Source organism: Hippocampus zosterae, chromosome 8, assembly GCF_025434085.1.
Source record: "Hippocampus zosterae strain Florida chromosome 8, ASM2543408v3, whole genome shotgun sequence".
NCBI lineage: Eukaryota > Metazoa > Chordata > Actinopteri > Syngnathiformes > Syngnathidae > Hippocampus > Hippocampus zosterae.
Genome location: NC_067458.1, coordinates 20,655,361 through 20,778,053, shown reverse-complemented (window position 1 = coordinate 20,778,053; position 122,693 = coordinate 20,655,361). Strand labels below are relative to the sequence as shown.

At 43.7% G+C, this 122,693-nt stretch overlaps 3 protein-coding genes and 3 long non-coding RNA genes across 8 annotated transcripts; 4 read left to right on the top strand and 2 right to left on the bottom strand.

Moving 5' to 3' along the window:
• The first annotated feature begins 34,877 nt into the window (after positions 1 to 34,877).
• gsx2 (GS homeobox 2) lies at positions 34,878 to 37,831 on the top strand. Its single transcript, XM_052074075.1, has 2 exons — positions 34,878 to 35,320; positions 37,276 to 37,831. Exons 1-2 carry the CDS (start codon positions 34,930 to 34,932, stop codon positions 37,635 to 37,637), a joined length of 753 nt encoding a protein of 250 aa, XP_051930035.1. The 5' UTR covers positions 34,878 to 34,929; the 3' UTR covers positions 37,638 to 37,831.
• Positions 37,832 to 42,680: 4,849 nt separating this feature from the next.
• pdgfra (platelet-derived growth factor receptor, alpha polypeptide) lies at positions 42,681 to 62,382 on the top strand. Of its 2 annotated transcripts, none has more exons than XM_052074065.1 (29): positions 42,681 to 42,902; positions 46,228 to 46,306; positions 46,396 to 46,689; positions 47,414 to 47,674; positions 48,334 to 48,473; positions 49,120 to 49,282; positions 49,505 to 49,697; positions 50,326 to 50,441; positions 51,035 to 51,331; positions 51,415 to 51,678; positions 51,756 to 51,886; positions 51,955 to 52,123; positions 52,218 to 52,407; positions 52,506 to 52,621; positions 52,746 to 52,872; positions 52,951 to 53,147; positions 53,551 to 53,645; positions 53,744 to 53,876; positions 54,332 to 54,436; positions 54,573 to 54,683; positions 54,862 to 55,015; positions 55,857 to 56,020; positions 56,287 to 56,402; positions 56,835 to 56,957; positions 57,041 to 57,152; positions 58,188 to 58,287; positions 58,395 to 58,500; positions 60,545 to 60,780; positions 60,964 to 62,382. In XM_052074065.1, the coding sequence occupies exons 2-29, from the start codon at positions 46,246 to 46,248 to the stop codon at positions 61,109 to 61,111; spliced, it is 4,422 nt and encodes a 1,473-aa protein (XP_051930025.1). In that variant the 5' UTR covers positions 42,681 to 42,902; positions 46,228 to 46,245; the 3' UTR covers positions 61,112 to 62,382. The 2 variants fall into 2 exon arrangements, with proteins under 2 accessions (XP_051930025.1, XP_051930026.1); XM_052074066.1 differs by lacking the exon at positions 42,681 to 42,902 and adding an exon at positions 42,909 to 43,325.
• Positions 53,239 to 89,565, bottom strand: LOC127606070 (uncharacterized). The gene is made up of 4 exons (XR_007963728.1): positions 89,444 to 89,565; positions 88,643 to 88,771; positions 54,312 to 54,403; positions 53,239 to 53,635 (listed from the first exon to the last, which is right to left on the bottom strand). It is a non-coding gene; the product is annotated as an uncharacterized LOC127606070 (long non-coding RNA).
• kita (KIT proto-oncogene, receptor tyrosine kinase a) lies at positions 83,760 to 111,753 on the top strand. Of its 2 annotated transcripts, none has more exons than XM_052074068.1 (21): positions 83,760 to 84,153; positions 89,406 to 89,660; positions 91,660 to 91,944; positions 92,426 to 92,565; positions 94,653 to 94,824; positions 96,353 to 96,542; positions 97,177 to 97,292; positions 97,377 to 97,491; positions 99,390 to 99,574; positions 101,943 to 102,049; positions 102,146 to 102,272; positions 104,167 to 104,271; positions 104,735 to 104,845; positions 105,010 to 105,151; positions 106,306 to 106,415; positions 106,505 to 106,635; positions 107,228 to 107,350; positions 108,057 to 108,168; positions 108,262 to 108,361; positions 109,466 to 109,571; positions 110,654 to 111,753. In XM_052074068.1, the coding sequence occupies exons 1-21, from the start codon at positions 84,096 to 84,098 to the stop codon at positions 110,864 to 110,866; spliced, it is 3,003 nt and encodes a 1,000-aa protein (XP_051930028.1). In that variant the 5' UTR covers positions 83,760 to 84,095; the 3' UTR covers positions 110,867 to 111,753. The 2 variants fall into 2 exon arrangements, with proteins under 2 accessions (XP_051930028.1, XP_051930027.1); XM_052074067.1 differs by having other exon boundaries at positions 94,632 to 94,824.
• LOC127606071 (uncharacterized) lies at positions 89,589 to 119,538 on the bottom strand. The gene is made up of 3 exons (XR_007963729.1): positions 119,001 to 119,538; positions 117,726 to 117,816; positions 89,589 to 89,676 (listed from the first exon to the last, which is right to left on the bottom strand). It is a non-coding gene; the product is annotated as an uncharacterized LOC127606071 (long non-coding RNA).
• On the top strand, positions 105,160 to 106,136 carry LOC127606074 (uncharacterized). Its single transcript, XR_007963731.1, has 2 exons — positions 105,160 to 105,503; positions 105,570 to 106,136. It is a non-coding gene; the product is annotated as an uncharacterized LOC127606074 (long non-coding RNA).
• Positions 119,539 to 122,693: the final 3,155 nt, after the last annotated feature.

Genomic DNA, 122,693 nt, shown 5'->3' with positions numbered 1-122,693 from the left:
TGCCACCCTGCTCAGACATCAAATTTTTGCTCACAAGTGAAAGCCATAAATCGGCCAAACAACAGCTTGTACCCGGTTGGGCTTCAAAGGACAGCAGCCGTCTGGTGAAACAGGACGGATGGTTATTGTTAGTCGAGGTCTCGCTCCACCTAGACCACCACTGCCTCTGTAACCCCCACAGCCAAATCCCCACAGCCCCACTGACCCAGCCAGACGGACGCTGGCGAGCGGAACAGTCTTGTGACCACATTGACTTTCAGAAGCGCAATCATCATCTTTCCTTGCACTTCCGAAAGCCAAGTGGAAGTCCATCTTGAAATAAAAATCCTCTCTAAAAGGCCAATTATGCTTATGGAATAGAAGCAGAAAGCTAGGTAAATAAATAGCATGTCAAAGGAGCCTAGTAAAAAGCTCCACAGAAAGTAAAAATGCATTTAGGTGCTCTTTGTGACTGTCTGCAGGAACAATAAACTGAAAGGGGAATCATTTAATGTTTTTAGTGTAGAGATGAGAAAGTCAAGGCATGGGGACGCTTGCCATAATGATTTTAGTAAAAGGCAAAGTATCATGAGCAAAAAAAAAAAAAAAAAAAAAAAAAAAAGATCAGAAGTTTATGAGCACCACATGGGACATTTTTTTAAATAAAAAAAGAGGGTTGGGGGTGCCAAAAAAACCTCAACCCCCACGTCATATTTAAAAAATATATATATTTTAATGAAAATGTATTTGAAATGGGGCGGCCCGGTATCCAGTGGTTAGCACGTCGGCTTCACAGTGCAGAGGTACCGGGTTCGATTCCAGCTCCGGCCTCCCTGTGTGGAGTTTGCATGTTCTCCCCGGGCCTGCGTGGGTTTTCTCCGGGTGCTCCGGTTTCCTCCCACATTCCAAAAACATGCATGGCAGGCTGATTGGACGCTTTAAATTGTCCCTCGGTGTGAATGTGAGCGTGGATGGTTGTTCGTCTCTGTGTGCCCTGCGATTGGCTGGCAACTGGTTCAGGGTGTCCCCCGCCTACTGCCCGAAGACGTCTGGGATAGGCTCCAGCAACCGCCGCGACCCTATTGACGATTAAGCGGTTCGGAAAATGGGTGGATGGATGTATTTGAAATTTATTATTTACTATTAACATGGAAGATGAAAACGCTAACAAAGTCACTATTATGTTATAAGCAAACGAGTAATACATCAACATTTTATGAGAAAATATTTGTGGGTGTAAAAAGCCAAATGTATCCTCCACTGTGACATGAAAAAACATTTTTTAAGATGGCCAAACATAGTTTTTTTTTTTTAGACTCATAATGAAATGGTAATAAATTATTTTCTGATGATTCATTATTTTTTCTTTTTTAGGAAAAAGTCACCCTCCAAAAAAAAAGCCCAAAAAGCATTGATTATAATCATTGATATTTATGGATATACAAAAACTACCAAATTCATCCCCACAGAACGTCCTAGAGGCATAGGAAACTACATTAAAATGTTGGTGCAAATCCAGGAATTAATTTCCTACTTTGGCCACTTACTTATCTGCTCACACTGCCACCTACAGGGCCGGAGTGTCACAGTCTCATCAAATAACATGTCATCAGCTTGTTTTTGGCACTATTTGCACAGTTGTACCAAATATTTTAACCAGTAAGCATGTTCAATGATACACTCTCATGGTGACAAGTAGCTGTTCAGCGCCTTCCGCTCTAGTCAGAACTTCTATCCATCACTGCACCCTTGCGTAACCCACATGTATAGGATAAATGTTCAGAAGTATGCATCAACACGAACAGGGTAGGGAAAGGGGTGTCGGGGGACAATTCCCCTCGCGTCAGAGCTCACATTGAACACGACATGTCTCGCCGCTATGCGACTTCATGTGGTTGCATGCGTGGCGGAATATCAAAAAGCCAATTTTGGCTGGCTGGCTTTGATTTGAAAAGGAATAAATAAATAAATAAATAAATAAATAAAACCGCCTTTTCATGGTGAGCGGCCCTTCAAATGGAACATTAGCAGTCTGGTGTGGTTGCTAAGCAATATCCAGCCGCACAATGGAATCAGGTCGTACTTTGAATAATGTATTCTATCTTCATGCATATTTATATTTATCCACTATTTATATCATTATTAGCATTCTGAGGATGGCTAATCAGCTGTGAATGATTTTTTTTACCCCGTTTTGTAAGCAGAACAATGTCAAAAAATTGTAACGGCAATGTGAAAAATATGGAATAAAAGAGAACATGTAAGCACTAACGAGTCGCATGATACCGGGCAGTTTCACAGAGGGGTGTATGTACTTTTGTTGACAGGGGTTTAGACATTCATCACTGTGTGTTGAGTTAGTCAAGTCAAGTCAACAGTATTTATAGAGCACTTTCAAACAGCCATCGCTGCATACAAAGTGCAGTAACTTTAAATTAATGAAAAAGTTGCACACTGCCTACTTTATACTGCAGCAAAATAAATAAATAAATAAATAAATTCATTAATTAATACAAATTATATATAAATACATATATATATACACATACATAAAGATATGGCACACCTTTCCGTTAATTTGACAGACGCATACTGTTCTCCATGCCCGGTCGGACACAAACGTCTTAATTATACATCCCCTCAATATAGATTGTGGCTCACCTCGCCGCTCACCTTCACCCGCCGCGTATCCGACCTAATTACAACTGTTAACCTCAAGGTTGTTCTTGTGAACAAAATTGACAAGCTGTCAGGCACCATTATGTCGCCGCACAGAACAGATTGGGTCATTTTCGAACAAGCCGCTACCAGCACTTACCCAAGACTCCTTTTTCTCCGTTTAGCCGAGCGCTAACGCTGACGCGGCAGTGTGGTAGGTCGCTCATTTTAAACAGCAGTCATGCGTTCATTATTTCCGCCTGAGGTGCTTCTTTTAACACGGAGGTCCGTAGGGTGCCTGGGAAGTTCATACAAAAAATGTTGAAAATTAAACATTCACCAGAGCTTCAGTTTCACTTAAGGGCTGCACCACAACAAGTTTTCAATTCGCAATTGAACTGCTGTGGGTAGGCCAAAGAAAGGAGTGCAAAGCATCATCGCTGATGTCAAATTGTTTGAAATATAATGCATTTTTTTCTACATTTTTTTTGTAATATCAGAAATTTATTCTTGCAAAATGTGGACTTTTTCACACCGTTTGATCAGTTACAAAAAAAAAAAATCAACAAAAACCGTCTGGTGTTTCTCCATCAGGTGGCAGAGGAGGGCCGTCCCTCCAGCTTGCACACCCGCTGCCGATGTAATCAACCGACTATTTAAGGACTCCCATGTGACCAAATGTTGAATTTGTCTCAACGTTCTATCTTTTTGCTCTTCGTTTTTCTTCCCGCCAGGTTTTCTGCACTTTGCTTTGTAAGTCATTTTTCAGTGTAGTTATAGTCACGATTTTTGTACTGTACACGTTTGGATTTCTTCTTGTCAATTTACTGCCAAGCAATTTCCATTTGTTTTTATCCTTGCCATTTCTTTCACGCGTCTTTTGGTTGTCTTGCAGATTTTTTTTTTTTGTCAATTTTTTCCAAGTTCAGATTTTTGGAGTCCAATGATGTCCAGAGCTTTCTGGAAACCTGACAAAAACATGCCTTTATTCTCATAACATTGTGACTTTTTTTTGGACATATGACAACTTTATTCTTCTGAAGTTTTTTTTCTCGAACAAATATGCTGTTCTTCACATGACATTTTTCTTGACGTATTTCTTAAATATTTAACGTGAGCATGTTTTTACAAATTTATGTTCGATCTCGGTTCGCTTCAATTTTCTTGAGGTTGAACATCATAAAATCCAAAAGTGCAATGAAATCCGTGTTTTTCGCCACTAGCAAAGTACTTTTAAAGCAACGCCGGGGCAATTTTTCGACATTTCTATCCACCATTTTGATCAGTGCCAAATGTTACGCAACACCAAATCTCAAAGCTGTTGTTTGGATGCTCGCCATGGGAGTTTTCCCTCACTTAGGCGAGTGAAGTGTAAGCTTTGGAAAACTTGGTTGCGGTCTATACGTCCTCGCTGGGGGTGGCGTATGAATAATGTAAAGAAATTATGAATATGCATCAACTCCAGAGCAACTTTAGGAGCTGTGGGGATTCCCAAATGTTCAAAGCGTTGTGCTATTAATACAGCTGCACATCATGCTCATTTAATTTAATAGGTGGCCAATCCACAACATAGAGAAAATATTTATATTCCAAAACATTTTTTTAAACATGCATTTTTCCTCATTAAATCTACTTTTTCTTGTGGTGCAAAAATATGATGCTCTCTCTAAACATTTATTAAATCAGAAAAATATTTTTCTGTTTTTTAAAATAACTGATGAATCTTTTTTTAACTGTCCAAATGCTCAAAATTTCAGCTTCACAACAGTAAATGTTATCAGAATTTTTTTTGTAGTCCTCACATATCAGCGAAGTGATTGTCTTGAACCAAAATAAAACATTTGCTTTTACGTTAGAAAACAAAGAGCAACATTTTGGCCAATTTTCTGACGGGCTAAACCAGCAATTGAAAAAAAATAGTATGTTGGCCAATTTGAAAGAACGTCATGTTTTTGAATAAAGGCCGTGCAACTTAACACGTTTTTTTCATCTGATTCATCAATGAACTGAGAAAATAACTTCCAGATTAATCTATTGTACAAAATGCATGTATTGTATTATATTGTAAATAATTGTTAGCTGCACCGTAGTTCATTGTGTTCATACATTTTACTGCCCTCCCGGAGTTGTACAAGGACTGAAAGGTAATTGTTTCATCAAAACCCACCAAAACAAAACAAAACAAAAAATCTAATTTTAGCGATATAAATGGAAAAGTCAATACAATCCGCAAGAAAAATCTGCCACGTCGCAGTGCAATCGCAAGTACCGTTCAAGTTACATGATCCTGCACTCCTGATTCGGAAGCCAATCAAGACATCTGCTTGGACAAAAAACAAATCACACATCCACAGACCAAAACCGAAGCCGAGTGCAGGCAGCCAACTCACGGATGGCAGATGAGATTCGAAACAGGTTGCGGGGGCCAAATAAATATAAACGACAAGAAATGACAAATGCCATCAGTCGTCTTTGTCGCCTCCGGGAGCGGAGAAGCGAAGCGGGAACGAGGCAGAGACAAAGTGAGCGCTGACATGAAATATCAGCAAAGTTTGAAAACCGCGACTTTAAGATCTCACTTGCATAGGTGGGGAGGACACAAGGCCTGGGAAAAAGGACGTCAAAGGACTCTGGACATGCTGACATACTAAAAATAGGAACCTGAAGAAATCTATGAATCTGTCAATCTATAATAGCAAAAAAGTTACAAAACACACATTTATTGTTTTTCACCTGAACAAGATTTGTTTTGGGCGGGAATAAATACTGTCGTAAAATGACTACTTCTTTTTTGCCCAAAATATGACCTCATCATTGTAAGAAAATACGTAACATTAAACGGAGAACATTCTAATTTGTTTCTCAAAAGGTTTCAAACATACTTCCAAAATGACTTGCTTTTGCTCACAAAATAATATCAGACATCACATAACACAAATAATGTGGTTTTATTCTTTGAATATCATTCAAATGACTCATCAAACAACACATTTTCTGAGGTAAGGGGGGGGGTATTATTTTTGGTGAGATTTATGGAAATACTCAAACTTCATACTTTTAAAATGACTCATTGTTCCTCTTGAAATGCGACTTCTTTTTTTCTTTTTTCTTTTTTTTTGCATGCAAAATATATATCGCATGACGCAATAAACTTGCTTCTAAAATCACATTACAGAAAGGGCCAAAGTTTGTTATTTCGTGTCCAAATAAATTAATTAATAAATACAATAGCCCCACACTGATGTCCAGGGGCGAATAGTTATTAATAACGGCGATGAGTCAGTGTTTGCACACACATCGGAGCAAATGGTTACTAATGAGCAGCGGTGAGTCACATGGGACACACCGCATACAGCGTGTGTGTGTGTGTGTGCGTGTGTGTGTGTGTGTGTGCGCATTCAAAGCTCTCCATGGTCTTTTATCTGCATCGTGGCAGTGAAGCACATGATGTAACAGTGCCATTGAAATATCATCAAGCTACAGAGCACAAAGAAAGAAAGAAAAAAAAGAACAAAAGGAGCAGCGCGCCGCCCTAAAACACCACTGGAATAATCATGACGCGCTTACGTAAGGCTCGACAAAGCTCCGATGGGCTTAATTTGTGAGATTGTGAATCCGCTTCATGTCGCACGACCAAGACATATGCGTTTATTTCATCGTCAGTCTCTTGAGACAGGATCTTGGTTTACTTTTACGAGTGAATATAAATTATGTCATATGCATGCCAGGCCAGCAGATGGCGATGTCATTTTGGAAAGAAGAAAGCATATTGGATTGAAACACAATAAATGGGGTGTGGGGGCAAAGTAGCCCAGATAACAACAATCTTTTGAAGTATAATCAGCGCCATAACAGAGTGGGATGGGCACTAGAGATCTTTTTTACACTCCAGAAAATTTAGCTTAATTCTCTTGACCAAATCTTGGGTCTCAAAAAAACTTTTTTCTCATCACTGCTTTAGTAAAGTCAGTATTCTTGTACAAAGTTGATTTTTTGTTCTGAAAACAAAAAACAAAAGCAACAATTTTAATCTCCAAAAATTGTATTTTAGTGTTTTTTTTATTAACAAAATGTGTGTGTGTGTTTTTTTTTTTACAAACAATTATGTTTTTAAAGAATTTTTAATTAAAAACAAGATATTATTGTTCTCTGATTATTTTTTGGGAAAAGAAGTGTCTCTTGTCAGATTTTATTTTTTCCAAAAAAAAAATTAAAACATGACTATTCCTTCGAGACTAATTCTTTCACAAAACATTTGACATGATTCGTTAAAGATTTAAAAAATTGACATAAGATTTCGAATTAAAGATTTCGACTCTCCTGTACAAATATGCTTTTAATCATGCAAAGGTATAAAAAATAATAATAATTACCGGTAATGTTTTTAATTCTTTTGAAATCTTCCCTTTTTGAAATACTCATAAGATTAAGCTCCAACTTTTTTTTTTTTTTAACGACAACCCTGTAACCCGACAACACGATAAGCTGTCCACTGCCGTAACCGCTGTCCTTGAAAGGCTAACAACTGTCTAAATTATTTCACGATATCACTGCGAGAGGGCAAGCAGAGGGGGCAGCGTGCCGATAACCCAACGAGACCGTCGATATCGGAAAGGTGAGCCGGGCGCGTCACTTTGTGTGTCTTCACGCCAGGAAACACTTCTTCTTTGCCGAGGCAGGCACGCGGGTCAGCAAATGTGCAAACGTCTCAAATATTTACACGGGGTGCGTACGGACATTCAATCTCTGCCTCGCGCTTTCTTCCTGCGAGGTGAAGGGCTGGGGATTCTCTCTCCAAACACTTTGATTTGACACAAGAATGGAAGCTAAATATTTGCGCAAAGTATCACTGCGGGAAGAAGGGCACAAAAATCGATTTTGACTAGGCTGACATTTTTCGCCGTATGCATTTCATTATTGCTGTCGGAAAAAACACGTCTTGGGTTGTTTGGAGCCTCTAATAATATGCAGCTGCTCTTCTGTCGAGGATTAGAAATGAATTTATCGTCACCCATCCGTCTGGTATACCTGCTTTGCATTAGCGCTTGTTTTGGTGAAATAGACAAGACGTGGAATTCACCCAAAAGGGGCAGCTTGGAACCAGAATGGGTGACTGCCTGTTCAATTTATAGGAATGGGTCCTTGAGATTTTTTTTTGTGCATCCTCTGATGATAGACATGTTTACCAAATTTTTAATGTTGATCGCTAAAACTGTAGCAGAGGCATTTTTTAATTTTTTTTATTTTTACCAAGGTTCCGAGGCGTGCTAATGCGTGAGAAATGACTGACTCAAACCAAAATGGCTGACAGGGATGAGGCTCTTGAGAAGTTTTTTGGTTCTGAAAGACAAGTACGTCCAATTTCATTTTGTTTTGGGGTGCATCCCAATTTTCAATTTAGTAAAAACTGGTGCCAAGGACTTTTTTTTCAAACTTTCAAAGGTGTAACTACTGAGTGAGAAATGGTTGTTTCAAATCAACATTGCTAACTTAATGGTAATTTTTCACGCAGGGGTCCGGAGACATTTTTGCATATCCTGTTTTGATAGTTTCCAAGTGGCGCTATTGAGTGACTTAATGACGTTATCATGTTACTTTGGCCATCCGAAATGATTCCGTTTTGAATGAATGAGTAAATACAAAAAAAATCCTGTTCCCATTTTTCTTTCTCCGCACTTCCACATTCATTTTTTTTTTCAAAGCATCTCCTCTGAGTCTTCCCGTGGACTAATATTTGTCTTTCCAACTCCTCCCTCCTCTGTGAACATCTGGACCGAAGCTTTGCAAAAACATAAACTTCCTTGGAGACTCGGGTGGCTTTTTGGTGCATACATGAACATCAGAGTGTCAGCATGTAAACGTTTATCATTCACACAACATATATTATGACTATTATCGCCGCTAGGGCCTTTAGCATAACTAGCGAACGCCTCAGATTCGTAGCCGAAGGTCAACACTTTTTTGTTCATGAAATCTCTTTTTGAGAGATGATATTTCTAGGGCGGCCCGGTAGCCCAGTGGTTAGCACGTCGGCTTCACAGTGCAGAGGTACCGGGTTCGATTCCAGGTCCGGCCTCCCTGTGTGGAGTTTGCATGTTCTCCCCGGGCCTGCGTGGGTTTTCTCCGGGTGCTCCGGTTTCCTCCCACATTCCAAAAATATGCATGGCAGGCTGATTGAACACTCTAAAATTGTCCCTAGGTGTGAGTGTGAGCGTGGATGGTTGTTTGTCTCTGTGTGCCCTGCGATTGGCTGGCAACCGATTCAGGGTGTCCCCCGCCTACTGCCCGGAGACAGCTGGGATAGGCTCCAGCAACCCCCGCGACCCTAGTGAGGATCAAGCGGTTAGGAAGATGAATGAATGAATGAATGAATGAATGATATTTCTAATCCTAGAGCAGACTCAACTGATGATGCGCTTGACAACAGGAGATGAACTACACAGTGCGCTCCGATTTAGAGGGGATTGTGGGACAAAATCATTAGTGACAAAAATATCCAAACCAACCGGGGCTTCTACTTCGAGTTCAATTTCAACCAAGTGATGAGAGTCGTGATTGTTCTGCTTCTCGGGTATGATTGAGGTCCTTCAAAAAGAAGGGACAATTGTTGTGATGGTGGCGGGCGTTGTAGGGGGGGGGGTGAACGCTGTAAATCGGCATCGAGAGAAAGCCAGAGGCTGCCCGGTGATCAGCCAATCAGGACTGGCAAAAATTGGGATGTGCGAGGTGTGCTCATATCTGTGACCTTTGCGACTAAATGAAGTGCTGAGCCGCAGTTGTCGCTGGAATAACCGACCAGTGACAGTTTTCGGACCACGGTGGACCGCGTCCAATGTGGAAAAGATTAGCAGACGGCTAATAGCCTAGCATGTGCCCCTGCGGTAAGCAGAGCCAATGAAGAAGGAGGAGAAATGGCAAATGTCAATCAGGGAAATGGCTCGGTGCCGAAAGAAGGAGATGGATGTGACCTGGTGGTTCGTCAAGTCCCCTCGCGAGGTCCTGGAAGGGCGCCTCTGTCCCGCCCCACCCCTCACCCCTCACCCCTCTCCTCTTCTCTCCCTCCCCAGGGCCTCATCCTGCACTCTGCTCCCTGACATCTGGAGCCTGTTTAGCGTCATCCACGCGCCGTGACACTGGGCGGAAAAATGACAAGAATCTCGACTTTCTGCGCAGTGAGGGTTTTCCTTTGCTGAGGAATCTGTTCTTCTCTACAAACTACGAATGGAGTCAAACATTTGGATGAGATGTGAATAAATGCTCTCTTCAAGGGGGGAAAAAAAGAGGAAAAACGCTGGGGATAAGGGCCAAGATGGGAAATTGATACCATCCACAAAAGGTTTTTTATGGCCTACGGATGGACACCATGGCACTACTTTTGCCCAATTAAAGAGTCTCAACTCAAGTCAACATTGTTCCTTGGCAAATAAATGTCAAAAGATGCTGTTAAAGCACTGTGTTTGTCGAAATGAAACACCTCAACGCACTTCAACATAGCTCCTTGGCACCAAGATGGCACCTATAATAGTGGAAAAGCACTACTTTTGTCCAAATGAAACTCTTCAACTTACTTCAACATGTTTCCTTGGAGATACATGCCACAAGATGCTGGACAAGCACTACTTTTGTCTAAATTAAACCCCTCAAATCACTTCCACGTAGTTTCTTGGCACCAAGATGTCACATGATGGGGGCAAAGCACTAATTTTGTCGAAAACAAACTCTCCAGCTCCTTTTAACATTGTAGTTCCTTGACATGAAGAGTTACTTTTGTCGAAATGAAACTCTTCAGCTTAATTCAACATAGTTCCTTGGGAATGCATGTCAAGTAAGTGTTATGGAGGTTTTGACTTCATGTTTCTTTCTTTTTTTTTTTTTTGCCTTTCCTGATCCTGACCATTGAGCTTTCCAAGTCAGCTCGACGGCCATTTCAGGGAAAGCAACTCGTACGTGCGCGCGCGTGTGTTTGTGTGTGTGTGTGTGTGCATGTTTACACAGAACTGTCACAATCTGTCTGTGAAAGTCTTCGTCTACGACAGATTTTTCACGCCCGTCAATCAGCAAATGAGCTTGCTAAATCTGTGTGTGTGTCTGTGTGTGTGTGTATGTATGTGTGTGATGACCTCCACGCACCTCAGCCCTTTTTGTGCATGGGAAACTATCCCAGACCAAAGCAGAGGCAGTCACTGTGTAACAAAATTGTGATACTGTCGTAATTGAGGTTTACTTCTAAAGAAGAAGCGTGCATGAAGTCAACATTGTGGAGTGACCACATCAGCAGCTACTGCTGCAAGTGTCGTTTAAGAGGAAACAGAACGCAAGATGATCGTGAATAACATGCAACTAAGTCATTTTAGACTCGTGCGTCATGTACTTAAATTAAACATGGGTGCACAAAATTACGAAGTGACCGCAAGCTTTGGTCAGACCAATTAGCTTGAAATCATATAAAAACTGTCTCTTTAATTGCAACCCTTATACGCGATGCGTAACTTGGGTAGGTCATCAAAAGGAAAGGACAAGAGAACAAAAGTTATTTTAGGTGGTAGTCTGATGCAATGTTATTGTTCGTAGTAGCTATTTGACATTTTAAATAGCATTAATGACAGTAAAAAATGTTTTTTTGCTCTCAAGTCAAAACAAACAAATTGGCCAAACAATAGCTCAAATCTTGAAAAAAATCTTAACTCGGCTCACTCATATCTCAAGGAACCACTGTGTAGAGATGCATGTTTGTCCGTGAGTGTGAGTGACGGTTTTGAGGGCTTTTCTTTGAAGAGGTGAAGGGTGAGCAAGGGGGCATCGCCAAGAGAAACACTCAAATATTTTGAATGACTTAAGCAGACGTAGGCTGGATGTACCATATTTTTTTTCGTTTGTTCTTTTGAACTGTGCCACCAACTGACATTAAAATCTGCTTAAAATGAAGAACATCGGAGATGAAACATGGTAGTTTGTACATGCATGCGCACAGACACATGTACCAATAAATCAATCAATTAATTAATAAATTCCCACTGCTTCACACTTAAAAAAAGTCATTAAAAATCAGAGCAAAAAAATAGACTTATCGATGCACGAAAATGATAAAAATCTGACAAAAACAGACCAAAAAAGACCCAATGAACTCTTAATGCTGAAAACATAAAATCTGACAATTTTTTCTCATGTAAATTACTTAACCAATAGCAGCAAAAAACAAAAATTAGACAACCTGAATTTCGTTTGAAAAAAACGAACCAAAAATGTAATTCAGGCAAAACATTTTCTAAACTAAAAAAAAACTACAACAAAAACTCACAAGAAAAAATGAAACTAAATAAAACAACAACAAAAAAACCTGAACAACAAAAGGGAAAAGGTCAAAACTGTGGCCTCTTTCAGACTGCAGATGAAAATGTAAAAACTTAACATGACAACGAGTTGACTTCTGTGTAGCAGATTTGTGACCTTAAAACCATTGTAGGACCATCCCGAGTTTAAATCCCTTCCGCAAAAGCATATAAAACAGTGCTGACATGCAAATCGCGATGACGGAGTGACAATGGCTGTTGTCTTAGCAAGGAAGAGGAGGTGGTGGTGGTGGGGCTGAGGTGAGCAGCCCCCAGGTACTCCCCCACCCCCAAAGGATTAAAGTGATAATATCACATTGTCATTAGATGGCTAAATGACATTTTCCTCACGCCCCGCAGGAAATCATTTAACAATTCAATGAGCAGCGACAATGAAAACACAGCTGACATCCGGGAGTAAGTAGGCAAAAGTTGCTTCGATGCTGCAAATAATAAAACAAGGACATTTAAATGTACATTTATAGTCTATGTCTCCCCCACACCCCACCCAAAAAATTTTTTCAAATCAACAAAAGTTTTTTTTTAATAACACTCATTCATTTTGAACTGCTGCATAGCTATAAATGAGTGATGAAGATATTAAAAAAATAAAAAGAAAAACAAAAGTATGTTCAACAGGGGATTCAAATTATATATATATGACAAAAAACAACAAGAACAATAATTTGCATGAGCGTGTATTAACATGAACAGCAAGATTCAAATCAGATGTCAAAATGAATCAAATGGCGTTTAAATTCAAAAGACGTGTCGCACATTCATGTAAATTGGTGAGTAAAAAGAAAGGATATTGTCACCAAAAAAAACCATTGGATAATTCCAAGTAGAATAGAGAAAAAGTCAAATGTCATTGTGCGGTGTGCAAATGGTGCAAAATCGGGGTGCGCCTTCAGGTTTTGTGTTAAAAAAAAGAAAGGGAATTTGTAAATAACCACAAAGCTAAATGAAACAACTATGCAGTGAATAATTATCAGTTGGGCACAATGGAACAATATCATGAACAAGTAGGAGTTGAACAATTAAGACTTGAAAATTAAAAAAAAGAAAGAACAAATGGCATGTCGCATCATTTAATTTGTGCTATAATACAAAGAATTCTATATGGAGTAATACTGGAATCCACTAGGCAATAAATGTGTATTTAAATGGGGACAGAGTGACAATAAGAGGCCTGAATTTCCTGCAGGCACAGATAGAGGGCAGCGTTTGTCTTTTCAATCATCTGGGCCGTCTCGAAGAATTGAACTGACCCTCACCACATCCACCACCACCACCACCCAAATTGCTTCATTTCAAACAAACCGACTACCACGCATTTGTTTGCATTACAAATCAATTTTGCGAATGTAACCAACCCTGCCCCCCCCCGCCCCGTGCACCTACTCGTCCCCCCCCCCACTTGCCCCCATTTGTTGTTCCCTCGAAGAATGATGACTTTTTAGTGTAATTGCCGCTCTTGTACCTTTGTGTCTCTGTCAAGAGAGAGTCTCAAGACGAGGGCCCCGAGTGGATCCGTCTCGAAGGACAAGTGCTGTTGAAAGCGGCCTCATTTTGCTCCCTTGTGCTGCGAACCGGAACACAGCACACAACGGTGTTCTATTTTTCAATTAAATTGGAGCTGCGTTCAAATAATACGAATCAATCAATCAATCAATATGGATAAGTAGAAAGGGAAGGGAAAGGAAAAGAATAAAAAATAAGAAATAAGGTATACAAAGATGGAGCAGGGCGGCCCGGTAGTCCAGTGGTTAGCACGTCGGCTTCACAGTGCAGAGGTACCGGGTTCGATTCCAGCTCCGGCCTCCCTGTGTGGAGTTTGCATGTTCTCCCCGGGCCTGCGTGGGTTTTCTCCGGGTGCTCCGGTTTCCTCCCACATTCCAAAAACATGTGTGGCAGGCTGATTGAACACTCTAAATTGTCCCTCGGTGTGAGTGTGAGCGTGGATGGTTGTTCGTCTATGTGTGCCCTGCGATTGGCTGGCAACCGATTCAGGGTGTCCCCCGCCTACTGCCCGAAGACAGCTGGGATAGGCTCCAGCACCCCCCGCGACCCTAGTGAGGATCAAGCGGCTTGGAAGATGAATGAATGAATGAAAAGATGGAGCAGCTACAAAAAAAAACTCAAAAAGAAGCTCAGCAATCAAGAATTGCTTTCAGAATGTCCAAAATAGTAAGATTTGAGAAATTGGGAGGACTCTGCCGTTCTGGAGTTCACACGATCCCTCTCGAATGTCCCCCGTGTTAGCTAATAGCATTTCTGAAGTGAGCTAATCGGTTCCTTCATTGTTACTCCATTTGCTACTGAAGGGTAAAAGGGAGGAGTGTATTTATAGCGACGCGAGTCATATTCACGTTGTAAAAGTGACAGAGTGAGTGAACGTGTAATGGTGACGAGTGTAATTCTTGTCAGCGGTGGGCTTTGTGCCGCGGTCTGTTTGAAGGAGGATGAGCTCCGTAATGACGGCGGCCAGCTCTCCAGCTGTTGGTTTAGCTGCCGATCCCGCGTCTTTGTCGGTGGTTAGATGCTTTATTACGCTTCACGTTATGACTCCTTCTTTTGTTAACCAGCGCTAATATTGAGAAAAAAGAGCGGGGATATCCACCGCAGTTGACTTTGTCTTTCTATTTATGTGTTGTTGAACAACACGGATCAACACAGATCAACCGAGGTGGGTGAAAAAGTAACGGGCTATTTTGACAAATCAAGAAATGTAAAGTTGAAGTAGGTTTTTAATTATAGGAAGTAAAAGCAAAAGATCGCCAGAAAAATAAGTAATGTACCTGCAAAACCTACTTCAAGTACAGAAACAAAATATTGCAACCTAATTACGTCCTAACACAGAAACAATGCCTGCAGTAAATACGATTTTACAAGTACAACAGTTCGACGCGGTCATATTCGTTTGACTCGAGCGATCCTTGCCCACACATGTGCAGACAGGCCATGTGACGCGCATGCGTTAAGCGGACGGCTAATCAGAAGCAGCCAAAACGTGCGCTGCAGCCGAGCGAAGGCTCACCAGACGTGGCACGCCGCAGAGGACAATAAAGAAGAGATGTGGCTCGACAAAAGAGGGCCGTTAGACATAGTTAAAGTGCCACGTGGAAGGAAAGCAGAACCAAAATATTTAATCAACTGCTCCTTGAGTCATACGATGTGATGTGCTTTTTTTTCTTCCTGTTTTGTTTTGTTTAAATGTGTGCTCGACCCAACAGAGAGGCAAATAGATTGGACGCTTAAATGTTGAGTCATATGAAGACACTACAAACTAGGCGCTAGGGAGCCCAAGACTGCAGGTTGCAATATGCAAAGGCCACTGGGACCAAACACCATAATTTGTTTTCTTTTCATTGAAATGCAAGAAATTCTGTGCCATTCAGGCCTTGATTTTTTTTTTTTCCAGACAGGACAAAAGTGGCCTTAATGTGAAAATGTCCTTTTTGCAGAGCGCAACATTCTGTAGCTCATCTAGCAGTGAATGGAAAAACGTTGCTTTCTTAAGATGGAACTGAGTGGCAGCAAATACAATACAAACATTAGGGCCCCCAAAATTGAACCCTGTGGAACACCACACAAAAGTGGGGTAGAGCAGGACTCGGAGTAACCAAGGCTAACACAAAATGTTCTCTCTGTCAAATAGGATCAAGATCATTTTGGAGCGCTAGTACTTTTTTTCCAAGGCACAAAGATTTTCGGCAACCGTTTTAAACGATTTGGCGAACATCTGGCAAATGTTTGCCAAACATTTGCGACCTTGAATGAACCCTGACGAGAACTTTGCAAATGTTCCCCGCATCATTGAGATACGGGCTTAAGAGACAGACAGGTTGGATCCAAGGATTAGACAAACAGATAACAGCCTAGATAATAAAAATACCGAAGCATTTAACTCTTAGATGTCGGATGACAGGAAGAGATCAACAGATTAGAAACAAGAAAGCGACAGCGGTGTTCGACCGTCAAAACTGACAAGGACACGAGTATATTTGACCTTTTGATGAGATATTACAATCTGAATCCTCGAATAGACCGATATGTCAGACCCTACGGAGAGACATAACGGTTAGACGCCAAGTCGAGATAGGCAGTGACAGTTGGATATCAGAATCAGAATCGGATTTATTGGCCGTGTATGCAAAAAAACACGCAAGGAATTCACTTCGCAGTTACAACCCGTTCAGAGGAACAAAGACGAAACGGCAATAATCAACATGGTGGGAGACGGAACGAGAAGCCGGGTGGGTCGCTGTTAAGCTCCCCGATATCTTAGATGTGAAAGGAGAACAGTCGAGAAGAGGAGTGGGAAAAAATATATATATATTTGATTTTTTCAAGAGGCAATGCACAGATTAGACACGAGGACATAAGCGTATTGGATCGGATGGAGACCAAACATGTTGTATCTTAGGATATTTTTCTGTCGGACATTTTGGACCGCCGGTAGAACAGATGGCTACGGGACCTCAGGAGAAGATGGCCACTCTAGTTCCCAGCATCGGCAATAACATCAGAAACGCACCACGCTGCGTCAATGTGGAGGTCAGATGTGAGCTTTTGATGAAGCGTCTGTGCAAACGCGGCGAGGACAAAAAGCGGTCCCTGTCGCACGAAACACAGCGACGAGGACACGCCAAAGTATTTGGGTATAAAACCACAATAGAAAGCCTTCAAAAAGCAAGGACCGGGTTTCATAAAAAAAATGTGTGACCGTTTCGAATATCACGCTTTGAGAGCGACTTGAAATGTCTATCGCGGGGGAAAATGATCTATACACTTGTCACCATCATTCTATCACAAAAAAAGATCTCTTGGCTTATCCTTGATCGCCGTGTGGGGCAAACAACCCACCCGCCCCGCCCAACCACCCACTGCGACCCCCCCGCTGTAATGAAAAGTGTTATGAATGTATGTGCGTCTTAATTCTCCGGCGGACGACGTTTGTGGGTGGCGAAATTGGGGTGGGCCGACTTGAATGGAAAAACCGTGTCCAGTTTAACCGAGCTTGCGCTAAGCCGATTCTTTAAGGTCACGTTGGCACCAATGCAGGATTAGTTCGGGTCGAATCAATGTCTGATTGGGAGCTTTTTCTTGCCCATTGCCTCCCCGTGTCCTAGCCGAATGCTGCCACAGTCTGCCGATTTGTACCGTGCCGACAAGAAAGCTCTCCCCTCCCACGGTGGACAAAGACGCACATTAGCTCACTTTTTGCTGTGCGCCAGGCCCCCAAAAGTATCAAAAGAGCAAAGACTCGAAGAAGACGAGCAAGCGGGTATTGGTTATTAGCGTTTAGCAACTGTGCTAATAGTGAGCAGCTCACCTGGATTTGTCGTGGATGCAAAAGTATTGCCGAAGAATTTGACAGAAACGCCAACCAAGGCTCAAAAGAAAAGCATCATTTGAAACCCTAACCCAAGCTTGAAACATCTATTTTAAATAGTAAAACGTGATTGGAACTCTAACAGGGACTTGAAACTCGAATTAAAACCCTAACCAAACCCTGAAGTACCCTGAACCACCAATTCTGTCAAACCCCTCTTTTGAAACCCTAAAACCTTGTTTGAAACTTTAACGCAGGTTTGAAACACCAACCCTGACTTTAAACCATACTCTGAAACCATAAGCATTGATAGTCGATACCTCTCTCCAAACCCTACTTTTAAACAATAACCCAGGCTTGAAGCCCCAAACCGAGGCTTGAAACCATTATCTGAAACCTCAATTCCGACATGAAACCAAACTTAAATTGCTTAACTCGGTCTTAAAACCCTGCTTTTAACCCTACTTGGAAACAATATCCCTGATTCGCAACCCTAATTACAAACCTTAACCCCTGTTTGCAACCCAACTCAGTTTTAAAACCTTGTTCGAAAAAGTAATCCAGGTTTGAAACTTTACTCCAGAAGACTAACCAAGGTTTGAAACCCGAATCCACAAAACCTGAACATGAGCTTGAAACCCGAATATGAAACAAAACCCTTTTCTGAAAGTGAGTTGAGACGCTGGCCTGAATAAAAAGCATCGAGTCGGCTTGTGAAGATCTGACGAGGACATTGTCGGCAGGGTTTGAATGACACAAATCTCAAGTGACCGTCCGTTCACCACAAGTGGACGGCGAGGGCCCGCCGCCCGCCGTTTACGCAATGGACCCTCCGCCCCCTTCAGTCGGGGGCCTTTGAAAGGCCCAGCAGCTGGGAGTGTTTGTCTCCTTGTCGCAAACGCTAGAGGTCACGGGGCGGGGGCGGGGGGGTCAAGGCACCCAATGGGTTGGATCGACACGGAGCTGGCCGTCACCTGTGACATCCCCGACATAATGACAAGAAAGCTACTCTAGTCTTTTTTAATGAGCAAACACGAGAACAATGGCGGCCTTGTGGGCGGAGAAACAGAAGTAGGGGACGAAAGTATTGGGACGCCTGCCATTATCCCGACAGGAAGTGAATAGCGGCCTCCATTCTCCTGGAGACTTTGGACAAGATGTCAGAGCGTGCCCAAAGCCGTTTGATGAGCGAGCTGCTTCCACGCCAAGTCAAGCCTCGGCTTGAAACCCTAACTGTACTTCAAGTACCAACTTTAAAACCCTAACCGTGCGTCAAAATCCAAATCTGACACCACACCCCTTGCTTGAAACCAGAACTTGAAACCCCCAACACTTGTTGGAAAGCCTAAACCACAATCCTCATACGAAATCCCAACCCTGACTTGAAACCATAATATTGGCTTCAAACCCAAATTTAAGACCCTAATCCATGAATTTCAGGGCTTGTGCCGAATTCCCAAACTCCGACAGGCGGAGATTTAAAATTTCTCTCATGGCGCCAAAAGAGACTCGGAGCGTTTGTTTTGCTGGTGGAATAAGTCGTGGCACGGAGTGACAGCGCACCTGTGCAGGCGCAGGGCCTGAAAAGAAGCGTCCTCAGCTCAGCAAACCACTTCAGTTCTCACTTGAGTGCCTCTCTTTAGGCTCGGACCCCTATGGCCCAGCCCCGCCCCCTTATCCCAATCTACCCGCCGCTTCTGAAATTCCTCCACTGGCCTTGTACGGCGGGGACCCCCTTCCCATCCCCCGCTGGCATCCTGGAGGCATTCAAAACGAATTAACACCCAATCAATGGGGGAACGGTGAAAAAAAGGGCAAAAAAAAGAAGAGCGAAACGAGGAGAAAGGGAGAAATCTCCTTAGCAACATAATCTAGGCGGTCTGGAGAGAGAGGGGCGCCGAACGCGGGAGAAAAGGGAGTCTTGTCAACGGTGCCGCTGTTTGGGGAGGCGCAAGGAACGGGACACAAAGGCGATGGATCACAAAATGGAAAATGAACACATAAGAAACTGTTCCCTTTTCAGCCTTTCAGAAAAGAAGCACAATCGGGGGAACATTAAACCCCCGCGCCAGGCCTCTCGCTCTCGTGGAGCAAACCACTAACTGTAAAAGGAAGTCAGAATTACCGCAGGAAAATCATTCTTCGAAGAGATCTTTCAGTGCCGCCGTGAAACAAGTGCAACCTGAACATTTGTGAATTGATGAAAACATTTGGGGGGTGAATTTGACTCCAGTTTAATTTTTAGAAAGAATGATTCTTATACTTTGCTGAGAAGAACACAAAGTTCCTCAAAATAACACATGGATTGGGGCACTTTTCTATACAGACGACAAACAATGTAACATTTTACTCATTTTCCTAAAATGAAAACACATTTTCCTAAAAAGAAGGCGAACTTAACATCAGTTTGTACTTTCTTTTTTTCAAGAAATAGACAAAATGGGGGTGGCCCGGTAGTCCAGTGGTTAGCACGTCGGCTTCACAGTGCAGAGGTACCCAGCTCCGGCCTCCCTGTGTGGAGTTTGCATGTTCTCCCCGGGCCTGCGTGGGTTTTCTCCGGGTGCTCCGGTTTCCTCCCACATTCCAAAAACATGCGTGGCAGGCTGATTGAACACTCTAAATTGTCCCTAGGTGTGAGTGTGGGTGTGAATGGTTGTTCGTTTCGGTGTGCCTCGCGATTGGCTGGCAACCGATTCAGGGTGTCCCCCGCCTACTGCCCGAAGACAGCTGGGATAGGCTCCAGCACCCCCCGCGACCCTAGTGAGGATCAAGCGGCTCGGAAGATGAATGAATGAATGAATGAATAGACAAAATGTTTCAATTTGCACTTTCCTACAAAGAAGACTCAATTTTGATATTTACCTATCCTCGCAAGACCGTCTTTTGATTTAAGAGTTTCCAAAAAACACACACAAAAAAATTATCTTTCCCAAAAGAAACATTTGCCACAAGTTGTATGTCAGAGCAACTTAAAACAACTCAAATTCGGAACAATTTAAAGGTGTAACAGGCACCTGGAAGAGTTGTGTTCATTGTATTTGCGCTCAAGCTAAGCCTATTTGCTGATCTTATCTTCAAGTCACTTGTCGGGGGTGGTGGGGACTGGGGGGTCGGATTTACAGCGTCTCGTCTAGCCTTTCGACAAACACTCAACATCTGATTTCAGACGTCCGGCAACCCGGAGTCTGCTGCTGGGACAATGTTGTAGACGCTCCCCATGCGGATTGTTCACAAGCCATTAAGGTGCAGAGTACCCCCCCCCCCTCAATACCACCCTCCCCCCGGTGCTGTTATGATATTGTTTCCATATCGAAGAGCAATTAGCAAGAGGGGCAAGGCCTGTGGCCACCAGCCGCCCCGTAAGCGGCCTTTGACCTCCCAGCCCATTGAGAGGAGGGTGGGCTTTAATTAGGAGGCCAATAACCCTCCTGTTCTGCTCCTTTCTCAGGAACAGCAATCATGCTACGGGGTCAATTTGACCCGGGGCGCGTTTGCTCAGCAAACGTGTAGGAAATAATCATGTAAAATGTTGATTGTAAAGATAGACACATAAAATGGTTTTAATGACGCAAATGAAATTTAACACCCCTTCGGCTCAGGGTTAAACTGGCCTGCTGAGTTTCAATCCAAATAAAAGTCAAGGATTCGTATTGAAGCAAGGCTTTTGAAGAATAACTTCATTACAAGGTTCCTACTAAAATACTTTTTACCACTAACCACAAACTTTTAAAAAATTAACTTTAAACGTGGGTCAATTTGACCCACAATATAACTTGATTGTTAAGCCCAGCCTCCACACAGTTGCTTTTCTCAATGACATTTAAAATGAGAATTACTTGCTTGGATTGGGGTAAATTCATAGCTTTCTTGCCACAAAATACTTTTTGGGGGACAAAAAAAAACATAACTCCGATTATGGGTCAAATTGACCCATCCAATAACAGTGGAAACATCAGACAGGAGTTTGCCTTGCCTAAACGACACAGAATTGGAAATTGAAAGCAAGCGGAGCAAATGGACAACTATCATTGCGAAGAAAAAACAAACAAACCTTTAAACGTGGGTCAATCTGACCCGCCCCAAAACCGCAGGACTATGAACAAACACTCACACATCGGACAGACATTTGTTTTGATTAACTGCCTTGAGAATCACTCGTAATGCATTAGAGTGGATTATATTGTCATGTTTCATACAAAAGAAAAAAACTCAGTTGAAAATGGGTCAAAGGGACCCGTCGCTTTGTTAAATGGCATTGAAAAGGAGAATTAATGCACTGGAGTGGAGTAAATGTGACTTCAAATGTAAAATAGTGACAGAGCATTAGGAAAAATCCACTTGTTTGTCCTCCATGTTCGACATGTGTGATGTGAAGATCACACACTCACCCCTCACCCCAAAAAAATCAAATCAAATCTGAAAGGCGGGTCAGCACCAGAGCAGAGAAAAGCGTCTAAAGAGGTGAGACAAAGTCAAAAGGTGGGGAAGGAAAAAAAAAACGAGATGACAAGAGCGATTCTCTGCATTCAAACGGCTGATTTCACACTGGCACAAAGACGCTTTGGGGACGTTTCATCCTTTTCACATTTCCTGCGCGTTTATTCAGCGTTTATTCGCCGGGCGCGGCGTCCGCTGGAAGGAGTCAGCGCCATTCACAGCGCGCTCTTTTTATAAATGGCCCCAGCATGCAGCAGCAGAGCGCGGCCAATCGGCCAATTACGCCCCCCCTCGGCACACCGGGGCCGCAAAAGAAGGCGGCGCACAATGGGATCACAGGCCAGATAAACGACCCTTTAATGGAGTCGTCCCGCTAACAGGCCCAAACCGCGCGCCCCACTTACGTATTCCATCACGCCTCTGCCCCTCGCGTTTCCTCTTGCAACAGGCACAGCTGGGAAGAAGCTCGCACCAAGAAAAATGAACCCCCCCCCCCCCTCACCCCCTCCCACACACCCGCAGCCCCTTTCAGACTTTTGGCCGAACAAAAGCATCTGTTGCAATACTGTGCCACTCGCCCACCCACTTCCCCCATCCCCATCTTAACTCCTTTGGGAAGTAAGTTCTGGGTCAAAGGAACCTGCTGGAAAAAAATGGTTTTTAAGATTTTTTAAAAAGGGGAGGGGCTATACACTTTTTTAAAAATTACATTTTTAGGGCCTGAGAAGTAGGCGGCGCAAAGGCCCTGTGGGAATCATTGTGTTTATTCTTCTTTTGACAAATTAATCGATTTTCTTAGCCGTGTCAGGCCGTATATTCGGTTCTCGGACCCTCACCGAGAACAACCCAATTTAACCACGTCACACTTATGGGAACCCTCAATGCCATATAAAAACATCACAGGGTCGTCCATTTTGGGGTTGAAGCTGGAGGAGCCATTTTCGGCAAATTCCAAGACTCACAGATCAAAATTTCTCAACTTTTTGGCCTTCACGTTCTCATGCGGTCCACAACACGAACCCCACAAAACTACTCGAGTTACAAAATTAGCCATTTTGGTGGGAATCGGCTGTCACTCACCCAGATGCGCCCTCTGGGAACGGAAATCAGTTTAATTGATCAACATGAGGCGGCCCGGTAGTCCAGTGGTTAGCACGTCGGCTTCACAGTGCAGAGGTACCGGGTTCGATTCCAGCTCCGGCCTCCCTGTGTGGAGTTTGCATGTTCTCCCGGGGCCTGCGTGGGTTTTCTCCGGGTGCTCCGGTTTCCTCCCACATTCCAAAAATATGCATGGCAGGCTGATTGAACACTCTAAATTGTCCCTAGGTGTGAGTGTGAGCGTGGATGGTTGTTCGTCTCTGTGTGCCCTGCGATTGGCTGGCAACCGATTCAGGGTGTCCCACGCCTACTGCCCGGAGACAGCTAGGATAGGCTCCAGCACCCCCCCGCGACCCTAGTGCAAGCGGTTAGGAAGATGAATAAATGAATGAATGATCAACATGACATTTGTCTCGCATAAGAACACAAATGGAAAAACTGTGGGCCCCCGTCCAGCATTTACGTTGCCCGTCCTGACGTACGCCACCAAATGTGACGAGAGCGAAGCGTCAAAAACCGCCTTGACAAGAGACAAATGAGTAAATGACCATTCACATGCCGGCGGGCTTGGACGTGGGAGGGAGCCAGAGCAGCGATGGGCCGTACGCAGCAGCTCACCTTGTGCCACTCACGATTGTGCGCCATCGCAGGAGCTTCTCATCTATGTTTGTCTTACATGCTCAAATAGATAAATGTGAGAGAGGGACGATTTGTGAAAGAGAGAGAGGTGCAGCTGCAGGATGAATAGGAGTGGGAACGAAGGGATGAGTTGGGAAGGGGCAGCTGGCAGGGTGGTCCCCCCCTGCACCTCCTATTTCTTGCCCCATGCCGGTCGGGCAGCGCTAACACTTTGTATGGATTCACACGTCGCACTACATTATTTAGTCATCACGCCGCTAAATGGGACTGTTAAAATGCTTGAGTGCACAAGCAAACAGGATTTTCCGTGAGCTTTTTAGACAATCGGGTTATACGGTGTCTGATATTGCCTGGCTGGACACTTTGCTTATCAGATGACGTTGAACATGCTGTCATCGTGAAAAGCATAGAATGAGAAACGCTACTTTTGGCATGAATTCATAAATGTCTAAAAACAGGTCCGCAAGTTCCAGTGGAAGACATGCAGTGATGATGATGATGATGATGAAGAAGAAAGTGTAAGTGTTGGCGCCCATGTGATTACGCTAACGTATATGCTAATTTCCATTAGCCCATCTAGCTAGCACTCTTTCATTCGACAAAATGACCAGGGGTGAACCGTTTGGTGTGTAAATTAAAAATGTTGCATTCTCTTATTTTAGGTGGGAGCTTTACAATCAACTTCAAGAGGGAATGGCAAATAAACAGCTTCAATTGGCAAACTAATACGAACATAACGCATCCGTGATGTGACGCGCATGCGCACAAGGCCCGACGTCAAGTGACATGTGCCAATATGGCCCCGCGCGTAGGGGCTCGGATCAACAGAGGAACAAGATGGGAGGAGGTAGAAATATTTTGGAGATATGAGGCTCCTCGATCTCCTCATTTGATGGAGACGACTACTAAAGATCATGTAATTAATGAACCCCCTCAAAAAAAAAATAACAAATCGGAATTGAGCGAGAGATTTGGATGTGGATGAGTCTGAAACCTCCGCTCGCGAAAAACAGAGTCTCGCTATTAGGTTCTTAAAAGAATAGACCAAAAGGGTTGCAACACTTTGACAGATGAATAACACGACAAAAGCTGCAGGTGCAAATCAAAAGTGTCAGCAAGTTCAAATCCTTCCTTCCCCACCCTCTCTTGTGTCCGGCGGGTCACACTCGTCAGCCAAACCTCCACCCTTCCTTCCACCTGCCGGTGCCCCCAAACGCACTTTGGGTGTTTGATGGCGACAAACATAAAGTCGAATTAAAAAGATCCTCAGACTGGGGGAGGTCCGAGCCTCATTTTGAATGCGGGCCGCGTCCAACTCTACAGTACGAGATATCTCCATGTCGCACTTAAAACAAATTTAGTCCCGGGCTATTGTGGAGCTTCTTTTTGAAGAGTGTGTTTAGCATTCAGCTCAGCTCAGGAAGTCTTTGTCCGGCCCGCTTGCTCTTCAAACCTCCCGAGTGTCGGCAGTGGGCGCTGGGGGGTGGCGGGGGGTTCACGTTGGGGAGCAGGGGGATCGATTTGATTCTAATCGGAGCATGAAAAGAACATGATCTAACTGCTTTCACAGGCGAGTATATTTAGGCCCCAGTCCTCGAGGCCGCCGCCCCTCCTAAGATTCAATGCAGGGGCACAATGAAGCTGGGCGAATTAAAAAAAAAAAAAAAAAGCTTTGAATGTCTCATCAATGACTTTGTTAATGCAAAGGAGAGAGATTTGGAGCGAGTGAGAGCAGTGACGGGGTGGAGGTAAAGGGGGGTTAAAAAAAAAAAGGCCAGAGAGCAGACATAAAAATTCCAAGAGTTGCTTAAGGAGCGGGTGAGTTCATTTGCATAACAGCGCTTGCTGAATACGACTGACCCCTCTCGGACCGCCCCGGTGCTCGGGGCCGAGCTGCGGCCCGACACGCACGCTTTGACCCGGGTCATTGACTCTGAATGGATACTCTGTCCAAATGAGAAGGATGGGATGTGAGCATTTAAGGTTTTCATAATAACTTCCAAAACGGTAACATAACGATGACGAATTAAGGTTTAGGTTCAGCAACAGGTGCACTTTTTTTTTTCTCTGAAATCCCATTGCTATAAATTACAACGCATGATCAACTTTGTTTTGCGCAAGCTTTTATAGGTCACGCTTAAAAAATAATAATAAATTCATTAAACTTGAAATATTTCAAAAACTGGATGCCAAAAGACATTTTTGAAATCATGTTCAAAGACTGCTGCCACTTTCACTGACCTGTGTTGACATCCTAAGTGGTCACTAGGCCAGTGGGAAGATCTCCCAAAACACTCTTAGCACCGACCCACGGGCTTTTTGTAAAGTTATTGAAGCCCACTAACATTCATCAAAGGCCCTAAACCAGCCCACCACACACACACACCCACAAACACACACGCGCGACTACATACCCTCGACAGGTGCAGCCGAGCTCTTGCACGTGCATGATTTAATGCTAATAAGCAGGTGAGAGCAGGGAACATAAAGTGGAACCCCCCCCTCCGGTGATGCGGCCTGCATACAAATCACCGCACCTCTCACCCGGGCCCGCAAAAGCCCGTCCCCTCGACCTCATGCAAAGTGGTGACAAAGCTCAGACGTGGGGCGCAAACACTCGCTCCATTCATGTGGACTGCAACGGCGCAGACAGGAGCTCCTGACCTCGACCTCAGCTGTCTGCCCAACGTTGAATTCGTGTACTGTCGAAACGCAAAAAACAAAAAAACAAAAAACAAAAAAATTGATGGTTACATGTCCATGCCCGCTGGCCAAAACACGCAACACCAGAAAACTCGAAAAATCGAGTCAGATCAAATAAGCCCGGTCAGCTACATTTTATAAATAAGACGCATTTATCCACGACTGCGTCTAATTTCTGATCAAAGTCAGCAAAGGCCCAATTTTTACATCTTTCGGAGAGATTATCCCAAGTTATGTGGTGTGGTAAGAGCGATTTTCCGATGAAAATCTTCGCAGATACTCGCCAAAGAAGAAATGAAATGGCCCAAAAAAGTTATAATGATGACCAGTCAAAACGCAAGATCAAAAATCACAGCGATGAGTCCTTCATTGTCCAAATGAGCCGATAGCTCCACTTGATTCTTCTTCTTCTTCTTCTTGAGCTTCTCCATCGGACGAGCTGAGCAATAGAGAGAGTTTGTTTGACCGCGGATGCGGCACGAAGCGCTAACAAGCAGCCGCGGAAATCGGCATAATGACACAGTCAATTTAACGGGACACTTGACCACATTGTGTGCGTTGTGCAATATCGTTCGGTTTAAGTCGGTGCGGGAAATTTACCAATTGGCAGCCATTAAACTACACGGTGGCACTTTGACTGACGAGTTGAATTTGTGCTGTGGCCACGCTTGTGACTACATTTACTCGGATATGAAAATGTTGGATTTTCCTTCAAAGTGTAGTCACTTCTCATTATTCCACATTATTTTTCTTTTGTGTTTCTGATGATGAAAAATAGCACGGGGTGGTCAAGACCTAATCATGTTTGAATGTTGCAAGTGTGCCTTTAAAGGGCGTGGCCTCGTGAGTCATATCAGGAACCTAATTGTCATTCATTCACTCTGAAATAACATTCATCGCTGATGTTTTTAATCCGCAAAAAAGTTGGGCCTACTTTCGTGCCCAGCGTAAGACCGTGCAGAGCGCGGTCTAACTGCGCGCATGAGTGAAGTCATCTTCCATTTGCTATTTTCGTAGATGCGTGCAGGTAGAAATGGGCGCTTGCGCCGTTGTGGGAGTGTACATCGCCAACCTGCTTCCCGGTCAATGGAAGCGGCTCTCATTCCCTTGAAAATTCAGTGCAGAAAAGGCCCGCGGTCTACACGGCATCAGCATCATGGACTCGTTGGAATCCATGAAGGAAATTGGTGCACCTAAAGTACATTTATTAGGAACTGCAAGATGATCGGCCCTTGTAGACAATGAATTGGCCATTCTCAAATGGGCACTTGTAGATTGTCATCTATCCCCCGATTATGCGTCTGTGTGTGACAACGCTCCCTAACCACCACCGCCGCCACCGGTAGTTCTGCCGCAGTCAGAGGTGTGCTTTTAAAACGATTCCCATGATTCCCAGTGATTCAGAAGGTTCGATGCACGCTGGCGCTATCAACCAAACACGTCCGCAGAACTCCGAATATCACTGCCTGCGCCTCGATCGAATCAACCAAAATCGTGTGACGCCACCTGCACCAGAACTTAGACCTGCTTTTAGTTGGTCTAGAGATTAGCCTAATAAACAGTATGTATCTATTTGAAAAGCAAAAAAGAATCCAAGTCGCGAAATGGCATTCAGAGTTGATATCAAGATTTAAGCAAAAAGGCCGATTATTAACGAAGATAAACCGGTATCTCAAACCAGCAGGGAGCCCAATAACGAGTCCCCGGAAGAGCTTCTCATGACGACTAGGGCCAAAATTTGTGGAGCGTTTGACAAGTGGAGCAAGAAAAGATTGAAATAAGGGCTGTTTTTCTTGCCGTAATTGCATTTGCTTGGTCTGCCGGAAACAACAGAGGAGGCGGCAATGGGATGTGGGCGAGGAGGCTGGGGGGGGGGGGGGGGGGCGTGGAGCGCGACAATAAGCTTTAATGGCAACTCATTCTCGTGGGAACTTGACCGTGAGTCGCCGCCGTAGCCATCACTCGCCGTTTATCTCTGTTTTGTTTTTGCAGGGGCCTCGTTTAATTGCTGGCGATATCAGGGAGGCATTGCAGACGGTGTTGCGGGGGGGCGGGGTTGGGGGGGGGGGCACACTTCAATCCGGAGCGTCGGGAGTGTCCGAGGGAGGTTGAGGAGAGTCGTCCTAATTAGCGGGGAGGCTGATGCGGGACGTCTGTATGGGCTGCCCTTTGTTCGGCAGCCTCTTCTTCCTCTGAGGTTGTCACTTTACTTTTCTATGAGAGTGAGAGACGGGCCCTCGAATCGTCCCCCGGCTTTACAAACACGACATTTGCGAGGCATAACAATCCTTCAGGACGACGCACTACCCAATCTGTTTCCATCTATAGAACCCAAACGATGAGCTAAGAGATCAGGAGCACAGCCGAAGGGTTCAAACGAAATAAGCGCCATTTTCTGTGAAGTTAGGGGAAAAACAACTTATTTATTATCGCTGGATTCCAAGTTGAATCTAATCACTCTGATTTCGGGCAGCGGTCCCAAACCTTTTTTCATCCCACGGACCGGCCTTTAAGGTGTGGCGGATAAATACAACAAACTAATATGATATGGGGCGGCCCGGTAGTCCAGTGGTTAGCACGTCGGCTTCACAGTGCAGAGGTACCGGGTTCGATTCCAGCTCCGGCCTCCCTGTGTGGAGTTTGCATGTTCTCCCCGGGCCTGCGTGGGTTTTCTCCGGGTGCTCCGGTTTTCTCCCACATTCCAAAAACATGCGTGGCAGGCTGATTGAACACTCTAAATTGTCCCTAGGTGTGAGTGTGAGTGTGAATGGTTGTTCGTTTCTGTGTGCCCTGCGATTGGCTGGCAACCGATTCAGGGTGTCCCCCGCCTACTGCCCGAAGACAGCTGGGATAGGCTCCAGCACCCCCCGTGACCCTAGTGAGGATCAAGCGGCTCGGAATATGAATGAATGAATAATATGATATGACCTGATTGAAAACGGCGGTACAGTATTTTCGAGACATAATTATAAACACGAATCATGACACGAGGAACGTCCGATCTGGCCGCAACGCTCTCTGGCCGCTATGGTAACATTTAAACATGCCTTCAAAATAGGATACATGGCAAATACAAAGTGCATGAAAAATATCGATTCAATATCGCCGCATATTACGCAGAGTGGGATTCGTGCATGGGAATCTCCCGTTGAGATAAATCTTAAGTAGGACTCCTGATAATGTCTTATTGAATGTAGCCTTGTTTTTCTTCTAATGCTTTTGCTTCTGTTCCATCTCCTGGCTGGGCCTTTTCCCCTTCCCAAAGAAACTTTCCAAAGATGTTTGCTTTTTGTTTTTTACTCATTTATGCTAGCTCCTGGGTTTCATTTTAGCGGTAATCTATGACGTAACCGAGAAGCACGCCTTGACCTCCGTCAAGAGTGACATACTGTTGACACATGTAAAAGAGAACAGAGAATAACAGCCAAGTCCTTTGCAAATATTGAGCAATCTCTTTTTTTGTCAGATACGAAATCTTCCGAGCCGCTTGATCCTCACTAGGGTCGCGGGGGGTGCTGGAGCCTATCCCAGCTGTCTTTGGGCAGTAGGCGGGGGACACCCTGAATCGGTTGCCAGCCAATCGCAGGGCACACAGAAACGAACAACCATTCGCACTCACACCTAGGGACAATTTTAGAGCGTCCAATCAGCCTGCCTGTTTTTGGAATGTGGGAGGAAACCGGAGCACCCGGAGAAAACCCACGCAGGCCCGGGGAGAACATGCAAACTCCACACAGGAAGGCCGGAGCTGGAATCGAACCCGGTACCTCTGCACTGTGACAGATATGAAATAATCTTGTAATTATGAGTGAGGGGAAAAACCCCCAAAGCTCTTGCATTTTAATTCGGCTACATCTGCCTTGCCATGTGACGAAACATCTCCCTTATCTCTTTATGGTATTTATTTTTATCTTGTTTTTTTTTTCTAAAGTCTTGGGACTTACTGGCTAAGCTGGGACCTCAGGGGCTACATTTTGTGCCACATCATGTGGAAATATGTGTCGACAATGGCGGGGGGGGAAAAAAAAGGAGAAGTTGGCCGCCTGCGATGTTAAACTCCTGTTGAAGTTCTCTTTTGTTTCAGCCTTGGCTTGTCACTTGCAATTTTTTGCAAAAGGCACAATTATTTCCAACTCACTTTTGCATAGAAAGCCAATTATTCACTCCGAACTAAATGAGATTTTCTACCCATGAAGCTACGCTATTCAACCGCCAATGACCGGCACCCTCCTTACTCCTTCAAACCCCCCCCACCCCCACACCCCCCCTCCTTTGGAAGCCATGAGATGGAGAGCGGCCACTGCAGCTGCTATTCACAGCCACGAGATAATTGTTATTGAAAAGTCACCGCACGGTATTACGTTGTCGGCTGGGTCATTGTTCATCTCATTGAAGTCTATATGGCGGAGCAGAGTGTTTTCCTTTGAGTCGGGGGGCATTGAGGATCTGTTGCCCGGTAACTAATAAAGGGCCCAATCACCCACTGCATTGGCCAAGATGGGCCGCAGACTGGCCCCGCCTCGACAATGCCACGTTTGTAAAAAGGCGGTGATACAAGTTAATGATCCTTGTTCAACAAAACATTAATGGGCTTCTTCACGCTCTAATATGGCATGGGATGGGGCGTGAATGAGGTGGTGGGGGGTGGTGGGGGGGAGCACCAGGTTTATCCTGAACACTTGAACCACTTTGTGTGTTTTTACTACAGGGAGGAGCTGGAAACACACAACGCAATGTAGATCGACGAAAACGAACAAAATTGTTTTTCGGGGCGGGGGGGGGGGGGTTGTTCCTAACTTGTGGTCCTGAATCATCTTGTCTTTAAAGTACCCCCTCCTTCCCCCGCCCGCGTTAAAATTGAATTTTCATTGGATTGAATGGAGCGGTGATTAATTGCCCATCACGAAGTGAAAGGGGTGAATAGTGGCGGCTAACCGCTGCACTCTAAAGTTTAAAAAATGGGGGAAAAAAAAGAGAGAAGGCACTCTCAGCAGTGAACGCAAAAAAAAAGGAAGCAAACAAGCTAGCGACTGAAACTATCGTCATGTGGGGGGAAAAAAATCAAAGTGGTCGAATTTACGATGAGAATACAATCAAAGGAAGCTGTTACAAGGGACCCTAAGCAGTTACAAGGAAAAAGTGGTACGGTTCCAAGGATGAAATCATAATGGGAACAGATTGAAATTTTAATAGCACATTTTAAAAGCTACGCTAGAAGAAGCTGTAATATTATGAGAATCAAGTCATAAACATAGTTTAAAAAAGAGGCAAAATTGAACAAGAATGATGATGTCATGCTACCAGAAAAGCCAGAATGTTACAAGAATAACGGCGTCGTTCAATGAGCAGAGTGAGAATGAGGGATGCCGAGTCTTCTTTTAAGTCAATATTCAAAATATACTGTACGTTTACAAATAGTTTTCTCTTAACGTTATGACGTGATTTTGTTAACAAAACAAAAAAAGTAACTTCTCCCGCCAAAAAGACATGTTCCAGATATTTTTTGTTTTCCATCAAAAAAAATAAATAAATGAATAAAAAGAAAGAAATTCTTAACACTCCAACTCTTCTCCCATATGATTTTATTCTGGGAACAGACCAACTTTTTTTTTTATTTGTTACGCCTTTTGCTACATTATGACTTTAATCTGCTAACGCGTGACTTCATTCTTTAAACACTGTGGCTTATTTAACCGAAATCTGCTTTGAATTTAAAACTTTGTCATCAAAAAAAAAAAAGGACTGTTCTTGTAATACTTTTAACTTTATGACTTTACAATACCATTTATCTTCTTGAAATATTACACTGTTGCACACACACAAAAACAGAAGACGATGGTAAGATCACGACTGATCTGGAAACCTTATGACTTGTAAAATATGTATAAATGTATAAAATAAAATAAAGTTGATCCAATTGCAGCTACTTTTTTAAAAATTCTAGAATACTTTTTTCCCCCAGAAATTAGTGGAAAAAAAATACAAATTCTTGCTTTTACCAAAACACCTTTTCTCTCTTCGCAAAACACAAAATTACATTCGTAGTTTTTCTAATTTGTTCCATTTTATCTTTTTTTTTTAAATTATAGCAGGAATGATCTTGATTCTGAAGAAAGCAGAGGAAGGGCATATCACCCAGAGCAGAGTAAAAAGGAATCATAGGATCTCATTTTTTTTTTTTTTTGCCCTTAAATGGACAAATTTTCTCCCTGAATTATGAAAGTAATGGCAAGGAGGTAACAGCCTGTGCTGCTCGGTACCCGGCGGCTTAATGCCTCCTAAACCCTTCCACGTGGCTCCACTAGCCCCGACAATTAGGCCTCATTATAGCCTCATAAAGGGCCTCGTTTGGGGGATTACTTAATAGACAAGGAAATTTTATCGTGCAGAATTATGGAAAAATAATATCGTGTGTGTGATGGAGGTGGGGCGCGCGCCACGCATCATTCCGCTTGGTCGGAGCGCTGCTCTTACACTGAAACACACACACACACACACGTCTTGCTTTGCCATCATAGCCGTGTGTGTGTGTGTCTGTGTGTGTGCGTGCGGGCATACATGACACACACCGGCCTTGCTTTATTATAGCAATTATGTTCCGCGTGTGATGTGACAGTTGCGTTTGGAAGGATTTTAGGGAAAATTAAAAGCAACCCGAGATATTTAAATATATTTTTTTTTAAAAACAATTCCAAATAAATATTGTGAGATTAAAAAGAAAGCGGTTCCTTTTTCATGGTGAATCTTTGACGCGATCAAACGTCAGTGCGTGAGGTAAATTATTTTCTAACTTTCCAGGGGGCTACAAAGTGGGAAATGACCGATTCAAACCAAAATGGCCGACTTCCTGTTCAAATTTGGGCATGTGTCCTTGAGACTTTTTCATGTGTCTTGTTACATGTAAAGTTTACATGTATTACATTTACATTTTATTTACATTGTAAACACAATTTCATAATCACTGAATGAAACTGAGGGCTAATTTTGTCAAACTTTCCGGGGGGTGCTAATGAGGGAGATATGGTGGCTTCAAAACAAAATGGCTGACTTCCTGTTCAATTTTATGTATGGAACCTAGAGGCATTATCATGCATCCTCGGAAGATGGAAATCTCCCGCTAATTTCATGTTAATCAGTGTTAGGGGCCAATTTCTATCATTCCAGGGGGCGCAAAATGGCTGACTTCCTCTTCAATTTCATACATGGGTCCTTGAGACTTTTTCATGGGTCCCAATACGATAGGCCAGTGGTCCCAACACCAGGGCCGTGAACCGGTACCGGTCCGTGGGTCATTTTGATACCGGGCCACACAGAAAGAATAAGGAATTTACATTACATCCGTTTTATTTATCTCAGAATCTTAAAGATGTTTTATTTTGAAAAAATACTGGGCCGCTGTTCAAGAGAAGAATTAAAATACGCTGAGAAAAATAAAAGACCACTAATTCCAAGAGGTCTTTGGTAAAAGTGTTGCTCGATCAGAAGCACAGACCCACCGAGTCATTCCGAGGGTCCAAGGGGCTACTTGCCAGATGAAAGCAGAAGCTAAAGCCATCAGTGACCCACCCGGCCGGCCGCCTGCTGCAAAGGGGGCAGGGTGGGGGTGGGATCAAACCCGCTAATTATCGTCACAAGATGAGGGATTAACGCATTTCTGGAATAACTGCCTGTTTACCCCCAGTGCCTGCCCACGTTTATAAACACTTTCTAATTGAATCCTAATCGCCGTCCAATAGCCCCACGCAGACGAGCCGGGCGCAGCGCCACAAAGCCGGCATTACTGGTCCTGACCAAATTATGCACACAACAAATAAAGTCTGACTAGAAGGTTACAGCAATTCCGCCAATCGCATTTGCAGGAATATACCATATTATAGAAGTTTAGAGGGCTCGGTTCAATTGCTTGCGGGACTATAAGGGAATACGACTTAACACCTGTGCAATAGATCTTCAACACCTGTCACGTTGCTGTATTATCTCGGCAAATAAGTGGCCACTGACACATTGACAAATTTGTGAACAATATAGAAGAGAATGGTCTTTGGTGTAGGTCGAAAAAGTCCAGAGGAATAAAAATTAACGTGCTGCATTTATCATTTTGTTCAGTATATGATGTGGTATTCTTTGGATCATAAGCTTTTCCTTTTCCACAAACACAGTGACAGTCACTTACTTCTTAAGTATTTGTGTTGACAGTTCCAGCAGTGTTACTCTTGTCTGTTGTGACCTATAAATAGGAAAATATGTAGATTAGGCGACTTTATTTTGAAGTACAAAATAAAAATGCTTTATCAGGTGGACCCCTTTTTTATTGTCCAAATCCTTTGAATTTCAGCTTTTCAACAGTAAACATTCTCTACTTGTTGACCCAAAATATATCATTTATGTTTGTTCATTTTCTGCACTGTTCAAGTTTCAAATAATGCCCTAAACTGAAAAACATGTTTTGAATTGACTCCTTTTTTTTTTTTTAATTTAAGGGACGTAAATAACACACTGATGTAGGCCATTTGATACCCACAGACTGCTGAGAGTAAAAAGTGCAAGTTGTGATGTTTGGCTAGGGGGGCTAATGAGGGGCTGTTATGTTATGTGCGCAGCGATGGTGCTGGGTGACGCTTTGGCCGGGGCCCACCCACACCACCCACCCTCTTCGTGCTCCCTTTTGTTGCGCCATCAAACATAAGCACCTTTGCGAGCTCCCGAGGGGCATCACATGCAACAGACGAGCGTGCTAACTCTCCAACCATGTCCAAATCTTTCTACGTGGATTCGCTCATCGTCAAAGACGCCCGTCCGGCCGAACACCCGACGACGGTGACGGCGGCGGCGGCTGCGCACGACTTCCTGCTGCCCATCAGCGTGCACACGCCGGGCGTGGTGCCGGCGTGCCCGTCCAGGAAGAGCGGCGCGTTCTGCGTGTGCCCGCTGTGCGTCACCACTCAACTGCACCACGCGTCGAGGAGCGGCGCGCCAAGCCTCAAGGGCCACTTCGCGGCGGGCGCGGAAGCGGCGCAGTACTGCCACAGGCTCGCCCACCACCAGCACCAGTCGGCCGCGCTGGCACATCCGGGACATGCACCTGTTTGCGCGGCGTCCGTTTTCAGCGATCCGCGGAGGTACCACTGCATCTCCATGGGTAAAGACTCTCATTTTGTTCCTTCTACATGCTCCACGGCGGAGAGTTTTTTAAAAATATTTTTTTTTATCTATTAGAACTAATAGCATATTATACATTCACAAATTCGTATGAATTTGCTATGGACGGTATAAACTGTGGATCGCGGGCCCAAAATGGGTCCAAGGAAAATGTTTAAGATATATTAAATCTGCTCTGCAAGAAGAAAAAAAAGACACTAAAATTACGGAGTAGTAACTGTTTTATTGAACCACCTTTTGAAGGACAAAGTGGAATTTTGATGTTTTTTTCCCCTCAACTTAAGTGAGTCTATGTGGGTGAGTCAATTGGTTCACGTTGTATTATTGAATCAACCTAATTGATATTTAAAAACAATGCAGTTGATTTCAGTGCCCCCCCCCAAATAAAAAAAAATCTATAAAACGCAACAATGTAACATTACGGAAGTTTACAACTCATAATAAATCATCAATCAGGCATTTCTAATCATGAGTTTATGTTGTGGATCCTCTATCCAAACATAACCTGCCCATCATTAACCTGAAGGCATAATTGCCTGAGTCATTTTTTTGAAAGCAAAGAAACAAGAAATGCAGTTTCCTTGATTACCGCAACCTGGATCACTTACATTCTACACACACAAAATACAACAAAAAAAAAAAAATTGCAAGCACATTGCTATTTTTATTGAGTAATCTAAAAATGACTTGGGCAATCATACTGTGGGGCAAAATACATTTTAACCACCTCGTTCTGTTTGTTTCTGTGGTCCGCCGAAACAGTTGAAAGCTCATCGGGACCCAGCTTTATTTAGGAAGAAAAAAAAAAGATTTCCCAAATGTGCGACTGAAGCAATGGTTCCCAAATTGTGGGTTGGGGGCCTAATACGCCTAACACGTGTCCCAGGTCTGTTTTTTGTGGCTCAATGTTGCTTTCTGGATTCAGTTCAATCTGAATTGTTTTTTTTTTCCTTGATAATATTTAAAACAACATGGTTGACCTAAGTTCTGAACATTTGGAAACAAAACAAGAAAAGGTGCCAACAAAAAAAATTAAAACGAATAAACCACTCAACACCATCTAAGGGGGGGGGGATCATTATGATAGGGTGTCTGTGTTTTCAATCATTAATTTATGGACAGTTTGTTTCTTTGCTAAGATAAAAACTGTGATGGGTCAGTGCAACTTTTTCGTGTGTACTGTTCCAATGAACACGTCCGCCCAATTTCAAGTCAACGCTTGGCATGCCCTCCTAGTGTTAGTTTACGTTTTCAAAATCATTTCTTGAGTGCTTCTGTGATCGTTAGTTTTTCAGGAACATGCAACACTGTCTCTGGGTCAATCTGATGCAAAAGTGTCCAAAATAGAACTAATTCCAATAAATACGATCACTTAACCCACTACCATTATGACTTAAAAAAATTTCACAGGGGGTCAAATTGACCCGTTCAACATTGATTGGGTCAGTTTGAGCCATTATCCAAAAAGCATCACAAATGAATATAATGCCGATGCCAAAACATAGTTGACATCACATTATTTCCTCCTTGCGACCACCCTATTTAAAGCAATACGAATAGTTGCTTCCATGCTAAAGCCACTACAATGTCTGTCTTGATCACATGATAATGGATCAATTTGGGCCACGTGATCCACTTGTGATGCCGTTGGCTCAAACGAAGGTAAGGCTGAATGAGTGTCATCAACTACAAATCCTGATTTGAGTGGCTAATTGACTTAAAATAATGGCTTGGGGGGATTTGTTCCCCTATGCCCAATTCCTGAGAATATTGGAAAAGGGTCAAACTGACCCGCTTAACCCACCTGTTGTGGGTGAAATTGACACATTGTGAAGTAAGGATTTTTTGTAAAAAAAAAAAAAATTATTCTACGGAGCAAGCAAAGTCACTGTGCCTCCCCATTGGCCTAAACTTGCAACTTCTTGCCCCCAACAGGCGCCTCAGAGGGCAGCCACATCCAGAACGGCAAGCGCATGCGCACGGCCTTCACCAGCACGCAGCTGCTGGAGTTGGAACGCGAGTTCTCCAGCAACATGTACCTGTCCCGCCTGCGCCGCATTGAGATCGCCACCTACCTCAGCCTGTCCGAGAAACAGGTGAAGATCTGGTTCCAGAACCGCCGCGTCAAACACAAGAAGGAGGGCAAGGCGGCACAAAGGAGTTCCCACGCGCCTGGCGGTGGCGGCAGCGGCGGCGCGTGCAAGTGCTCGGGCGTGCACTTCGCTCGCTCGGAAGATGAGGAGTCCCTCTCTCCCGCCTCGACCTCAGAGGAGAAGGACGGGGTGCTCATCATGTGACTGCCGAGGCTTTGGACCAAGTGACCTCTAGGAGCCTAAAACAAATGCATGAAAACTGTTGAAGAGGAAAACTTTATTGATAATGTGAATGCACGTTTTGACAGAAATGAACTCGATTTCGTAAAACGGTGTTCTCAAACTGGTTGTCCGCAAGGCAAAGCTTGGCGACTAACTTGCAATGATAATGTTGGCGGTTTGTAAGAGCTTATAGAAACCACAAGACAGCTGTAAAGCACTACTTTTGTACTACTTGGCACTAAAATGCCCCTAAAGGGCAGCAGAGCACTCCTTTAGTCCAAATGAAAAGCCTCAACTCACTTCTTCGGCACTGGGATCCCACGACATGGTGCCAAAGCACTACTTTTGTCAAACCGAAGCTCCTCAATTCAATTCAACATAGTTACAGTCAGGGGGCGACTGGACCCAAAAAGTTTGAGAACCTGTCCTACGCGGCCGGGAAGTCTTCCACTTTGACCTCTTCACTGTGAGCGTGTGTGTGTGTGTTTGTGTGTTGATGATAAACCCTTAGAAGCAAAATCTAAAACGGCATACAGTATAGGACAACCTGTGTGTGGAACCCGTAAGCAACATGTGTTTGCAAGCTATGTGTATATCGTGTGTATTTATTGCAATAAAACAATATACTTTGGATATGTCACTTATTTCACCCATAATTCCCTTTGCACCATCGATTGAATAGATTCATTCATTCCATTTTTGGTCATCTTAAACATGTTTAAATGCAACTCCTACACCCTCCAAAACTACTGATGTCACATTTGATTTCATATTTCTACAATACATACAAATTGATCATATTGAAATGGATGTAAGGGCTTTAGTCATATTAAATGCATTTATACAATTATTTAAATGTTTATTTTAAAAATATTTATTTTGTCACGTTTGTTCTTTTTTTTTTTTTTTTTACATTTGAATGCATTTGTCTTTACTGATATAAAATATATGCCCTACATACGATTGCGTGTTATGTGATGGCATATCATTGTGGGAAAAATAAATCTCAGTTACAACGCAATGACACTCTCGGCATACATTCTTTATCCTCTGCGAAATTGATAATAGCCTTCTGAAATTATCATTTAGAGGGTTAATGTATTTTTATTTTTTTACTTCAATATCTAAACTTTTTGCACAGCTCCCATGAGTCATTTCAACATATTATTTATCAGAGTGCACTATACATCGTATAATCCCTTGTTAATTCCAAATGGAGTTCACAAACGATTGAATAAAGGTCCCTTTTAAAAAAAAAAAAACATTTTTTTTCTTCTACCTTTTCCCCCCCTCCCAGCAGTTCTTAAAAAGCAAGTTTAATTGCGTTTGGGGTCCCACGTCGCTTGATTGTATCCTGCCATTTGGGGCAGCGCAACCGAGGGACAGGATATATAGAAGTGGCCAAAGGCTTTGACAGGTTAGATTGTCCCGAAGGGGAGACCCCCTGATGTGGTGGGGCTACGTGCTCACACGGCTTTTGAGGGCGGGAGGGTGAGTGAGGGGTGGAGGATATCGACAGGGTTCCACACAGAGACCCACACAAGGCGAGTTTTAGTCACTGTTTCATTAGGGCCCATTTGAACCTTTCAACTTGGGGGTACGAATGGGAAGAGGATTAGGGGAAGGTGTGGGGAGGGGGTGGCGGCCTTGAGGGGGCGCTTAAAAATTAGCTGATGCCTAATTTAACTCGTTTCTCTCAGAGATTGGGATACATTCCTAATTGAGAGGGGAAGCAGGTGAACTTTTTGAGGTTCCCATTCAGCGCGGGGTAAATGACCCCCCGCCCCACCACACACACACACACCGCCACACCTCCTTTCACATTCTGCATACGATCGTATATTATTATTGGGTGATAGGGGAGGGGTACCTAATGAATATATACTAAAGTTCCTATTAAGTGAATTAGTGTTGCCTTGCAGGTGCTGGGGAAAGGGTGGGAGGTTTGGGACCACTCTAGAGATGTACATACGTAGCTAACTGACTTTTTTTTTTTAATGTTGACTATCATCCTCATCATCATCATCATATGAGCATTTATTTCCCCACCCCCGAGAGAAGATTTACCTGTCCAAAAAGAAATCAAATGTCCATTTGAGGTGCTCCACCGAAGCCCCCCCGTGCGCCATTGAAAAAGTGGCCAATTACGCATGACAAAAGACAATTAATATGAGGGTCCTTTGAATCGCAAGTGCAGCTGCCGTTTGACGAGGACGACAGGGGAGGGGGTGGAGGGACGCAAACGCGACTCAATTGATCGCCGCCGGGTGACGTCTAATCGGCGGCAGTGCTGTGCGTGACGAACTCCACCGGGAAATCGGTGCAATTTCAAGTTCCCAGGGGTTATGTCACGAAAAGAAGGGTAACTTGGCACAAATTTGCTCTGGAGGTTGGTTCGGGAATGTCTTCAAGCTATCGGCGTCGATTATTTATCAATAGGCTGTTTTTGTTTTTGTTTTTAACGGGCCAGAAACCTTGTTCGGCCGCTTGGAGGCGGAGTCTGACGTGGAGAAATGTGAGCTGCTGTCAATGGAGTTTTCAATTAAGGGTTATGAAATTATGTATTGTGTATTTATGGGACATCACGTGAGCGAGCAATTATTTACGTTTCAGAACGCCGGACAGCTCACGCGAAAAAAGGCCGGACCTGAAAACAGCTGCACTTGGTGGCCGTGACGTCACGCCTGTCAGCTATATCTCATATCTCGAATTTTTGCCAAAAGAAAAAGGAGGTAGCGTCAACAATGAAACACTTTTCATATAAATAACATTTGAAAGATTTGTATTGACTTCCTCCACCCCCAACCCCATAATTAAAATATTGAAAGTGTAATTTTAGGCAAAAATGCCAGACGCCCGGCCCTAATCCGAAGCAGAGACCTCTCGTGGACAGTCAGTCGCAGATTTTGCAGTATTTGTTACCAACTTTGAATACTTCTGTACTTTATTATCCACTGTATTCAACACCTCAAGAATAAATACACTGCAACTATTCCCATATGGAATTAAATTTAAATCAGGATATGCATTTCATGAAATATGCCTACCTTCAAAGGTCACTTTATTCGGTACACGAAGTTAGCAGCACATCTTATATCAGTGGCGTTCCCAAAATATTCATATTAGATGGATTGAGGATTAAATTGTGTGCGAATGAGCAAGTGGTTGACTGGGTAGACCCCACCTGTCACTCAAAGACAGCCGCTAAAGGATGTAGCTCACCCGTGACCCGAAACAGGACAATGCCTGGCTCAGACGGTGCCGGTGTACTTAATAAAGTGACCAGAGTACATGCTGCAAGGCAACTTTGAACACGTCGTCAATCTCCCCCCCCCCCCCCCCTGTTCTGCACTCTTGATCTTAGTCACACAAAGTTTCCAAACTTACCATGCAATTTTCATTGAGTTATATTAAGAGTGCAAAAAAAAATAAAGTTAAATAAATACACCACTTCGTGTAAAATCCCACATTAAATATATTCGACGCTCGGCCATTTTGCGGTGGTGTGCTTTTGTTTGCAGAACAGGGACAGTGTTCTTTCAGCCCAACATGTGGAAGTCATTGCGTCCAGCCAACGTCTGCATGTTGAAGAAGGGGGTGCGTAAGGGGTTGTTGGTGAGCCTTTGGGGACGAGGGGGCTGTGCGAGGAGGCCTATTTCTTCACCTCGTGGCCCACTACGACAGCCTGGGGTTGAGGGGTTGGGGGGGGGGGCAAATCCCATCTATACGGTAACCAGTTGACGCATGCTTGCCACTTGGTTGCACTTTGCCAGGCTGGATGTTGCTATAATTTGGCTGGGTTTTTAGATTGTGTTCGAGCGCCCTCTACAAGACCAGCGCGTCACTGCACTCTACATTCAGACTACAAACTACTGGATGGAGAAGCCCAGGGAGGAAGAGGGGGCGGGGGTGGGAAACAGTCTACTCCACCTCACTCACTCACTGTCAGGTGACCAAAACAAATTCCAAGTTGATTTCATTTCCCAAATAAATAAATAAATTCGTCTGTCCCAGGCCGCGTCGTGGAAAAAGAAATCATTTGCCGCACAAAACGACTGTAATTGGGATTTTAACATTTCAAACTTAGAAGTTAACAATTGCGACACAAAGCTCAAGCATAGTAAAACTGCTCACTCCTTCAAGACACCTCGTGGGACGAAATTTGGGACGAAAAAAGGTATTTTTTTTTTAAATGCCGTAATGCTAAGTTGAAGTCATAAGTCAATATCAATAACTCTGACATTCCCTGTGTCGTCAAGATATCAAGTAAATGTTGCATTTGACAAGAAAATAAGAGGAAAAAAAACACGACACTAAAATAAAGTAAGACTAGTCACACCTTGAAGATGCATAGTCAAGGAGACTATTTTTATACTTGAGTAACACGCAAAAATCATTGAGTCACACGTGCCAAATGGTGTCAAATTTTTCAAAGGAGTTTCCACAAGCCAGCTTCAAGCTGTTTGTTGCTCCATCCACTTTAAGTGTGAACATAAAACACATTGCGCATTTAACCAACCCACCTGCCTTTAAAAAGTCTGCTAGCTTAAGGCTAACAAACAATGCAAAACTTGCACACAAAAAAACAACTTGATGCTACGGGACTTACAAGCAACAAGAAGGGTGCTGCCACAAATGGATACAGACGACGCAATTACACTCTCGGCATATATTCTTGATCCTCTGCGAAGTTGTTCTTGTCGCTACATGTGTCTGGTGTCTTGACGCAAGGAGGTTTGCTTTCGATCAAAAATAATGATTGTGGGTGGGGCGGGGTGGGGGGTGTGAGTCCATTTGCATGCCCTTGCTCATGAGTCCCGATTCAGAAATACAATAGCACATTTTTAGTGTTATTGCTTAAGATGAGGCTCACTCATGGAATTAAAAACAATTCTTCTGCAAGAGTCTGGAAGGTGCAAAAGGGAGAGGGGGGGGGGGGGGCGGGCACAGATCCAGAGTAGGGAGGAGTTGGGAGGGGGTCATTTCCTGAGCGCGACTTACTTGGAGCCAGATGATGACTTTTCTGAGGGGAGGGAGGGAGGTAGGAGGCAGGACTGTAAGTTGGACCCACTCACAGGTCGTCCTCGCTCAGTCACTCAGTGGACGTGGACACACAGACACACACACACTCACATTCCTACACACGCACTCCGTGGACTATTAAGCGCCTTTTTGGAGTCAACTTTTTTTTTTCAGCCCCTGTGGATGTACTTGCTCTGACGGATTGTAACGAGAGGATTACTCAAGGTAAATTGAAGCCAGGGCTGGGGAAAGCAAAAAAAAAATGGAAGTGCTCTTTAGTGTGCGTTAATTCGTTAAAATAGCCCGTTTAATACATGATACACATTCGTTGTGTGGTTGGAAGTTTGCGTATTGGCTATGCCCCCGTTGCGCGCCATATGGTTACCCCCCCACCGCTCCCCACACCGCTGGAGGTGAGGCGCACCCGGCTGGAGAGAAGCTCCGCGCAGCTGGAGGTATCACCTCAAAAGTCCTGGAAGTCATCCACCGGTGGGATTCTTGTTTTTTTCCCCCCGCACTTTGGAATTTCACTTCGGCTTGTTTTGTTTCCTGTGGAATGCGTGGAATTAATTAAAAGAGGGGGGAAATGTGTGTGGGGGGGGGCATCATTAAGAGAAGATTGGACTGTGGAGCAACGGGCTGTTCTTCGTGGGTATTTTTGTGCACGTATTGTGGGTCAATCTTGAATTTGGGGGGGGGGGGGGGGGGGGGGATTACATTAATGGATACAGATGTACAACTTTACACAGCAAATCAGCGCTGAAATAACAATCAGCATTTGCGCATTTTTGACGGATTGATTGCGGCAAAGAAAATTACACTTCAAAGCCAACCTAGCCGTAAAAAAGGAATATACACAATATTTAAAAAAGGATATCTTAGATGTAGAAATGCAAACCAATGAAAGAAGCAACGAAGAAGCATTATTGCGCACTGGAACTCGTGCAGCGACCAAAAGAGCTTGAAAAAACTCTCTCCTTGAAAAAACTTTTCATCTCTCACATTTCTGTCCGAGATGAAAACATCAAACGCAACTTATGTAAGCCTTTAACTAGTGTTGCATTGCAAACTATTACTTGACCCTAAGAAGCCATAAAAACTTCAGAACACCCCCCCACACACACATACACACAATCAATTGATCGAACACGTCAAAAATAAACAAGAAAATGAATCAAAACTTGCAAAAGGCACCCAGAAAATTCGGTATTTTCAATGAGTTGACGTGTAAAAAAAACAAAAGCAAAAAAAAAGCAGTTACAGTTACATTTTTAGTGGGGGAAAGGGTAACGAAGAGTAAAAAAAGGCGAGAAGGGGTGGGGGGGGGTTTCAAGTGGTGGACTATGTCTCCCTCCAGTGGCAGTCTTATGAACTACAAGAGTCGAACGATTTAACCATTTTAAGTGGACGGCGTCGAATTGGTTCGAAGGAAAGAGCGTCAAAATCAGTAACCAGAAAACGAAAAGCACAGGTGATAAAAAGTACTCAAACTATGTACTCAAGTAAAGTTCCAAATATGTAAAAAATGTATTGTAAATTCCTTAACAGTATACAGTAAGAAGTCATGTCAAAGTACTGATTTAACACATTTTGTACGTTTCTTTTACTAAGGTACAAAAGCAAAAATTAGTTGATTGTATACGACATGCAATACTGTACCCGTTTTGATAAATTGACAACGAAAACCAAACAACCTTATGAGCAAATGTTTTGTTTTGTTTTTTAAACATGCACAGTGTTCATCTGAGAAGTCAAAAATGCTACGTTTGCTAATGATAACGAAAAGAAAATATAACTTACCGGCTTGTTTAATCAAAATAGAAGGGATATGTTTTTTTTTCCCGTTAGTGGACGAGACAGCCAATTCGCCACAAATCATTCTTGGAGGCGACAATGCCGCCAAAAATGAAATCAAGCCGTGGATGTGGAATAATTTGCTTCTTCAATCTGGTGCATCACTTTCTTCATCTTTTGTTTTGTTGTACTGTAATCGTGAGGGTGAAAAAAGTAGCAAGCCTATTTTGACAAAGGAGTGGAAAATACTGATACCGTTTTTGAAACGTACACGACAAAATTTAAATGCTGCCAGTAAAATTAAGACTTTTAAGTACAGATACAAAAAAATTTAGTCAATCCTTTAACTAGTCGCCCAACCAATCAATAGAGTACAAATAATCCGTTTTTGGACCATACATGCCAGCTCAACGAAGGAAACATAAAATGTTGCACTCTTCATAGATGAAGATACAAAAAAGTCACTTGTAAAAACAGTGAATCACATGTAAACCTCGAAACTGCACGTTTTTGCCATTATTCGCCTTCTGGGGATCATTATTGGCTCATTTTAAGGCAGTAATTCTTAAAATGTGTTGCATGGACTCCTGGAAGTACACTACCGCTCTCTAGTGGTAACCAAAAGAATAACTGAATTACATTTAAAACATTGCTACACGCTACATTGGCTTGAATGTTTTGGGGTTTTTTTCAGTGCAAGTGCATTAAAGAAACGTTCAGTTGTATATACATTTGCAAAAAGAAAAATGCATTTTACTGCTAAGAACTGAGGGACATTTTTATTCAGTTAAGTAGTATTTTTTTTTCTTTCATTTTGCGATCCAGTTTCCAAGTGAGGTGTTAATGTTGAAAGTGTGCACTTTCATTCACATGTTTAAGGGCAGTTTAGTTTTATTTACAAGTACAATATATTTGCATGTTACCTTTTACAACTGTCCCCCTCACCCCACACGGTACATTTGAATTCAGTCATTATTTAAGTGCAACTTTTCTCATATTGAAGCACAGGGTTAATGTTCAAACTGCGCTGGTATGGTGAGAATCTTTCTTTCTGTGGTACTTGGTGTAAGAAGTTCTGTGTAAAAAGTTTGGAAAACAAGAAGCTCTTTCTAATTAGGTACAGTACCCAAGTATTTGTACTTAGGTCCTTCCTCCTCGACAAACGAAAACAGGCGCTTATAATTTACAAGCGCCAGTTTTTGTTGGACTTTGACCAGTCGATTATTGATAAGATGAAAGATAGAACACTGGTGAGTAGCATTTTTATTTGGAATCTTTCAAGTTGCTTTCATCGCCTTGATTTGTAAGGCTACGAGTAAAAAATGGATTGGGGTCTTGAATTGACTTGAATGTAGTGTAACGAAATATTGCTGATGAGTATGAGAGAAAAGCGATATATAAATGTACCAGAGCGTGTGCTTACGTAGTCCCTGTACAAACCGATATCATATCATATCATGTCAAACAAATTAAAACTCACAAGGATTAGGACTGAGTTTTCTTAACTTCCTACTTCCTTTGAACATGTAAATTGTGCTTAACAATGACTATTTGTTTTATTCTTAAATTGGAAAAAAACTTCCCTTTACCTCCTCCCAAATTTCCATTATCTGTTTATATGTTCAATAAACAAACGAAACAAGAAGTTATTGTGAAGTCTTTGCTGCTTGTGGATGTAAAGTGACCATTGCTGTTCCCCATTAAATCTTACTTGGGGGGTGACTTCAATTACCTTTTCTTGTCTTGTCTTTTCTAGGCCAGGACGTCCATCAACATGGATGGTTGGAGAACATTCCATGTGTTCTTTGGGTCCATCATAACGTTGGCAGTCACGGGTATGTATGTTCCCGTTTGCTTCCACACTTCAAATATGGAGTGCTTGGTGGTGAGTTCAAAACTAAAGCAAACAACGTTCGTGTCACAGTCAAGTGCGGGCTGCCGCCTCCCACCATCATCTCGGACCAGACGGAATTCGTCCTGAGACCAGACTCCGTGTTCAACGTCAGCTGCAGCGGGACCGGCAGCGTTGTGTGGGCCGAGCCTCTGCCCCGGAATACGTTCGTGTTGCCGGGCTACATGACGGCCACCTTGTTCATTTACAACGCCACCGCGGCCAACACCGGCTACTACGTTTGCGTGGACGAGCTTTTGGCGGCAAACCCGGCAGCAGGTGACCCGGAAGTGGAGCAGGAAGCCGAGATTTACGTTTTTGTCCCAGGTCTGGTTCGATGTTTCGTCATTATATATTTATTTTATTTTTTTTACTTTTGAGTGACGTTTTTAAATACAGGAAGACACCCCGGTTATAGAATTATCTGAATAAGTTTTGTTAATATTGTGATAGAAATCATCTCTCTCTCTCTCTCTCTCTCTCTCTCTCTCTCTCTCTCTCTCTCTCTCTCTCTCTCTCTCTCTCTCTCTCTCTCACTCTCTCATTGGGCATGTTTTATTTTTTTTACTTTTGAGTGACGTTTTTAAATACAGGAGGACACGACCGGTTATAGAATTATCTGAATAAGTTTTGTTAATATTGTGATAGAAATCATCTCTCTCTTCTCTCTCTCTCTCTCTCTCTCTCTCTCTCTCTCTCTCTCTCTCTCTCTCTCTCTCTCTCTCTCTCTCTCTCTCTCTCTCTCTCTCTCTCTCTCTCTCTCTCTCTCTCTCTCTCTCTCTCTCTCTCTCTCTCTCTCTCTCTCTCTCTCTCTCTCTCTCTCTCTCTCTCTCTCTCTCATTGGGCATGTTTACCCAATTAATGAAAATGTTAAATTGTCCCTCTATATGTCATGTCAATGTCATCTAGAACTGCTTCAAACAACAAAGTGTATGCAAGGAAAAGTGATTAAGATTGCACGACTGTCTGTGCCTTATGCGTTTTGTTATTATGTGTAATATGTGTTTTGTTGTGTTATTTTGTTGTCTTATCTTATTTTTTGTACACTCAGATCCCAAGGTCCCCTTCATCCCTGAGAGCCCCAGCAATCTGGTTGTCACCTCGGATGCCATGGGAGCATCCATCCCCTGTCGTGTGTCCGATCCCAACTCCCACGTCACCCTGAGAAGCGTACCTGGCGGGGAGAAGATGCCCGTCTTCTATGACAATAAGCTGGGCTTCTTCGGGAGCCTTTCTCCGGGCCAGTACCAGTGTGAAACCACCGTTGAGGGCCGGGTGCTCACCAGTGCTGTCTACACTGTCAAAGATCATGGTACGGGCAATCTAGAAATGGTTTTATCAGTATTAGAATCGATGAATCTATCTACAATAAATTGTATGCTACAGACGTTGAATTATTAGCATAAAAAAAGAACATTTTATTTACTCATTCAATACAGCACCTGCCTCTGAACTGGACATTAGAACATTCAGAGGTTGTGCCACCCCATAATTTTTAAAAATTCATTTTTTAATTTTATCCGATGCAAATGAGGAAACATCAATTGTCCATCCCGAGAAAAGATCCAACATACAAACGTGACATGTAATTTAATTTCACTCGCTCCCGAATGTGTCTGGTTTGGCCAAATATTTGTTTCTTGAAATAAGACATGAGTCAGGATAAATGCTAGTTTTAAACCTTGATCATTTTTCATCATGACATCATCACCGTACATCAAGGTCACTGTGGAGAATGAAATGGGAGCATGCGAAAAAATAATGCACGTAACTCACCCGATGTCCACGTATTTACGATGAGAGCATTGCCGGCTGAAATCACCACACGAGAGACATTATATTAGATCATTATCATAATGTGGGAAATGGCCAAACAGGCCTCATTCAGTGTGTGTGTGTGTGTGTGTGTGTGTGTGTGTGTGTGTATGGTCAGATGATGCTCTAACACCACTTGCCTTGTGGCTCTTTTAGTCGAGGCAGAGGCCGAGGACTTCAACGTGGACGTCAAAGTCAGCGCGGAGGAATTGCGTGCGGGGCAGCCCCTCAACATCACCTGCGTGGCCCCCGCCGGCTCCTCTTTTCACCAGCAGTGGCTCCACCCGAAAACACAGGCGAGATGCATTGCATTCTTTTCCGTCTTCTCGACTTTGAAAACCTTCGAGGCTTTGCGCCGCGTCCGCGTTGTGCTTCATTTCTCTTCAAACCGCCGGTCACGCCTCCGTGTTGTTGTCCTCCCCAGGAGCTCAGAGTCTCAAATTAGCCAAACGCTGGTTTTGGCCTTCCTTTTAGGGGCCTCAAAGCAAAAACGCCTTAAGAATAACAGAGGCCTGCCGGACGGACGGTCCTCGTGTGTTTACGATCTAGACGTCAGCTCGAACTGTTCACGCGTAACATGTCACGCGGAAGTCCAAGTATGGGACAAATGGCCCGGGAGAAGGAAGAAGTTCAAAGCGTTGGAAATCCTTTGACCCCCCCCACAGGCCTTTAGACTTGTAGGGCAGATGTCTTGCACACGACAGCGAGGGCTTGCTGTTATTCTTGTGCAGATCCGATTTAATCTCAACAGCACATTGTAGGATCATGAGCTTAGGGCTTCCCCTGAGCCGTTTTCCAGAAAATTGGACTCTTTTGACTTCAGGTTTTGGACTCCATCGTGATTCATCTCTTGCCCTCCATCCTGTGTTTTAACCATTAACTGCTACTGTATGCGTCGGTCCTCTGAATAATTCTTACGGTTCCCTGTTTTTCTTCCTGCAGGCTGTCAAAGCAGTTCAGATGAAACAGAACTTTCCCGACAGGGTCGTCTACACCCTGGTGATCCAACGAACCGGCACTCAGGATGGCGGCACCTACGAGTGCTCCGTCACCCACCAAGTCAGCGGAAAGGTCCGCGTGAGCGCCGTGGCTGTCAAAGTCTTCGGTAAGACCCTTCTGCCCCGGCGCGGTGCGTGGAAGTGGTTTTCTTGAGGGGAAACCGTGGAGGTTTACCTCTGCTTTCGAGATCATACTCGTCGTTCCTGCGATGGCTTTGGCAGATGTGTGCCAGACCCTCTCCTCGGCCACACTTCCTGCCCAGCAAACCTCTGAATTCTCCCTTTTTGAAGCGCTTTTTTCCCCTCCCCCGCCCCCCTGGTCTCTGCAGAGGAGAGTTCCTTCGTGACCCTGGACCACAGCGGGATCCTCGCGACTGAGTTTGTCAGCCTTCTGGAGGAAACCGAGTTCACCATCCTCATCCATGCGTCCCCCTCGCCCAAAGTGAGCTGGCAGCGAGATGGCAAGGACATAACAGACAGTTACTACATTCTCACCAAAACAAGCCACCTTCATGGAAACAGGTAAGAAACGACTCGGTTCCAAACCTGGAGAAGGTTAGCTTGGCCGAAAGTAAAACTTAATCGTATGTCTCCGGGCAAATTGCTCGCCCCCCCAAAAAAAGGTTTTCGTCGTAAACATGTCATAATATACATGATCATCGAACAAGCACCGACGAGTTCTGTGCCAGAAGATCTTAGCTTGCTATGCTATGATTCCGCAGGCTTAACCACCCGCGGAGCTACATAATTGTTGATGTTACTTTTTTTTTTTACATGCAGATCAAATAAACCACCTGAGCGCAAAGAGCTCTGGCTGGTGCGTGTTGTTATGTTTGGATGAAGCCAAGGTTTTTTTTTTTTTAAAGGCACAGATGTTTCTAGGCTTTGTGCCGAGCTAAAACGATTACCACCTGGATCCACTGTAAATATGAAGCGCTCGATATTGAAATTGAATTACACAAATACAGAAAGACGAGCATTCGCATTCATGCTGTTGCGCATCCAGATAATATTCTCCATTTCTTTGAAATATTGATATTGTGCAGCTGAAACCAAAATTCACAAGACACTGAGGCGCAAACTGTATTTATGTTGTCTGGGGGATTGTGATGACATCACTTACAAAGTCACGTTTTGGTTCTTGTGTCAGGTACCAGAGCATTCTGACATTTCGGCAGCCTCTGGAAAGAAACAGCGGCACGTACACCATCACGGCCGTGAGCGGCTCTCGCACGGCCCAGTTCTCCTTCGCCCTCAAAGTCAGATGTAAGAACTTTTAAGCAAAAGCATCAACTAAGATTTACAACAATGACTTCAAAAGCAGTCGCTTACTTGCGACCGTAATCGGGACAGTTGGGAGAGAAAATGGGACGCATGGAAGCACAGGGGGGAAGGTAGTGCTACACAGGAAGGGTGTGATAAGTAGCTAAGAAGGCAGGACAGGACAGGACAGGACAGGACGGGACAGGACGGGACGGGATGGGACAGGACAGGACGGGATGGGACAGGACAGGACAGGATGGGACGGGACAGGACAGGACAGGACAGGACAGGACAGGACAGGACAGGACAGGACGGGACGGGACAGGACAGGACAGGACATGATGGGATGGGACAGGACAGGACAGGATGGGACAGGATAAGGCATCACAGGGGTAATGAGCCTGGCAGTGCTACCTGAGTGTGGTGATAATGGCTGCGCATTGCTAAAAACCCCTTTAACCCATTCATGCACCAATAACCTGACCACATGATAAGTCACCGTAACCGCTGTCCCTTTAAAGGGTTAAAGAATTTGAGAGCAAATGCGAGGACAGTCCAGGATGATTTTTGATTCCCTCTTCTCCCTCTCCCTTTAGCTTCCACTGCTTTGACCTTCCCGCCATCCTCGGGCCCGGTGCTGCTGCCACAGACAGAGGAAATGGTGGTGGCCCTGCACGCTCCCTTCACGCTGACCTGCCGGGGCGAAGCGAGACTGGCTTGGGACGTGCCGCTCGACGTGCCTGAGCAGACGCAGGAGGACAACAGCGGTCTATTTGTCACGACCCTCACGGTGGACCAAGCCACGGCCATGCACACTGGCTTCTACACTTGCTTCTACAGCCACAACAACACAGACGAGGCGGAGGAGAGCAGCATCTACGTCTACGTGCCAGGTCTGCTGAGCACGGCGTCTCGTTAGCATTTTTGGTCATCCCGTTCCTTACCTGTGCTGAGTGACTTCTTTTTTTTTGCTCAGATCCTGATGTTCCTTTTGTGCCACCGGGGCCCTTCGGGAATCACGTCCTGTCTGGTCATGAGGAGATGGAGATTCAGTGTCGGGTGTCCGATCCCAGCGCAAATGTGACTTTGCTTAACATGGACACCCAGCAGCCTGTGCCGAGTGTCTATGACAGCAAGCGAGGCGCCCTGGGGGTGTTCACCGCCGGAACCTACATCTGTAAGGCCCTCATAAACGGACAAGTCCACTACAGCGAAGAGTACATCGTCCATGGCTGGACGGGTGCGTATTTACAAGGCCCTGGGGGCAAATCGGCCCTTCAGCTTCGGCCCTTGACCTTCTGAATTGTCGCGTGTCAGGCGGTGGCGCTCTGCACGTCGAATTGGCCGCCAAACGAACCGCTCTGTTGGTCGGAGACACCATAACAGTCACCTGTTTGGCTCGCGGGTCGGAAATCCTGGAGGACCACTGGAAATATCCCGGCAAAATGGTGAGAGGTCGTTGGTCACGTCATCAACTGTGACGTTCGATCTGAAACGCGTACTTTGTACCCGGCAGGCAAACCGTGGGAATAAGACGGTTCACGAGAATAAGCGGGATCAGGAGATTCTTTATACCCTGACCATCCAACAAGCCTCGGCCAAAGACAGCGGCCTCTACGCCTGCTCCATCACCGATATCATGAGTAATGAAAGCCAGACCAAGCAACTAGCCATCACAGTTTATGGTATTAAAAAAAACTTGATGTTGTAATATGCACAAGGCATTGTTAAACACTCGTAAAAATGCCTCGTAAACCGCCGGCCTCTCCTCTTGAACAGAACGTGAGTTTCTGTTCTTGCGGCCGGAGTTTGGCAGCCAGGAATCGGCAGAGTTAGACGAGGTTCGTGAGTTCAGGGCCGAGATTGACTCGTTCCCCGGCTCTCGCGTCACCTGGCTCAAGGATGGACTCCCGCTGAGCGACGTCACTGCCGAGATCTCCACCAGTCTGCGTCAGGTCAGCGAGACCAGGTGAGACTCTCTCATTCCGACTCAACTAATGAGCATGGCGGCAGTTCCGAGTCACATTCCGGATGAACCCCAACTTACGGTGTTATTTTTCGGTGTAGGTACTCGGGCGTCCTCACCCTGATCCGTGCAAAAGAGGAAGACAATGGAAACTACACCATGAGGGTGGAGAATGGAAACCAAACTCACAGCGTCAGCTTTAACCTCAAAGTCAAAGGTCGGCGAAAGGAATGCCCAAACCCCTTTCAGTGTGATTTTAATGTTATCACCTTCCTGCACTAGCAGGCTTTTAGCGACGTTATCTCACATACTGTAGTTGTGTGACTGTGTGACTCTTCCAGTCCCTGCGGTCATTGTGGACCTGATGGACATCCACCACGGGTCAGCTTCAGGCCAATCCGTGGTGTGCATCGCCGGGGGGCAGCCCACTCCGGAAGTGGAATGGTTCATCTGTAAAAACATTAAACAGTAAGCCTCCGGCCGGTCGCTTTGGAATTCAACCTGGGTGACTCTGAGGATGATTTCGGTATGTTGTCTCTTGTTTAGCTGTGCCAACGACTCATCGTACTGGGTGATGCTCCCTGCCAACTCCACGGATGTCCAGGTGGAGTCGCATGTGGACGAGGACAATCACCTGGAGAGCCAGATCCTATTTGGCCATTTGGAGAACACGTTAGCGGTGCGGTGCTTGGCCCGCAACGAAATGGCCGCCGACAGTCGGGAAGTGAAGCTCGTGTCCAGCGGTAAGAGGAAACACCGTTCCCGCGCCCTTTAACTTCAGATGTTTTCAAGTCCCTTCCGGTTTTGGTGCGACCGGTCTGGTCAAGCATGCCAGCTCTGTTTTGACAGCTAATGCAGTCCTTCAACTATTTGGTCCTTCCGGAGCTTTACAACCTATCATCACCCGTAATCTGCAAACTTTTCCCACCCACCTCTTTGCTCCCAGAATCCCCTCTGGCCTTCAGTAATGCAAACTGCATTTAACTCATTCAGTACCAGTCAATTCTAGACCAAGACTGAAAAGACGTTTAAAAACGTCTTTGGGAGTGAATGAGTTAATTAAGTGCCTCTCGCGTAGCATCTCATCAAATAAGTCATAAGTGCCATCCGGAAACGCATCTTACCGCCGACTGTCCTCCCGAACAGGCCCTCATCGGGAGCTGACCGTAGCTGCCGCTGTGCTGGTGCTGCTGGTCATTGTCATCATCTCACTCATTGTCTTGGTTGTTATCTGGAAACAGGTACTACATTCATTCATTCATTCTCATGGATTCACCCCAGCTCTCGCCATCAAATTCCATCTCTGGCGATAGTCTAACAAGCGGTGATGCGTTTTCAGAAACCGCGCTACGAGATCCGCTGGAGGGTGATCGAGTCCGTAAGCCCCGACGGCCACGAGTACATCTACGTGGATCCTATGCAGCTGCCGTATGATTCCAGATGGGAATTCCCGCGCGACAGGCTAGTGCTGGGTGAGCCATGATAAGCGAAGTCACATTATTTGAACAAAATAGTTGGATAGTAGCCCTTACTTGGACGTGACGATGTAAAAGAAATATGCAGTTGAACAAAATGGTTGGACACCTTGCCAGTAGCCCTTACTTGGACGTGACGATGTAAAAGACTTACAAGCGGTACAATATATCCAAGTGTGTCTGTGAAAAACTTTCGGCCATTCCTTCAGATGACTCAAGATAAAACGATTTTGCAATCATTTGCGCTAGAACAGAAAAAGGACCTTTCGACAACGTTGGAATGATACAATTGCCTAAAAGCGGGAGGCGTGTCTAGGACTTTTGTCCCTACAGTGCAACTGGAAGCTTTGCGCCCAGTGATCCAGGACCACTCATAATAAAGCAGAGACATCCAGAGTATGTTTGCCTACATGTTCTAGATTGATAGCTCACCATGTAAATTTGCCCCCCAGGTCGCATCCTGGGTTCTGGAGCCTTCGGGAAGGTTGTGGAGGGCACCGCCTATGGACTCAGTCGCTCCCAACCTGTCATGAAGGTGGCAGTGAAGATGCTAAAACGTGCGTCAACCAGGTTTCTATTTCATTAAAAAAATAAAAAAATAAAATCCTGATTCGCTCCAATTGAAGAAATCAAAAAATATGAGTCAGCCAGAATCATGTCATTTTTAGTAATAGCCAAGTTTCCCTCTTGTAGCCACGGCCAGATCCAGTGAGAAACAAGCTCTGATGTCAGAACTGAAGATCATGACTCACCTCGGACCTCATCTCAACATTGTCAACCTCCTGGGAGCCTGCACCAAGTCAGGTAGGGACCTAAAGATGAGCATTTCAATCCAACGCCTTCAAAACCGCGATTTGAGTGGAATCGTAACAGGCTTTCATGAGAAATTTGAAGCTGGCCATCTTGACCGTGCCTGTTTTTTAAAGACCCTCTGATAAGATTAGTCCACAGGCTGACTTCTTATCTGTCATTTCCTTCCCAGGCCCCATCTACATTATCACCGAATACTGCTTCTACGGTGATCTGGTCAATTATCTGCACAAGAATAGAGAGAATTTCCTGAGCCTTAACCCGGAGAAACAGAAGAAAGACTTGGACATCTTTGGAATCAACCCAGAGGATGAGAGCAGCAGAAGGTAGGGCATGTTTGGGTTACTTGAGTTTAATGCATTTATCCAAAGTGAGCCTGATGCTCGCAAAAACCACGTCACATCGATTGGTTCCATTTTCTTACACACGTGCGCACACATTCCCCCAAAGCGGAGATCAGTAACTCGATCTTCATTCTCTCCCGCGGGTTGAGGAGATTGTCTGGCGTCTTCGGCAAATCCAATCGCAGACCTGAAGTGGTTTCGGCTTTCACGCTAACTAGATTGCGACAGAGGTACGGCGTTAGCTGTCAATTGTAACACGGTCAATCGGGAACCATCTCTCCTGTCGGAGGGTCATCCGTGTTGACGGATGACTAACAGCGACCGCAGCAGGTTCTAAATGCGGCGCCCGCGTTAGCCTCGGCCGTATCCTTTGCTACTCGCAACCGCAGGCACATACCGACATCAAGGAATGGTTTTCCGCACCGGTTGAACTGAATTTTAAAGTGACGCAAAAACTATAACCTTCAACTCAGAACCTTAATGTTAGCACCAATGCTAGCTTGAACATAGTCTCGATACATTTTCTGATCGTTAAAGTGTGCGGAAAAGCGGTGCACGCAATTCGGAATGCTTAGCGCGGATGCTAGCTCTAACGCAACATGGGGCGCTACGTGTGGATGCTATTCTACTAATTATACTCTTGGACTGGTCCAATTTGGGGAGTAGCCTGCCTTTGCATTCAAAGTCAGCTAAGCTAGCGTCTGGGTACACAGATTTGCATTAAATCTCCGGCGGCGGAAATTGCCAACCCATTTTCTGGAATGCAGCAAATAAGATTCCAGTCTTGGCTTTGACACTTTGGTCGCCGGTACTTTGCCCGCAGCTATGTGATCCTGTCCTTTGAGAGCAAAGGCGACTACATGGACATGAAGCAGGCCGACACCACTCAGCAATACGTGCCCATGCTGGAGATGCCCAACACCTCCAAATATTCCGACGTCCAGCGCTCGGACTACGACCATCCACCCTCCCAGAAAGGCTCGAACGGTGAGTGCAACTTTTTGTGTGGCTCCTTCTGTTGTCGCGCTACGCTTGCTCGGTTTGTTAGTCCAGGGGTACACCCTTGTCGGAATTTAGGATGGGTACGCCCCTGTAATTATGCGGAGGAGAGAGGATAATTGCAGCACTTGCGTATTATTGCCCGGTTTCTCCCTGCCATTAACCAAAGCCAGGTCGGCACAGCCAACGCTATATTTATGACAAGCACGTTTTGTTTTTTTTTGGTTTTGTTTTTGTGTTGCTGTCTTTACTAGAAATGGAAGGCGACAACCTGCTGTCGGACAACATGGACGAAGGTCTCAGCACCACAGACCTTCTCAGCTTCACCTACCAGGTGGCCAAGGGCATGGAGTTCCTGGCTTCTAAGAATGTAAGTTTGGACTCTGGTTCACCACCAAAAAAAAAAATAAAAACCAGTCTTTATTTCACAGAGTATTCTCTTCCCCCATTACTGTTATGGTTGTTGTGTCACGACATCCGAAGCCATTCGAGCGATCGTCGCCTGATAAGCAGTCACAAGCAAACGCGCTCACAAGCGAGGCCAGTTCGTCTGAATATAGCAGCAACACAGACAAGTCTAGAATTACCAGGCCGGCCTCCCCAGCTTCATAGTTATTATCCCTAAATAAAATAAGTGGTCACACATCCATCCACGCGTCCCACTGGCATGTTTATACAAGTTTCATGCTGTGTGAAGCAATATGTATTATCATTAAACACGAGCAGGGTTTTAATGCAGAAATAGAAGTCCTGGGAAGCGAAGGAACGAAAAACTGGCTAATTTGGTTTTTCTTTTTGACAGTGTGTGCACCGTGACCTCGCCGCCCGGAACGTTCTCCTCTCTCAGGGCAAAATTGTGAAGATTTGCGACTTTGGGCTGGCTAGAGACATCATGCACGACAACAACTACGTGTCCAAAGGCAGCGTAAGTCAGCAAGATTTTTTTTTTGCTAGCTTTCTCTTAAGACCGTCCCTCGTAAGGCATGTTGTTGTTTTTTTCCTGTGCAGACCTTCCTCCCTGTCAAGTGGATGGCACCGGAGAGCATTTTTGACAACATGTACACCACCCTGAGCGATGTGTGGTCTTATGGAATCCTCCTTTGGGAGATATTCTCCTTAGGTGGGCCACCTGTCGATGCTAAAGCTAAATCTGCGCGCAAATGTGTCATTCTTCCACCAACCATCGTCAAAATAAATACCTTGACCCGAGCTATGTTATTGACCTCGGATTAGATAACATTTACAATCAGTAGGGGAAGACTGGAGCAGAATTTTGTGGAATCGTAACCTGTCCCAAAGTATAACAAACGGCGATAAATGTCGGTACAGCGGCAAAGGGAAGCGTGTTTCAATTTCAGCTTTGATCGGCATCTATTTCGGCCATTTTGGGTTTCACGGCAACCAGATTATGATCCAGTTTTGGCCTTGATGTGATCAATTCTTAAAACAACATAGCTAGAACCGCCTAAAACCAGAAGACTGCTAGCGCGCCGACTGGAATCAGATCATCTGATCATGTGTCGTTTTGCTTCACATAAAGGCTGATGGTTTTTTTTATTTTTTATGCTTTGATATGGATCAATATTCCATTTACCGCTAAGTATGTTCTGGAAACTGGGTAGACAAATTTGTCCCGACATCACCCTTGTTGATATTTTTTGGGTTTAATAGCCATGAAAATCGCTTCAATCCATGCCTTGATATGAAATTGCTAAAAAAAAATAAAAAATCACTAAATATGGAACAGAATGCCCGCTAGAGCACCAACAACAATCAGATCATCTGATCTTGTTCTGTGTTTTTGCCTAAGGCAAAGATGGAAGTTTTTGCTTTGATATGGATCAACAATGCGGCACACACAAAAAATGGTATCTGAGTCAAGTCTCCAAGAAAAGCATGTCCTGATTTCACCTTTGACCACAGATCGTCTCGCCCGAAACGTCTCAATAGCCTTTCAACGCGAGCAGATCAAACATGCACAAAAGTATGCAGTTGACGTGGACGAATTGGAGCATTCAAAAATCAATCCGATTCATGGTTTGACGTGACCGAATCGATATCACGCTCGAGCCACCAGAAAACAAATGAACCCTCAAGCACCGGCGACCATCAGATCATCTTTTGATTTTCATGTGCATTTCCTCTTCACATGAAGGTGGAACACCCTATCCCGGTATGGTGGTGGACTCGAGCTTCTACAACAAGATCAAGAGTGGATACAGGATGTGCAAGCCGGAACACGCGCCTCTCGATGTGTACGTATGTCGGGCTGGAATATAACGCCTCGCTTTCCCTTTTGAACTTTGACTACCAAGGCGGCAATTACGAGCTCAGCCGTCACTTAACCTGTTTGTCTTTGCAGCTACGAGCTAATGATGAAGTGTTGGAACAGCGAACCGGAGAAGAGGCCTTCCTTTTTGGGTCTGAGTGACACCGTCTCATCTCTGCTCCCATCCAGCTACAAAAGAGTGAGTGCCCCCCCCCCCCCCCCCCCGCAACCTTTCACATGCCCGGCTGACGCTTGTTGTTCCATCTGCTATCTGACCGAGTTCTTTTTGTTTTTGACCCTCCGCTTCGACCTGTGCATTCTCCTCATGCCACCCCCCCCCCCCCCCACATCCCCCCAGAGGCTTTAATCATGCGTGCCTTTGTTTTCAAATGTTTGTTGCTAAGCAGTGAGTCCAAAGGTACATGGAAACGACAACCGCCTCGGAAAGATTGAGTATATGGTTCATGTAAAGGCGTGACATAATCCCTGCAAAATACAGGCTTGACTGCACATCAGATTTTTCGGTTGGCAATGTTCGATGTGGTATAAAGGCATACGTAGTTCCCCGCAGGGATTATATTAGGTAAGCGACGGAGAATGTGAAATTACTTAGCCCGAAAACATACACAGGGCAGCTCGAATGTCACGATGGCTGATAACGCGCTAGCAATACGCGATATAGAGAGCATCCGTAAATCATGCTTGTGTGGATGTGTGTGGAACGTCATTGCAGCACAAAAATAATAATAATAATAATAATGAGCGATGCTAACTTAATTTTTAGCAGAATTGAAAGTGGCTCTGCAGATCAAGCAGGAGAAGATGTCGTTTTTTTAAAATAGCATAATCAATTAGACTGCTGGGCGGCCCGGTAGCCCAGTGGTTAGCACGTCGGCTTCACAGTGCAGAAGTACCGGGTTCGATTCCAGCTCCGGCCTCCCTGTGTGGAGTTTGCATGTTCTCCCCGGGCCTGCGTGGGTTTTCTCCGGGTGCTCCGGTTTCCTCCCACATTCCAAAAATATGCATGGCAGGCTGATTGAACACTCTAAATTGTCCCTAGGTGTGAGTGTGAGTGCGAATGGTTGTTCGTCTCTGTGTGCCCTGCGATTGGCTGGCAACCGATTCAGGGTGTCCCCCGCCTACTACCCAGAGACAGCTGGGATAGGCTCCAGCAACCCCCGCGACCCTAGTGAGGATCAAGCGGTTAGGAAGATGAATGAATGAATGAATTAGACTGCTGCAATTGTATGCATTGTTAATTTCCAAAAATGAAAACCAACTACTGATGTCCTAAAAAGACAAACGTTTGATATTGTACCATCCGAAAATGAAGACAAAGTATTGATGCCGCGCTTTTCTAAAAAGATTATTGCCTCTTGTTGACGTATTGATGTTGCTTTTTTTCCAAAAATGGAGACAATCGATGTTAGACTTTCATAATAACGCAAACGTCTGATGTTGTACTTTCCTCAAATGAAAACAAACTACTAATGCTGCTCTTTCCTAAATGGAAAAAGATAATAATTATTGATGTTGCACTTTCCTAAAAAGAACAATTTGTCGATGAACCATTTTTCCCAAAATTACAAATTGCTGATGTTCCACGTTCTTAAAAAGAAGTCAGACTGTTGATTTTCCCGAAAAAGACAAACATATAGTCCCACTCCTTATGTAAACGCCACCAACGTTTTAGAAGTAAGAAGAAGAAGTTAAAGAAGTACTTTACCAGTGTAATAAAGCTTTCGACTGCCTCTACTACATGTAATTACAGTGGAATAGCACCAGTTGGTGGGCCTCACCCCCGCCACCCCAACACCACGTCCTCACCGCAACCACTCATGCCCTTAATTATCCCGTTAAAGTCCACACCACACAAGTGACATCAAAACGGTCTCCTTCTCAGGACTTTTAACAGTTGAGAAGGGGGTGGGGCTTTTTATTTTCCTCACCACAATGCAAGGACCCAAGCCCGATTTACAGTTTGCACGGCACCATCTAGTTCTATGTTCACACTGTCACATATGCAATACATGAAGTGTTGGAATACATTTGAAACTGTCATAAAATTGCAGACAATTTAGTTGGCGGTAACCAACGCGACAGCGATAGGGAGTTCAGACTCAGAGTATTCCATATTTTTGATCAAAATGTAGAGATGGGTGAGTACCGATACCAGGTATCAATATTAGGTCGATACCGGCCTGTTTTTAATGTAATGGGTGTCATTTCCCGTCCTGCCGCAGCATTACGAGAGGGTCAATCGCGACTTCCTGAAGAGCGACCACCCTGCCGTGACGCGGGTCTGCGTGGAGAGCGACGACGCCTACATCGGTATCGCCTACAAGAACCAGGGCAAACTGAAGGACCGGGAGAGCGGCTTCGACGAGCAGCGGCTCAGCTCGGACAGCGGCTACATCATCCCACTGCCCGACCTGGACCCCATGTCCGATGATGAATGCGGAAAGCGGAACAGACACAGGTATTGCAATGTTCAATTCAAAGGGAATAAGTTGATTGGGTTAGGTTAGTTTATGGTTAGGTTGGGGGGTTTGCCACAAAAAACTTGTATGATTGTTGCAAAAAACGTTTTCCTAGAGCGCAAAAGTAGAAAGCCTGCTTTCGATCGACCACGCGTCTAAATGTTTGCTCCCACCCCTTGCAGCTCGCAGACGTCTGAGGAGAGCGCCATCGAGACGGGCTCCAGCAGCTCCACGTTCGCCAAGCGCGAGGGCGAAACCCTGGAGGACATCACGCTCCTGGACGAGATGTGTCTGGACTGTAGCGATCTGGGGGAGGACAGCTTCCTGTGACATCATCATCGAGGGAGGGACGGAGGAACGGTGGGGGGTTGGGGCGACAAAGGACCCACCGTTCAACCAAACACTTTAGCTATCTCGACCCCCACCCCTCCCAGGTGGAGGACAAACCACTCAGACTTTACCTCTCTTGGGACACTGCCCCCTGTTGGGCTGGAGGAGCGAGTGAAGGGGGAAAAAAAAGACTTTTTCAGTAGACAAGCTTTATTCATCGGGCATTCCTTTAAATTGCAAGAAGGGAAGGATGAGCAGCTTTAAACCAACGCCCTTCTGAACACGTTTAACCACTACGTCATCCGGTGCAGTCCAAATTTGGCATGTGGATCCCCCACCCCCGCGACCCCCCATCTACATACTGTACAAAGCACCTGATGCTGGCACAATCAGTAGCAATACTAAAAGCACAAAAACATGTGCACAGGCATTATGATAACGTGACCAGGAGGGCGGAATACACATTTATTTTTTTACGTCGTCGTTATGTACACATGTATTATTTGTGAATATCGTGTGAATGGATTGAACCTTGTGTAACAGAAAAAAAATTGATCTTTTGAAGGAGTGTGATTGTCGTGTAAATAGCACCAGAGTTGTTTTTATAAAGAGAGAATGAGTGGGAAATCATATTTTTAACGCAAGCACATATTAGGCTTCCCGGATAGCATGTAACAATTGAAATACAGTGAACCCACATATCTTTGAATTTTTGGGGCCATCCGGTGGCATCTTGGTGCCAAAGAACTGTTGACGTGAGGTGAGGAACTTCATTTAGAGTAAAGTAGTCATTTGCTGCCATCTTGTGGCACCTATAGCCAAATACAATCAAAGTGTAAACTTTTTTTAAGCGTCATTTGTGGATCTTCGCTCATTTGCTATCACCTACGAATAGCACGTGTGTGTGTGTTCACTGCAGACAGAATTCGACAATATTTGTTGAGAGCATGTCGTCCTCTTAATCATTCCGCCGACTATCAAACAAGCACTAAATAAACCAAACATAGTCATTGTCGTTGCGTGTCGTCCCCCAGCCTAAGCTGTACCACTGCCTTGTCCTCTGTCGACTGTGACGTCACTCACAATCAAATGTTGCACTTTGAATTTTTTTTTTGTAGGATTTTTTTTTCACCCAGGCTGACGGTACGCTGTCTGCGTCATACTCATAACAGCTAATCACCCAAATATTGATGCTTTACTCCTCGTGTCATTGTACATTCAGATGATTTACAATATATATTGCAATAAATGATTTATAATGTGGAAGAAAATGGCTTTTGAATTGTGAAGACGGCTGTCTATTCGGGCATTTCATCAATAGCATCTCTAATAAAAGATGGTTTTTGATACATATTTCAAAACATGGGGTGCGATGCGTTGCAAAAAAAAAAAAAGATTTTAAAATGAAAATGTAGTAATTCAATGTGGTTCGGTGAAATCAAATCTGATTTTCCCATTCAGACTGGTTTACGTGATGCCCCTCAAATATATATACAGAGAGGGAGAGAGCGAGAGAGAGAGATTATTATATTATAAAATACTACCAGTTAACATCTAGCTCTTGTAAGTACTTTTAGCACACCAATGTCAATAGCGCACAGTTTTATAATAATAATAATAATAATACATTTTATTTGTGGGCGCCTTTCCAGAAACTCAAGGACACCTTACAACAAGCAGTTAAAATCACGAGTACAATGTTAAAAACAACATCAAATAAGGAAAAAAAAGTTGTGCCTCAATAGTAAGTTGTAGTCCTTGTAGCGTGCCAAATTTGTGAAGCAATGTCCTACAGTGACAGTAAAATGGAGAACAAAAATGTTAATTGTAAGACAAATTCGTTCTAATAGTAAGTAGATAGCAGCATTTAAGGAATAAAGTGTACATTTAAGTGTATTCAAATGTGAGGAGTAAAAGGAGGCGGAAGTACGGAAGAGGATTAGGGCCAATGAAGAAAGAAAAAATAAGGTTGGCAAGATTCTGACTTTAATCTCAGAATTCTGACTTTAAAGTCAGAATTCTGACTTTAAAGTCAAGTCAGAAAAAATAAGGTTGGCAAGATTCTGACTTTAATCTCAGAATTCTGAGATTAAAGTCAGAATTCTGAGATTAAAGTCACATTTCTGAGTTTAAAGTCAGAATCTTGCCAACCTTATTTTTTCTTTCTTCATTGGCCCTAATCCTCTTCCGTACGGAAGCGATTCGAAACATATGTACCGGTTAGTTCAACAAACGTACAGAGAAGAAAAAAACATTTTAAAATCATACCTCAGGAACAGAGAATCTCTTCGTCACAATGTCTTTCTCGGAAAAACATCATGAGAAAGAAAAAAAAACAAATGGAGATGACGTGGTAGAATGCCAAGAGCTTCAACCGTTTTTTTTTTGGGCCACATTTCTTGGCAACAATTCAATGGACACTATGTTCTTCTTTCGAGGGCGCGTGCCTCGGGCCACATGGGAGCAGTATAATACAGACACCCGGGTACGCAAGGAGACGAAATAGTTCTCGTTTGCTCCAGCAAGCGCCTCAAACCGCTCGTTTAGTGATTTGGAGCTGTTATTCAGCATCAGACCGTTAGAGGGGGGTAGAACCCAGAAAATACAACTCCTCCTTGAGGATATGGAGCAAGGGGAGGACCGCGTACAGTTCATGAACCCAACCTGAGCAACAGAAGCTTTGACCGAAAATGGTGAAGGAGCTGGCGTTCGCTGAGACTTTTATTGGTAACCGCTGCTCTTCACCTCTCGCTTATTTTAAAAGGTCATCTTCTTGGCAGCAGTTTCACATAAATCCAACCGATGGCTATCGTCTACCTTTTGATTTCGCTTGTGGTGAGGCCATTTTAACATTCAGGTTCATTCCAGTTCAACCACTTCATTGGCTTAAGCTGTCATCCAAAATTTCAGTTTAATGTTTACAGGTTTCTTCATTCCTTTCACGTTTGTTTGTTTTTTTTGGGGGGTGGGGGGGAGTCAGAATGTTAAAACATCAGGGCTGGAGGCAGATGGGCCGCTGCAAGGAGGGAAACAAAAGGGATGCAGAGGTTCAAAGCATCTGGCAGCTCAAAGAAACAAATTGTACGGGAGGCTCGGGACAAGGGACTACTTTGTAGAATGTCTTGTCTTATGACAAACACACGGTAGCAGTTTTTCTGGAAGTGCGCGTTGATGTGAACACATGCGTCTTTAAACAGCATAATGAGCAAGAATGGGTGTTAGTGTTGCTGCATGAACACACAAGGACAGTCTAAAATACACAATAAGCACTCTAATATTGTGGGGGGAAGGAAAATCCAAATTAGTCGTGAAAACACATTTAAGTATTGGAAAAAAAATAGTTTTTTGTGGGGGGGAGGGATTTAATAACAATCATGGAAAAAATAGATAACTAGTGGAAAAAAAACGTTTAAAAGTGAGAGAAGAAAATCTGAAATAAATATGCATATAAATAAATACAATCACATTGCAACTAAATCTAGTGCAGCAATTTGGCAGGATCTCCGTGTGAAAGTGACTATTTGTTGCGTAAGTCAACCTCCAGACCTAAACCCCATCGAGCATGCATTTTCAGTTTGTTGGCATCAGTGAGTCACATGCTAAAATTGTAAACATTTTCAGTCCCGCTTTTTTTTTTTTTTTTTAAATCTTTTTATGCAAAGCAGCAAACTACAACCTATCCTAACTTTGGGCAAAAAACAAACAAACAAAAAGCAAATCTCTTTTCTCACTTAGTTGTATTTATTTAAAAGGTTACAAAAAATATTGTGGTGTTTTTCAGGAGGGAACTGATTTGATGGAGTACACTGAGATACAGTATAAGCTTGGTCACTGAACAAGCTCACTTTTCAAGATACCACAGCGTGCTGATTATCGCCGACTTGTAATGTAATTAACCCACGAGCAAAATGCAACTTTTGGAGTAAGTGCGTGTGAATGCCCGAATGCCGAGTGGGGAAAAAATATGGAATTGTGAAGAGTTATATGGAAATAAATAGAATGATGTGAAATGATACAGAATGATATGGAGTGATACGGAATCACATGGGATGATGTGGAAAATGAGTGTCATGCTGAACGCTCTGGAATGGCATGGAACGACACTAAATGACGTGGAATGATACTTCATTGAAACTAATGAAATAATACGGGATGAGTGTGACAGATTTGGAAAGATCGGGAATGTTAGGAAGTGATACAGAATGATACTGCATGTTGTGGAAATATATTGGTGCAAAGTGCGCGACGAAATTTTCAATATGCGGGAATTGTCGGAATGTTCCCAAGGTGAACTGAAGATGAAATGAATGTGCTGAACATTTTGAATTTCAAATGGAAATGATGTGAACCGGTTACGCTCAATGCGCGTGAACTGAAGGTGAAATGAATGTTCTGAACATTTTGAATTTCAAATGGGAATGAAGTGAACCGGTTACGCTCAATGTGCCATTGGTGATGAATGGGGAATCATTTTTAGGTGCAAAATGTGCAAGTGAGGTAAAACTGTGCACTGCTGTTATTTTTAAAATAATAATCATAAATTATAGCAAACGTAGTTCACACACGTCAGGCTCGCAGTAAGCCGTGGAGAAAACAATCATTCACTTCACAAGCGTACCAATGTGAAAAGATCACATTGTTCCTCAACCAGGGCGGGAAACCAGAGAGCCGCAATATTGGCTGCGCCAAAACACTCAAAATCTGTTTCAGCGCCGCTGATAGGCTTCTCGTATTCTCCTGGCTCCGGGGGACACAATTCCAGAACGGCTTGGGCGTACGTCACATTACTGTGTTTTATTTGGCCGTGGTTGTACTGACAGAATTCTGATGGACCCCAAAGGAAAAAAGGGCTATTGTTTGGAATGGCTTTTTTCAGTTTTCAGGCAAGTCGGCAAGCCTCCTCACTGCCCATCTTCAAAGCCCTCCTCAAAACTCACTTGTATTCTTTGGCATTCGACTCAGCATGACTTAGATTTGTTCTTGGTTTTACGGTTTGGTGCTTTCTACCGCCTTTATTACCGATTTGTATTACTGTTTATTGTGCATGTTAAATTGCTCCATGTACAGCACTTTGTATGCAGCGATGGCTGTTTGAAAGTGCTCGAGAAATACTCTTGACTTGACTTGGCTTAAAGTTGCAGGTTTCAGTGTAGCAAGGGTTATTCGAGTTAACGAAAATGAGTACCGGTAACTGTAAAAAAAAAAAAAAAAAAAAAAAAAAAAAAACCTGAAAATGATAACTAACTGAAACGTCATTTTACATTTACAGAAACTACAATAGAGATTCATAACAAAAGTCGACATACATTAGACAATAACAAATCCAACTCATATTGTACAGCCATGTATGAAAAGTAACACTGAAAAGAAACATGTTTGGAAAACAAGACATGAATATACCACAAAAGAAAAAAAAACCCTAAGACCATTAAAAAAAAATTAGGGAAACAATACTTCCAAGATCGAGGTGGCCTTTTCTAAAAAAATTTAAAAAAAAACAACAATTAGCGAACTCTTTTTTTGCTCATGTTTGCTTGTTGCCGGGCAGAATTCATAGAACTGCATTTGTTTAGCCATCATTTCAAGAACTACTCCTAATGTAGAATGATGACTTAAAATGACAATTCCCTTGATCCTTTCTATCGCATAAATAATACTTGTGTCGATCCAAGGCTGATGCCACCCGGACAAGTACAGGATTGATAATTATTTTCTTTATTTAGAGGATCCCAGAAGAAGATTGAAATATTCCTTTCCGGCGGTGGATGACATCTTCTGCCGCGAAACACAAAACAACTTTGTTTAGTATGACGAATAAAGACCGCTCGACAATACAGACGGACGAGCGCGGGTGGTTGTGAAAGCGATTGAAGGGGGAATTTAATTGCGCGTTGTTTTACCCAGCCAGAGTGAGGCGGAATCTGATTTTGATTTTGATTTGGCCGAGTTAAGTGAGAGACAATTGGATTTGCCATCTCCTCGGGAGTGTTTGATATGTAACATCACTCCTGCGTGAAACGTGACGCTTTATTGCCTCCACTGAAGTCCCGGCTGTCTGATGGGGCGGGAAGAGCGCGGTGTCGACGTGCCCTCGACTCTGGGGATCTCCTTTGTTTGTCATGAACTGTTACTTATTTTGTTTTCATCAGTTGCACACACTTCATTTGTATGTATTTGGTACGCAACTGGACTACCTTAGCGATGACAATGTAGGAAACCGACCCGAGATAACGTGCGCTCTCAGGGCTAGCCTCGAATTGCAAACAAGAACGCAGGGCTAATAACTGGTGCTGTCAGTTTGACGCGTTATTATATACCTTTTAAAGAGATAACTTTGGAAAGATCACAGCAGCTTTACAAGCTCCCGATTTATTACGAATAGCGACCGAAAAGTCAGAAATATGTGCAGTTCAAAGAAACCTAACCATGATCCATTCTGGACCCTTGATGTTTGTCACGTTTCGGTTTTTCGGTCTGGCCAGCAGGTGGCATGAGCGGTCTTCCTAGCACACCTGCTGGCAATCATTAATCAAGAGAGACACTATTTAAGGACTCCGACGTTCTACACCTGTTGTGGGAGTATTGTTTATGGCCCCCTTCCTCAACTGGCGGACCGCGATCCACGACCGGACCGCCGACCTCCTCTGTCAGGACCTCCTCTGTCCGGACCCTCGGCAAATTGTATAAAATAATAATTTATAAAGTGATTTTTAAATTATACATTTTATATTTGTGGACTATAATCTGCGCGTTACCACGATCGCTTGTTAAAATTATCCGTTGTAGTCTTTGCGTGCACTAACAGATGTAATGCAGAGGACCGCGGCAGCGCGACTTTGTGTGTATAATGTTTGACTGACTGGAGACCCTGGTTGAGCAGGGCATGTCGGCGATAACGATGCGCTGATTGGCTCCTCTGAACTGAAGGTGTGTCCATACATAAGCGTCATAATATACGAGGCGCTGATTGGCGCCTCTAAATTTAAGGTGTGCCCATACATAAGCGTCAGCATGCGTCTATCGACCAGACGAACTGAAGTCCTTGCTGCTGATTTGTCTGGCCAGCTTTGTGAGGCAATACAAAATGCAAAATGGGATTGATTTGTTTTGTTAAAGGAAATTGATATTTTGATGTATCTTCTTAGCAGGCACAACTTAACAAAATAAAAGAGTTCCTGTGCCTCAACAAAATACCTCTCATTATTGAGTGGTCTGTGTACTGGCAGAGTGAATAATTGTTATTTTATATACGGTATGCCCATACTAAATGGGCATATAGCACTGCTCCCTATGACCGCCATGCATGGGACCGGACCTTGGTCTTAATAAAAAAAAAAAAAGTGGACCTCCAGCATTTCTAGTTGAGGACCACTGGTTTATGGCATTGCTTTCCTCATTGCTCATTGACTAGTGGCTTTTGACCTCGTCGTGTTTTCGCGTGTAGTCTCGGTATCAAGTTTTTGTGTAAGTACCATTTTGTTTTGATGATCTGGCTTTTCATGCGTGTACAAAGTGTTACATTGTTTTTCGTTCGTAGTTTGTGGGCTTTACTTTCCTTTTCTTGCTCTTTTGTGCAAGCACCTTTTGTTAGTCGTTTTTGATTTACCTCCTGGTCCTCATTGTGGACCAGCGCTTTATGTTCTCGCTTAGTTTCGGTTCGATTTAGACATTAAATTGTCTTTACATCGGAGACCTTGTTTTTGTCTACGTTTTTTGGATCCCCCTCCCTAACTCGGTTTATCAGAGTTCGTAACAACGTTAAAGTTTGGGGAACCCTGATCGAGATGATCTTTGCCCAAAAGTACCTCAAACAAAATGGAGATTTTGGTTTCCCTGTCGTTGGATAGATAGTAGCCCCTTTCCACATCGCACCTTTCGCTCCTATATGTTGACAACCGAATGGACCGATTGTGATCGTGAACTTGCAACTCGCCTGCAGGCCAGGAAAAACATGCAAACTCATGACTGCCAAGACGTTGCACTTGGAATCATATGAGAGTGCTCTGGGCTGGGAGAGTGCTCCAAACAACACTTGACTCACCCCTTTTATACTTTTAATGAAAATATTTATTGAGTCGTTCGTTGAATTCGCTGTTCAAAGCAAACAAACAAACAAAAAAATGGGGGCAAGGGGAAACAAAGTTTCTGAATGTCCTATGGCGTATGTTGTTGTTATGCTTCGGTAAAATTGATCATAGCTCTTAAATTCCGCGTGGATAATTTATTCTGCAGGGCCAGTTCGAATCCATTCCCCCCCCCCCCCCCCCCCCCCCAAATAATTTGCGTCCATCTGTACAAACACCGTGTTAAACGTTGATTTCACGTCACAGCGCAAAAAGGTACTTGATCAAGGTGCTTCCGCTCTAAAGCAAATATGTCGGGAGAGGCACAGAGGAACAGCTGAACTTTATTTGGGGTTACTAAGAGGCACTCAAATCATGAAATTTTCTAATCCAGGATTAAAAAAAAAAAAATAATCAAAGGAAAAAGATCTTTGGCTGCAAATTTGCACGAATCTGCCTGCGAATGATCATAAGATCTTTCGTCTAGGTCTTTGCTCTGTTGTTTTCACAATTTGCGGCGTATACAAACAAGTGATTTACATCTCGAGCTCTTACCATGCCGAAATGATTTGCTGGGACAACTGTGCTTGCCAGCGTCAAGGGCTAAGCGCTACCACAAAATACCATCACTCAGCCATTACAAATTCAAGAGATTGGTACCGGTATATTGGGGGGGTGGGGGGGGCACTGTGGGAGGGGGTGGTAGAGGACAGTTGACTGAAAGTCTGTCCTCCGGAGTAGCCAAATGATCGGTTCTTCCGCGGGGCATCTTAGTGAAGGCCTTATTATTTTCCCCCCCCCCCCAACATCGTGATTTATTTTAACCCGAGATGTGCAAAAACAGCATCCAAAGATTTTTCGACGATATTCGGTGTATGCGGCACATCTAAACGCTCGTCAATCATCAGACAAGACCCAACGCAGCGCCGCTTAACTTTTAGCTTTGACGTGATAGCAGCAGCAACCGAATGCTTCTTTGTTATTTGTTTTTCACCCCTTGGCGAATTATTTTTTTTTTCGTGTCACATCGTGGTAAAAATGGATCAAATGTGAGGTTGCGGGCCATCTGTGATTTCGAATACGTCATAAATCACACAAAATATTTGTCTTCTCTCAAGACGAATATGCTAAAGTTAGCGACGGATTGCCGCTCGCCGCTTCTAAATTTACACAAAGCGAAAAGACCGATTGTTGTCCGCTTTGCTCAAATGCTCCTCATACATAACAGGGTTTTTTTTCCTCTTCAAACGCTCCTCTCGTCATTCTATTCAGCTCTTAAACAATTCTCCTGTTGTTGCTTCTTGAGTGCTTAACCACATACAAAGATGCTTAGTCAACAACAAGTTGATGTGCATATGCGTGTCTCGTTTGTCTGTTTGTTCATGCGTGTGCTATTGGCCTGCATTGGATGTGTCATGTGCTTTTTTGGATTTCAGAATGTGGCTGGGAGCGCAACACCCTGCCATTCATGTGATCCCCAGCTGTGGGTGTCACAGGCACGCCGAACCTCGGGCCTTACCGGGGAGATATACGGCTTTCATGAGACGGACTGATACAAAGAAAGTCAAAAAAAAAATTGAGATGGTGAGAATCTTTTCCAGGTGGTCGACTATCATCGTGTCATCAATCAGCAAAGACAAAACAGGACAGGGGGCAGTGAACCCGATAGCATGATATGAGACTGGGGGGCTATGTGTGTACAAAGTGCAAATGAGAGGATGGTCAAGAAGTTTATGAAATCATGAGAATTCAAGTCAAGTCTAGTCCGGTACATCTGGAAAGCCCTCAATTACAAAAGAGTCTTAAAAGGCAGCACCGGCCTTCAACTGGGCAAGAAAAAAACTCAAAATCCCATTTGGAGGGGGGGGGGGCACGGATGGATGCAGAGTCATACATGATGGTGATGAGATGATATATGATTTTAGTTCAGAACGGCAAAAGAGTTCATTTCAAGGAGATGAAGCACCACAGGTAGACAACGTCAGGAAAGTGCCCCCCCCCCATTCCCCTGGAAGGATCCGACTCGATGCAGAATCCTCTGTAGTAATTCCTCAGGAAAGTGGTCCACCTCAGATTTTGTCCTTGTTTATCAGTGCAAAATCTATACAACAGTCTCAGGTTCGCTCATCGCCAACCGAAGAGAAGAGGCAGTAAAACAGGCCAAAATCCAAATGTCAGGGGGCAGAGCGAGAGACAACTTGCAGGATATGTGTGATTTAACTAAATGCAAGACTGTAAAGGCCCTAGCGCAAAGTGCAGTCGAACTGTATGCACGTGTGGCGTATTCTTTCTTTGGGTATTTTTGTAGATGGGCGCATTCGCGCCATTGCGGGTAGCTTCCCGGATAATGCAAGCGACTCTCCTCATTCCCCTTTAAATTCAGCGCATTCGAGTAGCAGAAATTCCTGGGGAACAAAATTATCGCGCAGAGCAATCTATCATCATGCTGTTTGCGTTCTTGTCGATATTTTTATTGAGATTTGAGGTTGTCCTACATTTGAGCAAATTCTTATTCTAAGTACAAAGTATTTGTGTCCGTTAAAGGCGTGGCTAACATTCGATTGTTATTTATGCAGAGATCTCATGACTAGTCTTGAAAACACAGCCGTGATAGTTGAAAACGTCTGCCTGATGGCGGTAAGAGATGGCTCAAGATTTTAAAATCATTCCGAAAAATAACTTATGGAGTTTAGTGCTCCAGTAATCCTCCATCAAACATCCTCCCTCCCCCCCAGCCCCTGCAATAAAAATGAAAAGACATATCGTCGTGTATTTTTGTTGCCCCTTCCAAAAAAAAAGGTTCAAAGGGTTTTCGTGCATCTGTCATTTAAATGTAAAATAAACACAGTTGTAACTCCAAAGTCAATTTACCATTCATCGCCCATCCTCAAACAGACCCTCACTTTTCCCTCAAGATGTTGAAAAGTTGCCTGAGGGTTGACCTCGAAGCTTTGTTGAAACAAACGTACACTTTGTTTTCTTCCCCAAAACGGAATACATTGTTCCACCGTGATTCTTAGCACTCGGATGACTAGAACGCTGTCACTCTCCAATGCAGAAAGAGGCCACCGATTGCAAGGAGCTTCCTGTCCAAGCATACGGGACACTTGGGAGGATTAGGGGGAAGGATTAGGTTAGGGTTAAGGTTAAAAGGAGAGTCAGGCTCAGGGGTAGGATTAGATTCGGGTAGGAATCAGGCAGTGCGTGCCAGTGCGGTTCATGGTCGGCGAGGCAAACTGAGTAACCATTGTCCCTGAAAGGGTTCGATTAGCAATTAAATTAGCTGCGGCCTCCCTGTGTGGAGTTTGCATGTTCTCACCGAGCCTGCGTGGGTTTTCTCCGGGTACTCCGCTTTCCTCCCACATTTCAAAAACATGCATGGCAGGCCGATTGAACACTCTCAATTGTCCCCATGGGGTGAGTGTGAGCGCGGATGGTTGTTTGTCTCTGTGTGCCGTGTGATTGGCTGGCAACCGGTTCAGGGTGTCTGCACCGGTTGCCAGCCGATCGCAGATAAATACAGTATTCATTATTTAAAAATCAATCTGGTTGAGTTATGGTGGGGCGGCCCGGTAGTCCAGTGGTTAGCACGTGGGCTTCACAGTGCAGAGGTACCGGGTTCGATTACGGCTCCTGCCTCCCTGTGTGGAGTTTGCATGTTCTCCCCGGGCCTGCGTGGGTTTTCTCCGGGTGCTCCGGTTTCCTCCCACATTCCAAAAATATGCATGGCAGGCTGATTGAACACTCTAAATTGTCCCTAGGTGTGAGTGTGAATGGTTGTTCGTCTCTGTGTGCCCTGCGATTGGCTGGCAACCGATTCAGGGTGTCCCCCGCCTACTGCCCAGAGACAGCTGGGATAGGCTCCAGCACCCCCCGTGACCCTCGTGAGGATCAAGCGGTTAGGAAGATGAATGAATGAATGAGTTATGGTGGTTCGAATTTGGGTCAGGTGTGGGAGGAGCATTAGGGATAAAGCTTAAAGTTTCGATTACGGTTCATACGGATAAAATGTAGAGTGATGTTCAAGTTACTATCACGGTTACGGTTCACGGGTCGGTTTTAGGGGAGGCTTTGGTTTCAGGTTCGCTTGAACTGTATTTCCCACTTGTTTTGATCCAAGCAATAAAATGCGCTGCAATTCAGAGACAGCAGCGTTTCAATCCAACTTTTAACTTTTAAATGGTGCTATTTGGAAATGGCATGTATAATAACGTAAACATGAAAAAAAAAGCTATTTCCCCAACCCTGTCAAGAACATCCACATTAATCATGCATTTAAGCAGACGTAGAAAATCATCCCATTGATGTATTCCAGCGCAACTTAGCCTGTGTTTTCCCTCCAAAGTTTAAGCCGACAGGATAGCAAAGGTGGCATCGAGTTACCCCAAACTCCAAACATCGGGAAACCTGGTCAACAACATGTGTTTCGCATTTCTGAAGGTCCCGTGAGATCCGACTGCATATAAGACTGTTCAGTTAATTCCGTTTTTTTCACGGCCCTCTGAATAGGGATCGTCGGCCAGCATGGAAGGATCACTCTTTCTGTACTTTTTTGATACATTTATTGGGACACTTTGCAGCAGAAGTAGAGGTCGATGAAACGGAAGTAGTTGCAGTAGCAGTAGCAGAAGCAGGTAATAACCTAAAGCACACATAAATGCAGTAAAAAATGAATACATCTATCCTTCTGCATCACGATGTAAATATGTATAGATTCATTCATTCATTCATCTTCCGAGCCGCTTGATCCTCACGAGGGTCGCGGGGGGTGCTGGAGCCTATCCCAGCTGACTTCGGACAGTAGGCGGGGGACACCCTGAATCGGTCGCCAGCCAATCGCAGGGCACACAGAAACGAACAACCATCCGCACTCACACTCACACCTAGGGACAATTTAGAGCGTTCAATCAGCCTGCCACGCATGTTTTTTGGAATGTGGGAGGAAACCGGAGCACCCGGAGAAAACCCACGCAGGCCCGGGGAGAACATGCAAACTGGAATCGAACCCGGTACCTCTGCACTGTGAAGCCGACGTGCTAACCACCGGACTACCAATATGTAAATATGTATAGAATTTACATTAATTGATACTTTTATTTTAACAATACATTTAATAAGTACTTTAATCAACCATGATTTCACTATGTGTTATTATCGTCATTATTTTAAACGTAAGAAACCATACATCACAAACATATCAAGTCGACTCGAATAAAAGAACTACAAGTCCCAAAAGGTCCAACCCGGAAGTGGAGCGCTGGCATGATTAAGCCGAGCCGCTACGCAATGTACTTTGCGCAAACATGAAATTACAGCTGGACAAACATGACAACTATGCACACACGGGTGCGTTCGTAGAATGACCGCCACCGGTTGCGCGCGGTTAGCACTAGCGCACCGTTTTACGCGCCGCGTTCTTACGATTAAGCCAAATACATATCACTAATTCGGACTAGAGTGTGCAAGTACACGAGCCGTAAGATGAATATCAAGAATATTGAATAAACGTCCCAAGCGGCTTCCACTACGCACGTGTTATTCAAGGTGATATGAACAAGTTCGCCTTGTGGTTAACTAGCATGCTAATACGCATCGTTTATCTCAGGCTGTACTTTGAAACTGGATGTTGTTGAAACAAAAGAGCTCCACTCTGAATGTTTACCTTTTTTTTCAGGTAACACACTGCGGTCGTTGACTAGGACAATATTTGGATATGCGGAGAGGGCCCGCGGGGAAAGTTTCATGATCATCCTCACGAGCTGTTACTCACCTGCCTGGAGAAAAGTCACAAAAACAACAACGTGCTCGTGAGGAAATGACACAAGTGCGATGTGACAAACTCAAGTCAGACATCCAAATTAAAAAAAAATTAAATTAAATTAAAAATCCCCATCTGGACCCCGACGTGTGGTCGGTGTTTTCGGTCCAGATCAAACCAAGAAAACCAAACATTTTGAGATATGTCTGCGTTCCAATGGAGCTACGCAATCAAGCACGTTAATAAGAGGCTATGACCCGAACTTGCTCCAAGATGTACGTAATTTAAAAACATGTTTTTTTAAAATAATAAAATCATCCCTACTCTCAGGCAACAACAGGCATGCTCAATAAGTCACAGGATTTCATTTTTTTTTCTCTATTCACAGCCAGAAGGACACAATGCTGCCTTCATGGGTCACAAAACTAATACTTGGATTTATAGCCAGAGATGGAACAAAAATGCCATATGAAAATTACTCCGACCGCAAACAACAAACAAATTGATCGAGTTAAAAACACACTGACAATCTAAACGGGCGGACACCGCATTGATGTTTGGCTACTTTTTGACAAGTTGAAACTTTAGGTATGAGTTGATTGCACTTTTGTGGGGTTTTTTTTGGGGGGGGGGGTGCTTAACAAACATACAAAAAGTATGATTCTTTCCGTTTTTAGACCCCAACTATTTTCTGTTTTGAATTGGATTCAGTGGGCGGCCCGGTAGCCCAGTGGTTAGCACGTCGGCTTCACAGTGCAGAGGTACCGGGTTCGATTCCAGCTCCGGCCTCCCTGTGTGGAGTTTGCATGTTCTCCCCGGGCCTGCGTGGGTTTTCTCCGGGTGCTCCGGTTTCCTCCCACATTCCACAAATATGCGTGGCAGGCTGATTGAACACTAAATTGTCCCTAGGTGTGAGTGTGTGCGTGGATGGTTGTTCGTCTATGTGTGCCCTGCGATTGGCTGGCAACCGATTGAGGGTGTCCCCCGCCTACTGCCCGGAGACAGCTGGGATGGGCTCCAGCACCCCCCGCGACCCTAGTGAGGATCAAGCGGTACGGAAGATGAACATGAACATGAATTGGATTCAAAGCACTGCGGCGCGCAAACGTATGACTAAATGCATGAAAGTCATCAAAGGTGGATGGAAGATGACGTTTCGCTCGTCAAATTTGATAAAACAAGCAACAGGCCGACGGCCGCTGATGTCGATTTGAGCTTTATGTGACTGGTGCATTTTGTCTCCATCCGTTTGTGCTGAACCGCAGCCCAGCCCTCAATCCTCAAACCCAAGCGCCCTAACCTAACCCTAATGATTCCACATTATTTCATTCTCATTATTTCCCGTGGGAAGTATCGTGCTCCAACGATTCTAATCTACATCATAGAACCCATCTGGTGCCGGTATGATCATTTCGCCATTTTTTTTTTTTTTGTGTTCATATATTTGAAAGTCGGAACAAAAATCTCAATACACAGCGTCCAAACAGCAGCAGCACAGTCTGTTACTGTGGCTAATGCTATGAAAGCATGTCTAACATGAAACACTTACAATGCCTTTTTTGTTCCGCGCTCCCTTCTCTCAACAGTTTCACATGCTAGCACGATTGTAATCTTTTTACCCGCTGCGTTACGAGCACATGATCCCGTACCTGACAACCTCGACGGCTGCGACGAGCTCTCTGGCGTCGATGGTAGAGGCGTTAATGCGAATTAAAGACGGTGGAAGAACTTTAAGAAAAAAAAAATCAATGCTTGATAACTGATGTGCCGTTTACAAGAGATAAATGTGTTGAGGAAGTTCAATTAAAGGTACGGTTTCAGTGGCTGAGCCACCCGAGCCTTTGAGAGGGCTGAAGCGTAGACGGCAGGCAAGAGGCAGGATTTAAATACGCCGAGGCGTAGCTCAAAATTGCATAAATCTATATGAGCTGCGCGGCCCGGTAGTCCAGTGGTTAGCACGTGGGCTTCACAGTGCAGAGGTACCGGGTTCGATTCCAGCTCCGGCCTCCCTGTGTGGAGTTTGCATGTTCTCCCCGGGCCTGCGTGGGTTTTCTCCGGGTGCTCCGGATTCCTCCCACATTCCAAAAACATGCGTGGCAGGCTGATTGAACACTCTAAATTGTCCCTAGGTGTGAGTGTGTGCGTGGATGGTTGTTCGTCTCTGTGTGCCCTGCGATTGGCTGGCAACCGATTCAGGGTGTCCCCCGCCTACTGCCCGGAGACGGCTGGGATAGGCTCCAGCACCCCCCGCGACCCTAGTGAGGATCAAGCGGTTAGGAAGATGAATGAATGAATATATGAGCTGCTTGCTGCTTGACATTGATGCGCGGCTAATCACATGTGGCCTCCGTTTCGTCAACATACAACAGAGTGGCCTGTGATAAAACGAACCAAAACATAAATCACGAGACTTGCAAAACCTGACATAAGCGCCTTGCGTGTAACGTTTGATAGAAACGGACTAAATCGCCAATTTAACGGGTCGGGAATTTTCAGTCATCGTGACAACAGCGGAGGAGTGTCGAAACTTTGACACTGGAGCGCCTCCACCCCAAAAATAAATAAACAGATCTTGCACTTTCCACATAATAAGCATTACATCACCAAAGATGGCCAAACCTGCAGGAATAATAAGAGATTGGCTTTCAAAAACATGCGCGTAACGAGTGCAGCTGCAGACCAAAAAAAATATGTGAACATAAGCGTGGGGCATTTTGAAACGGATGACAACTATGAAACCGTTTCGCGAAGAGAAATCCGCAAACGAGCTCAATGACTTTTTTTCCTCAGGTTTAAACATACAAAGTGCCAGCGGTGCAGCGGTTGATTTCAATTGTCCTGCGTCTTCTGGTAGCTTTTAAATATCGATTTGCGGGGTTTCCACTCAGTTTTTTCGTGGAGTCTGTGGCAAAAATCTGAACATAATTAAAAGCTGCACTCAGGAACTTTCTGAAATCTGCAATCTTCCAGTCATCTGTGGATAATAGTCTTGCGACACAAATCTGGAAGAAGGCCGAGAATGTTTGTAGATTGGAAACGAACCGTACACGTGGATGATCTTTGCTCAAAACTATCGCAGAGGCTTCGCTTCCTCAGACGACTCTGATTGTTTGGTGTTAGCGCAAAAACGCGGACTTCTTTTTTTTACAATGCTATCTGAGAGTTTATTCAGAGATGGCATGCGCGCCTGCTATTGGTTCACTAACCCAGTGGTTCCCAATTTCCGGGCCGCGGGCCGGTAGCGGTCCGTGGGTCATTTGGTACCGGGCCACACAGAAAGAATAAATTTCATAGACTTATATTCCTTCCGTTTTGTTCATTTTGGAATCCGAAAGGTGTTTTATTTTGAAAAATTACATTCTCTGTTACATCCGTCGACGGTATGTCACTCTTGACGCAGGTCAAGGCGCGCTACTCGGTCACGTGATAAGGTTAGCGCTAAAATGAAACCCAGGAGCTAACAAAATGAGTACAAACAAAAAACAAAGGCTTTGGAAACTTTCTTTGGGAAGGGGAAAAGGCCCAGCCAGGACACAGAAGAGGAACCGCCGACTTTCAAGAAAAAGCCGGCTACATTTAATAGACAGTATCAAAAGTCCTACTTAAAATACGAATTTATCTCAACGGGAGATTCCAACGCATCAAGCCCATTCTGCATAATATGCAGCGATGGTGAGTCATATTTTTTGCACTTTTGTATCTGTAGTGTATCTTATTTTGAAGACACGTTTAAACAATAGCGACCAGAGAGTGTTGCGGTCAGATCGGACGCTCCTCGTGTCATGATTCGTGTTTATTATTAGGTTTCGAAAATACCACACTTTTCATGCGGGTCATGTCATATTATTTTGTTGTACAGTATTTGTCTGGCCTTGAAGGCCAGTCCCTGAAAATATTGTCTGACGTTAAACCGGTCCGTGAGGCAAAAAAGTTTGGGGACCGCCGCACTAACTGACAAATCAACAGCAAAAATTGAAAGACTTGCCGTCACCGCACTGACAGTGATCGGAAGGAAAGAGTTTCTTTCCTCGCAAGAAATCTTTTAAAGTTCGGGCCTGGCACAAGCTGAAAGACTCATCAGTGATCCTTTCTATTTGTCGCATGGTCAATCTGAGACACTTCAGCCAGACGCTGCCGAGTCGCCAATTTCAAAAGCAACAGATACAAGCTTTCTTTCAGCCAAACTTGAGTTGCGATCTTGAACAAATCGGCGTAATCTTCATCAATGAAAGAGTCATTTTAATGCTTGACTCGTGTCTCACTTGTTTTTGATGTATTTTATTGATCGTGATTAAATCGATTATGCGCAATCCTTTAAGCACTTTGTCATTGGTGGTTTTGATCGGCAATGGACGTTCCTCCCGTATGTATTCATATTAGAAACGACTAACATGGTTTAGTAGTGTGGATTTTTTTTAAGCATTTAAAATACAATCAACAAAGGATTTTGGCCTGTTTTACTGCCTATTCCCCGCCTAGGATGTGGGGGTGTTAGACCAGGTTATCTCCTTGATCCGTGTGGATTGTTGGTCTCTAAAGACTCTTCCGTGATTTGAGGCAATACAAATAAGCTTGACTTGAAATTTGAATTTCAAATTCATCTGACACGGCCCACACCGAAAAACAAAAGATTGGCAGTCCTCCGGTTGGTCAGGGCAGCCTCATGGTTTCATGATTTTATGTTATTAGATCAATATTGATTCTGAACTACAACCGGCAATTTTCTGTAAAAAGAAAAGGTGGCGTGACAAACCGTGTGAAATTCAACTGAGACAAAAAATTAAAACTATCTTCACATCTTGTTTGATGTAAGTAGTAGGAATTTGAGAGGGCCCTTTTTAGTTCGAGAACAGGATGTTACAGGATATAAGAAATAGGAAATGAAGTGTTAGAATGTCTTTTGGGGAATTTTTGTTGTTGTTGTTGTTGTTTTTAACACTCACAACAGCCAGCCTCTCCCTAACGATTCCACCCGTACTTCTGTCAACAATTGAAGATGCGGCCTGCGGGCTTGTACGAGTGTATGCCAGCATTCAAATGGTGCAACATGTGATTTCAGAAGGGAACAAAACACAGAGGGTCATTGTATATTTATGGTTCATTTGCGCCGGGTTCAGGAAGTCCATATTTTGTGGAATAACAAGTCAAAATTTTGGAGTACAACGAAACCCATGAACTCGGTGGAGATGGAAATAATAATAGTATAAATTTAATCATGCTATTTCTTTCCACTGCTATGCGGATGAGATCCATGTCTCGCTGAGAAAAACAGATGCTTTCTCATTGAGGCTACTTTTATCCTGTCTGGAGGAAATCAAGACTTGGATGGCATTGAATTTCCTGAATTTTAATGAAAAGAAGACAGAAGTGATGGTGATTGATGCCAGTGGCCCTCGTACGTCGCATTCTGCGGACTTGGGCCCCCTGGCTCCTTATCTTAAGCCAACAATTTCAAACTTTGCTCTGAAAGGGCACAGTGTTTTTAAATTGGACCGGCAAATTGGTGCTGCTGTCAAATCCAGCTTCTTTCATCTTAGGCAGCCGGCTAAAGTAAAGCCGCTCCTTTCTCAAGAGAACTTTTGAACAGAAATTCACGCACACATCCTGGCTTAGATTACTGTAATGCACTTTACTTTGGAGTCAGCCAGTCCTCCATGACGCGTCTCCAGTTGGTCCACAATGCTGCTGCTTGCCTCTCGACTGGTTCCGACTCTAGCATCCCTTCGCTGGCTCCCGATACATTTTAAGGTTCTTTTTAAGATCCTCTTACTTGGTTTCAAATCTTAAAATGGCCTCGCCCCACTTTACTTCTCTGAGCCCCTCCAAACCTACGCACCTGTCCGATGTCTCAGGACCAGACACTATTAGAGGTACAGAGAATTAAACGTCTCCCTAAAACGTGTTTTTAATTACACATGGACGTCAACACTATGCCTCTAGCATGTTGCATTACATACAGGTAAATGACCATATTCTGTTTATTCAACACGTACGCCACTTTCACATGTGGCTCATCAATATTTTCGCGGCAGTATTTACCGAGATAATACGATAGCACAAGATGACGCGATATCACATTCAGGCAAACAAATCTGCGCAGCAGCACTTTCGACAAATGATACCGAGTTAATGAATGCAGATTTTGGTATCGACACGCAATACTAAATGTTTGTGAATGTGCCAGACTGTAATGTTCATAAATAGGTAGACTACCGGTACATAGATTTTTTTAATAGTAGTTTCATTGGGAGAAAAGCAAAAAAAATAAATAAATAACTTTCACCTGTACTTTTGACTATACACAAGGTGCCTTCAAGGTCTGCCAACAAAACAGGACATGTCGAATGCAGATGAAAAAACATTAGCAATAAATTTAACGCAACAACAACAGATATTCCACCAGATGGTGCCAAAATAATCTTGTTGCTTTTGGCACAAAAACAGCGAATAGTCCATATTTTTAGTGGATAACAGAATGATGGGGTAAAAAAATAAAATAAAATCGTCAAATATGCAAATTTCTAAAAGCCAAACCAGAAATATGAAGGATTTACAGTAAGTGAAAAATCGTTAATTTTAAAATCTGATTTTTTGACAAGCACTCTCTTTGGTTTTTGACACTTTTCTTAATCAGGATAAGGAGATCCAAAATTCATATGCGGAGTTTTTGCATTCCAATCCAAGTTGAAAGGTGAAAATTTATGGTTGGAATTTTTCAACGTGAAATTCTAATCTTACTTTGGAGGTTCTAGGTTGAATTTTCCTGAAAATGGATGATTTTAATTCTCTGAAGTGGCATTCTAAGGAAGCTTTTTTCATCAGTCACCAGAAATTGTTGACCTTTAAAACGCAGAGGTTGGGAAATTTCATGCAAAAAAAAATGCAGTTTTTTTTCAAAGTTCCAAAATTATATAAATGGGTTTTTCAAGTAATGTACAGTTGGATATTTTTGTTGTTTCAATGCACTTTTCTTTGTCGGGGGTCAGGAAATTTACCGTGGGTGTTCTTTGCTTGCCGTGCCATGTGTGAGGAAATAATTTTATTTGTTATATTTATGAAATGCATGCCCCCAAAGTTGGGGCTAAAGAATTTCCAGTTTGAGATCTTTCAGTGTAAAGGACTTTTTCTTTGTCAGTTGCATGGTTTGTGGCATTTCAAAGTACTTCTTAATCATCATCATCAGATCTCAGATATTTCCCAGTTGGGGTTTTTAAGTGCTGCCGCAACACACTTGTCAAGTCAAGTCATGATTGTTCATTTGGCCTCTTTATCCAAAATCGATGTACGTTTGGTGTTCCGGTGCACTTTTCATGGTCAGGGTGACATCACAACAAATACATGACATTTTGAATGTGACGGCTGAGAATTCCAGAAGACAGAAGACTTTGTGGCGAGTTGGGCTTGCCCTGTAGAAGTATTTGGAGCTTTTTTTTTTTTTTTTTGGTCAATGAAAAGTCTTTCAATGGTCTATGTCAAGAATCTATTCCAAAAACAAAACAAAAAAATCTGAAAACATTTTCTTTTAGAAAATGTGAAACGTTTTTGGTAGGCTTGACATGATCAGGATGCTGGAGCTGATCACTGAAATATACAGGAAATAGAATTTTTTTAAAAAAACAAAAGAGATTACTGATCGGAAGATGGCCCAATGTTTTTGATGTATTTCAACAACTGTACAGTCGACCACTGCTATTCGCCGGATTGGCCCCGGCGCGGATCACAAATATATTTTGCATATAAGTGATGCCAACTGAAACGCATTGAGAAAAAACGAATTGCAATTAAAGCCTGAAGAATTCTCCCGAAAACCCAGATCGACATTCAATAAGTATTCGATAAGTATTACAATTCTCGGAAGAAAGTTGAGAAAAAAAAAAGTTTAGACTGGATATGCTAAGATACCATTATTAACGATGGCAACACAGAACGTCACTGGAATGAATGAGATTGCGTTTGCTGCAATGTCTTCTTGTGCAGGTCTGCTCAATCTGATCAATGATGTCACTGATCGATGGACAAAATAAGACATGAGAACCGGTTGCCAGCCAATCGCAGGGCACACAGAGAGACGAAAAACCATCTGCGCTCACTCTCACACTTTTTGGAGTGTTCAATCAGCCTGCCATGCACGTTTTTGGGAATGTGGGAAGAAACAGGCGTACCCAGAGAAAACCCACACAGAACATGCAAACTCCACACGGGGAGGCCGGAGCCGGAATCGAACCCACGATTCTCTGCAGTGCGAGGTCGAATCGACTGGGCCGCCCTTTGTAGAATATATTCGGTTAAAAAAACGTGTTGTCAAAATCTGAAGTAAACCTCCCTACATATATTTTTTTTAATCTGGATTTTATTTTGAAATCCAACCGCCCGCCTCCAAAATGAACATGAATGAGCGGAACAATTTAAAACGGAGTCAAATGGGTCAAAGAATGTGGATATTAGAAGTAAAAAATAAAGTGCAGCTTTTATTTTGAAAAAAAAATACGATAGATATCATTGAAATAGGAAAAGGAGTCGCATAGTCACATTTTTGGACCCATTTGACCCGTATTGTATTGTTTTGTGTTTTTTGTTCTCGTAAAGTGTCCTTGCGTGTCTTGAAAGGCGCTTATAAATAAAATTTTTATTATTAGTATTATTATTATTATTATAGTGAGGTACAATAAGTACGCACAATAGTAATGTGAGTCATACTCTTGGCTTCGCAGCATTGCGACAATTAATTTAATTCTCTCTCCCTCCTTCTCTGTCTCTCTGTTTCTCTCTCCCCCCCCCCCCCCCCCCCTCCCGCCTTCTCATATTAGCAGTGTGGCTCCGCGTGGTGACTGCACACACGCTCGCGACAGAACATTTTACAAGAGCGTGTCCACGGCGCAGTCTCAGCCAGTCACGCACACTTTTGCTCAACGTGCACCGCACGCTGCCGGGCACGGCGATGTCCACTGACTCCCCTCTGCGCTTTGGAAGACTTCTAAGAGCACCTCTCGTTTGTCGTCATCCTCCTCCTCCTCTTTCTCCTCAACCTTTTCTTCTTCTCCTTCTTCTCCTTTTACCGCGCGAGTGGAGTATTGTGGCGTAGTGGAGCTCCGCGCCACTAACGCCCGCCTCCCCGCACCTTCACCCGGCTCTCGTGCGCAGTTACACCCATGGAACTCTAACTATGGATTACCGCTTGATAGCGTTGCTGTCTGTCGTGTTGCCGTTCACCTTCCACCCAGGTACGAATGACACGCTTGTTGCCATGACGAGAGTTTTATGAAGCGCAACTTGTTGCACGGTGGCTGCTGGTTTGGAATTCCGCTTGACGCGCGGTGCGCGTAAATACGCTGGTTGTTGTTTATTGGTTTGGTATTGCCCCCCCCCACCCCCCAATGTGCATGGGAGTTTTTTATGTTATTTTTTTTTTTTTGGGCGCAGCGATAACTGACACGCGAGGCAAATGGACACCCGCGGATAGCGAACGCGACTCCTTGCATTATTTAATCGAGGCGAGCAAGGGCGCCGTGCAGAAGAAGAAAAAAAAACAGTGCCGAAATCGTACGCGCGCTTTAAAAAATAAAAATAAAAAAAAGTGGCGCTTTTTGATTTCATGCAAACGGGCAGCTGTTGCACCGCAGGGCAGTTGTCTGCATAATTTTTTTGGGGGGGGGGCAGTTCTTAAGCGAGTCCTCTCCGAGCATCGCAAATCGGTGTCAAAATCGCGAGCAGTTTTATTCCGATTTCTATTGATGCTATAGAAAGCTTTATTGATGCCAAGGGATCATGAAAGGGGGCAGATAGAGCCGAAAAGTGATTGGCACATGTTCGATCGCGTTACATTGTTGCACTGACAAAAACCAAAACACAACTTTTATTTTGATGGGGTAAAACATCCCTTTAAGTTGGAACAACTTCAAACTATAAATAATCGACATTGATGGCAATGTTAGCGCAACAAATCAAGTCGTTTGCTCCAAAACAATTTGCCGAGTTGCTTTTGCTTCGACATCTTGAAGTTGAAGGCGGACTTCTGGCATTGGGAAGTGTGCAAGGGTGGGGTGGGGGGGCAGAATATCTGTTGGACGATTTGCATGCTAGGGCTTACCTGTCATGCAACGCCGTGAAGTTTGCCTTAAGCCAGTCTCCGCACGCAGGGGTGCAGCAGCATGCAGCACCGAGACGAGGCTTCATTCGCAGTTGTGTGTCACAAATATTCGCCTGTGGCTTAAATTAGCCTCCAGGGTGTTTGTATGCGTTTTGCCGTTTAGCCACGGAACCTGCATTTTTGCCACCTCAGGGCAAATATTGAGACGCAGCGGGGAAAGGCCTTTGCATTGCACCTGCCCTGTTTTTTGTTTTTTTGTTTTTTTGCTCCTGTGAGAACATGCCAACAGGCCCTCGAATGATTTGTGACTTTTTAGGGATGTGGAAAGGTTCTGCTTTTTTTTAAATTCAACTCGTGACACTTCTACAGCTTGGGAAAGGTGCTTTGTTTGCTTATCAGGTCTGGGAAAAGGTACGAGCAATTACCTGGGAGAACTGCGATTCGGACTGGGAGTGGAGACATGAGATGAAACGGTGTGAAAATGTCGATCAAAATGATTGCCTTATTTAAATTTGGATTTGAAGTAAAAAAGAAATCATCAATGCAATGGACTTTAGAAATGGCATATTTTCACAATAGAAATTGATTTTTTTTAATGATCAGGGATGGGCAACTGCTGTACCACATTGAGTTACCCTAACTAAAAAAAAATACTAGCTTTTTTTTTAAACAATTATAAAAATTGTCTTAACAACCCACCCTCTGTCTGCCTCCAAATTCTTCACAAAAAAATGCTCTTAAACATTCAATATGTTTTCAATAAAAATAGAACCTCTGGGAAATAAACCTTGCAAAAAAAAAACTGGATAAATCAAAAATATTTTCTGAAGAAAAAATCACAATAAATATATTCAAATTTTGAGTGAATTGTGTTTTTGTGGAGTTTGCATGTTCGCCCCGGGCCCGTGTGGGTTTTCTCTGGGTACTCCGGTTTCCGCTCACATTCCAAAAACATGCACGGCAGGCTAATGGAACACTCTAAACTATGATTGTGGTTGACTCATTTGTTTAGGTATTGAATGGTGTGTGGTTAGAAGCAGTTATTCAGTCTTGTCGCTGTGTATGTGCTGGATAATTGCCATCACTGATTAGGTTCCGTTGCCTGTGTGTGGCATGGCTGTCGTACGGATTACTGTTTGCGGTGTTGTGGTGTGGGAAATTCGCTCTGGATGCTCTGCGCATCTCTACAGAGGTCTGAATGGAAGTGGGAATGGTCAGTTGTCGATATGTACCCTATGACTGACTAGCAACCTCTTCAGGGTGTACCTCTAATGTGTGCTTGGGCAAAAATCAGGTCTTATGTAATGCATAAGGCCTGATTTTTGCCCAACAGTGGCGGTACAAGGGGTGACCACAGAGGGGCCAATGCCCCCTTAACTCTGTGGTTGGTAGAGTGTGAATGGAAGATTTTGCCAGTCGCTGTAAAGTTCTTATGTTGTGTTGGCTGGAATGCTCAGTGGGTAACGCCGCATTCGGAAGGGTTGTGGAAAAACGGTGCCAAAAAACACGAGCCAAATGGGATACAACGTAAAACTAACTTCAATCAATCTCCAAATGAAAAGTTCTTACACAAAAGCAGACAACTCTGTTTTGTGAACCGAATCATAATTGTTTCGTTTTTTTTGTCGACACCATAGCATTACGGGATGATATGCTATGTTTTTAGCATTTAGCCAACGAGCACGTTCGCAAATACGTTCAAACGTAAAATTGTTTCCTCCACATTGGCAGTTCCACCCTTCCTTGCTTCAAATGTGCCAATCAAAGGTGTGAAAAAAATAAAACACTGCCGAAGACCACATTAAAATCCCATCGGCCAACAAAGTGCCTCTGTTGTTTGCAGCCATTTTGTTCACGCCAAGACATGATTATTCACGCAATTTTTAATTTGTAAGCTCTTCTCGAAATTGGGAGTGCAATCATGCTGATGCCTTGCCGGAGGGCCTGGGAAGTCATCTGACTTCCCCAGAGTGAACAGTGAGAGAATCTCCTTGCAGACTACAACAGACCTCAATTGGAAAGATACACATTCTAGGTAATTTTTTTTTTTTAAATAGTCACGCTATGGAGTTATACAACAACACACCAGGACATTCTTGAGCTTTCTGTCAACGAGTTCAATAGCATAACAAATACACATAAGAAACAAATGAAAAAGGTAATTGCATGGAACCGGTTGACATGAAAACATTGCGTAAAGTCAACATTGAGGGCTCGGTTATATCCTGGACGGTTTTAATCTGTTGATAAAACATCATCTCGCTCTGCGTGGCAGTGTTGCCACCACGTAGCTCGTGTTATTGACTTTGATGCGGGTACAATGTTTTGTTTTGGTTCGTGTTGGAGATTGCATCTTTGAGATTGCGTAATGCGTGGGAATAAGGTTGGGCAATGGCGGTGGGAAGTGAATAAGTGCAAATTACTTAAAATAGGCTTGTACATGATTTAAAAAGACGAGTGGTAAAGTCTGTATTGATGGATTGAGACCTTGGCGTATTTTAAGGCGGAAATAGCAGCGACAGCAAGCAAATCAACGTACCTGAATCACCCAAGGTCTCATTAAACAGAACTATCTGGTGGGGAATGCATTGTGTCTTGCTAGCCTAAAAAATGATCAGTTTGAAAAAATACATACGCGACATGAATAGTGGGGGTGGGGGGTGTTTGTTGTTGGTTTTTTTTTTTTTTTAGTTGTCATCCTTAGTTAATTCAGCATTTTTTGTTCACCAGTTGAGAGCAAATCTATGGGATTGCATTCAAAATCGAATCTGCGCAAGCTAGCTCTTAAACAACAACACGTGACATTAAGTTAAAATCGGAAAATATTGTATGATGTTCTTTTGTTTTTTTCCCCGAGGGGGGATTTAAGTAAAGGCGTTCAATTTGTTTTACCTTTCCCACTCTAATTTTACACGTTTCTACAAGAACTGCACGAGTACAACCACCAGATGAAATATGCGGACTTTGCATTTTGTGTGTGTGTAAAATGGGGCAAAATAATACGGTGTGACTGTGCGAGTCAAAGAGGTGCGTTTATGATGCAATTATTGTCTGACGAATCCAGAGTGTTATGGGCTCCAAGGCATCAGAGGAGTATGGCGTTGTTCAAACGACGCAATTTACATACATACACCGTTTAGCTAGTAGACTTGGATGAAACTATATGGTTTGGATGAATATTTTGGTGTTTAGATGCTCGATTCATGGAATTTTATTTTGTTATATGTGCCAATTTTTAAACACTGTTTTGTCAATGTACCTGTCCCATTTCAGGGGTTAACTGTATGAGCTGCTAATGTGATGCTAACGACGTTTATGCTAAGTCGCGCAGCCAATAACATTGCAGGTGTCGTAAACATTTGCATTTGGCTTCAGCGTGATCGTGTTTCCATATTAGTCCGAGCAAGGCATAAAAATAGTGGTTCTTCACCCGGCTTAAGTCTTGGGGGGGGGGGGGGTGTGTGTCTTTGTAGTCATGTTGCAATCAGTTTTCTCAAGCATTTGGGAGATTTGACATGTACTTTGGCTACATTTGCGAATCAGGGTTGAATTTTTAAGGCCATAATTCCCAAAGGTCATTTGACACAAAACCAACGCTGCTCATCAACAAACGAACGTCATACCTAGAATGGAGCATGGTGGGGGCAGCATCCTGCTCTGATGGTCTTCATCTGGACCTGAGGCGTTTGCCAATGCTGGAGGGTTTTATGAGCAGCTCCAAAAATCTGAGTTAGCGCACAACGTTTGGGTTTCTGTGAGAAAAAAAAAATCAATGTCAGGAAAAGCAATTTTATACATCTGTAACATCATGGGTAATAAAAAGTGGAGAAAATGGGAATTAAAAGAAATAAAGTCAGAATATTGCAAGAATAAAATCAGAAAATTACAGACTGTTGAGTCCAAATATTACAAAAATGACATGGAAAAAAACGAATTTCATCGGAATAAATTCAGAATACCCTCAGCATAAATGTGTTACATTCTTTTTATTTTAATAAAAATGAAGCTAGAAATTTTATGAGGATAGGCATCATACGAGATAAAAAATAAAATAGCAATTTTAAAGTAAACTCAAAATATTGGATATATTAGAGTAATATGCAACAAAAAAACTTCTTGAGAATAATATCAAAATATTACAAATAACTTTAGAGGGAAATAAGCCATCAATTCATTATTGGAAATTTTACAACAATTTAATTGGACTATTGTGAGAAAATATTGCATGGAATAAATATTTAAGAAAGTCTGTGATGAAGTTATAATACGAAATGTAAAAATAAAAAAACACAATCACACAAAAAAAACAGATTAAGACAAACTATTATAAAAATACATTGCCGGATAAACATTGACATAACATGCCGTTTTCTGTCTGTCTCAAAGGCGACAGCAAGCCCAGCATCACCCCAAAGGGACCCCACCTGGTGGTTCCGCTCAACGCGCCCTTTGACCTGCGCTGCCAGGGCGAGAAGGAAATCCAGTGGCAGCGGCAGGAGCGGCCCAAGGTGCGGGGCGAGCGGCGCACGGAAGGCGCGTCGGCCTTGCACGTGGCCCGCGCGCTGCCCGTTCACATGGGCCGCTATGTTTGCCTGGAGAGGACGAGCGGCGAGCAGGCGTCCATCTACGTCTTCGTCAACGGTAAATGCACATTTCGCTGGCGGGAAAAAAAAATAAAAGAATTAATTGTTGGCGAATGAAGCAACTTTTTTTTTGTGGGGGGGGGGGGTCAAAACATTTACATCCCAACTTTATCCTTGCAACATTCCTACTAAACGCTCCGCTTCACATCAATTCTTATCGTCATAAAATAACCGAGTGAGCGTGGGCGTGCTCGTACGTGACGGCGTTCAGGTAGAAAGCACTCATGACCGTTTTCAACTGCACGTTCCCTTTGGCCCGCGGCCATCGCTGCAAGGATGATATCATGTGTTGCTTAGTCCTCATCAGAGCACTCCTTCCTCACAGGCAGCAAACACAAAAGCGCTTTTTCATGAGGCCAGCAGGCCAAGACGTAGGGAGAGCAGTTTTATTTTATTTTATTTTTTTATGTACCTTTTAGAAAAACTTTTATAGGAAGATAACAGCAATTCAAACTACATGACGCTACACTTGTGAGGACAATCTTGAGAAGAAACCGAACAATACCAAGATTGTTACTGGCCAGTGAAAAGTGAACTTGGAGTCATATTTTTCAGCTAGCTCCACTGCGAATAGAATTGAAGTTACATTAGCCGCAAAATCTCCTCAATCTGAATCAGCATAATTGATTCTGAAAGGCCTTGGCGGATTAGACAGGCAAAAATCTGAGTGGAGCCCCAAAAAAATAAATAAATACGCAAGTTTTGGAAACGGAGCTCTGAAGAGAAATAGTACAAAAACAAGATCAATATCAACGCCCGCGGGTGGGATTCTCGCGTCGCCCAAATCACCTTTTATTTTTTTTTCAGAAAAAAATCCAAATCAATCACGAATTTAAACTCAGTCCGATTATTCATTCATTCATCTTCCGAACCGCTTGATCCTCACTAGGGTCGCGGGGGGTGCTGGAGCCTATCCCAGCTGTCTCCGGGCAGTAGGCGGGGGACACCCTGAATCGGTTGCCAGCCAATCGCAGGGCACACAGAGACAAACAACCAACCACGCTCACACTCACACTTGGGGACAATTTAGAGCAGTGGTCACCAACATGGTGCCCGCGGGGCACCAGGTAGCCCGTGAAGACCACTTGAGTAGCCCGCCAGTGCCTGGACATTGTGATTTGCTAGTAGAAATTATGATTTAAAAATGCAAACATTGGCAGTACTGTGAGACATTTCGAAACACGATCAAAGTCTGAGAATTTAAATCATCAAGTATTAAAAATAACACATCCTCATATTATTGAAGGTATTTTGGACAAATATGTTATTTCAGACGTGTATCAATTTGGTAGCCCTTCACACAATCGGTACACATGAAGTTGCTCTCACCCTCAAAAATGTTGGTGACACCTGATTTAGAGTGTTCAATTAGGCTACAATGCATGTTTTTGAAATGTGGGAGGAAACCGGAGCACCCCGAGAAAACCCACGCAGGCCCGGGGAGTCAGTCCGATTACTCGTTATCAATTAAAATAGCACCAACCCCCTCCCGAACTTTTGTAATACTTCAAAAAAATGAATGTGGTTCTATCATCTTCCCAAACTGTTTTTCAAAGGTCTTCGAGCCATGAAGGAGGCAACAAATCAAACGATAAGCGGACTAGTTTGAAAAAAATAGGTGGCAATGAATCAATATGCACGCTAGTTAACTGACTAGTTCCTTCCCGTTTTATTTTTGTTGTGTTTTTTTTTTTTTGGTAAACAAAACACAGAAAAATATTGGGTTGCTTTCCGAACCCACTTGTCGGGTAGCTGTGGATTTTGAGCAGACCCCCAGGTTGGATTCATCATTTAGACTCAGATTATCCCCATTGGACCCAGCACCGGGTTAGCGATTCACCCGTTGCGGGTGACTTGTAACCCAGCAGTTGTATGAGTGCAGAGTTATTCAAATGGATGAAACATCATCATTTCAAACGTCTCCACTGGATGAAATAAAACAAGTAGGCAAAAAAAAATGGCCCCTTTCACCCTGCGCTTTTGTTTTCTTCTGGCAGATCCGAACAACCCTTTTAGGAAATCGATGGTGTTGAACATCCTCACCCGCGTGGGCGCCGCCGCATCCATCCCCTGCCTGGCAACCGATCCCGGTTTGTCAGACCTGCACCTCGAGACCTGCTCCGGGGCGCCCCTGGCCCCCGGCCTTCGCCTCTCCGCCAGCCTGGAGCAAGGCGTGGTGGTCCGCAACGCGCTCAAGTCCTACGAGGGCTGCTACGTGTGCGCCGGCACGCTGCGGGGGCGGCGCGTACGCTCGCACAACTACCACCTCACCGTCAAGCCAGGTTAGGCGTGACTCTGTACTTTTCACGTTCCTTTTTCCATCGCCGCATGATACGGTTTCACCTGGGCCGAGGACTTCCTCATAATTGTCTCAATCGAATTATAAACTACGGAAGTTTTCATTTTTTAAAGCGTACGAGTAGCCTGTCGGGTGATTGGTGGTTAATGATTCACATTTCAGAGAGGAGGGAAGTGGTTTGTTTTATGCTTTACAATATTGACGAGATGAGCGAATTTTACAATTTGTTCCCCATCATCCTTCAAAGACCGACAGAAACTGCAAATGCACACACTCCGAAATGTATGGAAAGATTCAGCCAAAATAAAAACTATTTATTAAATCTGTTTTCAAAAGTAAAACAATGCCAGCTATGTCAATACTCAAGTAAAGTAGACATAGTTAATTTAAGCACAGCATCAAAGTATTTGTACGTGGGTCTTTGGTGGTGATCCGTCCTCCCCCCCCCCCCCCCCACGTTGTAGTGCCCGTGGCGCCCCCCGTCATTGAGATGCAAGCGCCCGAGCGGGTCATCCTCACCCTGAACGAGACCGTGGCCCTCACCTGCAACACCACCAACGTCAACGGCGATATCAAGCTCAAGTGGGTCGCCCCGCCCAGCTCGGTGAGACACTTTTGCAGTTTTCTACCAGTCTGCATGCGTCTGTTCTGTGGATGTTTTCTGGCCGCGCTTTCTCCGGAAAATGTCGCAGCTTGTACAAGCGTCAGAGGCGCACTGGACAAAATTTAGAGGAAAATAATGGGAATGGGGTCTAATCTGGTTCCAAGAAATATATTACTCACCACTCCAATCAATCCTAATCAATACTCACTCAAAACTTAAAGGATCAATTTCACCCGACACCCAAAAGTATCAGAAATTGAAAAAAAAACCCTCTCACAACAGAGCCTTTTTTTCTGTCTCATTAACTCAATCAAAGTCACTCACTACTTAATGAACCCCAACCAGTTTTAATTTGGGTCGTTTTGACCCGGTATGCAAAAGTATCTGAAATTTAAAAATAATCCCAATGAAACTTTGTTCACAGCTCATTATTATGGAGCCATACGGGTTAACTCTGTTTTACCGTCACTCAATAATGAATAAAACCCGACAATTTTGCAATGGGTCAATTTGACCCATTGTCCAAGAGTGTCAGAAACTAGGAAAGATTTGTTAATATCTCATTATGAACGAGATTACTTATCATTTCTATAAATGTTGATTGTTTATTTTCTTTTCCAAGTCAACTATTTAACAGTGGGTCAATTTGACCCATTCTCCAAATGTGTCTGTAACCCCAAACACATTATTGAGGTCTCACCATTTCATCCAATACAGCTGACGGAATTCACTCATTCAGCGGGTACACTTACTACTTAAAGAAAAGGGTCAGTTTGACCCGTTCTCCAACCTATCCATCCATTTTCTAATCCGCTTATCCTCACGAGGGCATGCTGTAGCCCAGGGGTGTCCAAACTTTTTGCCAAGGGGGCCAGATTTTATGTGGTAAAATGTCGGGGGGCCGACCTTGGCTGACATTCTATACATTGAACAACAATATTGTTCAACAAATTTTAGTAAGCCAGTCCTTTTCACATTTCCATTTTTATTTTAATTTCAACAATCTTAAGAATTTCTTTTGGTTCATTTGAAACAGGTATATCACATGCAACTGCTTATTCACTTGACTTTTTCTTAAACAGAAGTCTCCTGAGTGCAAATTGATTGATTTGAAACATAAAATGTATCACCATGACTTTTCAATAGTCACAAAACCTTTGACTCAAACAACAGGGAAATGAACAAGCAATACACACATCCACAACTGCAAGGATCATTTGAAATATGACATATCAGTCAATATAAACACGGAGTGATGTCTTGTTAACTCGTGAGTGATGCCCTCTAGTGTCTAAATACTATTACTCATTTAGTGAATGCTATTACTCATTTAGCCACTAGAGGGAAGCAGTACTCTATGAAACATCACTCACCAGTCTACGAGACCTCAGTCAATGCAACACGTGTTCCATTGCGCCCAACCTGCGGGGCAGACGGCACTGATTTTATGACAGGGGCCGAGGGCCGGATGAAATTCGACCGCGGGCCGGATTTGGCCCGCGGGCCGGACTTTGGACATGCCTGCTGTAGCCTATGCCAGCCGTCTTCGGGCAATGGGCGGAGGTACACCCTGAAGCGGTTGCCAGCCCACAGAAACAAACAACCATCTGCGGTCAAAATCACACCTAAGGACAATTTAGAGTGTCCCATTGACCCGCCACGCATGTTTTGTGTGGGAGGAAACCGGAGCACCCGGAGAAAACCCGCGCAGAACATGCAAACTCCACATGGGAAGCCCGTAGTTGGAATCAAACCCTGCCCCCGATGTGGCAAAACACAGTATTTTCTTCTTCAACGTTGAAACTCTTGGAAACGAGTGTTATAGACCAGGGGTGTCCAAACCACAACCCGGGGGCCCGTTGGCCAAACTCCAAAGCGGTCCGTGAATCCTTTCCGTGCAACGGCCCCCAAGAGGAAAACGTTTGGGCACCCCTCGTTCAAAGGGGTTCAAAGCTTCAAGGTCTGGACTGTTTGTATGGCATGTGCATTGCGTGTGTGTCGGGTGCGGCTGGCGAGGATAGCCGTGCAGACGGGGTTAATCTCTAGAGATTTCTGGGCGTTGACAGGGTGCCGTCTGGTATCCACAGCAACCAGCAAAGGTTGACACTGCCTCGCGTATCCGGGCGGAGCACTTGGACCACATGCGAAGCGCCACCCTGCGCCTGGGCGCCGCCGCCCGCCGCGACGCCGGACGCTACCGCTGCGAGGCAGAGAACGAGAAGGGGGTCAGCGTGCGCTCCGTGTGGCTCGACGTCTACGGTGAGGACGCGCGTGAATAACCGACGACGACCGACGATGCTTTTCCTCTCTGTCGTACATCCCTTCAATCCATCCTCTCTTTCCTTCTCCCTTCCGATATCCTCCTTTTTTCTGTTCCTTCAATGTTTTCTTCCTCCCTTCATCTTCTTTCTTCCATTCCTTCCACCCACCTGCCATCCCTCCCTTCCTGCAATCCTTTCCTCCTCATTCCCTTCCTTCTATTTTCCTTTCATCTTTCCCCCAACATCTGCCCTCTTTCCCCGCCCGATCTTTCTTGCTTCCGTATTTCCTGTGTTCCTTCCTCCCTTTTGTCCCTCGTTCCTTCCATCCATCCCATTTTTCTTCCTCTACCCTTCCTTCAATCCTAACGTCTTATTTTCCTTCCTTTCGTCATACATTCCTTCAGTCCACACTTTTTCCTTCCTTCCATCATTCTTTCCTTCCTTCAATCTTTTCTTCCCCCAATCATTTCCTTCTATCATCTTTTACTCCCTTCCGTCACCCTATCCTTCCTTGCACCCTTCCATTCCTCTTTCCTTCCTTCCATCATGTCTTCCCTCCCTTCCGACATCATTCCTGCCTTCTTTCCTTCCCCCAGTCCCGTCTTCTTCCTCTATTCCTTCCCTCTGTCGTTCTTTACTGCCTTCCTTCGTCCTGTCTTCCTTCTTTCCTCCCTTCCGACATCATTCCTGCCTTCTTTCCTTCCCCCAGTCCTGTCTACTTCCTCTATTCATTCCCTCTGTCGTTTCTTTACTGCCTTCCTTCATCCTGTCTTCCTTCTTTCCTTCCTTCCGACATCATTGCTGCCTTCTTTCCTTCCTCCAGTCCTGTCTTGCTATCTATTCCTTCACTCTGTCATTCTTTACTCCTCTTTATAGCCTTCTTTCATCCTTTCTTCTTTCTTTCCTTCCTTCCGACATCATTGCCGCCTTCTTTCCTTCCTCCAGTCGTGTCTTCTTCCTCCATTCCTTAACTCTCTCCTTCTTTACTCCTCTTTACTGCCTTCCTTCATCCCGTCTTCTTTCTTTCCTCCCTTCCGACATCATTCCTGTCTTCTTTCCTTCCTCCAGTCCTGTCTTGTTCATCTATTCCTCCACTCTGTCGTTCTTTACTCCTCTTTATAGCCTTCTTTCATCCTTTCTTCCTTCTTTCCTTCCTTCCGACATCATTGCTGCCTTCTTTCCTTCCTCCAGTCCTGTCTTCTTCCTCCATTCCTTAACTCTCTCGTTCTTTACTCCTCTTTACTGCCTTCCTTCATCCTGTCTTCCCATCATTCCTTCTACATTATCCTTCCTTCCATCCTTCTTTCTTCTCTCCGTCATTCTTGCATTCCTTGCGTTCCCTTTTCTTTCCTTGAAGAAGTGGAGTGAAAACTGTTCTTTGATTGGTTGCCACTTTTGGGGAGCCAATGGGTTGAGAGCTCCGTATTCCGCTGGGTCGCTGTCATTGCGAAGGCAGAACTTGTGCTACTTTTCCATGTCATATGATAACGTCCCCCCCCCCCCCCGCCCCCCGTCCCCACCTTCAGACAAAGGATTCATCAACGTCACGTCAACAAGCAACAGGACCATACACGTGCGCGCGGGCGATAGCTTATCCCTGGTGGTGGAGATGGAGGCTTACCCCAGGCCCCGCGCCTTCTCCTGGAGCTTCATGGGCCACGAGCTGAAGAACAACAGCGACCACGTCATCACCACGCAGAGCGCACGCGACTACAGGTGCAAAGATCCCCCTCCACACAAACGGCGAGGGTGGAATTTAGCATGAAGTCAGCCGCGGGCCTCGCAGCTCCTTGACAAATAGGGAGAAGGCTTAGGGTGCCTCGGGTTGACAAAAATAAATAAAAATAAAAGACATCGGCATTGAAATTAGTATTTGCATTGTTATTCAAGAGCACCAAGGGAAATATGACACAATATCATAATGGTGTGCATGACATGCCTCACATGTGTGTTTGTTTTTTGTAAGACCAGAACAGGATTTGACCCCACCCTTTGCGGTATATGGTGGGTCAAATCGACCCAAGTGAAAATGTTTTTCAATAGGAAACGTATTAAGTGCGATCTACATATGAAAATGCTGCAAGTCAAATCGACATAAGTTAAAACAAACAACCAAAAAAAAGTAGTTTTTGGCTTTAGTAAGGGTATGGAATCTAATATGGAAATATTGTGGGTCATATTTACCTCACTTAACAAAACTGAAATTAAAAGTGAAGGTGAAACTACAATTAATTTTTATATAATTGTGCTAACTAACCGAACTAGCAAGGAAAATATGAAAATATGTTTGTTTTTTTTTATTGTCGGCTTTGTTGATCATGTGACCAAAACGTCTCCCCCTGGTGTTCAGGTACAGCAGCGAGCTGAGGTTAGTGCGACTGAAGACGTCGGAAAGCGGCGTTTACACGTTTAAAGTTTCCAATCGCGACGTCTCAATGAACGAGACCTTTACCATCTTTGTGACCAGTAAGTGGCAAAGTTATTATTTTATTTTTTGGGTATGTTACACCCGACTTCTCGCAATTTTACTCATGTCTCATTCCTTGTTAGCCAAACCTGAAATTGTGTCGCACGAGGGCCCGGTGGACGGGCAAGTGCGTTGTGTGGCCGAAGGATTTCCCGCCCCCAAGATCGCATGGTACTACTGCGAGCAGCCCTACATAAGGTGAGCGGCAAAAAATGACTGCCAAGGCACTCGTGTCAACAACGGCTCCCTTTGAATTTATTACTGTTTGTCTTCTGAAAATTAATTTGGTTATACTTCCTGATATCCATATTAATTTGGGTGTGTCGGTTTGTATTGCTTAATTTTGTATACTTTGGATGCAATTAAATATTTAAATTGACGATAATTTTCACTTCAGGGAATTAGTGTATTAGAACGAAACATTTTTTTATGATAATTCATCGTGAGAAGTTATTGTCCCCGGCGCCAAAAAACAAATGCTCAAATTTTGGAGACATTTTCACATTTTTACTTCTGTCCTTTTTTGTTTTTTTGTGAGTATAATACATATGTATGTATTATATATGTAGATATTTATTTTCATGTTATGTATAAAACTTGAGCCTTATTTTAAATGCAAAAAAAACACAAAGAAAAATATTCCCTGTTGTTCTTTTGGGGGGGAAGGATAATGAAAGACCTTTTTTTATTCTTTAACACAAATCAATGTTTTTTGTATTATATTTGTATTTGTTGTTTTTAGATTTAATTTTTTTTATAATTAAAATTTAAATAATTATTGGAAGGTACAGTACATGAATTTTGATGGACAGCTATGATGTTTTCCTTCCTATTATTATTCTTATTATATTAGCTTTTGTCCTCGAATGTCCTGAAGAGAATTGTGTTTGGCAATTTTTTTGAATTGCAAACCAATAGCCCTTCCAAAGGAAACTTTAAAGTAAACCACTGACTTGCCAAATGACTAGGAATGCCTTAACACAATGGCGGACGAACCACCCCGCCACTGCTGTGTTAAAGAATTCCTAATCATTTGGCAAGTCGGTGAAGAGAAACGCGATCTCAGCTTGCCTTCAACCCAAAATAAACCCTGTGGCGCACGGGTGTCATAAATGGAGTCTGCTGTTCATTTTACACACGTCATTATTTGTCAAACCCTTGGATGAGATTGCTTATAATGTCAATGCAAAAACAATATCGCATTAAAATGCTCATGTCAGGAGCTGGGAATGCTTTTTATCCAAAACATGTGTTTGGTGTCACAGCTTCAATATAAAAGCCATTGGATAGGATTGGCTCAGTTAGCAACACAATCACACAAATCGTCCTGGTCAGACACTCCGGCTGTCCACAAACGTGTTTTCCTAAGAAAAAAAACGCGCCTGTTGTTGTACTTATAGCTGGAGAACTAATAACTTTGCATCGTTTAAATTAGCATCAGTGCTACATTAATAACCACCCGTAAGCGTTAGCAAACTATTAGCATCATTCGCATAAAAAAACGTCATAAGACAAACACTACAGAACAAAACAGAGCTACGAAAGGATTAGCTTAGTTAGCAACACAGCTGTGTTGTACAACGACACAAATCATCCTGATAAGAACCCTTGGGTGCCCACAAATGTGCCCGACTAAAATAACACCCCTTGTTGTGACTTTCCAATAGTAAGCGGACTTTAATCCGCATGCTTATATCTGGACAAGTAATGACTAGTTGGCATGAGCCCCTGTTATTAACAGTGCTACATTAATTACTCACATAAGCGGTTTAAAAATCATGGCATAGTTAGCAACAAAACAGTCATAAAACACATACTGTATAACGAAATGAGCTAGGATAGGATTCGCTTAGTTACCAACACAGCTGTGTTACACAACAACACACAACTTGTCCTGATAAGAACTTCTGGATGTCCAGATCTGCCTGATTAAAATGACAACCTTTGTGACGTTCCAACAATATGTGGATTCAAGTCTGCGCGCTTACATCCAAACAACTAATAACCAGTTTGGTGATGCCGCCAGACTCCCGTCAAACAACATCCAGCCCATGCTCCTTCTCTTCATTCTTTCCCCACTTCCATTTTTTCCCCAGGTGCTCCCAGCAGGTGAACGCTAGCCAAGAAGAGACAGACATCATCACCATCACACTGTTCAGCCCCATGTTTGGTAAAACGGAAGTGGAGAGCCGGGTCAACGTCAGCCGGGGACGCTTCAGTACACTGGAGTGCGTGGCCACGGTGGAGGGCGAGCAGGCCTACACGCTCTTCTCCATCAGCGGTGAGCCACGACGTAAACGCAACCAACCACCGCATGTGCTGTACAGACATAATAATGGCGGGCAATTCGACGAGCAAACCGCCACCCAAAATTGCTCTGTCAACAAGATTTCATGGGAACAACAAACCATTAATGGACACCTATACTTACTCTCCTGGTGGCTTTTAATAGTTTTATTGTATCGCCTTAGGCCGTCTACGAACCTTTTTATTAGGGAAGAGTGGTGTCTGGTTTTTCCAGTTGCTGCAGGTCTTTGTAAGGGATCAGCGTTGCCAAACGGTTTTGCTCATTGGAGTCGAGCGCGCCACAGCAAATTTCATTCAGACGTCTGAATCATGGATGCGTCATGGCTCAATCGGTGTGTAAATGGACAACACCTAACCAATTAAGACATACCTTCCCTTTGGGGGTGTTACGTTCAATTTACTTAAATTAAGGAGTGCCTTTATGCACCGTTTCTTTTTTTTTTTTTTTTTTTTTTTAATGACCGTGGTGAGTCATTGTAGTTGCTGAGCAGGAGGTTTGTTTTGCTCTCTCGTCTGAAATCTTCAAACGGGGTGACTTTTAAATAAAACACAATAGAAAATTGACTTTTTCATTACAGAACGGCAAAATTAAACCAATATATACTGTATATATTTTTTGTGAGCCGACATATATATATATATATATATATATATATATATATATATATATATATATATATATACATATAGCAGCCCGGTAGTCCAGTGGTTAGCACGTCGGCTTCACAGTGCGGAGGTACCGGGTTCGATTCCAGCTCCGGCCTCCCTGTGTGGAGTTTGCATGTTCTCCCCGGGCCTGCGTGGGTTTTCTCCGGGTGCTCCGGTTCCCTCCCACATTCCAAAAAAACATGCATGGCAGGCTGATTGAACACTCTAAATTGTCCCTAGGTGTGAGTGTGAGTGCGAATGGTTGTTCGTTTCTGTGTGCCCTGCGATTGGCTGGCAACCGATTCAGGGTGTCCCCCGCCTACTGCCCGAAGACAGCTGGGATAGGCTCCAACACCCCCCGCGACCCTAGTGAGGATCAAGCGGCTCGGAAGATGAATGAATGAATATATATAAGAAATTCACAGACCACGACTACAATGGCTTTGTGTTTTATGCGTGTCAATTTTATTTACTTATTTGCTCACACAACAAAGATGACTTTTGTTGTTTTTAAAGCTGTGGCGAATGACTTCTATGTGTCCAGTCCCCCCTTCCAGGCCTGGCCTGGCCTGGCCTTTATTGTTCGCTCCCCTTGTTCACTGGTCTTTAATAAGCTCTTTATAAAGATAAGGAGCTTTCGCCCCACTTCAAATCTGAGAATGCCGAGTCTGCAAGAAGAAATCCGCCGATAAACCCGTCAGTGTTTACCAAAGCTCTACGTGTGCCCCACAACACCTGCAAGTCACTGCCAAGGCGGGACCCCGTACCCTTTGGCTACAGGCTAGGTCTCAGAGTGACGCGCGGCTACCCCGGCCAGTTGCAATGCGGCTTTTTTGGGAAGCGGGGGTGTGGTGGTTGGGGTGGGCGGGTCACTGCGGCGGCAGATGGAAGGAGCCGTTATGACAGCACATGGATTTGTAGTCATAAAGTAAACAACGGACTCCAGCTAATTCCTATCTGCACATCTTATCACGGCCGATCATGTCTCGCTTGGGTTCTGTTTGCCAAATGGTTTATGGGAGACGAGCACTGAGGATTAAATCCATGCCAAAATTGTGCATTTCGTCAATATTTTGAATTGGGACACTTTTTTATTTTTTTTTTGCACATTCGGTACATCGACAATAGCGTATAAGGTGACACAAAGACACTATCATGATGCTTTGTTCAACTCCCGTTGACGAATTCAAGCATTACATCACTAGATTCACAAAATTGTATTTAGTTGGTTTGGTATTGACCCTCACTGTGAGGCAGTTTGACAATCAATAACAACACACTGGTTGGATAAGAGTGACATGATGATTCGGGTGAGATTTGGAAAATTGGCGTTTTCATCTTGCTTTAAAATTTTGTTGGACTTTCAAAATGTGCGTGGGTTGGTTATAATGTCAAATGGGTGAGTCACCGAATCAGCACTTTTTTTTTAATGATATTAGAGGAACAATGGCATTTAATCATGAACCACAGGTTTGAAACAAACAACTGAAATGAAGATAAATACCCCCAAAAAATCATAAAATGGTTGAGCCCCGAGTCTATGTAAATGTGAGCGCCAATTAAAAAGCAAACGGAAGACTAAAAGCAAAAGTATCGATTGTATTTTCACTCGCGGATGCAGCACTTCATTGCCCAAATGCCTTGCCACTTGTCCCGATCAGATTCCCGTAAATACTTTTATTTTATACCCACAGAGAGAACCGTTCCTCACGGTCTATTCACCCCACTGCTGATCGGCTTGGTAGCAGCAGCCTCCGTCCTCTGTGTGGTTCTCGTCACACTCTTCTACAAGTATCTGCAGGTATTTACTGGAGGTCCTGACACAAAGGAACATTTGTCACGAATTGTAATGTTTGGTTTTATTTTATTTTTTTTTTTTTGCTTTTGTTTGTTCCAGAAACCGAAATACCAAGTGCAGTGGAAGGTTATCGAAGGAATCCACGGGAACAGCTACGTCTACATCGACCCCACGCAGCTCCCCTACGATCATCATTGGGAGTTTCCCAGAAACAACCTGCGATTTGGTGAGCCGCCGGACCCTCTTCGCACATCGATGTCGGTCGCACTCGTATGCGGCGCGTGCCTTGGCGCATATGTGTCACTTCTGACGACCCTTTGGGCCTCGAAGCAAAACGTTTTGATCGGAAAGATGGAGTAATAACTCCAGATGACAGATTGTTGCAGACGACATGTGGAGAAAATTACAACACTGGGCGTTCATTGCGGATTACATTTTCATTTTGGCCATGGGGCGATTACAGGTCATGTGCGGTTGAAATAGTATCACGGAGCATCTTCAGACACCGATCTCAGATTTCCAAAACTCTTAAAGACCCGTTAAGTGAATTCAGATATTTCTTTCTCCATGCATTATACACGTTTGAAGATTAATATGGTTTACAACGGCTTCGAACCACATACTTTGTAGTTTTAAGATGTGGTGATTGAGCATTAAACGCTGTCACCTTTTCATTTTTGTTGTTTTTTTGCGGGGCATAGCACGACACGTCTCTAAACCGCCTTACGTTGGATCAGAGGCTACCTAGCATAATTTGGGCATGCTAGCTAGCTACACCTTCAGATTGTCCGCTGGCGTGGCCGCTATAGAGCGCACCTTAGAGTGACAAAAGGAGGATTTCTTTATTTTTTTTAAAGTCCGATGTCACAGCCAGCGTGCGGATAGGGACTTTGCGCTGGCGCGGACGCTTTAGAACGCCTCATTGTTTCGCTGGTGTGATATATTCCAGCCACTGGAGGCCTTCGGTAGATACAATTTTGGGAGCTCAAACACGGCGTGTCAAACTTGTAGGACATAGAGTGGAAGCCGCATTCACTTCTTTGTCATCACTTTTTGAATATTTAAAAAAAAGAAAAAAAACAATCAATAAAAATGTTTCCTTCACCCCTTTTGCATTCATACCGGGCAACGCTTAAACGCCAATTTTCTCAGGTCAGCCCACGAATAGTGGTGGTCCAATGTATTTATTTTCCATTTACAGGGACTGTCTTGGAAAAACAAAACGATCCCATTCTGATTCCATAGACAGCAGAAACATGCTAATTTGTTGTCACGCTCTATAATCGTTTGAAATGCATCTTTGCAATGTAGCTTAACCGAATTGCATGCTTCTTCAGACCTGGTCGAGTCACGGGCTTGTCCAGGCGACTGCTGAGCACAATCTATTTGTGGGGGGCCGGGGGGGTGCTGACATGAGTGTATCAGTCACAACCACGAGGCCGTTTGAATGGCCCAGCAAGAACAGGAACAGAAAGACCATTCATTTGTCCACACCGGCTCCAGCTCTGCATTAAATCCAAAAAAACACACACATTGAGCAACATCTGATTGAACAGTAAACCCCATTTATCCATTCACACCGTTTCGTGGGAAAGCTGGAGTCTGGCCCAACTGACTCTGCGTTCAAAATCATGATTCCCACGCTGTCTACATGAAAGCCAACCACGTGAACCACTACACCTCCAGTCCCTGGAACTGCGATTGGAGTTACAGCACAACACCGGATTAACGAACACCCAAGTAATGGCGGGCCTTATCGCGGTATGACGTCGCCCCCGCCCCTCAACAGTGATGGACATGTGGACAGAGCTGGAAAGCTGCAGCGGTGTCCGGCAAAGGCAGTCCCAAGGATCAATCATGACAACAACCAAAAAAAAAAAACTTCCCTCACTGCTAACGTCATAATGTTGACATACCCTGGGTGTTGTTTTTTTTTCGCCAACCTCCTCCAACAGGATCCTGCATGTCCTGGTGCTTGAGCACACAGCCTGGGGGCTCAACTGGTGTTGTCCCAGTAATGCTGGCAGGGGGCCAATGGAAGGGAAGGGAAGGCAAGGGAGGGGAAAACAGGATGGGGAGGGTGGAATAACAGCTTTCTGGATGTCTTTGTGTTTCTGCAGGGAAGACACTCGGCTCGGGCGCTTTCGGGAAAGTGGTGGAAGCCACGGCGTACGGAATCTCCGAGTCCGATTCGGTCACCACGGTGGCGGTCAAGATGCTGAAATGTACGTTGGGGCCGAGATTAAGATGAGCCGCATTGTGCAGATCCGATGTCGGAATTTCACGCCCGTACCGTGAAAAACAGAGACGGGATTATCCGAATGAGCTCGTGCATCAATTCGAAATCGAGCTATGCTATGGGGACTCGAGGCCAAATTCAAACGGCAGTTATCGGTTGTACATCTTTGCCGTATCAAAAGAGCAGCAAAAGAAAGAGTTCAGTGTGTGCACAGCTAAATCGACGAACCGAGACATTTTGAAAATTAAGCGCAGCATCCGTAATTTGTCTACTTTTGAGGAAATTGCAACATCAATGTATTGTTTTCTTTTGAGGAAGATGCAACGTCAGTACTTTGGTATTTTTTTGGGGCGGGGCAACATCAGTCATTTATCTTTTTTGTCGCATCCATCAATAAACGCATCATTGAATCCAGCTTCACCTGGACTTTTCTTGGTTTTCCTCCGCAGCGAGCGCTCATGCCACCGAAAAGGAAGCCCTGATGTCTGAGCTGAAGGTTCTCAGTTACCTGGGAAACCACATGAACATCGTCAACCTGCTAGGAGCCTGCACCGTGGGAGGTAAGGGGCACCTCCGTTGTGGGGGTGCTGGGGGTGTTGAGAATCACTCTTGACCTCTACTCCGCATATTAACCCTTTCCTGCACCCTGATAACGTGACGAGCTGTCCACTGTAGTAACGGCCGTCTCCAAAAGAGTTAAATATGCGTTTGTCTGTGCCGGAAGGCCCCACGCTGGTGATTACAGAGTACTGCTGCTTTGGAGACCTGCTCAACTTCTTACGAAGGAAGAGAGAATGTTTCTTCGTCTCCAAAACGGATGAAGACTGCTACTATCACAATGTGGTGTCGCAGAGGGTCACAGCGGGGTGAGTTGTTTCAAGCGCACGCCAAAGATTTGCCCATACGGAGTTGGGAAAACACTGCAAGTCATTCACAATCTGAATGTCCATCCATCCATTTTCTGATCCACTTGGCCCCACGAGGGTTGCGGGTGGGCTGGGGCCTATACCAGCTCTTTTCGGGTACACCCTGAACCGGTCGCCAGCCAATCGCAGGGCACACAAAAATGGACAACCATTCGCGCTCACAATCACACCCGGGGACAATTTAGTGTGTTCCGGAAACCGGAGTACCCGGAGATAAGCCACACGGGCACGGGGAGAGCACACAAACTCCACACAGGGAGGAAACCGGAGTACCCGGAGATAAGCCACACAGGTACGGGGAGAGCACGCAAACTCCACACAGGGGGGAAACCGGAGTACTCGGAGATGAGCCACACAGGCACGGGGAGAGCAGGCAAACTCCACACAGGGAGGAAACCGGAGTACCCGGAGATAAGCCACACAGGCACGGGAGAGCACGCAAACTCCACACAGGGAGGAAACCGGAGTACCCGGAGATAAGCCACACAGGCACGGGAGAGCACGCAAACTCCACACAGGGAGGAAACCGGAGTACCCGGAGATAAGCCACACAGGCACAGGGAGAGCACGCAAACTCCACACAGGGAGGAAACCGGAGTACCCGGAGATAAGCCACACAGGCACGGGTAGAGCACGCAAACTCCGCACAGGAATCGAACACTGCGTCTCTGCGCTGTGAGGCCGATGTGCTAACCACTCGGCCGTCGTGCCGCCCATAATCGGAATAGTTGACTCTAAATCCCATGATCAAACCAAAAAATTTTTTAAAAGATGCTTGCTGCCCATAATCTGAACATTTGACTCGATGTCCCATGATCTGACCAAAAATGACCAAAAATCTATCTCATGATTCACCGATCCACCCAATTTTGTGTTGGGTGATCAAACAGCATGATTCTCCAACGTACCCCCCAAAAAAAGACAAGTTTTCAGGCAATCCGCAAACCATTCATCGTCAAAACAAAATACTGCGAAATCGGAATTGAGCGTAAAGTCCTGGAGAGCGTCAAACTTGCTGCTTACTATCCAGAACGTGCGTAGGAGTCGGGTGTTTAAAGGCCGCTTCTCAGATTGCTCCTTTCCTCTCGTCGCAGCTTGAACGGCTACATGCCCATGCGGCCTTCTGCCGCTGGCAAGTCGCCGTCGTCCTCGTCCTCATCCTCATCCACAAGCACCGTGGAGAAGAGAAGTTCCTTCCGCAAAGGCCAGTCGGACATTCATCGAGTTCCAATTTTCTCCCAAAAAGTCTGAATTTCATTTCAACTTAACGGCCCCCTTTTCCCTCTTTCTCAGGCGGTTACTACGGCGAAGGGGACGGCGAGATGGAAATGTTCGACGATGACGGCCTGCCGCTGGACACTGAGGATCTCCTGAGCTTCTCTTACCAGGTGGCCAAAGGGATGGAATTCTTGGCTTCCAAGAATGTGAGTATTCATCATACCTCATATCAGGAACATCCGACCGATTTAGAACTTTTGATCAGCCCATTTTCAGGCTACATTGAAACTGATTCCTTTGTTTGTGTGTCGATACACTCACGATTCGATGCATATCTCGATAAGGACAGTACATTAGAAAGTAGAATGACATTCAATTTGTTTGTGTTCCGATGCGCTCACATTTTTGGCTGGGGGTGCTGGAGCCTATCCCAGCTGTCTTCGGGCAATAGGCGATGGACACCCTGAGCTGGTCGCCAATCGCAGGGCACACAAAGACGAGCAACCATCCGTGTTCACAATCACACCTCGGGACAATTTGGAGTGTCCAATTAGCCCGTCATGTATGTTTTTGGAATATGGGAAGAAACCGGAGTACCCGGAGAAAACCCACGCAGGCACGGGGAGAACATGCAAATTCCACACAGGGAGGCCGGAGCTGGAATCATACCTCTGCACTGTGGTCAACGTGCTAACCACTAAAACCACCGAGCCGCCCCACTTTTTTTAAACAGCTGTTCGAAAGTGCTCTATAAATACAATTGAATTGAATTTAAATCAAAAATAATTTTCCCTGCAGTGCATCCACAGAGACCTCGCGGCCAGAAACATCCTGCTCACTCAAGGGCGAGTGGCAAAGATCTGTGATTTCGGCTTGGCCCGAGACATCAACACGGACTCCAACTATGTTGTCAAAGGCAACGTGAGTTACATTCAAACTTGACTTAGTGAACAAGAGGTCTTAAAAACGACCGTTAAGTTTCACCTGCATGCCAAAATATACCCTTTCAAAGCTAAAAATAACGGTACTGAAAAATGCTGAGCACTCGATTAATTAAAAGAATTTGATGCAGTTAAACTCCAGTGCTATAGGTGGCGGTAAGTGGTCGCTTCAAATGTTTTTACGTTTGACCTCAAATAGATGTTTTTTAATTTTTCTTCATGATCCAAGACACGAAAATTAATCGAGTGCCCCGATTCCTTACCAGGTTTGATGTCTTGAGTAAATAGATGCCTTACCTCAAATGGTTTGCTTTTTTTTTTTAATTCATTTTTAACCAGCATGATATCAAAATCGGGGTTACCGAAGACAAATATTTCTTTCTTTCACGTTGCCTCAGTTCTAATAGACGCTTTGCTCCCGAATTTATATATAAATCAGCGCGGTCGCAACGATCGCGTTCACACAGCCGATTCTTAAACTCCTGGGAAACGACAAACGACATCAATACAGTCCGCCGCCCCTACCACCAATAAAAACAAACATTTCAAATGAGGTTGGAACTGATGATTTATGCATGTGATTGCAGCCGTTTCTCACGTCATCAGTGTGACTTCTGAGAACTTTATGCAGAACACCGCAATCATTTTTTTTTTCCTCTTGCGCACTTAATATTTTGTCAACTCAGGCTCGGCTGCCTGTCAAGTGGATGTCACCCGAGAGCATCTTCGAGTGTGTGTACACGTTCGAGAGCGACGTGTGGTCGTACGGTATTCTGCTGTGGGAGATTTTCTCGCTAGGTATGGGCTTCCACTCTATTTGTGCATGTTGTTGTTTTGTTTTTTGGGGGGTTTTTTCCCGTTTTTTCCTAATCAGAGAAATCTTTCTCGCAGGGAACAGTCCTTATCCCGGAATGCCCGTGGACGCCAAGTTCTACAAGCTGATTAAAGAAGGATACAGGCTGGACTCGCCCGAGTTTGCACCTTGTGAAATGTAAGACTGGAGGAACGTGGTTTTATTCATCTTTGAAAAAGGTGTTGAATCCCAAAAAAAAAGTGAGATTTTTTTTTTTGGTGACGGCCCACTCTCATCCTGTTTCACTGGCAGACAACTATTCAACTATTAACTTCTGTGGAAAACAACAAGTACCCCATAAATGTATCAAAAACAAAAATCGATCGGTGCTCTGCATTGACTATAAAGGCATATTTCCCCCCCCCCCACCAAAAAAAATTTAGGTTGTTGATTTGCACTTTCCGATTTAAATGCTGTACTTCTATAAACAGTGGGTCATGCACGAATCGACACAGGTAAATAAATTGTAAGGTGAATTGTTGAGCCGTCGACTTGAAAACATAAATGCCCTTTCCCAAATAAATACTTAAAAAAGAATTATGATTAACCAAACAACTGAACAACAACAACATTCTGCACCGAATCAGACCTTATTTACATATTTTGCATTGTGGCCAGTAGACAACATAACCAAATTTAGTGTTGGGTGCAGCATCCCAACAAATGGCATTCATCAAATAAACCGTCTTAAATAAATACGCACCCTACCCCAAATCCATGTATTTTTATTTCTCCTAAATAACCAACCAACCTAAAAAACACCAAATCCCGTCAAGCTTAATTAGACATCATGTGGCCCAATTTATCACACCTCCTGAAAAATGAATGCCATACCTCAAGGGCATCATCTCATTTTTACTCACCAATCAATAAACCAACAATGATCAAAACATAACGCGATGCACCTAATCAGACCTTCCTTGGCTATGATGCGGTATGGCTGGATAATAAACGCCAGGCCCTATTTTATAACTGGATGCCTCACTCGAAAAAAACACCGTGCCTCAAATAGATGTCTGTTTTTCCAATCTTAACCACCGAAAACTGATCCGAACATTCAGTATTCCAATTCATTATAAGGCATAGTCGCCTTATCAACGCCCCACCATCATTCATCGGCGCTTGCACGCCAAAGATGACAGTGAGCACATGTGTACTCAGTTCCTTCCCAGAACAATTTAAGAGGGTGTGAGTGAATCCGAGTCTCGACGTGACAACAGTGCACGCGTGACTGCTCCCCAGGTATGAGATCATGCGGTCCTGCTGGGACGCCAACCCTATCCAGAGGCCTTCCTTCAGGAAGGTGGTGGAGAGAATCGAGCAGCAGCTGTCAGATGCAGCCAAGCACGTAAGTGTTGACACCTCCCTCAGAGTTGGCCAAACACCCAACCCATCATTGATTGACATAATTTCATGCGTGGCGACACTGCACTCAAGACAAAGTCAGCCTCAAGGCACAGAGGCTGGGGTTAGTGTTACAACACTGTTGTTGGCATCCCTGAGGTAAACTACATGCATTTGCATTTTTAAACAGCATTCTGCGTCAATTATAATATCATTATTTGAGCGAGAAAGGGAAGAAGGAGAGTGCAAACGATGCAGTCAACAAGCCAAAATCCAGATACAGTGGTCCCTCTACTTATGAGATTAATTGGTTCTGGAAGAAATGTACTGTGTGAAATGTAATGCAAGTAGAAAATGGTGTAGGTAGAGACGCATTTTCCATGGAAATGAACCAATTCGTTCCAAGCCCCCCCAAAATTCAGACATGAATGTTTTCTAACCCATAAAAATTCATCACCATATGTAACAAATATGTTACAATTAAATAATTGCGCAATAAATGAGAGTTGTGCATAATAAAACAAAGAGTAAAGAATGAAAATGAGGGTCATTTAACCTTTTTTTGCCCTCTTTAGTTCATGTTCTCTCAGTAGTGGTTTTTGCCTAGCGTTTTCTAAAGAACTGATCCAAGGACGTTTGCTTTTGTCGACTTTTAACAGTCCTTCGAAAATGTCCACGGCAAACTTCAGCATAGTGAGCGATCAATCGATCCATTAATCTGCACACAGACACATACGGTAGTGGTCTCTCTTAGCCAATGGGATGCCAGGATGATGCTGGATAGTAGCCAATGGCAGAGCAGTTCAAAGTATGTTGCGTTCAGGAAACTCGGCGCTGCGAGTAGATAATGTATTTTTACCTTTTCGTATCTTGAAACTTCTTGCGTAAAAGGAGGCAATATTTTCCTTTTGAGACATTACGCAACTAAAAGATTTTGTATGAAGAGATGTTTGTAAGTAGAGGTACCACTGAATTAGTGAGACAATAGAGAATCCTCGATATCCAACTCAACGCCCATGCTAATTTCCTTGTCTACACCCATGTCACAAATGCTGATTGGTGCACTGGTCCCCCCCCCCCCCCCAGATCTATTTGAACTTCAGCTCCAGGATGACGGTGCCGTCCAGGCACAGCGCCACCACCATCCCCATTGGGGAGGAAGATGGTGAGGAGGAGCCTAGCATTCCCAACACGTCCTTCCAGCTCAGCTCAAATGGCAGCGGCGCTCCGACGCAGCCCTTACTGGCCCAGCACAAGGTTTTCCTGGAAGGCACGGGTCTCGGAGTCCAGCGTGTGTGACGAGTCCCGCCCCCCCCACCCCCCACTCCTCCCCTCGCCTCTTAAAAGAAGTGCCTCTCATATTCTGCTACGACATCAAAAAAACAAAAACACTGCCGCTACCCCCTCCCCCTCCCAACCTGTCCCCATCCCTGAAAAAGACTGCCCACATTCTCCACAAAGACTGTGTTTTGCCCAAAAAAAACAAAAGTGTCCTCCCCCTTTGCCCCAATGTGGGCACTCCAGACAAAACAAAGCAGAACATTTTGTCATGAATGTGACTGTCTGTGACTTTCAAGGGAGGACTCTTCAAAGAAAAAAAAAACCCTAAATATACATATACTGTATATATATATTACACCCTGATGTCTGTCATAATGATGGTTTTATCAGCTCTCTTTGAAGTTTTTTTCCTTTTTACCACTCTTTTTCTTACACTTCTGACATTTTCTCTGCAATGGAAAAAAGAAAAATGCTCTCGAGGCACTGATCACATATCATTCCACACATCCCGTAGTGCAGCTTTCCCTTTTCTTTTTTTGATTATTATTATTTTTAATTATTTTATTGTCAGTATTACATTTCAAATGAAGGTGATCTTTATTCAGGGTCCAACTTTTCAAACTGAGCTACTTTATTAGTTTTTTTAAATCAGCTATTGTTAAAGACCGCCTGATCCGCTTTCAGGAGATTTTCAGATCATTTCACTGCCACAGAGCTGCGAGCTGCCAGAAAAGGCCTTAAGACAAGGTACGCTAGCTTGTTTTGTAGATATTTGCGTGGGTTTTTAGCGGGCTAGCTTTAGCAGGTGAACATCAAACGTCGAAAAAAAAAGTTTGTGTTTCTGCCTCGTTGTTTACATGCTGGTACTGCCATTTCAGAGATTTCTGTTGTTGTTTTTTGGGGAGTTTTTTTTTTTCTGGAGAGCAGACATTAAGGTTCCTCATTATCATCATTGTTCCCTGGCCACAAGTTGCTTTTCCCCACTCTCCCCTTTAAGTCCAGATGTTCGCTCCACAACATGCTTCCTTTGTTCCCATCAGGAAAATGCCCTCTTAATGTGTCTCAACATCTGTTTGTGAATTGGTGGAGTACGTATGTGTACACTCTACTCTAAATATTCTAATAAAAATAAGCCGTACAATAATACTTATTAGCGACTTCGCTATTATTCATCATTGTCTGGGAAAAAACCCCAGCAGGAATCTGATGCCTACCCCTAAGAATGTTTCTAATTGCCCAAGTTCACAGTTTCAACTGCGAATATATCACAAACTATGTTCCCGAAATACTTGAATATCATTTCATATTCATCTCACAACATTAGCATGAAGAATAAATGCATCACTCATGAGTCCATTGAGAAGAAATTCAGAATTCAAAATGAATAGGAAGTGAGCCGATACAAGCATGTGGTAAAGACTCTCCACTAACAACCCAGGTTAAATTCAGCTCCTGCCCCAAAATGTAAATTTCAAAAAGACCAAGTCACTTCAATTCACAAACTTATCACCATTTTCGTATTCGTATAGTGTTGGCGCCATTCAAATGCATTAGAGAAAGAGCTCAAAAATATGCGGAGACACTGAATAGATAATTTTTTAAAAAACTCGAATCGTTGAATAATTCATATTCCCTAGTAGGTGTTGGTCCAACTATAAGCCACCGGATTTTGGCGCTAAATGGTAGCTTCATACCAAAAAGGCCAACTTTTGAGAGACTTTTTGAAGAGTTGATGTTATAATAGTCATTAACGTTAATTTGATTAGGAGGTTTTGTTTTATTATTTTTTTTTCCATCCAAACGCTGAAAAAAAATGGCTAAAGCATTGTTTTCTTGACATTATGACATCACAGAATACAAGTTCGCCCAATCACATCATGGTCACTCTGTCGTTGTCATGTGAATGCCCGAAAACATGTTCTCTTTGCTCTACATTGTGTAAATATACAGTACATTTCACTGTGCATATATTGTAAAGTCATATCAGAAGGCGACCATCTTAATGAAGACGCGGTACATATAATATATATATAGCAAATGTTGAGATGCTGGTTTTGGTGTGCGTGTACTGTATATTTTGTCGCCCCGGTAAAGGAGAGTTTGAGAAACTAAAAGAGAGAATTGGACCATCTATCAATGAGTTTTTCCCCTCTCTCCCGTCCATCATTGGTATTTATTAAACCGGAGGCTTTATTTACTGTTGCTGTGTATAATGGATGTCTTACATGTGTCAATGTAAATAAAAAAGTCTATATTAAATAGCAACGTGTGGAAATACTTTCCATCTTCCTACACAGGAATCTCAGGGCATTAATCCAGCGTATGTGTGTGTGACTGTGTGTGGCCGGACGCATTTGGTTCGTCGCGCTTGAGTGCGTGCCAATAGGAGCTTGTCCCACACAACGCATGTCACCAGTAATTCAGATAATCCCTTTGTTGTGAAATGGAGCTTAACGGGCTCTTGCCGTCTAAATGCCAAAACCAGTAGCGCCTTGCGCAAGTTGCCTCAAGTAACGTGTCATTCAGAAGCCAGTTCGCGCAAGTAAATTAATCATGTCTCGTCTGTCCATTCGCCATGAGCGTTTAGTTCCAAATGACTGACTTTTGTATTGTGGAAAATTGACTGGCTTGTATGCAAATGGTCGGTTCTATGTGAAATTACACAATTTCATCTCGGAGAGAGTCAGGGGAACAGCCGAGAGAAGTGATTTTCAGAGAGAACCCAACTCAATATTTTCCATGACGTGAACCCATTCGTGACTGACAACGCTGCGCTCACCAGCAGCTACGCACTTTGTTTATTTTATTGTATTTTAGTTTTTGTCTGAGACTAGGACTCAAACAGTGGAATTGTCAGTCACTCAAAGAAAGTTTTTTAGGAAACCAAATAACTGGCACCCTTTTCTCAAAAGGAGCTCGTTTTTTTTTTCTCGTTTGTTTATCCAAAAGTCTCACGGCGAAAGAAGTGGCTAGATTTGTTGTGAGCTGCTTTTTGATTCACTAGAGAGGTCTGAATCATTATTACGTTTTGTGGAAAAAGTTGCTAAAATGGAAACTAGTCCGTATTTGCTTTCAAGATTTACAGCTTCGGTAAAGGCTGTACAGGGTAACCCGGTTAGCGTTAGCTAGCTCTAACTGGCCAGAAGCTTCAAAACAATAATTCTTCATCTTTGGTTTATTATTGGGGCTTCTGGGAAGTTTTTTTAACCGTAGGGAAAATTGCATACATCAAAGATTGGCAATCCTAACTCTAATAATTTTAGCATGGATATGAAGGCATTGAAAAAGTGTCCACAATTTTTGACATGGAGATAATATGAATAATGGGGCTCGTAAATTCACTGCTGTGGTTTTACTTTGGAATTTGTGTGAACACTAAACAATTCATTAAATCTTTGTCGTACAGAACTACTTGTAAAGCATGATGAATGGGATTATAGTACTTGTGACATTAGCATACAAATGTTTGCTAACGATGGAGCAATGATATATTATTACCCCAGGTACAACACAATCTTTGAGGTTAAAACATCGGGTGTGTAAACAATCTTGTCAACAACACACATTTTGGTCCAGATAAAAATGAAAATATAAAAAAAGCTCATATCACTCCGAGCAAGTGTTGTATATCTGATTTGCGGCTTCTTCCTGTTCGTACACTTGCTGGCTCGGGCCCAGAAGGCAGCATCTGGTTTTGAAGAGAACGTTGTGAGCACAGGGGCGGCCAATCTCACGTGGGCAGCGTCCATTGTTTTCATAAAAGCGCTGATAAGAGATCGAGAAGGAAATCAAGCCACTAAACGTCTGACGATTTTTTAATTTTTATTTTTTGTGGTACCGCCAAGTCATAAAAGGATTACAGTAACGGCGTCATGTCTCTTCATTAAAACACCCATAAACATGTCTGTTCAGTACCTCCCGTCTACACGCTTAATCCCTCCGCTCATAAAAACAAATCTGATCTTTCATTAAATCACATTCATGGCTGTTCATAACATTCTCTCTTTGTAATAACTGATCATATTGACCCTACGGTTTTAGCCTTCCGTGAGGGAAATCCCAGGGAAGAAAAAAAATTCAGTTACAAATATGGAAAAATTTTCAGTTCAAGAACCGGACCAAATGTTATTAATGTTGACATTTCTACTGCTATTTATCTTGGTTTGATTTTTATAGAAGAGGACATTCAAACTGCAGTGCAGACACGAAATGAAATGCTAGTGTTGCCTCTAGTCGTCTTCTGTGAAGAGTAACAAGTTCAAAACTGATTTGATTGTTGCTATGTATACTTGTTTTTTGAATATGTATTTTTTTTTCTTCTTTAAATTACCCCCTCAAAAAAAAACTGACTTCGAATATAGGCCTCCTAAAAAAAAAAAAAAAAGACAGAACAGCGATAAATGTTTAGAATAGGCCTACATACCGGTGTTAAAAACTGTTAGCCCTGTTCGCATAATGTGCCATGAAATAGGAATAGGTCCAAAGAGCTACAGTACATTAGCTACTACTGTATCTCATTATTTTGTATGATGTGTCCTTGTGTGTAAAAAATATTTACATTTTCATGAACAAGTTCCATTTTGTACCGGAATTAACTATACAAATAAAATGGTATATGGACTACCAATGTAATGCGAATGTTAGCATCTAAGCCAATTCCATGCACGATACCAAGCTACATTAGTTTTTACTGTACCTCATTGGATTTTATGGCATGTATACTGTATATATCTACGTATATTTTTTATTTCCATTTTGTCTGGGAAGTAGCACAAGTAACAGATCTCCCAATTCCAAATGTAAAAACAATGCTAGCATCTAGCTCTCTTATGTGACAAGTGGTTTTCTCCCTCCCGTCTCTTGATATGTAAGAAGACGTTAACCCATGTGTACTGTCGCCATGACTGTGTGTGGTGCGACCGCTCAACTGTTCCACTCAACTTGCGGTTGTAAATTCGCCCGGCATGTCACTCTCCTTCCGAGCAGTTAAACGTCTCCTAAGTAAGAAGGAAACAGTTGAAGAAAGAAAGAACAGTTGTGTGGGCAAAAGAACATGTCGCAAGCGGGGCAGCAAGCTAACCTTATTAGCCAGCCGACTATTCAAGAGTTTAAACTGTAAAAACAGCACAAAAGTATGATCCCAGAACATGGTCCTCACATTATTTTTGTTTGTTACGTTCCATAAATGGCTGAAATTGCATCAGCGGCTGTGGCTCTCCTTGCCCATCTGTGAGCCTACCTTATTTGATCCATTTCTTTTTCAGTTCTCTCAAGTGGCAACATATCAAATATAATGAATGGATTTGTGTTTATTAATCATCATTTCGAGATCTTCATGATTACTTTTTTCCATAATGGCCCACACCTATTTGGGGTTGCATCAGCTAGCTCTGTTTTGTTGGCATTCGCGGCACTAGGGGATCATTTGGGGGCAAAAAAAAAAAATTAAACTCCCGTGTCACAGATTCTTGCACCCAAAAAGTATGAGAACTATAATTTATCCCGAGTGTACCCTTATCTGTATCACCTATACTTCATTACAAGTTAGAATCACATTTTGTTGGCCATAAGAATTTTACAATGAATTGATGGCTATTGTTGCAGACAGACTTAACTGCATTATCATAAAGTCAACATAGAGGAGAAAAGAAAATTATATTTGAATGTATTTGCAAAGAGGGCGCATATGGCTCTGAATGGGTCACTTGCCATTATTTTCTGCTCAAGTTGCTCAGGAAACTGTGACCCCCTTGTTGTCTTGGTAGACCTCTCTCGAGGTGGTAGTTAGGGGGATAAGGGGATGTACCTTGGGTACACGAAGGGGGACCGTCTGTTTAGGGATGAGAACTAGCGCTTAGCAGATGGCTGCAGTGCAAACCACGACAAGCCCGATGCGCGAGGGAGTGATTGAAAAGTGCATTTACTGCTGTCAGGAAAGTTTGTGCGGTTACGATGCTTTCGAGAGTGCTGGGAAATACGAGTGAAAATCTCAATTGGTAATTTTTGTAATGGCGGTATTAGTTGGCGACTTGGAGTTTGTCTCGAAGCGCCGGTCACATTAACAGCAGGCATTGTAATTGGCGAGGCGATGGCGAGTTTGATTTTGAGTCATGTGCTTCGATTTGATCTTTGCTGGGCGTGAAATTAGAAGTGGCGTACCTGCATGTGACGAGATCCCTTGCAAGGGCTGGCTCACTCAGATTTGTACCGATACAGTGACTTAGAAATTGGGAACTCAAAACACATTTTTTTTAAATGCTCACATCACCAAATTTGAATACTTTTAAAAATCTTTTTAAGCTATCTTGCACTCATTTGAATGACATCACTTCCCGTGTAGACAGGGACGGCGTTTGGCACGGCATGGCTGCTCTGTCACTCCAGGGCTTGATCCTCATGATTAGGGATGTTTGATCCCACTTTTTTTCCCGATTGATACCAGTGTGAGTACCCAACTCAAGCACTCATTGATGCTGAAACTAAGTAACTGATACCACGAATCATTTTGATCCTAAAATTTCTATTCAACACATAGTTTTAAAGAAAGAATTTTGATTTTATTTTTGACAAAATGAAAAAACAGTCACTGTGCAATAGAGAATTCCAAAATACAACACAAACAACTCGCTCTGAAATTAGTGCTCATTTTTAATAAATTAGCAAAAGTGGCCGATAAAATTGACTACTTCCTGCCTTTTTTTGGTAAAAGTGATATCTGATATTACAATCACTATAATCACTTTACTGGGGAAATTTTTCCGATTGGATCACACAAACGGAAAGATTGACGACGTGTAAGTGGAGCTCATTGAAGTCTATTGTGGTGTCCCACATACAAAGAAACCGGAGATTTAAATAAATAAAAAGAACTGGATACCTCTGTGCTCAGCCTCAATGTTTGATGAGTGGACAGGACAGGTGATATAGCCTCTTGTCCAGTGGAAAATGGCTCAAGGGACACACTCACCCTGTGTTGATGAGTTAAAGAGGTTTCGTTAAAGTTTGACAGGTTGTTTTTTTTGCATGCCACATAATACGTAACCAACAGTGCCAGTTTGATCCTGATTTTGCGATTAAACACATTTCAGAATCGCTCCTAAGTCAGCAATGGTTGTCACCAGGGTGGCAAACAAGGGATGCCTGAAACAAAAGACGGTGAAGCCAGGCTAATTGCTAAGCTATCCTGAGCGACACGTGTTCGTGACACACCAGAAATAAGTGCTATGGTCCACTATTCCAATATGTTTCGCTAGAACCACATTAAAGCAGAACGTATGTGACTTTGAAAAAGAAAATGACAGGGCATTGAAGAGCCTGGAGAGAAAATTATGCACGTCAAGTCAAGTAATGCTACACAACTCGACAGGAGGGGAAACCGCAAATACATGTGTTCCATTGTAGCATACGTCAGCTAGGGAAAATGGCCTTGTAGGTTAAAAGTATATTCATGTAGTATAGTACATATTTAATTATGTTACTAATGTTATTTATTAGTTTTCACAAAACAACTGTGTTTTGATTTTGAATTTGGATCTCCGCAATAAATGTTCTCAAAATTATATGACAGTTGAGCAACTTGGTAGATATGAGCTTCCCAAATGAAAAGTGTTGATAAAATAAAGAGAAACCAAAATATTTGGTATAAGACTCCACCCCTTCCTCCTCCATAATTTGCTCAAACAAACGGAAACGTACCACAAAGGCTAACTGACAGATGACTAGCATGCTTGAGAGGTGATTCCCGTCACATCAATACAAAATATAGCCTCGCACACCTCAAGCCAGAGGCCACTCCCACAAACAGCTGCTCTGAGTCGGATTAAGAGCCGAGCCTGTAAACATCATTTTTTATAGGTGTCAGAATTTGCTCGCGTGAACGTTGACGCTAAACGCACACGAGCGACGGATTTCGAATTATGGCCACGTTAACTGATTTATACACCGACTTAAGAAATGGGTCAAAGTTGAATAGGGTCCCCCCCCCCCCAAAAAAAAGTCAAGCAAAATGTACTCAAGTATGAGAAATATTACTTGGGTTATATTAAAAAGTAGTCCTCAATAATAATTAAGTATGAATACAAAGAAAGAACTCAATGCAAAAAAAGTGCTCACTGGTGAACAATTTCTGATGTTAGGTAAGAAATAGTCTAACCTACTTACATTCTTTGAAATAGTCCCTTCGGTTCCCAGAAGGAGATTGTGTGTTTTCATTTGTAATTGGTTCATCGATTTAGCCTGGTCCATCTTTTGAAGCACTAAACACATCATCACTGAGGTTAACCTTAACCAAAGCGCAAAAATCCGCTTAGCCGTTACGAAAATGAAGGAATGGTGAGACATTCTGCCGTCATTTGCAAACAAGGCGCAGTGTTAGAATCCATTGTGTCTGTCCACTGCGCAAACCTCTCCCTCAGTTCTGTTTTTTTTGGTTTGTTTTCCTTTTCCTTAATTCGGTGTGGGTGTCTCCCCAATCATTGCACCTGTCTCACCTGCACACCTGCCAGTCTTCACCTCGTCAGTACGCCTTGGTTTGGTCTCTCTGACTCCCTTTGGTTCCTGCCTCCTTAACCTGTTGCTCTGCCCGACAATAAACATAATAAAAGTAATGAGCTCATTGGGTTCGCCTGCAAGTCCTGAGCTTAGCTTAGCTTAGTTTAAGACAAGCTAAGCTAAGCTAAGCTAAGCTAAGCTAAGCTAAGCTAAGCTAAACTAAACTAAACTAAACTAAACTAAACTAAACTAAACTAAACTAAACTAAACTAAGCTAAGCTAAGATGAAAACGCAGCAGTGCTTTCGGTTTGAATTAACAGCGCAGTTACAACAGCCCCGGACATATTTCCTTTCCCGTTTCCACATCCACATGACCAACTCTTGCTATTCTTCTAACGCCCGCGCAATGCTGATATTAAGATATCCTTTATTTGTCCTACACTGGGGAAATGTGGATTGATAGATTTTCCATTAATAAGCACTGTAGGGGCAAACAAATTGGCACTGGCCCAGTAAAATATAGATACCACCCACCCCAAAACAAAGCAATAACAATTAAAAAACACAATACAGTATTAAGATCAAGCACGCCACTGAGGGCACCGGAACGTCTGGTGTCGGGAGCTACAGGAAGTCCCCTTGCGCCTGAAGCCATCGAGCGCTGTTTATAAAAATAATCGCTCATTAGCATACATGCATAAGGCAGCCATTAAATTGACTGATTTACAGGAAGTGTGGAGTGAAGGAATAATCGCTTGGTCACTGTCTAATGCGCGATTTTGTGCAAGCAAGCGAGCAAAACAAATTCATATCAGAGCAAAACAAGTCAGCCGTCATTGTGAAAGCAAGGTTACGTTATCATGGTATCAATCTTGGTCAAATGACTCAACTGCACGATCTTACTTTATGAAAACATTATGAAAGCAGTCTGTGGTAGATGAGGTGACACAAATAAACAAAAGGAAAAAAAACGATTCAAAGGTTGAGGGTAATTAATTCACTTCTTGTTTTGTACAATAAATGTGTTATTACGTAATCTGAAATGAACTACATGGCAGAGTCGACCAGATAAATCCTTTTTTTTTTTTTTGCTTTGAATTTGGTTGAGATACGAGCTCAGTATGGCGGCAGTCAACTCAACTCAACTCACTTCATAACAAGGAGCAGTTTGGCAGATTTGAAACAATTCTTCCAAAAAAAGACTTCACGCTGTTTTTATTCAATTTAGGTCAAGCTGACTGTCAAACTAAACATCAAACAAATAGAATTATGGGTTGTGTATTTGTCTTCCAAAAGTCTGCTAGCTCAATGCTGACCCCTAATGCAAAACAGCGTAGATGCGCTCACTAAACTAGCATATACAGTGTGATTGGTATAAATCTGTAAAAACAATATTTTTTCCTATCCCAGCTGTCTTCAGGCAGTAAGCGGGGGACATCCTGAACTGGTCGCCAGCCAATCGCATATATTCTTTATCCTAGACAAAACATGACTAATATTACTGCAGCTTGATTGTGATTGTATTGCTCGCTGCATTATTATATCTACATGTACCGGTACTCTACAATATGAGTTATACTGCCCCCGGTGGCCAATGCGAACACATCAGAAGAAGCAGCACATTGTCCACTGAATTGAATTAAAAACTCCTGCAAAACTGTTTTTATTTTGTTTGTTTTGGTTTTTTTGGTCACACAATGAATAAAAGGCTATCAGGAGTCCATCAACGGTCCTCCCGGTGAACTGAGAGCAGTCGTGTGTGTCAGTGTCCCGAGAGTGACGCTCCGCCACGAGCCATCTGCGGATCCCTTGGCCTCAACTTCGCATATGGTGCAACTGCAAATGAACAAGTCACTGTGGAGCAATGAATCATGAACACGTGAGGTAGGTCGAGTTTGGTTCGGTGATACACACCAGAGGGACCTGGCCTTAAGCTTCCACACCATAATGCAATTATGGCGTTATTATTTTTACTAATCCCATCAATCTCCTCCCTTGCTTAGCACACTTTGGCCGGGAGGAACTGACTTGGAAAAACAAGTGTGGGGTGGAATTGAACTGAATATGAATTACATGCATGCAGGCTTGCTTGAACATAGGCTGTAGGTTAACTCTTTGAGAATCTATCTACCAATCAAAGAGTAAGCAGCTTAGATTCCAAAGCACACCACGTCATGTGTGTGTGTGTGTGTGTGTGTGTGTATATATATACAGTATATCTTAAGGACCCAATCCTGAAAAGACAACAGGATCATTCAGCTCATAGTGCTCCTCAAGAATTCTTTTGACAATGGTTGGCACACCATCATGAGTAGACCCACAAAAAAGTCTCAATCCTGAAAAATGACAAGTGAAACCTGATATTTTGGTTTAAATTGACAGGCTGAGGGTTGTTTGGCTTGGTAGCGCCAACACCCACTATGACCCCCAGAATCCAGCCACAGAAGGCAATTTCACTTAGCAGCATGTAATTTTGGGGACCGATCAATTATGAGTCAACCCACAAAAAGGTTTCTAGAACCCAGTCTTAAAAAAAAAAACTGTGACACCAAACTCTTGATAACTCAGCTCCACCAGATCAGACCTTGACGAATTCCTCGTAGAAATGCATAGCTGCAATGACTCCTCCCAACTTTCACATGGCCCCGATAGACGCTGAGGATGCCACATGAATTTCAGCTCGTCCCGCCGCGAGACACTTTAATAATATCCGTGATCCTAAGAAGACTTTTAATATTTGCAGGTTTAATTTTGCTGTTGCTCGAGGGCCTCCTGCCCTCCAATGTGGCATCAGGGTGTTTTGCAAAGTCGTCTGCATCTGTTTCTCCTTTGAAAAATCAGCACAAATTTTGTTGACCTTGAGACACAGGAATCCACTTTCATCTTTGATGAAGTGAAGTTCAAGCTGCAGGTAGAAAATTAACAGCGATAATTTAGTCATAATTAGTTCAAACAAGATGTAAACCATGTACAGTATGTCACTTTTTTTTCGCATTTTAAAACTTTATTTGTATAGCCTTAACTTCTTTCTTGAGTTCGGTGCCTTTCCATTTTATTGTTATGAAAGTGACATATAACCTTCACAATCCGCAGTAGTCATAAAGTTAAGACAGATTTATTATTTGTAATTCTTTTTTAATGAATATCAGTGACAGATGTCAAAATGTTATCTAAACATTGCCTTTACGGTTCATAAATTTTTTATAATGACCTCACACGCCATCAAATGGCATCGTTTGGTGTGGTTGACTTCATTGTTTTTCTTTAAGTTTTTTTACATAATTTATGACAATTTAGTGTTCAGAACAGCTGCATCTGCATCAGGATTCATTCAATCCTTTGACATGAAAGTCA

Bases quoted from the DNA above. Each gene is read 5' to 3' on its own strand.
- gsx2 (XM_052074075.1), top strand. From the start codon at position 34,930: ATGTCCAAATCTTTCTACGTGGATTCGCTCATCGTCAAAGACGCCCGT. The intron at 35,321-37,275 runs GTAAAGACTCTC...TGCCCCCAACAG, and splicing joins GTACCACTGCATCTCCATGG to GCGCCTCAGAGGGCAGCCAC.
- pdgfra (XM_052074065.1), top strand. From the start codon at position 46,246: ATGGATGGTTGGAGAACATTCCATGTGTTCTTTGGGTCCATCATAACG. The intron at 49,283-49,504 runs GTAAGACCCTTC...TGGTCTCTGCAG, and splicing joins CGTGGCTGTCAAAGTCTTCG to AGGAGAGTTCCTTCGTGACC. The intron at 53,148-53,550 runs GTAAGAGGAAAC...CCTCCCGAACAG, and splicing joins AGTGAAGCTCGTGTCCAGCG to GCCCTCATCGGGAGCTGACC.
- kita (XM_052074067.1), top strand. From the start codon at position 84,096: ATGGATTACCGCTTGATAGCGTTGCTGTCTGTCGTGTTGCCGTTCACC. The intron at 97,492-99,389 runs GTGAGCGGCAAA...TTTTTTCCCCAG, and splicing joins TGCGAGCAGCCCTACATAAG to GTGCTCCCAGCAGGTGAACG. The intron at 106,636-107,227 runs GTGAGTATTCAT...TTTTCCCTGCAG, and splicing joins AATTCTTGGCTTCCAAGAAT to TGCATCCACAGAGACCTCGC.